Genomic DNA, 144,179 nt, shown 5'->3' with positions numbered 1-144,179 from the left:
AAAATCTGTAGGAGTAGTAGCAAAAACTGTGTTTTACAGCAATCAGGCGCTGTGTTCATGATTTGTGCAAAACAGGCCACCCCTGCAAACTTTGGAAGCCAATCGTAATAGAATATGAAAAGATAATGTATACGGATTTGCATGAGGTTTGGACAAAATTGGTAGGAGTAATATCACAAAATGTATTCTGCCTCCTGGTGGCACTATAACAGGCTGATGTGAAACATGGCCTCATGGCCTGTGAAACATGGCCTCCAAGGAATGTGCATGCAAAGTTTCATGCCGATCAGTGCAGCAGTGCCTGAGATTTGCTGTTCTCAGACGGACGGACAGGCGAGAACATAGTCTCTGGCCTGGTGGAGACAACAAAGCAGATTCTGAGAGTGTATAACATTCCGTATTCTAATCTTTAAATAGTAAAATCAACAGGATTATTTTAAATAATAATTAAATACATCAATAAAAAAATGCAGGTTTTGGAATGTTACACATTGGCAGATATGCTTTGTTTGCAATAGTTTGTGTGCTAAAGGTGTGACTTTAAGATGTGTGACTGTGCGATGTAAGTTAGTCAGGAGGCTATTTTTAATCAATAGAACTTATATCTGAAGTAACATCATGGCAAGGTAACTATACAACTCAAACTGCTACCAAAGTGTAATTTTGCTTTAACTTACATGTATGTTCAGTTGACTCAGTGAACATTTGTTTTTAATTTATTTTTGTAACATGTAAAGACATTACCCTCACTTTTTTTCTTCCTCCCTCTCACTCAGGCACGACATACTGCAAAAGAATAAATTATCAAACCTATGTGGAAAATGCACAGAAAACTACTAAAGAAGAACTTTGGACTTTACTCCGGACAATTCATGAGAACCCCAAACTCTCCTCAAAGGAGAAAAGCCGACTGCTTGGACAGTTCTATAGAGGCCACCCAGAGATTTATGTACAATATTTTGGGAGTAAATTTCCTTCTGTTGACATTTAACTAAAAGGATATTTATTATGTTGAATAATGTGTTAAATATAAGATGTATTATATTGTAAAGAAAAGATGATCAAAGATATGTAAATGGTGTAAATATTTATAAATGTTAAAAGGTTTAAAGATGAATGAATACGAAGATTTGAATGTGAAAGTCTGCATAAATGTGAATTTGTTTAGGTGTAGAGAAATGTGTCTCGATCTCGAATATTTAAGGACATACCGGTACTTGTCCCATGACCAATATGTGGACTATCATTGACGTAATGACACTGGAGACTTCGATCAGTTCCTAAGAAAAATAAAATGAACAGAAAGTGTTCATGAGAGCTCTGGTGGTGTCACAGAGCAATGCTTCTTGACAATAGCCTGTGTCCACAGCCAGTATGCAGAAGGTCAGAAGTTCTGCATATCCTGTTTCAATGAATGTATTCTTTGTGGTTGTGTAACAGGGTTTGTGGTTTGTTTTGGGAATATAAAATATCAGGATTGTCTGCCCCTTGCTGTATCCACGTGGTTTCTTATTTATACATAATATGCATAGGACAACAACAACGCCTGGAGAAAGGAACAACAGAAAGTTTAGTCTGAACATTTTTAAAGTCAAACCTTTATGTCACAAAGGGCACAAATAGTCTTACAAACAATATTTGTACCTACTATCCAACAGCTGTAGATAGACAGACAGACCTTTATTGATCCCACGGGGAATTCAATTGCCAAAGAGGCAGCACAAGCAGTTAGTTTGTTACAAAGAGAAGAACTATAAACAACAATACAAAAGCACCATCAGTAAAACAGTATACAATAGTATACACCTATGCAAATAGCCTGCACTATGCAGAATAAAAGAAATAAAACCACACGGTCACATTGTCATCACAGTATCCCAACCAAAGCAAAAGCAGGCACAAAATATTCCCCAATACTTTAGCATGCACTGCAGAACAAAACAACCCAAAGTCACAGTTGTCCATACCATACAGTGCAATCGGTACAATATCCTCACCCAGTGTTAAAGAAGGAAAATCAGTGACTGAACTGCGAGTTGTTTTGACAGTTGACCTGGCAGAGCGACCATTGTGTATCTCGTAAATACTCAAATAGCTACTGGCATGCCAAGTCTCATACTATTCCACCCAGAGTATAGGCCATCGTTTCCCCTCCTGCTGAGCAGGCCCACTCTCTCCATGTAGAGGAGTGGGAAGGATTTGCCAATAATGACATCTAGCTTTCTCAGCTCTGTATGCACCTTCGCCACATCCTCCACCCCCTCTCTAGTGAGGTCCCAGGTTAACGACCAGCCTATTTAGACTGATTGTCCCTGGACCCCTGTGCTGTTGTGACCCTCCACCAGCACACAATCCCAAAGAAGAGAGCACTGGCCATGCATAATACAGACTGGTTGTAAAAACGGCAGAGACATTTTTGTTACATCCTTATAGTTGTATGTATGGGATGGGTTTACATTTATAAGGTCATCACTGTGAATTAGTATTGCTTCCTAATTCATTTCTAAGTGGCATTAAAACAGTTGTAGCCCCATACAAATGTCTTTGAACAATTGAATTCAACATAGGGGTGGGCGATATGATGATAATTATCGTTGGGACGATACAATGTCTCCACGATATGCCTTTTTAGACGTATCGTATATATCGTGATACAATTCAGGGAGCCTTGTCAAAATCCTGTTAATACAGAGGTTCATTGCAAAATTCAATTTAAATATGCATTTTGGTCTAAATCAGAAGTTCTCAAACTTAAAAATGTCAAGGTCTCCACTTAACTGACAGTATTACATACAGAGTTACATATTTGTAAAGTTCAATTTAGACCTCCCAAAAGGAACCCAGAGAGTCTAGTTTTTGTCAAGTAACTTGAAAAATAACCATGAAAACCAACGTGAAAAATAATCGTTGATAAAATCGTGTATCGTGATACAGCTTCGGAAAATATTGTGATATTGTATTTTTCCATATCGCACACCCCTAATTCAACAGCAATTGTCTATGAACACATTATGGATATATTGCACATTTTGTAAGAAGGACACAGTGTTTAATGGGAAAATCACATCGACATGGGCATTTATCCCTAGGGCACAGACAGTATTCAGAGGCCCACAGTGTAAGAATTCCCCTGTTCGGGGGCACGGTAACGCAGTGGTTAGTGCTTCGCCTCACAGCTAGAAGGTCCTGGGTTCGATTCCCGCCGGGGGATGCTGTGGGCACTGGGGGCGTGTTCCTCCCTCCGCGTCATCAGTGCCCACACTCAAGGTGGGGTTGGCGATAGGGCCTTTCTGTGTGGAGTTTGCATGTTCTCCCCATGTCTCCTAAGGTAGATACCCTCACAAAAACATACAGTAATCCTGGTCTCTATAATGCCTCCCCCTGGCCAGCCGGGGCGCTTGATGGAGGGGAAAGGAACTGGTTGGAATAACGTGTTTCTTCCACGCGCTACATCCAAACCGGGGAAATCCCCACTGTCATGTTAAAAGAAGCAACTTGGACTCCTCATGCATTGAAGGAAGCATGAGGTCAGTCTGTTGTCTCCCCAGGCGCAGCAGAGGGAGAGCAGAGCCCAGGATTACATAGGCAATTGGCACTGGGTGAAAATGTGTTACAAAATCGTGGGATAAAAATTATATATATATACTAGCCTACAGCCCCCTGCGGGGGCCTGGCCCCTTTGTGTGTGTGCCTGTTAGTCCCCCTTGGTGTGAAGCAGACAGACTGTGATGTTGCTCTCTCTGGAATTGCCCCCGGACTGCAAGTAGTAACTGCTGCAACCTGCGGGAAGGCGTCTGCGAGACCTGGGTCTGCAAACAGGTCTGCAGTGCAGACCTGTTTGCAGACCCAGCACTGCAGACCCAGGTCAACCTCTCTACTGCTCCCAGTGGCAGCCTTAGCTCCAGGCGGAGCCGCTCGATTGTCCACGACATTGCAAGCGGCGCGAAGGCCAGCGGACCTTGGTCCTGCTCTTCGCCCCCGAGCGCCGCAGGCGCGAGTGGCCGCGAAGAGCGGGCCAGGGCCGCGCGGCCGGCGGAGCGCCGCGCGAGTTACGAAGCCGTGGTGAATGCAATCGTTCTATTTATGCCCAGGCCGTAAGGCCTGGGCAAGCCCACGATAAACGCCCTGTCCAAGTGACTACAATGTCTGCACAGTCACCGAAGCACTAGGGGGCAGTCAAGTAGTATGGGGTCTGCAAACCCGTGTCTTCAGACCCACGTCTGCAGACATGCTGCATGCAGACTTCCCGCAGGCTGCAGCGGTTAGCTTCTCCCGGACTGGGAGTGCGCTGCTTGGTGACGCCCATTTGTGATGTAAATCGCATCACAGGACAAAGCCGCCTACAGGCCAAAATTTGGGAAAATATTTTAAACATTTGGGGATTATGAGAAGTAGAGACACATTTGAAGGTGATAAAGTTGATGTTGGGCAAGGTACATGCGTTATTGATTTTTGTATTATGTTTTTTAGACAATTGAACAACTGCTGAACGTGGAGTTACAAACGGACAAACATACACACTATTTTTGGGGGCGATTCTAATTAAGGTTGTGGGATATATATAGGCTATATATATATATATATATATATATATATATATATATATATATATATATATATATATATATAAAAGAATTCCCCTGTTCGTTACATAAACAACAGATTTTTTTTTGTGTAAGGAATAGTAGGGTTCCCCCTATTCTGTCAGTTTTTGCTTTAAGTCAGATCACTTACAAGGGTAAGATTCTGCAGTGCAAGACAACAGGGAAACATACAGCAGAGAGGGCCATCATCACAGTATGATCTCGCCCTCTGCTGATAGAAATTGACTTTGCACATTATTTAAAGATTTGTGTTTGGGCTTTTATGCCTTTATTGATAGGACAGTAGAGTAGACAAGTGATACTTTAAAGGTGATTGTCTTTAGTTGAGCTTATAGCTCCCTCTATCTATATTCGGATAGTCATCGTTAGTGTTCAGGTAAGCCTGTCTCCTAGCTCTTAACTAATCTGCATTTTCAGCTCGGGATTCTTATTTTATCCACTCAGTTAAGAGAACTGTGGAACAGTCTAAAATGTGTCTGGTGATGAGGTTAGGAAAACACATTGATTGAGTGATTGATTGATTGAATACGTTATTAGAAGTTTGCATAGGTAAAGGTAGGCTACAGGACAGTACAGTTCACTGATACCAGATCAACTAAAAGGATAAAGACCATAAGAAAGCTTTTGGGCTAAATTGGGGTCTCTTTTTTTACAAACAACTCATAACATTAAGTGACAGACATTTGGCTCCATGATTCAAATACAATCAAATAAATGTGTAAAATTTTGGACAAAATTATAATAATCTGCGTTCTTTATTATTATTATTGTATTGTTTTGCAGAGAGTGATTGAGTAGGCTGTTAAACGAGTTAGGTAGGTACTCCCTTCTGCTGAGTGCTGTGTTCATGGTCGGAAGAGATTTTAGTGTAACACAGCGAATGGAAGTGACGTATTTCCCGTCAAAGCCTAAACAACACAACGTGTTTTCATGTTGTGAAGAATGTGGACTGATTAAACGAAGCTAAGCTTTGAATTATTAAGTACAAGTTAAATTAAATATGAAATGTTGCTGACATGGACTACGAAGAAACGGTGGGTTGAGATAACGTGCTTCACGTTTGTAATTAACTGAGTAAAGACGATTCATAAAAGTTAGAGATGTGATGTGAGTATCACGAGAGATTGAATTTAAAGCCACACAGGTACACTACAGACATAATATTCAGTGTTCTAAGAGATAGTGCTTTTTGTGGATTACAGGCAGTGGTGGAAAAATTACTCCAATGTTTTACATAAGTAAACGTATCAATACTGCAATATATAAATACTCTGTTACCGCTTGTAGATCTCTCTTGTAGGCTATTTTAAAATGGACAAAATATATATAGGGCTGAAGTAGATAATGTATGTGTTGTCATGATAATCTAAATCTACAAAACTAGTAACTAAAGTGTTCAAATAATTGTAGTGGAGTAGAAGTACAATAGTTGCCTTTGAGATGTAGTGGAGTTGAAGGAAAAGTATTGGAAATTGGAAATATTGCACAATATTCAGTGTTTTAAGAGTATTTTGTGGACTAGAGGCTCCTGTGGATAACGGTGCAGTAGAGTATGTTTTTGTGCTCTGAACGTCAATGGTTATGATAGTGTTTAGATTTCATACAAACAAAAACAGTACAGTACCCGTGGAATCAGAGTTCACCTGATCTATGTGTTGTAATTCATGTTTGAGAATCTTTTGCCCCTTTATTTTTTACCTACCCCTCAATATGATTGACAGAGACAGGGCAATATTAGAGAGGCAACGATTATTATTAGTATAGAATATTGTGGTTTATCTGAATAAAAGGCCTGTTTGACCACTGAACTCCTGTAATAGGCAGAGTGTAGCTGCAAATTGCAACTCTAGATTTTGTTTTAAATTGGTTGAATCTAGGGTTGCAATACCTCCCATAGGCAGCCAATGCATCAAAACAGTTTTTTGCTATCTGATTGTATTAAACGACGTCAAACTCAACAATATTGGGGCTGCATGGAAAGCTTGAAGTATCCTCTTCCTATCTGCAAAGTGTTTGTTTCATAAAAATCCAGCGTATACATGTTATGACAACTTATGAGTTACTAATACTATCTGTCAATAAATCGAGCAGACATGTTTTTTTTTTTCCTAAGTGTTCGGAAGCGCTCGTCATCTATAACGCAACGTCCCGCTGCCTCCTACATTATGTGACATTTAGAACCAGCTGGTACACAGGACCGATGAGTGTCTTCCCACAAGCGCTTCCAAACTCCAGCACTTAGAAAAAATAATCACCTGAACCGAATTTCTTGATAGAAAGTAGCTCATAACATGTCTACGCTGGGTTTTAATGAAACAAACACTTTGCAGATAGAAAGATGATACTTCAAGCTTTCCATAGAGCCGCAATATTGGTGAGTTTGACGTCGTTTAATACAATCAGATAGCAAAAAAACTGTTTTGATGCATTGGCTGCCTATGGGTAGATTCAACCGATTAAAAAACAATCTAGTGTTGCAATTTGCGGCTAGGCAGAGTGCAACATTTTGTGATGAGCCCTGGTATTAAGGATATTGTTGTTGTGCCCCTCTTCAGAGTGAATACAGAGTGCCGTGTGAGCAGTGCTCAGCAGTGGACTGGGGCATCTCAGATGAAGGCAGATACTACTGCATGACCTGCCTTAATGTTATCGAGGTGAGGAACTAGGCCTGTCACAATTATTACATAATCGTTGAAAAATGTTCATATGTTTTCAGACATTTTCAGAAATATTGGAAATAGCAGATCTACAAGATCACAACGCGTCGCGACATGTTGTGAGCTTGTAGATCGGCTATTTCCACTATCAATGTTATTTTTTAAGTATAAAGTGGTCAAACATGTCATGTCTTTGAATATTTAGGTTATGTGTCATATCTGCCATCTGCCATGTGCATTGTGCAACTTCAAAGCCTACAAGCCAAACAGAAATGTAATTGTCAACGACGAAAACACAATTAAATCGTTAATTGCAATTATTTGAGTGACAATCAATCGTCATGTCATAATCGTGACGGCCCTATGAGGAACGCTGAGGACCCATCCAATCTCAACTTACTGCAGAGTGCACTTGTCTACTCTACTCTTAGTGACCATGCCTACCCCTTACACCAGATATGTCTGTTTCCAGTGCCAGTGTGCTACCCTTGTTAATAATCTGCTCTTAAAGGACGATTTTTGATTAATTAAATACTTTATTAGTCATAAATGTAAACACACAAGGTAATGTCTGACATTGAAGGCTAAAATTATAACACAAAAAGTCCTTGTGGTTGACAGTGTCTATTCACAACTTTGGCAACTTTGGTTGCAAGTAGTTGCATGTTACAAGGAGTTGGATTGGTGTGGACTGGCCTTTAGATTTTGCGTATTTTGCTGTAATCATTAAAGGGGAAGACCACCCATTTTCAATATTGAACTGTGTCATTAATATACCTTAGAGGAGTTGTGTGGAAATAGAAAAAAAGTTCCCCCCCTTCTGTGTTGCCTAGAACTGGAGGATTGATTTTGGGGTTTGTATTGTAAAGTACAACTTGATGACACAACTTGATGACATCACACATTGTACAATACAACCCCCAAAATCAGTCCTCCAGTTTTAGGCAACACAGAAGGGGGGGAACTTTTTTTCTATTTCCACACAACTCCTCTAAGGTATATTATTGACATATTTCAATATTGAAAATGGGTGGTCTTCCCCTTTAAATCAATATTTAGCTGTTTGTACCTCTATGAAAATCATGGATGTTTACATTTTGCATATATATATATATATATATATATATGTTACAGTATGTTTGGGTAACTCAGGACGTTCATTGTAAGAGCGCTTGTTTCGTTCACCACACACTAATCACCACCAGATGGCGACGACAGCCCATAGACAGCCATTCACTAGTGCAGGCGCTGACGTCACTCGTTTGCGACTCCCTTTCTTTATTTACTAGCCTAGCTGGGCGGTGTTTAGCCATTAGCTTAGCCATTAGCTTAGCCATTAGCTTACTATGAGCGTTTATCTTGGGCTTGAAAATAAATATAACGATTGCATTCACCACGGCTTCGTAACTCGCGCGGCGCTCCGCCGGCCGCGCGGCCCTGGCCCGCTCTTCGCGGCCACTCGCGCCTGCGGCGCTCGGGGGCGAAGAGCAGGACCAAGGTCCGCTGGCCTTCGCGCCGCTTGCAATGTCGTGGACAATCGATGGGCTCCGCCTGGAGGACGTTGTTGTGGGCGACCGCTTGTTCCGCCCCGTGCGGCACCGCGAGTGCTCCGTTTCTCGGCCGTCCTGTTTCTCTAACATCCGGTGACATATATATATATATATATATATATATATATATATATATTTTATATATTTTATATATATATATATATATATATATATATATATATATATATATATTTTTTTTATCCAAATCATTCTGCATTTTAAAATGTGTTTAAACACAACAATAACATAACGTTGACAAAAAAAACTATTGCACAGTGCAATGTCATGCTTTGGATTAAATTATCTCAAGCAAGATCCAATGGCTTTTATTGCATCTAATTTTAATTACACATTCGTTTCAAAGGTCAATTTCAACACCAAAATACAGTAAATGTTTTTTTCTTTTCTTTTCTTTTCTTTTTTTTATTCTATTCTTCCAGAGAACCAGGGAGGTCGTGGACCCCTCACTCAATTTTGGTTTCGGCAGGATTACCACCATCAGCAAAGCAACTTTTGCACGCCAACAAGCTGGTTAGTCTCACCAGGATGGTATAATAATAATCATAATCGCATAATAACACAATATAATTGGTAACATGACACACAGAGAGAGAGAGAGAGAGAGAGAGAGAGAGAGAGAGAGAGAGAGAGAGAGAGAGAGAGAGAGAGAGAGAGAGAGAGAGAGAGAGAGAGAGAGAGAGAGAGAGAGAGAGAGAGAGAGAGAGAGAGAGAATGTATCTACATATTTACACATAGCATATCCATCTGGTGCTGTAATCACCTGAGGTGAGGTGGCTACTTAATTTTAGCCACAGTTGCCGACATCCTGCACCTTGCAGACAGAAGTACAGGTAAGAGTCAATAACCTAAGAATACAATAAAAATAAATGTAATACTATGCTGCTGGTGCTATATAGCCTATATATATATAAACTCAGCACAAAAAGAAAGGAAACTTGACTTCGGTCCATTATATCTCCCCTTTAATAATACCAATTTGTATAGTGTTTGATATCATCGTTATTATTGATTTGTCACCTTTATAACAAGGTACAGATTGTAAGGATCTGGCATTCGTGGAATGAGCAATACAGCCAAGCATGTGGGTAGCGCCCGATGCTTACAAGCTGTACCTCGTTGGAAAGGTGACGAATAAACTATAAAAATGATATAAAACACAATACAAATTGGTATTATTAAAGGGGAGATATAATGGACCAAATTCAAGTTTCCTTTCTTTTTGTGCTGAGTTTATATATATTGGTATATGGATAGTTGGTATGGAGTTTGGATCATTATATATTACCAGTGGTGTAAAGTAACTAAGTACATTTACTCAAGTAGTACTTAAGTACAGTTTTGAGGTATTTGTACTTTACTATACTATACTATTTTCAAATGATTTGTATTCATTTGAAAACTTGAAATGGGACATTCTGTATAATGAGTACTTTTACTTTTGGTATTGGTAAGTATATTTTGGTGCCAATAATTCTGTACTTTTACTCAAGAACATTTTGAAATCCAGACCTCTACTTGTAAAAGAGTATTTCTACATTGCAGTATTGATGCCTTTACTTATGTAAACACTTGAGTACTTTTTCCACCGCTGGAGTTTAACTTTGGACCATTCTATATCTATACTGTATTTACTGCATGGACACTTATGAAAGTACACACATGCAGCACGCTTACGCCCCCAAGCGGCCACCAATATTTCGACAAGAGCGCGACGCACGTGACGTAACCGGACGTAAACACGCCATGCGTGGAGGACAACACCACGTGTTGCTGTCATGGCCGCTCGCGTGGAGTGGAGTATTCAATAAAAGTTGTTAGAAATCTATGCTACCAGACAGCGAAGAAAGAATTGTTACCACGGATACAACATTGAAGCTGAGAGGACATCATTATAAAGCTGCCTTCTCCGCAGTTGCCGACTTCCACCTAACAGAGAAGCTTTCTGTAAAAATGTCGCCTATTACTACGCATCCAGCGGACACAATATTTAAAAACAAAAATGGAGAAAAGAGGGGAAATATCGAGCCAGTGGAATGTGACACGCCGATCTCTGAACGGGAAACAAAGAAAAAGAAACGCAAAGAAGCCAAACTGAAGCTAAATGAACATCAACAGGAGTCTCAACCCAGGGAGGAGGGCAGCTGCTCTTTAAACGACACACCGAATAAGAGACAGAAGAAAGGAGCCAAGGAGGGAAATGAAGGAGCCGGTAAACAAGATCTAAACGATGACAATGTTTGTAAACAACCGCAGGGTTGTACCAATCCTAAAGACTGTTTAGTGTGTCAAAGAAAACGCAAGGTAAAGAAGAAAAAATGTGAAACTAACCAGGAGGTGCCTGATGTAAATATGGAGCCAGTCGAAGGTGACAAGCCACAGAGCCAAACCAGTGATGGTGTTTCTGCTCCACCAGCCAGTTTAAAGTTAGACACACCAGTGTTGGAGAAAAGAAAGGATGAAAAACGCAAAGAAAAGAAGAAAAACACTGAGACCGGCAGTGCTTTAAATAGTGACAATCTCCAACAGTCAGAATGTGAGGAACTGACATTGGACACACCACCAATAATCAAGAAGAGGAAAAAGGATAAAATGTATGAAGACGGCAAGAAAAAGACAGAGAATAAAGACGACCAGGCTGTAGCTGAGGAACGGAGCACTGATTTGTCTTCATCCCAAATTAACGTTGAGGGATCTGCTCCTAACCCCAATTTGATGTTTGACACACCACAGAAAAAGAAGAGGAAAAAGGATAAAATTCATGAAGATGCCAAGAAAAACACAGACGACCAGGCTGTAGCTGAGGAACGGAGCACTGATTTGTCTTCATACCAAATTAACATTGAGGGGTCTCCTAACCCCAATTTGACGTTTGACACACCACAGAAAAAGAAGAGGAAAAAGGATAAAATTCATGAAGACGGAAAGAAAAACACAGAGAATAAAGATGACCAGGCTGTAGCTGAGGAACGGAGCACTGATTTGTCTTCATCCCAAATTAACGTTGAGGGATCGGCTCCTAACCCCAATTTGACGTTTGACACACCACGGAAAAAGAAGAGGAAAAAGGATAAAGGGAAGTTAAATGATGAAAACACAGAGCCAGTGGAAGGCAACAAGCCACAGGCCCAAATCAGTGATGGTGGTTCAACTCCACTAGTCGGTATAATGTTGGTCACGCCAACGTCAAAGAAAAAGGATAACAAACTCAAAGAAAAGCAGCAAAACACAGAGACTGGCAATGCTTTAAATACTGAACATCTCCAACAGTCAGAATGTGGTGAACCCAGTTTGACACTGGACACGCCACCGATCAAGAAGCGGAAAAAGGATAAACGGAGTGAAGACTCTGAGAAAAACAAAGAGAAAAAAGACAACAAGGATGTAGCCGAGGAACGGAGCACTGATTTGTCGTCTCCGAACGTCGGTGTGACGTCTGACACACCGTCACAGAAACGGAAGGATAAAAAAGTCAAGAAGAAAGAATTAGAAAGCAACCAAAATCTGAATGAAGAGAATCTGGAGCATCTGTCCTCCCAGACCAGAGATGTCAGTCCTCCTCCTGTCACCACTGCAATGCTCCACTCTCCAACACAGAAGAAAAAGAAAAAGAAGAAACGTGAAGCCAAGAACCAAGAGTTAAATGATGATCTGGAGTCAACCGGGCGTGAAGCTCCACCTGGGGAGACATCTGATGTAACTTTGTTGAAGAAAAAGAGTGATAAAACCTCAAAGAAAAATAAAACAAAGACAGATGAAACATCAAAGGAGAAGAAGTCTATCTCCTGGTCAGACTTATTTTCCGTCCACGAGTTTCCTCTAGCAAAACGTGAGGATGCTGATTTGAATTAACTGACTACTTAATTAAGTAATTAATGGTTATTGCAGTCACGCCCCCCCCCCCCCCCCCCAAACAAAAACCCACATCAACTAAAACATTGAAATTAGTCATACAACTTGGAACGAAGATGTTTATGATTTATTTGCTACAGAAGTGATTTTGTAGTATATTGTTGCATGCATTATACTTTATTAGCTATGTAATCGGAATACTAAGTCTAACATTTATAACACAAAGATGTACATTTTTTGTTTAAATAGTGTTGTTTAAAACAAAACACTGCACCCAAACAACCACAGACTTAAGATTTATTGAAATCGGAATCAGGAGAGTGTAAAATATCTGTCTGAAACAACGCAATTTGTTCATGTGTTTCAGAAACTGGCCCACGGAAACGGTGGATGGTCTGTGAGGGCTTTCAGTTCATCCTGAAGCATCAAGCTGAAGCTCTGCTGAAGCTCGGAGTGAATCCCTATTTTAAGGTTTTACAGTTTGACATTCTGACTGTCTTATCATTCTGTGTACTTGTTAATCTCCCTGCCTGTCTGTAATTCTGACAGATTCATGTTCTCCAAAGCAACTTAGAATATAAGAAACCATAAAAAGAGTCTGTTTATTTCAAATCGCTCTGTAAATGACTTGTTACTTAATGTTTTAATCTAGGATGTGTTGTGTCAGCTGTGGAGGATGTACCTGCAGTCCAGTCGACAGGCGTACACAAACAATCCCATACGGCATTCACACTTGAAACGGGTGATGGTGAGTGATATGGTATTTCCACCAGTGTGATAATGTTTTGGACTCTTGTTTTTATACCCATATACATTCTCATAAAACAACGTGATGCGCTGTGGGCTTGTGGATTAGCTATTTTTGGTTAAAAAGATTAGTTGTAGATGGAGACCTGTCATCTAAGAATATCGGGTTGAAGTGGTTAATTAATCTATCAGAGGTTATGCAGTATGATGTCAGAGTACATAACCTGTTATCTTTGTTGAATTGTGTCTTTTGTCCCTTAGCGGTCTCAGAGCAATGATGCCACTATGGACTCATCCTTCCAGTCCAGCGACGAGGACAGACGCACAGACATGTTCTCAGACACAGGAGAGACCTCAGGTTGGAACACACAGGTTCTGATCCCTGACGTGATACATGTTTTCATTAGACTGACACTTCTGTAAAACTAGAGAGGTTCATGTGTAGGGCTGTCACAATTATGACATAATCGTCTGATCGTGATTATTTGACATTATCGCAATTATTTTGTCATAATCGTCATAATCGTGAATGTTGAAAAATGTCAGAAATAGTGGAAATAGCAGATCTACAAGCTCACAACGCGTCGCATCGCGACGCGTTGTGAGCTTGTAGATCGGCTATTTCCACTATCAATGTTATTTTTTAAGTAGTAAGTTGTCAAATATGTCATTCATTTCTTTGTGTATTTAGGTTTTGTGTCGTATCTGCCATGTACAACTTCAAAGCCTAAAAGCCAAACAGAAATGTAATTGTCAATGACAAAAACACAATTAAATCGTTAATCGCCAATTATTTGAGTGACAATTAATCGTCATGTAAAATGTCATATTGTGACAGCCCTATTCATGTGCTCAGTGGAGTGAGTGCATACTGTGTCTGCACCTGGAAATGGAAATATGTGGCTATCAACTGTATATGACATAGGGTTGGCCGTGGACATATACACACACACACTCACACACACACAGACAGACACAAACTGGTGGAGATTGCCTAGGGGTTCGAGATGTGGGCTTGTGATAAGAAGGTTGTTGGTTCAAAACCTGCACCATGTTTTGAAAATTCTAGAAAGGTGGTTAACGTCCTCCATTTCTCTTTCAGGTTCTTTTCCCAATATTCTATTTTTTTATGATGTGGCTGCTCCTTCTCTTACAGGAGAAGAGACGGAAGAGAGTGATTGCGAGTCTGTGATTTCGGGTTCCTTCGATGTAGCCAAGTACCTGACCCCGTCGATGAAAAGAGGCGGGAGTCTCTTGAGCATGCGTAAGACACTGGCCCTCTGTTACCTCGCCCTTGTATGGTGTAGGGAGGGCATCACGTTGTCTGAACTACTCAGGTTGGTACCATGCATTAAACACCCATGTAACTTACAACTTAATTTATTAATAACAAGTCTCAGGTTTTTTTATTCTGTAGTTCAGGAATTGTCCATGGTGCTAGGACTGCCCCAAAACCCCTTTTATAACCATTGGATATTCTGCACATGTCATGTTCCTAGTAAATATCTGATTACTAGTTCTAAATAAATAAGCCAATAAATCAAATCAAGTTTTTTTTTTGTAGTGAGACTATCTCTGCAGAAGTCAGCACTTCATGGCAAAATACATCACTCTGGAGACACCCTGAGACTCGCTTAACGTTGTACTAGTTTTAACTTATGAAGCGCAAGGGTCATTTAGCATAGATAACATGAGAAATGTCATTACTTAAAGGACCAGGTCACCTCTGGGACAACCAGATCTTATTTTATTGTTGTTTGGGACACGATCAATTCTAAGTACTTTTTTGTGTTCAATCTGTGTTTCTAGATATTTTAGTATTTCAGCATGCTACAACTGGTCATATGATGCAAAATGCATCATATGACCAGTTGTAGCATGCTACAAGCATGCTGAAATCCTAAAATATCTAAAAACACAGATTGAACACAAAAAAGTACTTAGGATTGTGTTGATCGTGTCCCAAACAACAATAAAATAAGATCTGGTTGTCCCAGAGGTGACCCGGTCTTAACTGTTCTGTCTGTGATGTCATTGAACAAACTTTGTATACACACAGTTTGTATTGTGTTCTGTCTACAGGTTTGTCAGTGAAGGTCACATCCCCTATGTGAACGCACATGACCTTTTTCCAGAAGACATGAAACCCACCGGCAGAGATACTCTACTCTTCAGGGCGTCGGTGAGTGTTCTGCACAAACAACCACAGGGTTAGCATCCTGTAACCAGAAGGTCTGTCCCCTCGAAAGTAGACTCTGCTACAATGTGCATGTCATCACAAAAGGCACATTTTCCTTCAGGTGTTTGGCTGCATTTTACGTGAAAGCCCCCTGTACCCCTTGACACTTGGCCCGGGCTCCTCCTCCCAACTGTCCCTGTTGGGAGGAGCTATTTTATTGTTTATTGTATTATTGGAGCCACATGGACACTACCAGAGACCATTTATGACATCATTTGGGGTGCAGGTTTTGTGTGCAGGTGGGTTTCAGTGGTAGAGCTGTGTGTGTGTGTGTGTGTGTGTGTGTGTGTGTGTGTGTGTGTGTGTGTGTGTGTGTGTGTGTGTGTGTGTGTGTGTGTGTGTGTGTGTGTGTGTGTGTGTGTGTGTGTGTGTGTGTGTGTGTGTGTGTGTGTGTGTGTGTGTGTGTGTGTGTGTGTGTGTGTGTGTGTGTGCGTCTGTCTGCGTGTGTGTGTGCGTTTGTTCTCCAGTCCATTCCTCTCTATAAGGATGTGCATAAAGAAGCCCAGACCCTGGCTATATACTTGGCCCTGCCCCGCTTCCCTCCAATCAGCAGTCAGTGTCTGCTGCACCCTGCAGTGCTCAGTCTGAGATACCTCGCACACATCAACCTGCCTGGTAAACACACAAACACTCCAGATCACTGGTTCCTAAGCACTCGGTCGGAACCTATTTGTGGGTCGCGGACAATTTTTTTTATGGGTTCCTTAATTTTTGTTTCCTACATTTTGTTTTTAATATTACATACCCAAAAAAGCTAAGATTTCCATGTATAAAAAAAAATGCAATGATTTTTCTAAGTAATCTCATTAATAAATAAAATAAAAATCAAAGAAATTCCTTAAATTAGAAAACAAATGTTTAACAAGTAGTGAGAATAGCCACTCTACAAGCTCACAGTGCGACACGTTTTGAGCTTGTAGATCTGCTGTTTTCACTAGTTCGGGTCCCGTTCAAACGTCTAATTTCTCTTTCGGGTCACAAGCTTAAAAGTTTGGGAACTTATATCTGTCCCCAGACCTGCTGTATCAGTCAGTGCATAAAGTCGAATGCTGTTGTGTCTGACCCCAGATCAGCTGTATGAGTGGGTGTGTAAAATGTATTGAAGTTAGTTCTGTCTCCAGATCAGCTGTATGAGTGGGTGTGTAAAATGTATTGAAGTTAGTTCTGTCTCCAGATCAGCTGTATGAGTGGGTGTGCTGGGTGATGGAGAAGGCCGGTTTATCAGAAGAGTCCATCAACACCTTGGATCCTATGAACGCTCCTCTTCCTCGCTACGACTTGCAGACTGCTGCCGCCATCATCGTCACAATGAAACTGCTCTTTGGTTTCAACGACCACACAGAATGGTAACATGCTTTCTACACATACACTTTTAACCCATTTAGGCCTAGAATTATTGAATGCTTTATGCCTCATTCACACTACAGATATATAGTTGAACGTTTAGCTTGGTAATTCAATGTAATCTCAATGGAAACCAGCTTTAAAGATACAGGAGACGCTCCAAGCAAAGCTTTGAAAGCTTTAAAGCTGGTTTCCATTGAGATTACATTGAATTACCAAGCTAAACGTTCAACTATATATCTGTAGTGTGAATGAGGCATTAGCTATTGAAAAATAGCAGATAGCGCGGCACTCGGTGCCGCGCTGCGAGCTTGTAGATCTGCTATTTTTGAAAAAGTCGTGAAAATGTGTGCAAATCTTTGAATATATGTATTTTCAAAGCGAACGTTTGTAACTCAAATTTTGCTTCTGGGTGGTCCCTGGAACTAAATATTTTGAGATGGGGTCCGTGGCCAAATACATATCATTTTGGGGGTCCTTCACATGAAAAGGTTTGAGAACCACTGACATAGTAGTCTCTCAAGAACAGACTAACTGACTGGCCAGATTGCTGACATAGAAACATAGGTTTTTCAAAAAACCTTAGAAGGATTCAAAAGACACTTATAGAATCGGGGTCAAAATTAAAATTTTCACTTTTTTTCCCCTCAAAAATAGCAGATCTACAAGCTTGCAGCTCGGCACTCGGTGCCGCACTGTGAGCTTGTATATCTGCTATTTTTCAATAGTTAAAGCATAAAATAATAATACACTATAATGTGTACCCGTTAGAACATCCTGTCAGCATTTCACATTTTAGTTAGCAGCGTTGATGCTCTAACTAAACTCTTTACCTGGTTTATACTACACTTGCCAAGCCTTGCATTGAGTTGTCTGTTAATGAGGTTGGGTTTGTAAATGATTACAAATTGATTGATGAATGAGAATATCAAGGTATTAAGTGAATCAGGCCATATTTCAATTATCTGTACTGTTTTTACTCCGCAATCATGATTCATGTTTGTCTTTCAGGGTTGTATCCAACAAGGCAGGGGACAAGGATAAACAGCACCCAGGTACAGTAGGTTTTGTTGGATGTTACTTTACTTTGTTAGATTACTGGCATTCACCGATTCCATGCTGTGACATAACTCATATAACAACACATTTCAGTTGTGAGATTCATTTATTTATTTTTACCTAGTCAACTTGATTCTACTTGCATTACGCAAATGGAATCTATTTCACTTGTACAGTCAATAACTTGGTTATTAATTAGTTCCTGATGGTTTGTGCAATTGCTCAGAATGTATTTATTTATCATTTATAATAAATAGTTTACAAGATTTCACAGTATTTGGCCTGGAACCAGACAAATACAGCGGTGCAAAAGAACAGAATTGCCCTCAGGCAGTGTGATATAGTCTGGCTATGCAAGGCTAGTATAGGGGGCCCATCATGACACAGTCACCCTGATGACAATTGTCTGCAGTGTATTCACATCACCTTTTGGTGTCGCCTCAGCTCGATTGGAACCTTGACAGAGGTTATGTTTAAAAAGTAGCAGATACTTTGACCCAACTGAAAAAAAGGCAAGGCAAGTTGAGCCAGTACCATGCTGCAGGAAAGCACCTTTTGATTATTGGATCTAGTCTGTTTTGAATTTCCACCACAGTGAAAACACAGTTACTTTAAACTCGTGGCACATTGTACTTTGTGAAGTTTCAGTCTGTAACTTTATTTCTATCTGTGCTGGTTAACAGAGCAGAATACTTTTAACTTGAGGAGGTGGTACAGACTTTTACAGACTGCCCTGACTAGAGCCACACACGCACGGAATCGGTTCACTGCTAGGTAAGACTTGTTGGGAGATGATGATAATAATATTAGTAATATTAATAATTGCCACGTTAAGAAAAACAAATAAGTGTTTTGTTAAATGTCAATCTGTAAAATTGTGATTTTTGTATGTGATAAAAGAAGGTCTTATGGCTCTAGGAAATATTTGTCAGTTTATTACCAAACTATTTCAGTGCATGTTTTCTCCTCTGTTACAGAAAACAGTGGACACACAAAAAAGCTCTTCTTAGAGGAAAGAGTGACTCAATTGTTCTGAAACATAGAAGTAAGTGCATTACATTTTGAGCTACATTCTATGAAAAAGGCTTTTTACAAATTAGTATATACTGTATCCTGCCAAACGCCAGTAAGAAGAATAAGTATACTGACATCATGTAACTATGGTTTCATACCTATGTGTCCAGGAGTGGTAGAGCAGCTTCAGGCTTCCTTTGAGAATGTTTCAGGCCGGCCCACGGGGCCCCAGCCCTCCTCTCCCTCCACCTTCATCTTCCGCTGGGGCGGCGAGGAAGATGAGGATAGGTCAGACGGGCCGAGTCTTCACGAGCAGAGCCTGAACTGTGTGTCAGCTCTGAGGAAAGGAGTACGGACACTCTTGAACACAAACTACTGGCACGCCGACATCAGAGACTGTAAGAAAAGGTGAGTGAAACACAGTCTGAATCAGATTATAATATGATAGGAGTGGAGTGGGGGCAGCAATTTCCACACCCTCCCTCCACCCTGTAATCACGCCGCTCTAAGTTTGATTACCTACCCGTGCTTTTTACCTGGTCAGGCCAGGGGTGACATAAATGCCTTTCACACATGCACTATTGCGTGTACGTTTTCCAGACTTGAAACGGTAAGTAGCAAATGTCCGACTCAGTAGGACCTGACATGCAAAAGACTTTACGCTGGTCTATGTAATGTCCGATTGAGCCAGTGGGCATGTTGATGACGCTACTGTAGCTTTAGGTTTTTTAGTGTTTGAGTTGGAACGATTCTACGATTCAAACTTCTGTGACAACACAAACAATGCCTCTTTCGCACCCTTGTTATAAACATTTGAGCATGTGAAATAAACGTGCGCATGTATTCAATAATGGTTTGATCTTTACCATCATTATAGTGGTTTGTTGAGCATGGGTTGTACTGTATAAATTACTAAACATATTTCATGTATTCAATAATGGTTTGATCTTTACCATCATTATAGTGGTTTGTTGAGCATGGGTTGTACTGTATAAATTACTAAACATATTTCATGTATCGAATATTAGAGGTGAAAATAAAATGAGCTTCATGTTCTGAGGAAGGCAATCCACTCACGCTGTAGCAGTAGCTATTGTGCAACTACTACCCAGACTACCAGAAAACCCTGACTTGTCTGACTCTAAACATATAAACAAAGGACAAATAAACAAAGGAAATGTTTTCCCCATTTCTAATATACGGTCTATGGCAGTTAAATGAAATTTATGAATAAATATGTTGCCTATTATGTTGGCCAACTACTTAAACTGGTGTGCTATGTTGCTAGAGCAACGTGTCAGCTAAACTTTCAGCCTGTGTAGAATGCAGGCGCAACATGGTTTTGATCGCCAGCTGATTCAATAATGATTTAGCACGTATGAACTAAACTCTGTCATTTCTAGGTTGTTATTCAATTTCTGCAGTAATATATAGTAAAGTCACGTTTGTTCCAAATATAGTATCATTCAATTACTGTAAGAACAATGCTGTGTTAGTTATCAGTGTGTCTGTGTTGTCATCATTGATAATTATCGTTGAGACGATACAATGTCTCCATGATATGCCTTTTCAGAGGTATCGTATATATCGTGATACAATTGAGGGAGTCTTGTAAAAAATCCTGTTTAATCGTTAATACAGAGATTCATTGCAGAATTCAATTTAAACCTGCATTTTGGTCAAAATCATCAGTTGTCAAACTTTAAAATGTCAAGGTCTCCACTTAACTCTGACAGTATACAAATGCGGGTCCATTTGGTTTCATTTGTATACTGTCAGAGTTATATACTTCAATAAAGTAAAGAGTTATATACTTCAATAAAGTAGAGTTCAATTTAGACCTCCCAAAAGGAACCCAGAGAGTCTAGTTTTTGTCAAGTAACTTGAAAAATAACCATAAAAACCAACATGAAAAAGAATTGTAAGAAAATATCGTGATATTGTATTTTTCCATATCGCCCACCCCTATAGGTTAAGTTGTAAGAGCCACTATAAGGAGCTGGAGGCGTCCGGGCTTCCTAGAAGCTACGTTTGGCTGCTGGAGCTCTTCTCCTTCCTGCTGGAGGTGAGAGCAGCCACCCTACATGAAGAGGTGAAGACCGTGGAGAGGAAGCTCTTTAAACACCGGATCAAAACCAAGAGGAGCCTCAGGCACAGGAGATGGAGGCACTGGTGGAGAACTAGAGGACAGCAAATCAAAGTGTGAGGAAGATGAGCAAGGCCCTACTGAGCTTCCACTTTCAGTGACTGCGAAGTGGCTTCAAACCCATGTTTCATTACAGATGTGTCACACTCGCACAGCAACACTCATTCAATCATGGACTGAGAGACACCCAGTGGGGTTTCTAGGATCAGCATATTGATATCTAGGTGAGAGTTGTGACTTAACAGAGAAGGTTGCATTGTGAGTAATGGAACTGCATTAACTTTTTTGCTGCCATTTTAAACAAGCTGAACTAAGCAGCAGCCATATTGTCCTTACCTTTTAACGTGGCCTACCCTTTATCGTGCACACATCGTGCACGATCTGTGCGTGACTCATGTAGTAGACGTGTAGACTCGATGACGGCTTTCGAATAAAAAAAAACCCCATTGAAATAGACATTTCCGTTGCCAGGCTGTATCCGCCACTGTTTACATAAAAAAACATTAGAAACAGCCAGCTGTGCGCTATGGTAACGCGTGGACATGTTCGCACACAAAGCGCACGATATGTACGGGGATCATAATCCAGGCGTGTAAAGACTGGATCAAAGTTTCCAAACCCAAAAATCGGATTAAAAAACTAGCTTTCCATCGCCGAGTAGCTTCCTCTTCCTCTCTGTTACAATGTAAACCAATGATGGCGGGACTATGGCCCAGGCTCAGACCGGATACGGAAACCTAGATCCGGTCAAAACCGGAAATGCGCCAGGATACAGTTAGGAGGCGGGCCTAAAGAGTCCGAATCGACGATAAACAGTGATCATACTTTTAATTGTTTCATAATGATTAAAGCTAATTAAATTTCCGGGATCTACGGGCATGGCAGGGCGGTACAGCGGGAAATCTCCGGTTTCGACGGGGATAGCAGAAAATGAGTTAAGAACTACTTAAGGGAGAAAGGAGGACAGTTGTTTGAATTCTGACATGTAGTGTGTTCACATATTAATGTACATGTTTGTTCTACAAACTCTGACATTAATTAATTGTAAATAGTGAATTAAATGAGGACAAGGAAAGCAGATCAACCACTTAAACCCTATATACCTGACTGGTCCTCTGGAGTCGAGCTTTTACATACATTTTCAGTGAATGTGCGCCTCATAAATGTGACGCGAGGGTTCATGTGGTTACAAAACCATTGTTTGTACAGAAAAGGATAACTTACTTTCTACATATTGTTCAAATGGAAATTATTTTTTAGTAACATTTTCAATAAATCTTTGTGCTCCTTAATTCATATTTTGTTCATTCCATGTGCTTGGTGCATAGAAAGAGAAAGCAGTTAGATGTAACAAACTTGATGTAAGTTGATCGTTTTCCCAGTGATGGCTTAACCACTTATAAATAAACAATCTACAAGGTAATTAGTACACCCCCTGGACATGACGCTAGTATGTCGCAGGGACTCAGGGAGGCATTGGGTACCAAATTTGTTAGTCTTTGGTATGACTGCCCGAGAGGCACCGGCTAGGCGGCTACTAGTAGTTTTGGCTCTGTGGGGGTGCCAAGTGCTTCTGGCTAAAGGAAATAATCTCCATAAAGCTTGTCAACCCACGGAAGTGCTCTAAAATCCCTGGGTAGATGGCTGTGTTGACTCTGAACTTGATAAAACACAGTGGACCAACACCAGCAATACAATGCAATGCTGGTTCTGCCCACACTTTCTTTTATCAAGTTCAGAGTCCACACTGCCATCTATCATTTTGGAGCACTTTGTGCTTTCGTAGGTTGACAAGCTTTATTGAGATGATGGTTTTCTTTAGCCAGAAGCACTTGCCCACAGAGCCAAAATGACTAGTAACTGGTGTACTGACCATGGTATTACTGGGCTTAACTGACCAGCACCCACAGAGAATCTGTGTTGTTGTCAAGAGGAAGATGAGACACCAGACCTGCATTTCAGTTCATATTGAGGTACTAATTTATTGGAGTATTTACATTATTGGGTACTTTATACTTCTGCTCCACTACACCTCAGAGGCAAATATTGTACTTTTTAAACCACTACAATTACGTGATTACTTACTAATTTAGCTTAATCCAAATCCCATAGTCCGAACAGACAAGTGGCTTCTGTTTTTCACTTCATTGTCTGAAAAACGCTTGAGTAAATACCTTGCAAAGTTGCAATTAAGGCTAGCTTTGACCTCTGATATTGATATATAATGATCATAAGCATATAATGATCATAAGCACAACAGAAACCTATTTTAGTAATAAACAGTCTGAACATATTTTGTCATTTAATCTCAGACCTATGGTATGCCTAATTCTAAGGTTTGGATAACTGATACTTTTTGTATGTGGTGTAGTACTGCTCTGCACGAGTCCAGGGCAGACCATTCAGCAGCATCTGGGAGAGGCAGAGGGAGGCAGCAGAGCCCTCAGAGGGCCGGTAGTGAACCATGTCATAGTCAAGGAATGTCAACTCCATCAGATAGTTAGCCAGCGTGTTTGAAATTCAAAATTCTACAGGAAGAAAATACCCAGACAACCAAGGGTTTGTCATGTTTCTGAATCCATTGCAAGCATTTGTTTTGCACAAAAAACATTCATTGGGCTAAAAATGTCCCCACAAAATGGTTTAGTGATTTTCACAGAAGAGATTTCTTGGTATGGAATTTATTCACAGATTTTATTAATATCACCCGACTATTTATTCACCTATGAGGGCGGCTTCTGCCCACTCATTTCAATGGGAATGGAGTGTTTATTTGCAGAAATCCGCTCCATTTCCATTGAAATGTATTGGCAGAATCTGCATTACACATTACATGGCTGAGTGATTAGGAACTGACAAAGCACAATAAAAATAGACTCAAATGAAAACAGACAATATGCTTTGTTTCTTTCCCCGTTTTATTTGAAGGAAATACATTTTCTCAGTTTACCTAAAAAAAGGACTTGCACTTTGTCATCACAAAAACAACTGTGAGCCAAGATCAATGGGTTGAATTAAAAACTTTGTACAGTATCTTGTCCAGTTAAAAAAAAGAAGGAAAAAAAAAAAGCCACAATGAACACAACGTTTGTGTGTAGTCGTGTGTGTGTTTGTGTTGTACAAGGTTCAACAGTAAGCAGGGTTCTGTCAGACACACGCACAAAGACGTAGACATGTGGTATGTTCACCCTATACGATCCCCAGGGAGGGTTACATTCCTGCAGGGTTCAAGCAAACACCGTTGGGTGTTTTTGATTGTGTTCACCGAATCCTCTTCTGCTGTCGTGCGCGGTATATGTCGTGTACAGGTGGGGCTATGGCTCCCTTTTCGTCTTCCTCGTCCGAGTCGGCGTTAGGCCTCTTCAGTGACTTGTGGTTCTCCATGGCTCCGTTGCCCTCGCCACCTGCGTCGGGCAGTCTGCCTGTGATCAGCTCCACAGCGGCCTCCACTGCTGCCACGCAAAAAGTAACGAACATTCACATGTAATTACTGTATGTCAGGGTTCCCCAATTAGTTTTCCCCAAGGGCCGAATTATGTCTAGGGTACCAAGCCGAGGGCCACAACATTGCAGGGGGGGGGCGTTCCTGCTACTAGAGGGACAGTTCAGATATCGTCGTTGTCGGGTGAAAATCTTGTATGTCCAAAACCGTTCGTTTTGAATTTATAATTTGTTTAATTATTTAAACTAGTGAAAACAGCAGATCTACAAGCACACAACGCCTCGCACCTGTGCTTGTAGATCTGCTGTTTTCACTACTTTTGTGCGACGGCCTTGTATGATTTGCGAAAGAACGAGAACGTGCACATTTGGAGATATGAGATTTCCAGCCGACAACGACGATATACTCGTGTTGATGCTGCTCTTATACCACCATTATTACTGGGGTTGGTGTGGGCCAGACAGTAGCCCCCCGCGGGCCGCAAATGGCCTGCGGGCCGCCTATTGGGGAACAATGCTATATGTCATGGCCTTGGCTGACACAAACTAACATGAAAACAGATGAGCTTTGACTAGTGGTTCTCAAAGTGGGGTCCCCCGACCCCCGCAAATGAGTTAATGAACCATAAAGTCTTTTAAACCACTTTAACCCTATATCAGCTATTTGAAAATAGTCAATCTACAAGCTCACAACGTATCGCAATGCTATGTGAGCTTGTAGATGTGCCATTTTCCAAAAATGTGAAGTGTTGAAGATTTTGAAACGTTTTAACACATCTTGTACAGTGGTCCCTGGCACAATATATTTTCAGATGGGGGGGGGGGGGGGGGCAGCCAAATACATATTAATTTGGGGGTCCTTGACATGAAACGATTTGAGAACCAGTGGACTAAAAACCAGTGGAGAAAAGTAACTTACTTTCAGGAAGTGTGCATCTCCTGAAAGATTCCATGAGCTCATCCACTTGAACAAAGGGACCCTATAGGACAGAAATAAACAGACGCCCGATTGTTGAAATTATACGGATAAAGGCCTTTCCTTCTTGAAATTCATCAGCTGTTTTGCGTGCTCGGCTGTTGCAGCTACTCACCGTGAAACATGTGGGTGGAGGAAGGAGCTTCATGAGGACAACAGCAGCTGGAGGGACGGGGAAGACTCCACCAGGAACAGGGTGTAACCCTGGAGCTGTGGTCAACATAAGACAGTTTTTGATTATGGCTTATGATCAAGGGAAGCTGATATAAAGCAGGGCAGATTTGTTGAAAGCAGTGTTGATTTCGTCGACTAAAACTGTGACGAAAAATGTTTTTCACTGACGAAAACTAAATAAAAACTAAGCTGTGATGAATAAAACTAAGACTAAATATATTGACAATTTCATCAACAAAATAAAAACTAGACTAAAACGTTAGGGAGAAACTAGTGCTCAAGAGAGTCATTTTATGTTTGGTTGCTCTCAGGTGTTGCATGCTGAAAATAGCAGATCTACAAGCTCGCGCTGCGACGCGTTGTGAGCTTGTAGATCGGCTATTTTCAGCATACAACCAAGTGTAAAATCAGTCATTATGATACCATCAAGGCCTGCCAAAATACAATTTAGTTAACTAAATCAACTGTAGATTTAGTCGCCTAAAATCCTATGATATTTAGTCGACTAAACTTTTACTAAAACTAAAACATTTCTGGTGACTAAATTATGACTAAAACTAAAAGACATTTTATTCAAAAGACTATGACTAAAACTAAATCAAAATTTGTTGTCAAAAACAACACTGGTTGAAAGAATGAGGTGCAAAGGTGTTACATACGGGCAAGGTGACGGGGCTGGAAGGGAATCATCTGATTGGTGTCCGGTTTGGGATACTCAGGTTTACGGTCGGCTTCGTCCTTACTCGAGGGGGCGGACGGGGTCACCACCGTCTCTGGGAGTAGTGCAGCGAGTTTGGCACGCGAGACATCCTACAAACACACAACAGATGAAGGGTTAAAAAAAAAAGGAAGAAAATATATCTAAGCCCAAGGAAAAGCAGGACCTATTAAACTGCCTTTAACCCATTTAGACCTGAGGCCGATTCTGAAAACGCCTTCTAAAACCTACCCTAAGGTTTCTGAAAACCTTAAATTTCTTATTCCAAAAATGTAAAATAAATTATGTTGCTATATGTATAGCAAATACTGATGTGACACAGACGTAGCAGCCGGCCTTAAGGGTAATACAACGTATAGGTAGCAGCAGGTCTAAATCAGGAGTCTTCAACCTTTTCAGGCCAAGGACCCCTTAGTTGAGAGAGAGGTGAAGCAGGGACCCCCACAACCTTTTCATAGATTCCATATAGTTTCATTGTTTGACAGCACAATCATCAGTCCATTTTGGATTCATGTGAATTTGTGTTTTCAGATATTGAACCGTCAATAATACTTAATAAACTATTCCAATAATACTTAATAAACTTCACCTTTCACTCTGTACTTAGTCTGCTCTTTTTCCCCTCTACACCAAAGCTTTTTGCCAAAAATAGCCGATCTACAAGCTCACAACGCCTCGCAGCGCGAGGCGTTGTGAGCTTGTAGATCGGCTATTTTTGGCTAAAGTTCTCAGAATATGGATTTGGAGGACCCCCTGTAGTAACTCTGGGGGTCCCGGATCCCCTGTCGAAGACCCCTGCTTTAAAGCAAAGGACTGTGTGTACACACCTTGTATCCAAGGGCTTTGAGTTCACTGGCAGAGCAAGGGTAGAGGTCCATGAACTTGTATCTGTCTACCAGCAAGGCAGTCTCTTTGCCCTCATATTCATCCTTAAAGGCTGTGAAACGCCTGCGCTCCACTTTCAGAATACTAGCCAGGTCTCCTATGTTGCTTTCAAAGGCTAGGAACCGAGCCCAGATCTCACTGAGGGGGAGAGTGAAAAAACGCATTAGAGACATGGATTATCACTTTAACACACACACACACACACACACACACACACACACACACACACACACACACACACACACACACACACACACACACACACACACACACACACACACACACACACACACACACACACACACACACACACACACACACACACACACACACACACACACACACACACACACACACACACACACACACACACAATTTGCCTTTACCCAGATTTTTCAGGCGACAAGCTTCCTGAGGTGAGGACACGCTCAAACAGTACTCTAGTGTTGTTGTCCTCTGGAGAGAGAAAAGAAGATAGAGGAAAAGTGAAATCAATCTGAATTTGGGAGACAAAGCCTTCTGCTAAATCTATAGCCTACACAACTATCTATCACCATCAACAGAAGTTCTACATGTACAGTAAGTTCAGTAACAGAACAATCATAGCCACTTGGGGGTGGTGGGGGGGTTAATGTAGCTTTAGTTTGAATGCCTGATGAATTCAATCAAAACCTACCGTTAAGGTGTGAGAGGTAATCAATGTAGGCAAGAATGTACTCTGGAATGTCACCATATTTCTTCAAACCTAGTTCAAATATCTTGAAAGCCACTGATTTATCCTGTGAAGAAAGACAAGGTAGGATATAAAGACTAATTCTAAGATAACAAATGTACCACTTGAACTAGCATGTCATAATAGGCAAACATTCTGCAAAAAGCACTGAATTGCACAACTAAGTAGATAGCTTGTAAGTGGTTATAGAGGCACATGGTTCTGGCTCATTTAGTTATTAATAAAACAACATTTTAACAGATTAAGAACGAGTGGGAGTATTTATGTCTTCACCTTGCTACAGTAGTACTCCATCAGCGCCGCAGTTACATAGACATGGTGACGTGTACGTGCGTCCTCTCTGGCCTTCTTGAAGATGGTGCGACCCATCTTGATACCCTCAGCCCTCCTGGCAAACTTCATGTACTGGATGTAGACCAGAGTGGGGTCGATGTCTTCAATGCCCAACAGTCGATTATAAATGCTGTGGACCTTTTCATGTTTCATACGACTCTGAGGGGAACAGAAGTTGACGGATTAGACAATAAAATCAGACAAATCCGTTTACCTATTAACCCATTTAGAACGGGTACACATTTTGTGTATCATTATTTTATGCTTTAACTATTGAAAAATAGCAGATATACAAGCTCACAGTGCGGCACCGAGTGCCGCGCTGCGAGCTCGTAGATCTGCTATTTTTGAAAAGTCGTGAACATTAGAATTTTGACCCGATTCTATAAGTGTCTTTTGAATCCTTCTAATTCTAGGCCTAAATGGGTTAACAATGTATTGCCATTTGTCCAATGTACAGGTAGTTGGACACTCACTTCTTCATAGTCGGCAAAGGAGAAGTATAGCAGCATGTTCTTCTTCAGAAGAGTTGCAATGGCACGCTCGTAGATGTTTGCTGCCTCGTCACTAAACAGCTTGGCATTGTTCATGTCCTAAAAGCCAATAAAAAAGAATGGTTTGACACATTTCACGTAAATGCTTAATTTAGAAAAATAGCAACGAATTGCAGTTTGGTTATTTTTGGGTGTGCGACACGTCATAATTAGGCTTTAGATCTACTAGCATCCTCTTACCCCCTTTTCTGCCAGCAGTTTGCTGGACTGTTCCAGGTATTGTGCTGCCTCATACCATACATCAGGATGGTGGCCCAGCACAAGAAGGCACTGCTCATAGGCAAACATCACTAGAACACAAGATGCAAAGAAACGTTGAGATGGCTGCACTGAATAATGACCCTGAGTGAATATGGCCAGATATATTCAATGTTATGCAAGACCTAGTCTTAAAACATGTAATGGACTTGGCATAGGGCAAGTTCTATAAATACATACTGGACCTATTTCCCCCCGGGAGGGCCACCAGGACGCCAAGCCAAAGAATCCAGTGTCAACCCCATCTCATCTGACTCTAAAGAATCCAGGGTCTAGCTCCCCCCCCCCCATCTCATTGCAACTAAACTGTCCGACTGACCAACTACCAAACTGAACATCCAATCAGCTTCCCTTAAACCTTAGACCACTGGATCGATGGGTTTTTCAGCACAATCTGTATCTAGCCTATTCTTTATAGTAGATCAATTGTCAGCCTATTCTGTACTACCACAATAAACGATATAAAGTAATACATGGGCGTAGTTTATGGGAGGGCAGGGGAGATTATCAAATGGTTTATTCTTATTGGCTCCTTAAACAAATATCTCTCGTACCAAATTTCTTGTAGGCTGCAACTGAGATGCCAATACATTTTACTTAATGAATAAAAATTATACAATGATACACTGCTATACTGCTCATACCACACATAATTGTAATTGTGTTTTATTTGGTACACTAAAGTGGTTGTGCACTGTGTGATAAGTTGACATGTTGTTGACATGTTGCTGCACAAGCTGCCCCCCCTAGGGCAAATGTCAAACTACACCTATGAAGTAATATCAAGTTTTGGTCCTAGCCACATTTATTAATTGCCTCAGCTTGTCTGCAAAAAATTTAAACAATCTATCTACATCTGTCTGCTTTTCCACTGTATTAATAGAGAACTATGAGCTTGGTCTAAGGTCTCCAAAACAGGTCACCTCTCTTTGTAATTAGCGTCTGGTCTTCTGTGCGCAGTGGGTTGCTTTTTTCCCATTGGATGTACTTCTTCCACATTTCTACTTGTTGGGCTTCCTGAGGAGAGTTCTGGGGTGGCACTGAGGGTGCATTCCTGTCCAGACCCTTCATCACAGTTTCATACTCCTGCATTACATACACCACACAACAGTCCAGGATTAATTTACAGACACATGAATGAAACACAGATCTGTTTAAGATTCCAAACGGATGATTTATTATTATTATTATTCTTTTCACTCCACTGCTACATCTCACCTTTGCTACTCTCCTGGCATTCATGTAGTCTCTACTGCGATCCTCAATCATCTTCTTGGCAAGGTGCACATTTATGCCCTGTTCCGAAAAAAAAGTCAAAATGAAAAAATTGAATAAATAAATAAATACATTGTGTAACACTCAAGTTTTTATGAGTATAAGTTCAATAAACATAAATGGGTAATTAAGGCGTCCATGTCCATCACCTCCTCATATTTACTATAATCTCTCCACAGCTGCTCGATGTTGATCATGGGGTTCACACAGCCCCTCTGGTATACCCTCCGCACTGCTGTGATTCGCTGGTTCTCTGCGTAGGAGCCCACCGCTTCACTAATGGAGCACACAATGAAAGAACCTATAATTAAACACTGGCTCACTGCGTTCACACTGAAACTGTATCGTCGCTGTCACGACAGAAACCTTGCATGTCATTTCAAAAAATATTATTTTGAGCATAGCTGAAAATGTGAAGCAATTAATACAATATTCTGAAATAGCAAAAGTAAATTCATCATACAATGAAGTATAAAATACAGAAGGCAATTAATTGAAGAGGGGAAAAAAGAAAATTAAAATGCATATTCTGCTCACACTCCTTTGAGGAAGTTGATGTAGTCCACCCAAATCTGTGAGATAAAATAATAACTATTAGATGACAGCAGTGACCTGAATAAACATATTTTACCATTTCACAGTACCATGAGAACTAAAAAATGCTTTCTAAGACTTACCTGATAAGACATGATTTCCATGCCAATCTTATCGAGGGCAAAGTCATAAGCCTGGGCCATCTTTTCTCTGATGGGCAAAAATAGTTTGTGATCAAATTTATACTGGAGTAAATAAAGTGATTAACTTGTTATCATTTTCTTTCAAGGGTAATTAAATTACAAATCATACTTGTAGCTTGGCAGCTTCCCTTTGGTCTCTCGAACATATGAGAGGTAGCATTTCCACAGGTCAATGTGCAGGACTTTCATTAGGCATCTCTGAAACAGCTAGAGGGGAGAAAGTGGAAAGCTAAGAATGGCTGTACTGAGAGATAAACTATATGAAAGGTTAATTATTTGATTAAGCTCAATCACACATGACAGCACAGCAGTGACAGTAAAGGAGTGTGTATTTGAATGAGAGATGTTATTGGCTGAGGAGCATGTAGGGGGAGGCAATTTCTGGTGGGTAGTTGCATTATTCTGCCTCTTGTCTCCCTCAGAGTTAAAATATTTAAAGTCTTCCAATTGTTAGCACTGATGTGAAATATATTTTTGTTCATGACCTTTTGTTCATGAAAAAATGTGATGCCCAAATTGAAATGCCTCTTCCACACATACTATATGATATGAAAAGACAACTAATACATTATTCATGTCCTAAGATCATGAAAATACAGTTTAGATCAGGGGTTCTCAAACTTTATACCAAGACCCCTATGAGGGAAATTATTTTTTATTTTTTTATTTAATTATAAATCGTTTAAGAACCGCTGAGCTAAAATCAGTTTGTGTGTGACTCAGCCTACGGAGCCTATCTGCTTGTGTGTCTGTCTTGTTGCTGCACTCGTCAGTGTTGGAGGCAGACCTTTGTGTGTGTGTTTGAGAGAGGAGTCAAGGTGTCCTCTTCAACGACCTTCCTTTTTTTCCTAATACTTTTTTTTTTTTTTTTTGCCAATTCTCTACCCCAACGGCGCATTCTCGTTGGGGAAGTGATTGATTGGTTTGTTGCAGATATTCCCAATTATCATCCTGAAGTCATCTTAAAGAAAGACTTCTAATTATTTTTGTCCTTTTTTAGGAAAAGCAGGAGCTAATAATTTTTACCCCCTTTTTTCTCCCAATTTAGTCACCATACCAGTTAATCCTTCTTACCTGCCAGTTCAACACCCTCTGCTGACAGACGCCGCCCCCAGCCCATCGGAGCTGCTAGCGCAGTGACCAAGACTACCCTCCCCACCAGGCTATCTATCCCTCCCCCGAACTCCCCCGTGTTTGTATACGACTAGTGTAGACCAGTGGTTCTCAAATTATGGGTCGGGACCCCCAAAGGGGTCCCCAAATTATTTTGGGGGGTCCCCAGATGATTACCTTAATGTGCAACATTGTTTTCTCCTTCAACAGTAAACAAATCGGCATAAAGTTTAAGTGTGTAGAGGGGATCTGCACGTTTCTAAAGTGACAACTTGAGGCGTTGTGAGCATGTAGATCGACTATTTTCACAATAGAACCGGGTTATACAAAATGTAATGCCTCAACTCTTAGTGCTCGTCAGGGTGGGGGGTCCCCAGTTAAAATATGACAATTTTGGGGGTTGCAGCCTGAAAAGGATGAGAACCACTGGTGTAGACGCTCATCCAAGCACAGGTACTTTATCCCTGCACCACCTGAACGCTCTTTAATCTAGCATGTAACAATGACTTCATATTTTCTTGGCTTTGATTATGCCTTTTAAGATTTCATTCATCTTTAAAAAAAAAAAAATGTTTTTGGGCTTTTTTATGCCTTTATTTGACGGGATATTAGACTGACAGGAAATGGGGAGAGAGACGGGGGAATGACATGTGGCAAAGGTCGTCCGGATTGGGAATCGAACCGGCGACGCCAGCAGGCATCATAACCTAGTATGTGGTATGCGCCTTGGCAACTAGGTCAGCGGGCGCCCCTATTCATCTTTAATTTTAACTGATCCCATTCTGTGACGCACAAGGAAGCGTTCTTCAGAATTCCGGAAGCTTGCCAGTCCTCTTTTACCAATGCCCCCTGTCGGAGGAGGCGTCTACCTTTATGTCTATGTTCACGACCGTTGCTCAGGCCATAAGGTTGTTCTACAAATGTTTAGGTATCATTAGGCAGTTTCAACTGTAAGGGGAGACGTTTTAGGTTGTTTTGCAGAATTTGCACTCCGATAATAATCAATTAAAGAGCAACATATTTTAGAGGATGGTTAAAGAAAAAGCTAGACATTGAGGAAAATAATTAAATCATTATGAATGTAGGCCATTGGGCCACATAAACCAATTGTTCTGTAGTTGAGCATTAAGTTTCATTGATTAGACTACCAGTAGTTATAATCATTGACAATCTAAATTAAGAGAGAAATATCATGAAGTCCTGTGACAGAGGCAGTAGATACTTCATTCATAGCTAATGAGAGGACTTGGGTGTGATGACTTACCTTCTCTACCTTGTCATAGTTTTTTGCCTTGATCTGTGAATAAGAGTGTAAATGCATGTTAATTCAACAGTCTTCTTAACAGTGTATAACGAACATGCATTCATGCACACTTGCCAACTCTCTCACACAAAGCCTTACAAGATCAACAAAGTGAATTTCACACAAGAATGACAAATGTATTTTTTTATGTTGAGGGGTTTATTCTCTTTGCATTTGTGCCAAATAACCCACAATTAAAACTCTTGTCATGCGTTTCAGAAATAAATCCTGTGCAAAGTATAAAATAAAGAACGTTAAACATTTAGTATAACACAATAGTAGGCCACTCAAACAGAAACAACGCTCTTCACAGCCTGCTTGCAGGTTGCTTCCTTAGTAAGTTATTGCTACAAAAAAAAAAGCCAGCTTCCTCCTTATGGTACTATCCAATGCATACAGGAAAAGTGTTTTCCTACCAGAGACCACAAGGAAACCTGTTGGCTAATATCACACTGGCAGTGTAAATGGGCAAAACATACAACTACTGTAATCATGTTATACAATTGCAGCCCAACACTGCAAAACTAACTAACTTAAGCAGGTTAGGAGGACAGGGTCATGCAGATTCCATGGCCAGGAAACCTCTCACAGTAGCTTGCCAGTGCTTTGCTGTCGATTTCATACCCATCAATAGAAACGGCACTTGTTGCAAAAAGTGACCCTGTTAAATTGCTACCAAAGCAATTGAATGTGTGTATTTAGGAAGCCACTATTGGAAGATATACGTGGTTAGAAATATCTATAGAAAATGAAGACAAATCGACTACACTTGACATGGAGCTGCAAGCTCCAAATGAATACCTAAAAAACTGCATTTTATCTCAGAGCCTGTTAAGTTCAATAGCAGTATCTATAAAAGAAATGGCTCTGTTAGAAGCGGTATCAAACTCAATTCAGAAAAGGCTAGGTAGTATGAGAACCTTAGTTAAGTAGCCAAGACATCCAACAAAAGGTTTCTAAAATTAACATTGTTCATATACTTTTTCCCCCCTCGTTTGCCATTCCTAATCTCTAAGACGGTTACATTGCCTTACAATGTTGCCTGCACACCAGGTCCCCTAATAAGCAACAGAAAAGAAATAATTTCACAAATGAAATTTGTCTTGACCATTTATTGAGATAAATCAACAAAGGTTTGGCATGTTCAATCTATTAATTAATCTAATGAAAAGACAGACATTTGGGGCACCCGCTGGCCCAGTGGTCAAGGTGCATACCACTGCCACATACTAGGCTATGATGCCTGCTGGCGTCGCCGGTTCGATTCCTGAACCGGACGACCTTTGCCACATGTCATTCCCCATCTCTCTCCCCAGTCTTCCTGTCAGTCTACTGTCCTATCAAATAAAGGCATAAAAAGCCCAAAAACAAATCTTAAAAAAAAAACTAAAAAAAACGACAAGACATTTACCTATATCTGCAAAATTGCAAAGTCACAAGATCTTAAAGGAGTAGTTCACCCCCAAAATGCCTTTTTTTTTTTATTGATTACTCTGGAGAGTAGAGTTCAATAATATTTTTTGTTTTTTGTCACATTCCTAAGACAAAAATTTGATTAGAGTAAATTTGCCCCATTGATTCCATCCGGAACGAATGGGGGTACATTTATTGTCATCACATTTTTGTCTTAGGAATGTGAAAAAACTAAAAATATTATTGAACTCTAGTCTCCATGGCATGAGTAATCAATAGGAAAAAAGGTCATTTTGGGGGTGAACTACTCCTTTAAGATTGAATAACAATGCCTCCCTCCGTTTGGGGTGTTTGGAATGCTCCCCCCTCCCCCTCCCCCAATACAAATGATGTGCTTGTCAAACAATAAACCAGCCCGTCGGACAGAGTGGGAAAGCTGAAGTAACTAAATTGGCTAAATGGTATATGGATTAAATTGAGTCAGTCAATCTACCTTTATAAAGCAATGCCACAGATGCAATAATTCAAAATGCAGTTTCTATGGTAACATGTTTTATTACAATGTTAGAAAATCACTCTGCAAAGCATGGTACTGCGATATACACAAAAGGCTCAGTGCAATGCAAGCTTTTCTAAATGCTACCGTTATTACCAACACTTCTTAGAAGGAAAATTAACTATAAACATTTAAGCCAGAAAAGTGCAGAATTATCTCCACAGGATTAGGACCCAAAATAAAGCATATTGCTCTACAATGAATACTGTCTAAATACTAACCTAGGTTTAGATAAATCAGATGGAAATCTGCAAATATCATTTTCCATGTTTGCAGCCCAACAACTATTTGAGTAAAGTGCGCACAACTATGATCAAGAGATAATCAGGAAATACAGCATCAATGCTTTCAAGTTGAATCAATAACGAGTCTTAATTCAGTATATTTGGGGCATCCAACAATAGGCTGTTAATTAAGTAAATTCTGACCAAAAAAACAGGGGGCTTCATATTGGGTAGTGCTGAATACACAATTTCCATATATGGCATAATAAATGTATAAATCAATTGACCAAATTCAAATAAAATCAAAGATTGTCTATCAAATATGGCCTGATGAAAAAGATTATCCACCAAAAATGGGGCTGAGAAAGCGAAGAAATGCTCAAGTACACAAGCAAAACATAGCTTGGTGAAATTATCCTGCAATCTATTGTCACTTCCAGCAAAGGAAAACTGTCTCGCTGTATGCGTTGCATACTGGGACAGCACTTAAATACACAAAGCAAGATACCAATATTCTGTCTAATCCCACAGGGTTCAGACCTGCATTTCTATGCAAAATGTGGAGGAAATAAAGAAAACCCAGTCTGGGATACCTATTGCTGTAATTTGTCTGAGAGACGCCTTACAATAAAATATCATGTGGAATCCTCTCATTTCACATTAGATTAATTTATGGGACAATGTTTGAGGGCTTTCATAGTCAAAGGACTGTTAATGAAATGTAATCTGGTTAAAAGGCTAACCATTGTATACAGGTATAAATATTACCCACATTAACCTTAGGCAAACTATTGGACGAAAATAGCACATCTACAAGCTCACAATACACTGTTCTGTGAGCTAGGCTATTTTCTACAAAGATTGTGTAGACTAGGGGGAGAAAAACAAAGATGGCGACCAAGAGTATAGATCCGGGGAGGGGGAACCAGTCAAATAAGGATATAGGGTTTAAGCGGGTAAGGAAGGGGTCATGTGCTATGCTTGTTTGCATAGTACTTACCAAAATAAAATGTAAGTGAAGGGGCCATGCACTAGCTTGTTCACATACTTACCAAAACAAAATGTATTGGGGGAACTGACTTTTATAGTCATGGTATTAATTATTTGTTGGTACCAATAATTAGCTGATGTTCCCTGCAGTTAACATCAAGATTAGCTTTGACACCTGATGGGCTAATAGCAGCTCTGGTCCATAGCGTTAGGGAGTTCTCCATAACAATATGCAACAGTATATGCATTTTCCTCATTGATCAGGAGCACATAGTCTACAAATCAGTAAAAAAAAAGAAAGAACACTTTAGCTACTCAAAAAAAGAAAAAGAAAAAAAAAAAAGCTGCAGACCACATTTGTTGGTGGCTTTCAACAACAGTCTTTGTTTTTGAGTAGCAAAAGTACATCCTTTACATTGACATAAGTGTCATTCATTCACATAGCGTTAGGAGGAACTCCTAAGGCTATTGACCAAAGCTAGGGACATGGCTAGTATTTAATATTGCTGAACTGCAAAAAGGGAAAGGGGAGGATTTGAGTGAGTTTCTCTGAAGGGTACTTGGGCTAGTGAACTGTACCAACATGGGTGCTCAGCTAGTTATTGCAGGCCATGCAAAATGTGAGTTCAAGGGTTTGAATTTGACCCGTCTTGTCCTGCATCTCTCATTTCTCTGCTCTAGGTAATTTCTTTCTACACTGATCTACCTTTAATAAAGCATAAAAAAGTCAATTATATGCTCCAAACCTGCTGGCTGAACCTCACTCTACAGCTTTTAGAATGTCTGGAGTGGATGGTGCTTATGTCAATGCTGAGAATACAAACAATGAATGGCTGCTAAACCTGACCAATCTTTATAATCGGGGGATATCTTTAGAAATAGTGTCAAATCCTGGAATAAATTCCTTACCAAAAACAATCTTCACCAATGTGTTTGTAAAGGTGTCTAGTAACACATCTAACAAAGACTGAAATTCAGTTTCCCTAGGAAAATCTTTGACAGCTAGGGTAATTCTGGGTCTCATTCACTCACTATACACTATAGGGGGAAAAAAATCACTCCCAAAAAATATGCTTTAAGTGGGATGTGAGGGGTCTAACTAGGTGTTTTTAATTATTCTGAATCCATTGCAAGCATTTGTTTTGCACCAAAAACATTCCTTGGGCTAGAAATGGACCCCCATACCACTGTGAAAAGTGATGACTCATCACTAAACCATCATTTTATGCACTATTTTTAGCCCAATGAATGTTTTTTTGTGCAAAACAAATGCTTGCAATGGATTCAAATAATTAAAAACACCTAGTTAGACCCCTCACATCCCACTTAAAGCATATTATTTTTTGGGAGTGATTTTTTCCCCCCTATAGTATAGTGTATAGTGAGTGAATGAGACCCAGAATTACCCTAGCTGTCAAAGATTTTCCTAGGGAAACTGAATTTCCGTCTTTGTGAGATGTGTTACTAGACACCTTTACAAACACATAGGTGAAGAAATGTTTTGGTAAGGAATTTATTCCAGGACTTTTTAAGATATCCCCCAACTATTAATAAAAAGAGCTAGGATTCTGAATTTCTGCTAGGGAATGGTCTCAATGCACACAATGGAAACTAAATAATAAAAAGGCATAACAGTGTAAAAGAAAGCAAACACCACCAATAACTGAAGGTATGGGGTGAGAAGATGGGGGTGAACAAAATAAAAATAATTGTGGTGTTGGTGGGGAGGGGGGACTCAAGTGGGTTGGCCCCCCAAAAAAATAAAGTGATTTGGTCACAAAACTCAGCTGTCTTTCACAGTGTATTTTGTTTTAAACAAAAATTACCCCAAAGAAATGACACAGGAGGCAATAAATAGACACGACAAGTGAATAAAAGGCTAATGCACTCCAATACTATTAAAATAGTTTTAATACTGTTGCAGATCAAACATGCAACAAATGCACTTTACCCCATTTAAAATAACGGCGCATGATATATATATGTATATAATTTTTTTTTAAATCCCAGGAACAAAGCAGACTTTAAGTCATTAGAGCTCATTTCCCCTTTCCCTGGTATTTAAAGACACAATCCTTAATTCACCTACCATATTCAGATCACAGTAGACATTCCATTGTTGTTTGCTTTTTGTTTTTAACCCAATAAAAGATAACTTACCAATTACAGCTGCATATCTCCATTGTGATACCTACAGGCTATAGCAGAAATATGCATTTAACACTGTCCCGACTCATTTGTTGAACTTGAGGATTGTGGCTCTAAATTTCAGTCAATTTGTAACATTTTTTTTGTGTGAAAGTCACATTGTTGATCATGTTAGAAAAATGCCCAGCCATGCACACAAATAAATAAATAAAAGATATTAACCTCAGCCTCAATGAATAGTTTCCAGAATCTGCCAGAACTTGGGAACTGGGTGACAAGACGTTCATATGTCTTCCTTGCTTTATCTATTGGTTGGTTCTGAAGAATGAGAATGCATTTACATTTATACTAGTTAACAAAATAGATAGAGCACTCCTACATGGAAAAGGATCTCATGTTTATAACTTTTTAACAATAACCATAACCATTCCCACCCTCCACCCCTGGTCCCAACGTTATACAACCCCTAGGAATGCAACCCTGTGTCACTAAACCTGTGCTTCTCGAATCAGAATGCTCCATGCGTCAAGGTCATATGGATTTTCTTCCAACTTCTTTTCAGCCTTCTTCACCTTCTCTGGAACATACTCTGCTGCAGCAGCCTACAAGAAGACAAATTCACAGAGCAGAAATATACAGTTAATAGATGCACTTTAAATGACCATTTTCATCTCGGAACAACCATATAGTTGATGTAACAATAAGAAATCAAGCCAGACAAAGAAATCAGTTTGCACACAGACTTTGGGGCAAGGCAAGTTTATTTATATAGATGGTATAGAACATTTCACACACAAAGCAATTTATATGTGCTTTACATACGTGTGTCAAACAGGGCAATTAAAATCATACAAATGCTTAAATAAAAAATAAAGACCTTGAAAAGATTGTAGGCTGAAATGTTTTAATAAAGGCAGACTTTGAGCGTATTAACACACACACACACACACACACACACACACACACACACACACACACACACACACACACACACACACACACACACACACACACACACACACACACTTCAGTGACTTTAAGGGATAGTTCGCCCCCAAAATGACTTTTCCATAGATTACTCACACCAAGGAGACTTGAATTCATGGATATTTTTTGTTGGATATTTTTTTGTGGCATTTCTAAGGCAACAATTTGAGGAGACCGTCTACATCCAAAAATTAATCGTAAAATATTTGGTGTAATTTGGACTGGGATGGATCAATTTGCTTTGCAGGTAGGTGGTAGCCATAAATTATAACTACCAGGAGAGGGTGCTAATATGTGGAGGTTATGTCTCTCCTGGAGTTATAAACCAGAGTCATATGGCTCTCGCTGGTTGAGCCCCAAAGTCCATCCTACGCTCAAAACATGTACAAATCAATAAGTTGCTCACCGAGTCGTCGAAATAGCTTTATATCTACCGGCCGGCACACTCGTTGGCATGTGTTAGTGTTAGTCCATATGTTTCTAATAAATTAATGTTTACTAAAACTTCTCTGAGACTCGCGTCTCCTCGTCGCCTTCAGAACGCTTCAGAACTACAGAACGTTGGAATACTTCCGCATACAAAAACGTCATGTCCTAGTATGAGCGAATCGCAACGGCGATCAACGTCACGTGATATGGTCGGCCATTTTTACCCAAGCAGTTCAAAAACAAGGAAAGCGATGAGACTCGGAGAAGTTTTAGTAAACATTAATTTATTAGAAACATATGGACTAACACATGCCAACGAGTGTGCCGTCCGGTAGATATAAAGCTGTTTCGACGACTCGGTGAGCAACTTATTGATTTGTACATGTTTTGAGCGTAGGATGGACGTTGGGGCTCAACCAGCAAGAGCCATATGACTCTGGTTTATAACTCCAGGAGAGACATAACCTCCGCATATTAGCATCCTCTCCTGGTAGTTATAATTTATGGCTAGGTAGGTGGAGGCTGATCGATCTGGATCTCTAGAGTTCGCTCTAGAGATGGAAACGGTGCTTACATGTTTATGCATGTGTAATGTGTATGGCGGGCTCCAGACCGGATCAGGATACGGAGCAGTAAATGGACACCACGCTTTCCACAGGTACTGTGGAATGCCTGGTGACGCGAGGTTATGAGTTGTGTTCTGCCTTCTTAATTTTAGACCAGTGAGTCTGGTCCTCTAAAAGGAGCTGTCTCCACCTCAAGCATTTAAGACTTTAAAGGCAACAAACTGATCGATGCAAAAACAAGGCCTTGGATAACATCTAACCGATATAAACATTAGAGGAAATCGGTCACACACCATGGAAGGCGTAAAAAAAAAGTCATTTAAACAACAATGCTTATGAAGTAAACGCTTTAAGAAATAAGTATAAATTGCATTTCTTTATCAGATTAGTTTAAACAATGCAATAACGTATATGCAACCTTCTATTAATCAGTGGTGTAATGTAACCAAGTATATTTACTTATACCGGTAAGTAAAATGTTGACGGATTTGTTCTTTACTGGAGTATTTCCAACACTACGCGTTGTGAGCATGTAGATCTGCCATTTTCTGCAAAAAAAATTACTTTTGGTGCTTAACTTTTTACTCAATTTTGAATTCTGGAGTTTCACTATTTCTACATTGCTTGCAGTATTAAACAATTAGTACTTTTTCCAGCACTGGTACGCAACAAATATTAAAGTTAACCGTAGCGCGTAGCTAGTGAACGTGGGTGAAAGGTTAGTAGCCAACCAGTGAAAAAATGCATTTCGACGTGTTGCACCCTCGTCTCAAAACGTGTCAATGTGTAGGTCATGTATTTTGAAATAACGTTAACTCAACTGCAAGACATTAAATGATATCCCCGAATAGCAGACGAGTCACTTTGAACTTTAGTATTATTTCTGCGCTGCCTGCTAAACAGGCTAGTGTTAGCAGCGTGAGGCCCGCAGACTGCACTGCAGTGCTAGAAGCAATGTATGTGATAGCTCTTCAGTTAGCATGTTTGCTAAAGCGTTCCTATTTGCCTACCTGGTCGGCTGCTACTTCTGTGGACATGGCCGGGAGAATTAACTAGATGCAATTGCAACAGGACGTAAGCACAATATATATCGTTATAGCAAAACAATTTAAAACGGCTAAGAAATCGGCATATCTTCTTCTAGACGTGGTTTTAGCAGGCGGGTGCTCGATGCTCAGTCACTGGTCGTCGACGTCCTCAAAATGGCGAAAAAATGCTTTACTTCCTCCTTGTTCAGACTTCAGAGCGAGGCCAAATGAAATGTAACGTATTTCAGCCGCTAGTGGCGCCTTTGAGCCACGGGGAGTTGGAAAGTGATGGTTTTGTTGTTGGTCAAAATAAAGTATTTAATAATAATAGCCAATAATAGCTCTATCTATATTCTGATAGTCCTCATTGATATGGAGTGTTTGTTCATTTCCCCAGGTGGTTCAGAAACAGAAAAATAAATGTTCAGGTCAGATTCAGAAGGATACCAATTTTATCCAATCAGGAGAGAGAACTCTACAAGTGAAACTGGAAGTGATGATCACTGTGATCAGAGCATAGAGTTATCAGAGCTACTTGTGAGTTTTGAAACAGCGCTGGTCAGTGGTCACGTGGTTCATGTACGCTGGAAATGTCACTTTCCCCCCATATATTCCAAATTGCATTCCGTAAACTTTCGATCCTGCGCTTTGTCACTATTCGCCTAGACTGTAGAAAAATATGGACGAAATGACGCCATTGGTTTCTATGCAGCGCAAACGGCCCTTTTCCACGCCTTGAAATGGGTGTCGCCATCATAGAAATAAATAGAATTGTAATGCTACCAGAGATGCTATTGGCTGCCAACGGTCACGTGCAACGCAAGGATACTTGGGAGAATGTGTTGAGCTCTGCCGAAAATACAGCAGACGAAGAAGAAAACGTGGATCGCCCACAAGCCAACAACGCAACAACAACAACAACACACAGCCTATTTTTCTACAGTCTATGACACAGACGGACCGCAGTGACAGTAAATGTCCGAATAACTTTTTCATTTTGCCACGGAGATTTGAGCACCGAAACGTTTGGACTCTGGAGTAGCCGCTGCAGCCGCCGCTAACCAAGCCTGGGTTCCCGAGGCTACCGCTAACCTGACCGGGCCGTCTAGGACTCTGTACCCCGCATGGAAGCCTTGTTGAGGACTCCACTTTTGAAAGTGCCCGTGTAGTTCCGCTGGGTCTTATAATAATCCAGTTGTCCACTAGCCCCATATAGAACCTCACCCGTCGCTGCATACTGTTGTGTCTCGAGGTTATATGGGGCTAATTGTCCACTAGACTTTTCACAAAGCAAAGAGGCATTCGTCCAGAGAAATATGCATGTGTTTATCCATATTTATTAACAGGGATTTGTGATGTTTATAGGACTGAGATTGCAATGCAACCTCAGTCCTATAAACATCATATATAGTTCATAGTTGCATTCATAGTTCTCAGTCACACCTCTTAACAAAAGCTGACAACAATTTGACACCTATGTTAACAATGCGATTAATGTAGGAATGGATGCAATATGCATATGAATTGTCCATTGTGACTACAGTCTGTGATTGTGACATGCTAAGTAGCCTACAGTAGAAGAGAAGCTGGATTCACGAATGGATTCATGAACTAATTATTGAGCTGACATGCAGTATCGTGGGTTAATTATTCCGGGAGGCTAAAGAGGTTATTTCAATCAGCGATCGTAAATGCGCTTGATTCATGTCATTTGTTTGATTGAGGTTTTTTACAGTAGCAGGCCTACATCATTCAGCATATTCCTCCTCTTTGATTCAGTCAATTTCATTCTGGTTTATATTTTGGAAATAAAATGTGAGATCAACCTATGTCTATTTGTGTGCGTTCCTATGCAAATTTGTGTGACATTTGTATGTGTGAGTGAATGTAAGTGCTAACTTAGTTTGACGTGCTGCAGACTGTTCTATTGACAATTATACTGTAGCCTCAGTGTTATTTTCAAATGTTTTAATTAATACCATTTGGTGAGGCTAAATGTTGAGTGTTTCTTTTTAGTTTTATATTATATTATAGGCTATACCACTTTATATACGAGTGGTTACTTGGGAGAAATACATTATTACCTAATAGCCGTTCTAAACCTACAAAAAGCCAGATAATTGCCATAACATCACGTCGCTGAAGTCTGCTATGACCAACTTCAAATTCCAAAAGAGCTCCCGACCGAGATCTCCCATCCTGGCTCCAACAACAGGTATATGAGGTATGGCAATTATACAGGATAGCAGGACATGCAACTTCATATAAAAAGTGCTGTTTTCAGTTTCCAAAATGTTACATGAAATATTTGATAAATGGTCTGAAGTAGGCCTAATGTAAAGTAAGTCTGTGGTAGGCATATGATTGACAAATTATCAAGAATGCCATATGCCAATGTTAAAGAGGAGTTTATAAAATAATATAGGCTTCCCTTGGCTTAGAACATAGGCTATTTTGGCTGTAAGTGGCCACTAATATGTTGTCTGGTGTCGATATGTTTATGTAGGGCTATTAGCTTAATGGCATGACATACTTGCACAAATCAAGACGAGAAAAAACAAATAAAGACGCATTGTTTTGGTGGCATTATATATAGGCTTGTTACACAATCGGGCAGTAGGTAGCCTTCATAATAAATAAATACCAAGTCGTGTATTTGTGGCTGATATGCCTATAAGAGTAAATACATTGTAGGCGAATTAACAAAAACGATGTTTTAACATTTATATAATTATAGAGAATATATGTGTGTTTATTTATGTCCTCACTCATTTTAATAGCTCTGGATTAAGCGTCTGCTAAATGTACATTGTAACCTGGGTTTGTATAATAGATTTATTTTGTAAAAATGTTTACACGCCGTTGTACAAAATAAACCGATCTAGCTAAAAAGTAAGTAGGTAATAATAATAATAAAAGTGTAGGCTATTCTATTGTGAGGTGTACACTTTGCGCAGCCTAAAAAAAAGGGAAGAGCTGGCTTCATATAATCTGAAGCAATCCCGTGGGCTCATTCAGACGACATTAATTGTAAAGGATTCCTACCCGATGACCCGACAATATCAAGCTTTTTTGATATTATCGTGAGCGCTCCCGACGAGTCCCGATGTCATAAAAAACTAATTAACATAATCCGTTCGTGTCGGGGTACCGTTCCGTTCAGAGTGAAGACCGATTCCGGGGCCGACCGAACGATTTTCCCGGGGATCATCCCGACAATCGGCCCCGGGGGAATCGGCCCCGGGATCGGCCCAGTGTGCACGGGGCTTAACAGTGCGTCGCATTACGACGAGTTGTTAGATCTGTTCTGCTCTGGGTAACCGAATTGTGCATCAGTGCATGCAGGCTGGCCGCAGATCAGTTTCATCAGAAGTCGGCCCCGCCCCCACCCCGCAACTTTATAATTTATTTTAAAATACATTGGACCAAATTTCGACAAAACGCATATGATGGTGATTGAAAGGCTAGCGATAACTAGCGATAGGAACCATAAAGTATTCATGAAAATGTTAATTAAGGTTAGAACACGAAAGGGGAAAATGAATGGGATCCAATGGTGAACAATTCTTTTTGCTATCGGCCGAGGGGGAAAACAGCGCAACTAGCGGCCAATCATAGGAAGTTTTACTTCCGTATTGGAGTCATTTTAAATCGGCAGAACTTGCCCCTTGACTGGAAGTGATGACACAAAGAATAATATCTGTTTATTAAAGAGGTGAGTACTGGTTTCAGTATTATAGTCTACTAGTCTACTGCTTTAACCTTTTAACAAAAAGAAGGGAAAAAACGGTTGTTTTAACCAAAATATATCACTTTATTCACTTATCCACCACCCTACCTTCAACAGTCAAACAAACACTAGTATTTCATTGACCCTCAGGACTTCTGAAAAGCATTGGACCGAACGAGAGTTCGGAAATTTGCACGTCGGAAAACACAACTCACCGAACATTTCGGTCGAAGTATGGAGAGGCCTTTATAAGTAGCCTTAGTATTAAGGCCTCTCCATACTTCATGGGTTGCATAGTCCTACACCAGCCATTTTGAGGACCAACACAGGTGTTTTGATTAATGTAGAACATTGGTTCTAACTTCTATGCCAGTCAGACAAATTGAACACCTGTGTTGGTCCTCAATATGGCTGGTTTAGGACTACAAATGCAACCCATGAATAGGCTTATGAGTAGTACTGCACAGTATTATGGTGCTGTAGCTATTGCGTTGTGAGCTTACAGATATCCATATCCCTGTGTTAGCTGATCTGAGTGAACGCCTGAACGGGTGGGGTTGTAGGGGTGGGACCGTACCTATGTTCCCCAGGTTCTATGTTCCCCACTTTCTTACCACCTAAACCTAATATTATTTTGGGGTGGTCCCCAGATTATTAGCTTAAGGTGGAACTTTGTTTTCTCTCTCAACAGTAAACAGATCAACATAAAGTGTGAGTGTATAGAGGGTATATGCACATTTGTAAAGTGACAATTTAAGGACTTTTTAATACCTCTAAAATGAAAAATTAAACATTGGCCAAATTTCCAAATATTGAGGCAGAAATTGTGAAAATAGCCGATAGTTGTGAGCATGTAGATCTGCTATTTTCATAATACATCCATGTTATACAAAATGTAATTCCTCAACTAATACTGCTCGTCAGAGTGGGGGGGCCACAGTTGAAATATGATTATTTTGGGGTTTCGCGTCCTGAAAAGGTTGAGAACTTTCAACGTAAAAAAGACTGTAAAAGGTCTTATTTGAGATGTTCCTTTTAGGCAGGGTGTTTAACCGTACTTGTACTGTACTACATTTCAATTGTATTGACTATACTTGTACTGTTCCCCATTTTTGTCTTTTGTCAATCAATCAATCAAACCACTGACCTACAGTACATTCGTTATACAGCTAAATTGGGTGTGGCCATAGCGGAATGGGTAGAGAGCCCGCCGGGGAAGCAGAATGATGCAATCGCCATAGCAGTCAAAATCATCGACGGGTTCCCACCCATTTTACTGAACTCTTTGGTTCCCATGGTGCCGCGTCTATGCAGCAGGTGTCAAACATAAACACAGACATAAACAAAGAGAGCACCCCGTCACGCCTCAGCTAACTTGCCGAGCCGGTGCTTCTTACATGCGCTGGACATGATCAGCTGTGGAAGGAGGAAGGTGCTGGAGCAATCTGTTATTCTAAAACAGTTTTAATAAACATGGTTATGACATATTGTATTAGTGTTATTTCTTCATTCAGAGCATGCCAACACATTACACAGCAGTGGAAAGAGAAAGATGATGTAAGCAGTCGGTGTAAATGTATGACAGTTTAGTTGAGACACTACTTCTCAAACACAACAACCTAGGGTTTGTGACGTTGCAGACACTACATGGAAAGATAGTTTCTGACGGAATAGGATGGGTTGTGACGGCAAGCAGGTTTATCTATCGATCCATTTCCGTTTACCGGAGTGGACTGCCTTAGCCGTCCTTGCTTAAATTCCCTACTTGTCCGTGGACGGGTCCCTTGCATGGACAGGTCCATTTGGTTGCAACTGTACACTCTTCGGAGGTACAAGTCCATTCAGAGTTAAGGGTACCTCCACCTCTACACTGAAATGAACACTAAGGTTTTTGTTAGTTTTACTTACTGTCATTTCGTTTGCTTCTCTACAGGGATCTTGGTGGACAGCACAGGCCAGTATTCCAACATTTTCTACGCCTGCAGCATTTCTGGCACCCTCGCCGGAATCTTTCTGATGGGGTCCTTCTACATCCTGGACAACCAAAGAGACCAGGACGAGAAGACAAATAAGATGCTGAAGCCATCAGATGAATCCTTCATTTATCAGAAGCCTGCCATGATCCTCGCCCCCGACTGCGAGTACAGCAATGTGCCCTTACATGAAGGTCAAGCAGCAGACACTGACCATGACACTAATGTGTGATTTAAAGTTTATATATCTTAGTTAAAACATTATAGTAACATTCCATTTTCTGGTAGAGAGCTTGAGACTATAACAGTTCTACTTGGAGAGGGTTTAAGAACTTCTACAAGCTCACCATTTTTTTTAATCAAAAATATTACACAGTACTCTATTGCACAACAAAAGAAGAACAAATGAATAGCTGTGTCTCACTTGTTTTGGCACTAAAACATGGTGCCTCTCCTGACTGTATCAAAGTTACTAAGTATAGATTATTATTAGACAAGAATATGGCACCTTTCATTCACCAATTTATCAAGGTTTATTCAAAGTTTTTAAATGGTTGATGATGTAGGGTTAGAAACATTAATAGTAGGCTATTTAATTTATTCTCATGAAAGCGTATGTAGATATGCAGAAATCAAACTGTGACTTGTTGTGTAATGAAGGCTTTTGTTGTTGATGAATTCACTCCTTGTAAGTTTAAACCTGCAATCCATAAGTTGCATGTCCTGACTCCTTAGTGTGCCTGGGTTTTGAACCACCAAACTCCTACCAGTCTTTCAAGACACAATCTCTGCTTGGCCAGGGGAGATATTGCACTTGTGAACATCAGACAGTATTACTTGTCAACTAGTATGTGCCCTACCTGACTCCAGGGTCCACATTTCTCAATGGAATGCGGATGTGCTAGTCAAATTTGCATACTCTATCATACATATTTTAATGGTTAAAATATAAATTTATTCACAAAAAGGTCCGGATTGCAGCTGTAAGACACCATGATTCCAAATGTGCCAATGTAGCCTTATGTAGGTCTATTACTGATTTTATTTATTTATTGCTGGATATGTTTAATATTTTATATAGGAGGGTATTTTTGGTCAATGCCAATGGAACATTAAATAGTTTCTTTGAAAATAATGAAGAGGTCCATTTTTATTTACTTTTCCTTATTTCCACTGCCACCTTGTGGCCCAACAGGGGGAGTGTTCCAAATTCCTAATGCACTCAACTTATTTTGTGTTTTTCCCCCATGCTATTGAATTAATCATCATTGGTTAATTTAATGATTTTCTATACTGACACTGATCTGGCCCGATCGCATCACTTATAGGCCCCATCCACCCCCATCTGCACTCTCTGTAGTACATGTGTAAAAGAGAAAAAGCACAAGGTGTGTGGAGATTTGTTTTTGTTTTTTATTTTATTTTACAAATGACAGATTCTTTATTGCCTGTTCATCATGCAGCCCAGGACAAATCCACCAACAAAGGAACCGACCAGCCAAAAAAGTCCAAGTGATAAATATGAATGGCCAAATTCCCAATCAAGGGGGTTTAGTTCAAAAATGCCAAACAAGTCCTCGTAATGGATCTGCTCAACCTCCTCGTTCTCCTCAATGTCGTCTCTCTCTACATGGTAGTCTCTCTCCACGCCCGTTGTTGTTGTTATCCATGACCATATTCCTGCTTTCTCAGGTTCTCCCCACAGTACCTGGCTGCAGACAACATAGAAGACATGCACAGTAAGGGGAAGTTGTGGGTCAAAGTAATAATCTAGAGCAGGGGTCATGGATTCCCCTTAGCTGAGAGAGAGATGAAGCAGGGACCCCCACTACATATTGTACAGCATTTTGTTGCAGATTAAACTTGTTCATAGATTTCATAGATAGCTCTAGACTTGCTTGACAGCACTAATATCATCAGTGTTGGATTCATTTTAATGTGTATTTTCAGAAAGTAGCTGATCTACAAGCTCTGCAAGGTGTTGTGAGCTTGTAGATCTGCTATTTCCGGCTAATGTTCCACCATCACACAAATATTTTCCAGACCCCCTGTAGTAACTCTGAGGACCCCCTGTTGAAGACCCCTGATCTAGAGGCAAGCTGGCAAATATGTTAATATTACAGACATGTTTTCTGCAGGGGTTAGCATATACAGTAGCTTCAACATGTACAGTAGCCTACCCGACATTGTGCAGCAACAACAGGTGGATCTTGAAGGAGGGGAGGTGGCTGCCCATGGCCACCGCCAGGCGTACAGGCAGAGGACGACAGGACGTGTGACTGCATGGGAAGCCAAGGAGGGAAAGAGTGAGCATGCCTGGTCACAGGGACAGAGTGAGCCACCACGGCCAAGGGTGAGCATGCCAGGGTGAGCATGACAGGGCTTAATGATACATGAGCAGGAGCAGGAGAGCGTAGTTCAAGTGGTAAACATGGAGCTTCGTGGAAGCAGTATCATTGGGGAGCCAAGTGTCAAACAACTCTAGTCAACCTACCTGGTTTTGAGAGGGGTGGGTCCAAAAAAAGAGCAAGGGAGAAGCCAGGGATTTTATATAATAGTGTCTGTGGATATATCAGTGTGTAATAATAAGGTCAGACTAAAAAGGTCCTTTGTCCATCAGTCGACTTTAAGGCTTAATCAGGAGTTCGGCCATAGGTAGGCTTGGTGGTTGGACACTGCTCTTGTCCATATTATCCTTATGTATGTAAACCTGTCTTGTTTTTGTTTCCTGTGTTAAATGTTTGCATATGTTATGTGTCGCATACATGGCTGCTGTGTCGCAAGACAAATTTCAGTGAGAACTGACAAAGTACTATATCATATATCATATCAACCCTGCTAAAAAACAGCAGAGTTGGTGTGTTTAAAGCTGGGTTTTCAGTCAGTATTTCCTATTTCTACCAACCAGTTGGGTGATAGAACAAGGTGGGCTGTGGCTGCCTGGTCAACTAACACTCCTGCTAACCTGGAGGACAAGAGAGTATTAGTAGAGTCTCATTCTGAGGTTCTGTGACCATCCTCTGGGAAGGATGGTTTGATGATTGATTTGACCTCTATGGACCCTTTATAAAAGATTTAGCCCCCAGGTCCCTCGCAAAAATCCCGGCATTTTTTGCTAGAGGGCCAAATTCAAAATGTCGCCTGGCGCCATCTCTAAAAAATGAACTTTTGATCCAGATGACTGAGAATCATGTATGAAGACACTTTTTTATATTGGAGGTTTAAAGACATAATATGCTCAACCTCTAAGCATTTAGCAGTGATGTTTATATTAGTTAAAGTGGTTTCTGTTACAATATGACACGAGTTTAAGACTAAAGCTTTTGGATGTTAGAGGTTTAAAGCTGTATTAGAATCGGTACATGCACACTCATTTCACAAGGTCCTTCATAATCCTTATGGATGAGCCTCTGTAGCCTCCTCCAAAGTGGTTCCAGTGATTCAGGTAGTGGAAGAGCTGGTAAAGCTGATTTCTCTGCGTAAATCCCGGTGCCTTGGGAATCTTGTCATGGTAGGCGGAGTAGAAGGAGCTGTTGAAGCCGCCGAACATCCCTGCGATGGCCAGCTCGTACTCTGAATGGCCGTAGAACGAAGCCGGGTCAAAGATGACGGGGCCCTCTGAGCACTCTGCCACGTTGCCTCCCCACAGGTCTCCGTGAAGCAGGGCAGGGACCACCTCCACGTCTGCAAACATCTGAGGGATCTTGAGCTGTAAACGCAAGAGACAGGAGAGCATGTGACTAGAATTGTCAGTTTATCTGTATTACTAAAGAGATGTAGCCTGCTACTGTGTGTTACAGTACAACAGTAGTACTCTACATATCCAGATATGGATATAGCTGACCTGTTATCTGACCTGGGTCATGTATATTTTGTCATAATCAAAATCCAAAAACTAGCTATTAACTAAAGTGTTCAAATTATTGTAGTGGAGTAAAAGTAGGCTACAATATTTGCCTCTGACATGGAGTGGAGTAATGAAACTTGTAAATACTCCAGTAAAGTAAAAAAATAAATAAAACGTTTATTTTCTTACTGCTCCTCTCTACTCTTTCCATAGCATAAATTGATTAGCAATGGCTAACAAAGCCCTCTAGTCTAGTACAAACCACTACCCAGAGGCAGAGCTGACCATATCTAACATCTAAACATAATGCATTTCGGACTAATAATATAGTCTGGGATCATGCCTTGCCAATACATTATCATTAATTTTTCCACCAAATGTCATAAAGGGAATAAATACCTTGTGTAATTGACCAAGTGCGCAACATAGACGGTGCGTGCGCAAGCGTTTGGCGCCCTCTGCTGTTGACAATGGTCTCTAGTCTTATGTTGCATAGGTCATGGCTTGAAAAGGTTGAGAACCACTGCTCTGTTCCAGCAAATAATGGGTGATTCAGGACCCAAAAAAATGTTTTGACAGTGTTATATATTGTTTTTATTCACAACAAATTTTGTTCTAATACAATTTGTGCTGTCATATACAAAGTACAGGTAGAATGGATGTTTGGATCTTTACAGAAGGAAGGTAGCTTCATAGATACCTGTATTAACATAAATGTACACAACATGCAGTTCAAATAATACAGGTACGGGTTATTCTAAATAGTATATATAAAACATCTTTACGACAGTTTCCCTGTGTTAGCTGATCTAATTTAGCAGAAACTTCATCTGCAGAAGGGCTGCACGCTTCTTGCTAATGATTTTGCTCCCTACAAATTGGAGCAATTACACTATTCTGATCTTGTTTCCCAATTTGACTTATTTCAATAACAAGCTCACAATGCTCTCCTGTCATTGAATGACTCGACTGTCAACAGAGTGTTCAGAGCAGCCAAGAGAACACTATAGTTGCAAGAGGGGTTACTAGTAAACAAGATCACATTGATGTATGGATCACGATTGTGTGTGGTGCAAGGTTGGAGTAAATATATATGCAAGTTCCTGTAAGCCACTTCTTCCACATCTCTTCTGAAGGCGATTCTTCTACGGACATCTTGGACATCATGGTGGAGTATGGGCTGCCACCGGCATCTCGCTCCTGCATCAAGATGAGGAAAAAAGTTTGAGTGTTCTCAAAATGTTTCAATAGCTGTTCTAAGTATTTTATCCTATTTCCGGGCCTATAGTAACCATAAAGTGCAATACCCATTCAATGCACTAACACAGACTTGAGCGAAGGTGTCACATGACAAAAATAACTATATAAGCTAACAAGTAACAATGTATCACATACAGTAGCTCTGCATTTTACCTTGTTACAGCTTCAACATAATGTTGGACAAAATAAATGGGACCGTACCTATGTTCCCCAGGTTCTATGTTCCCCACGTACCCCCACAACAAAGGTTCTATGTTCCCCGCTCATGCAAAAATGCAGGAAACATGTATTTCTAATGATTAACAACTCTAAACACACACAACTAAAATAATGGGGAGAAATTACGAATATTAGTGGGACAGGGAGGCACTAGGGACATCTGGGCACCATATTTTTGTTATGACTGGGCATCTGGGCACTAGAGACATGTATAGGCATTTGGACGAGTGGCACCTGGACAAGTAAGCACTTAGGGGTGGAGTCGTGGAGACATCTGGGATTCTGGGCACTATACATGGTTTTTACACCAAGGCAAGGACCCCCAAATTGACAATATTTGCCTGTAGACCCCCATTTGAAAAGATATGCCAGGGACCCCCATAAGAGAAGATCTTTACAACTCTAGCAGTGATTCCCACCATTTTAATTTCAAGGACCCCCGTTTAGACATGCAATATGCTATGGACCCCCCATTTATAGCATTCCTATCTCTGTGACCCCAATGTATATAATTTATAACATAACTCAAATGGAACCAAATGGTTTGCACACTCTCTGAGTTACATACCCATTAGGGTCCATTTGGTTCCTAACTATCATTTAGCTGGGGACCCCCTGGAACCCCTGGGGGTCCCCGGACCCCACTTAGAGAACCAAAAGTCTAGCAGAAGCCACGTTGGAAATGAATATTAATTGACCTAGATGTGTCATTTAATGTCCCACATGATAATGTACTGTAGTGCTAAGATGCTAAAGAGGCTAGCTTTAATATTAAACTTTCTTTACATCAAATAAAGACTCAAAACCCTACTGATAAGCACACTTAAACGTTTTATTAGATAGATTGCTGCATATTATGATAATAAGTAGCATTACCTTACCTCTCTCTGTCTGTCTGTCTGTCTGTCTGCTCTGCTGTGAAGAAGCCAGATGTTGTTGTAGAGAACACCACACACGTTTTAAAAACTCTATGACACTAACAAAAAAAACGAACGGTGAAAAGATGAAACATACACATAAAACGTCTTTTAACAAGTGATAAAAGTAAAAAAAAAAGTGAAAAGAAAGTACTTTTATTTACCGGAGAAAATCACTGCGACTCGCTCTGGAAGTGACTGTTGTCAACAGGACTGGATGAACCGGAAGCCTAAACGCGCTAGCGCCCCCTGTTCTGCAAGTGGACCATACAAGAAGTAACGTTTTTTGTAGGAAATGTAAAAATAAATACATAAATGTATTTATTCGCGACCCCGACAAATTGTTCTGCGACAACCACGTTTCGGGAAACATATTGTTTTACTCGGTTTTACTACCTGGCCGCAGCTGGAGAAGTTTTGTTGTTTACAAACGAAATTGCGTCAGCGCGTCGCAGCATGACGTCGCCGCGCATGCGAGCAGTGGACCAATGGGAACACAGGGTGTTCTTCAAATAGCTGTTCAGGTCGCGGTTGTCGTTAGTGCGCTTCAAACTCCTGACGGAATCAGACGTGCATTATATCAGCTCTGCCAGAGACACCGATACGAAGGATTGCTGCTTGTTTACATCGTTGCTTCACTTGCTTGTCTTATATTTTGTGTTATTTCATCATAACCTTTACTTTCTAGTACTTTCTACAACTTGTAGCCTACTTTCTACTGCTGTCACAGCAGAAAACGCGTGCCGCGTTCTCGTACGTGCTTTTGGACTTTTTATTTTTGGACAGTATGGTTCTCAGAACCTCTGAGAACCTGGTTCTCAGGACCCCTGAGGTTCTCAGGACCCCTGAGAACCAACGGCTGCTCTCCCCGGAGATTCCCCCGAGGCGGCCGCCCCGCTCGCCCCGCGGCCGCGTGCCTCAAGGTCGCCTGGTCCTGGGGGAAAACGTTCGTCGCCGGTTGTTGTTCCCTAGGCGCCGCAGCGCCGCCGCCGCCGCTTAGGGTACGTCAAAACTGAACATTTTGAATTTCAGCGGCGGTTGGATTTTTGAAATTTTACGAATTTGACGCTAAAGGAATTTTTACATTTTTGAAATTTGAACATTCAACATTTAAGTGAAATCAGTTGGACACGCTTCCAGTAGGCCTACACTGTACATTTTCCTTTTTCTGTTACTTTATTTATTTTCTTTTATAAGAAAAAAAAAAAAAAAAAAGCCTAACGGCAAACAAAAAAACATCTCGTGTGTGTGTGTGTGTGTGTGTGTGTGTGTGTGTGTGTGTGTGTGTGTGCGTGCGCTCCCCTGCTCCTTGCATCCCCTTCCTCTCTTCTACTCTGTCTCCTCCTCTTCCCTTAAAAAAGCCTAACGGCAACAAAAAAAAAACTATCTATCTAGTCTGTGTGTGTGTGTGTGTGTGTGTGTGTGTGAGTGTGAGTGTGAGTGTGAGTGTGAGTGTGAGTGTGAGTGTGTGTGTGTGTGTGTGTGTGTGTGTGTGTGTGTGTGTGTGTGTGTGTGCACTAGTTTATTCGCAGATCTCCCCTGCTCCTTGCACCCCCTTCCTCTTGATGTATTGATCTATCAACTTGCTTTATTGTTTTGATGTATTACCTTACTTATTTTATGTCGCTCTGGATTAAGAGCATGGTTTGCCATATATTACTATTTCTATATTATACTGCTATATACTATATATTATTATTATTAACATTCTTATATTCTGCCACTATACTATTTAACATAAATGTTATTCATTATATACCTTCTCCCTGTTTCCACTTCCCCTTTCCCCTGCGCCACTATGATGTGACTAGCGAAAACCCAGCGGCTCAGACCGCAGTGGTGCATCGCTGCTGAGAGGCGCTTTTATCCCAAAAACCATGTCATTAGGTCATCTCAGTGACCCATTGAGCTGACAGCTCAAAGCGTAGGGGTCAGACCGAGGACAATCCCTAGTCCGCCATATTGAGGGTTGGGTATGAGGTTAACATCGTTATCCCTTAAAACAAACGTGTTACAGAAACCGTCAACCAAAAATCTAAATCAAATCTTCCCATTCAAGGAGATGCCAGCCACCACCACAACACAACCGTGTGCATGATGGCATGTCATGTGCACGGTAGTTTTCCCTCCTTGGAAACCTTGGAGCATGAACTGGAATCTCCTGGTCCCAAAAGAAACCATCAAACCGTCATTGAATGTAAGTAGTATATTATTATTTAAACTACTATTATTTAAAATGTCACGTGACCTCGACTCATTATGCCAATGCTTCCTTAGTATTGTTGATCTAAATCAGAAGATACAGTATGTCCTTATTTATTAAAATAATTCATTTCTTTATTAAAATAATAAATAAGGAGGACATACGGACAGCAGCATAAAATATTGAAAATGTTTTCATTAAAGGACAACTCCTCCCTAAATCACTTCTAGGCTCATTTTCCTACTTATATTGATCCCAAAAGACTGTCCATGGGGTTTGTTAGGCAGAAATGCCCCTGTTGTCTAATTTCCCCAGCAGAACCCAGCAGCTGTCATAGCATAGAGTAGAGCCTATCGCTTTTACACTATTTGTTGTCTTCAACAGTGATTTTCTTCTTTTTCATGAATGTGTTTCTAGTTGTCATTACGAACACATCCATGCCTTGGTTGTCCCACGCAAGCCACCACAATCTCATAAATAATGTTTTGGGGTGAGCATGTGCCAATCAAAGTGACTGTACTGGCCAATATCACAAGGCATCTTTTGCGGGACTGGGTAAAACGCATAAAAACATAAGCCATCACACTCTGAAGAGTGTGATGGCTTGTGTGGGACAACGATGACATGGATGTGTTTGTAATGACAACTAGTACTACACGCATGAAAAATAAAAATACTTTTGATCACAACAAATAGCGTTAAGCGATTGGCTTATATATAGGCTCCACTCTATGCTATGAGGGCTGCTGGGTTCTGCTGGGGAAACTGGACAACAGGAGCATTTCTGCCTAACAGACCCCATGGACAGTCTTTTGGGATCAATACAAGTTGAAAAATGAGCCTAGAAGTGATTTAGAGAGGAGTTGTCCTTTAAAGACGGAGTGCCTTGGCATTCTGCAGTTCACACCACTTCGGAGTCGAGCTGTACTTCTTGAATTGTTGTCTACTGTGATATTTACGTGAAGATGCTTTGTCTGTTTCTACAGAAGGAATCACTGCACTGAGGGAGGAAGGTCAGCAGAAGAGTCAGATGATGGAGGGGATTGAGGGAGAGACATCAACCCTTTGAAACACAGTCGTAACCATAGAGGTGGAGCTGAGACCTGAACATATCTCACAAACCTCAACAGTAAATATATTTTATTTTTTTGCAGTAGAGGTCCCATGGTAATGGATCCCATTAACTGTGGCATTGTTAGTGTCTTGCTCAACATATTGAGCAAAATCCATGCAGCTACAGTATGTAGACTAGATTAGAGGATAGTACAATAGTCAAATTACTAGGGCTGTTACGATTATGACATTTTACATGATGATACATTTTCACTCAAATAATTGCGATTAACGTCCATTGTTAACAATTACATTCCTGTTTGGCTTGTAGGCTTTGAAGTTGCACGTGGCAGATATGACACATAACCTAAATATACAAAGAAATTACTTACATATTTGACAACTTTATACTGGAAAAAGAACATTTATAGTGGAAATAGCCGATTTACACGCTCACAACGTGCCGCTTGTAGATTTGCTATTTCCATTTTTGAACATGTTTGAAAATATTAATGTTTCAACATGTAAACGATTATGACAAAATAATTGTGATTGTGTCAAATAATTGCGATTAGACGATTATTATGTAATAATTGTGACAGCCCTACAAATTACCCTTCATGTGTTGTTAATAGTTAGACAGATTGTGCTGCATTGTTTTTGCCTTTCACACAATCCCCCAATCCACACTCATGTCCTCATCTCCCCATCCATCTACCCACTTAACCATACTCTTTCCTTCCCTCTGTTTATGCTCTCTCTGTCTGTTGTGCTCCAATCTCCAGGCTCCTGAGTATTCTCGGTTCTCTCAAGGTGATGGAGAGATCCTGAGGTTTCTGTCTCCATCTGGATGAAGTGTCTCGCAGCTACACCTGCCAGACAAGAGGTCAGCATCATCATCACACACTGATTACACACTTTGTAGAGTCTAGCAGACAGTGGTCATCATCTCACACGTGTAACCCATGTGTCATGTCAGCCAGTTGTTTTTAATTTTGCTTTTATACAGAGAAAAAGTAGGCTAGTATTACCAGGTTATACAGTAATGTTGCATTGGCAATATTGTTGACAAATCTTTAATAAAATATACAAACTGCACTTGCTCAGAGTTAGTTAACAATAGACTAGCAAAACAGTCTATCACCAGTGACTTTATGAATGAACATAAATCAATATAATCATTTTATTCAAATTGCAAAATGGCTTTTCATTGTCAAGTAGGCTATTTACATAAACCTGTCTTTGTTAATTGATCTGTTTGATGCTATATTAACTTGTTTAGCTGGGAAACTTTCAAGGATCCCTGGTGCACACTTTGAGAACCACAAGTCTTTGCTTTGCGTCACACCAAATTCTGGGCCCTGGGTACAAGGATTCACTGCGGGGCCCCCCATGAATGTTAACCATTGAAAAATGGCAGATCTACAAGCTCACAGCGTGGCACCGAGTGCCGCGCTGCGAGCTTGTAGATCTGCTATTTTAGAAAAATCGTGAAAATGTTTGCAAGAAACTTATGTTTCCATGTCAGTGGTGCTCAAACTTTTTCATGTGAAGGACCCCCAAAATTATGTGAATTTGGCCACGGACCCCCATCTCAAAATATTTAGTTCCAGGAACCCCCCAGAAGCAAAATTTGAGTTACAAATGTTCACTTAAAAATACATATATTCAAAGATTTGCGCAAATTTTCACGACTTTAAAAAAATAGCAGATCTACAAGCTCGCAGTGCGGCACTCGGTGCCGCGCTGTGAGCTTGTATATCTGCTATTTTTCAATAGCTAAAGTTACTAGGGCCCCTCCACCTTGGGCCCTTGTAACTCAGTCCCACTTTCCTACCCCTTGTGACGCCCCTGTCTGCACCACCCTACAGTCCAAAAGGAAGTAGAGAAGATGACTAAACCGGAGGGGTGGTGGGACAGTGCAGGACTTTCTTTCATTGTAGACTAACATTTTTAAATAACCTTGTTTACTGTTCACACCACAGGCTGAGAAGACCATCAGGCACTGGAGAAGGAAAAAGAACATCTCACTGAGCTGACCTTCACCCAGAAGCAGCTGTAGCCTGCCCTACAGCGCTGATGACCAGGTGAGGAGTGGGCAGCCTTTTAGCACTGTTGATTTAACTGACTGGGTTGCAGAGACACAGCGTTTTGGGTTAAGTTTTAATTTAGGACACATCATCAGTAGTGTTCCTCCAGGTCTTGGGGTTTCGGCCATTACACTATACACCCTCGCCAAAGGTGGCCAGCTCAGGGTGATCAGCCCTGAACTCGCGTCAATCCTGATTAGTCATGAGAATGGCTGACTTCTCATGGGACTATGCAAGGCAGGGGCGTCCTTTTCCCTGAGTCAGGCTTGGGCAGATTTTTTATTTTGACATTTTTGACAAAGGGAGGGATGCTAATTGAATGGCCGCATTAGCATCATCGTTAAAAATACGGGTCACCATCCGGAATCAATGGGGGTAAATTTATTGTTATCACATTTTTGTCTTAGGAATGTGACAAAAACTCAAAAAATATTATTGAACTCTACTCTCCATGGCCTGAGTAATCAATAGAAAAAAAGTCATTTTGGGGGTGAACTACTCCTTTAATGCTTAGGTGTCTTGGTGATTTGGTGAACATAGTAGATTAGCTTTTAGATCTTTGTTATACTTAATGGGTTATGAGAAATATGTCATATTGCACTGTATGTATGTTCCTGCCGGGACACGAAACCCTGCTGTTCATCTGAAAGATGGTTGGTTGTATAAAGTAACACAGAATATCCATCACGTTATTCTAAAGTTTAATGTTGATCTGGGTTGTAACAACTGTATTCACACAATACATGCAACTAAAGACATGGTTTCTCAAAGCAAACCAGGCTGTGGTAGGAGTACTTCCACTCGTGGTTACGGGGTTCAACTCCCTGCATGGCCCTGCTTACTGTCACCTTTGTCTTGTTGTTGTAAATGTCAAATTATTCAGAATTAAAAAAAAAGAAGCATAAATAAGCTGTGTTCATATTACCACAAAAGATTTAAGGCAGAGAAGAAAGTCACAAACGCAGTAGTAAGAGTAGTAGTACAAGTATAACTCAAAATATCTTTATTATTTTACACCCAGGTATGCCATTACTATGCAGTTAACTGATCAATAACTATCTTGTTCTTCATAGTGCAATAATATAGCATGAATGGAGTTTCTAGGTGAAAGTGTTTTTTTGATGTGCCAAAATCTTCCATTAACCTCCATTATAATTTCCTGAACTTTTAAAGGAGTATATAAAACTATAAAACAAAGATTCATTCAGGCAAACATGCCATAAGTAATAATAATATTCTAGGTGTAAGTATCTAAGACTGTAGTAGCCTGCCAAAGTTTGAACCTTTTCCATTGATAATGCATTGGGCGCTTATAGTTAAATATTTCAAAAACAAAAGTGGATTTTAAAGCAATGTAAATAAGCGGAATTCCTTGTGGCCCACTTCTGTACAAGTTTGTTGCGGCTTGGGGCCCACTTCTGTACAAGTCTGTTGCGGCTTGGCCGAAATTGACAAGAATGCTTTTTTAGATAAAAAAAGAAAAAGAAAAAAAAAATCCTGGACCAGTTTTTTGGAGACAAAATAACAACAAAAACGGTAATAGTCATAGGAAGCCATAGGAAGCACCATAGAAGACGGGGAACACCATAGTACAGTAGGCTATGCATGGTCAAATTAAAATAATTTAATAAAAGTTATACCATGTTTTCAAATTTAAAATTAAGTTATACTATATACAATGTTGTCAAATTTAAAAAAGTAATTTCTATACTATGTTGTCAAATTAAAGATGAAAAATAAAATAAAAATAAGTCATACTATACTATGTTGTGAAATAAAATAAAATAAACATAAGTCATACTATACTGTATGTCCTATGTTAAAAATTACAAACGCTTTCTAGGTCCAGTAACTGTTTGGGCTTACATCACTGACCCTTGGCCTATAATCTATACAAGAAATACCTGATTGGCACATTTTTCAGCCAACCAGGGTTTGACGGAGTTAAAGATTACACATGCATGTTCACTAGGGCAGTTAAAGGGTGTCCAGGTTCCAGCCAGCTGTAGCTCTTGGACAGTGAAGCCCAGATAGATCAATGTCAGCACGGATCTCTGTCTCTCTGCTCAGGTCCTCCTGCAGGCCTTCTCACAGTCTCAGTTCTGTGAAGAACATCACCCTGAGCAGGACATGGAAACCCTGCAGTATATGGCTCCAGTGGTGTCGGTAAGTTTGCGTTTCAAAAGAAATGTTCTTTGGATGAATCGGTTTGTTGTCCATATGTCGGTGCATGCTGTGTTTAATCATTAATTCCCAGAGATGTGTCAATACAGCCGCTGCGTGTTGTTAGGGCAGTGGTTCTCAACCTTTTCAGGCCGCGACCCCCAAAATAATCATATTTTAACTGGGGACCCCCCACCCTGACGAGCACTAAGCGTTGAGGCATTACATTTTGTATAACACGGTTCTGTTGTGAAAATAGCAGATCTACATGCTCACAACGCCTCGCGTTGCGAGGCGTTGTGAGCATGTCGATCGGCTATTTTCACAATTTCAGCCTCTAATATTTGACAATTTGACCAGTGTTTAATTTATCATTTTAGATGTATTAAAAGTCCTTAAATTGTCAGTCTAGAAATGTGCAGATACCCTCTATACACTTAAACTTTATGTTGGTTTGTTTACTGTTGAGTGAGAAAACAATGTTGCACATTAAGTTAATCATGTGGGGACCCCACAAAATATTTTGGGGACCCACCTGGGGGTCCCGACCCACAGGTTGAGAACCACTGTGTTAGGGACATATGTCTTGTTGCTTGCTCGTACATCACACTGAAACAGTGGTTGCACTTTTCCTTTAAAATAAATGTATATTTTTGTTTGTCAATTAATGAAGATTTTACAGACCACACTCTGTCTTCATCAGGGCCGGGCTAGAGCTAGCCCTGATGAAGACAGAGTATGGTCGAAACATGTTGGTTTAATAAAGGTGTTCCCTCTTCTTAACTCTGAGTGCCTGGATCTCCCTTTTTTAGATCTTTTAGTTTGTTTTGGACATGGTTGGACTGGCCTGTTTCCATGCTGAAAAATCATAATTTCCAAATTATGAAAATATGAATGAGTGGTCCGGTCACACACTTGGAGCAAGTCATTGGTCAATCATTATGGTTCGTCTTCTTCAGTAAATTATTGCCTAGTAGTACGTATGCAACACCCCCCCCCCCCCCCAGCCCTTCTAGGAAAGAATAACCAATTTCACGAGTCTAAAATAAGTTGATGCTCCCGCTTTTGAGGGCCAATCCGGGCGTGTTTTGAAGTTGAGAGAAGTCTGCGAGAAGTCCTTGCATATTATGCTTTCCTTACTTGTTCCCTCTTCATTCATCTTTCTTCTCCCATGTGCATTTCCTTCCATTTCCTCAGGTCCCTCCATGTGGACAGTCCTCCTCACATCCCTTCACTAACGACCAGCTATGTCCACGGCACCTCGTCCGTCTCCTTGCTTCCACTGACCGTGGGCCAGAGCCTGCAGACCACAGCGGAGCGCTGGCCGGACCGGGAGGCCATGGTGTTCCTGCAGGATGGCGTTCGGAAAACCTTTGCCCAGTTTCAGCAAGATGTGTGTCTCATGGCTCCGTTGCAAATTCCCTTCTTCTACACACAGATTTTATTTTATTTTATTTCGCTAAAAAGAAAAACTAGACAAAACAGTACACAAATATAGGAGGGAAAAGTGTCAGGAAGGCAATTATGACACGCATGATTATATAGAATTATTTAATATTATATATGACCAAGCCATGCTGCAAACAATCGATTCTGTTCTACCACAGTTAACACAATTAAAGGATTGCAGAGCCCACATTCAAGACTTGTGAACCCAACTTCACCATGAATAGAATCGAGTCATTTAGGAGTAGGAAGCCTACATCACTCAACAAAAAATGTCTATGATCTTGGCAGGGGTTCCATTTGGATGTACATATTTACAATATACGGTAGTATAGTCTAGACTAGAGACCCTGCCTAGATTCTCATTCTTAGAGAAAGAGTTTAGCAGAAATTATCTGAAATACACCTATAGTACCTGATAATATTTAGCTAAATCTCTTAGCGTTTTTATTTCATCAATGATCTGATTGTTTGTGTCTGTTGCATTATTTATTCTGTACCTTATACCTTTTGTTATTATTATATATTTTAACTTGTATTACATTATTCGGCTTCGCTTGACTGTAAGGCACATTGTGCTTTACGGTTATGCGAAACAGATACTATACAATGTATGGTACTGTATCTGTATGGCATACATAATGATGTAAGCTAGTGGCCTCTGTGGACTTTTGCACCTACAGCCATGTGAGTGTCAGTTAGGTATTATATGAAAAAGATAAATTGAGGTCTCATCTATATATTATGCGGATGTGCTAGTCAAATTTGCATACTCTATCATACATAATTTAATGGTTAAAATATACATTTATTCACAAAAAGGTCCGGATTGCAGCTGTAAGACACCATGATTCCAAATGTGCCAATGTAGCCTTATGTAGGTCTATTACTGATTTTATTTATTTATTGCTGGATATGTTTAATATGTTATATAGGAGGGTATTTTTGGTCAATGCCAATGGAACATTAAATAGTTTCTTTGAAAATAATGAAGAGGTCCATTTTTATTTACTTTTCCTTATTTCCACTGCCACCTTGTGGCCCAACAGGGGGAGTGTTCCAAATTCCTAATGCACTCAACTTATTTTGTGTTTTCCCCCCATGCTATTGAATTAATCATCATTGGTTAATTTAATGATTTTCTATACTGACACTGATCTGGCCCGATCGCATCACTTATAGGCCCCATCCACCCCCATCTGCACTCTCTGTAGTACATGTGTAAAAGAGAAAAAGCACAAGGGTGTGTGGAGATTTGTTTTTGTTTTTTATTTTATTTTACAAATGACAGATTCTTTATTGCCTGTTCATCATGCAGCCCAGGACAAATCCACCAACAAAGGAACCGACCAGCCAAAAAGGTCCAAGTGAATAAATATGAATGGCCAAATTCCCAATCAAGGGGGTTTAGTTCAAAAATGCCAAACAAGTCCTCGTAATGGATCTGCTCAACCTCCTTGTTCTTCTCAATGTCGCCTCTCTCTGCATGGTCGTCTCTCTCCACGCCCGTTGTTGTTGTTATCCATGACCATATTCCTGCTTTCTCAGGTTCTCCCCACAGTACCTGGCTGCAGACAACATAGAAGACATGCACAGTAAGGGGAAGTTGTGGGTCAAAGTAATAATCTAGAGCAGGGGTCATGGATTCCCCTTAGCTGAGAGAGAGATGAAGCAGGGACCCCCACTACATATTGTACAGCATTTTGTTGCAGATTAAACTTGTTCATAGATTTCATAGATAGCTCTAGACTTGCTTGACAGCACTAATATCATCAGTGTTGGATTCATTTTAATGTGTATTTTCAGAAAGTAGCTGATCTACAAGCTCTGCAAGGCGTTGTGAGCTTGTAGAGCTGCTATTTCCGGCTAATGTTCCACCATCACACAAATATTTTCCAGACCCCCTGTAGTAACTCTGAGGACCCCCTGTTGAAGACCCCTGATCTAGAGGCAAGCTGGCAAATATGTTAATATTACAGACATGTTTGCTGCAGGGGTTAGCATATACAGTAGCTTCAACATGTACAGTAGCCTACCCGACATTGTGCAGCAACAACAGGTGGATCTTGAAGGAGGGGAGGTGGCTGCCCATGGCCACCGCCAGGCGTACAGGCAGAGGACGACAGGACGTGTGACTGCATGGGAAGCCAAGGAGGGAAAGAGTGAGCATGCCTGGTCACAGGGACAGAGTGAGCCACCACGGCCAAGGGTGAGCATGCCAGGGTGAGCATGACAGGGCTTAATGATACATGAGCAGGAGCAGGAGAGCGTAGTTCAAGTGGTAAACATGGAGCTTTGTGGAAGCAGTATCATTGGGGAGCCAAGTGTCAAACAACTCTAGTCAACCTACCTGGTTTTGAGAGGGGTGGGACAAAAAAAAGAGTAAGGGAGAAGCCAGGGATTTTATATAATAGTGTCTGTGGATAAAAAACAGCTGAGTTGGTGTGTTTAAAGCTGGGTTTTCAACAAGGTGGGCTGTGGCTGCCTGGTCAACTAACACTCCTGCTAACCTGGAGGACAAGAGAGTATTAGTAGAGTCTCATTCTGAAATGTCGCCTGGCGCCATCTCTAAAAAAATTAACTTTTGATCCAGATGACTGAGAATCATGAAGACACTTTTTGACACTTTTTTATATTGGAGGTTTAAAGACATAATATGCTCAACCTCTAAGCATTTAGCAGTGATGTTTATAAAGAAAGTGGTAGTAGTTAAGATTTTAAGACTAAAGCTTTTGGATGTTAGAGGTTTAAAGATGTATTAGAATCGGTAGGTGCACACTCATTTCACAAGGTCCTTCATAATCCTTATGGATGAGCCTCTGTAGCCTCCTCCAAAGTGGTTCCAGTGATTCAGGTAGTGGAAGAGCTGGTAAAGCTGATTTCTCTGCGTAAATCCCGGTGCCTTGGGAATCTTGTCGTGGTAGGTGGAGTAGAAGGAGCTGTTGAAGCCACCGAACATCCCTGCGATGGCCAGCTCGTACTCTGAATGGCCGTAGAACGAAGCCGGGTCAAAGATGACGGGGCCCTCTGAGCACTCTGCCACGTTGCCTCCCCACAGGTCTCTGTGAAGCAGGGCAGGGACCACCTCCACGTCTGCAAACATCTGAGGGATCTTGAGCTGTAAACAGCAGGTAAACACAAGAGACAGGAGAGCATGTGACTAGAATTGTCAGTTTATCTGTATTACTAAAGAGATGTACTGTGTGTACAGTACAACAGTAGTACTCTACATATCCAGATATGGGTATAGCTGACCAGTTATCTGACCTGGGTCATGTATATTTTGTAGTCATAATCAAAATCCAAAAATTAGCTATTAACTAAAGTGTTCAAATTATTGTAGTGGAGTAAAAGTAGGCTACAATATTTGCCTCTGACATGTAGTGGAGTGGAGTAATGAAACTTGTAAATACTCCAGTAAAGTAAAAAATAAATAAAAAGTAATCTCGTTGTTCTTCTCGCCCCCTCCACCTAGTGGCGAAAAAGAAGGATTATTGAGGGGACTCAGATTATTTTCTTACTGCTCCTCTCTACTCTTTCCATAGCATAAATTGATTAGCAATGGCTAACAAAGCCCTCTAGTCTAGTACAAACCACTACCCAGAGGCAGAGCTGACCATATCTAACATCTAAACATAATGCATTTCGGACTAATAATATAGTCTGGGATCATGCCTTGCCAATACATTATCATTAATTTTTCCACCAAATGTCATAAAGGGAATAAATACCTTGTGTAATTGACCAAGTGCGCAACATAGACGGTGCGCAAGCGTTTGGCGCCCTCTGCTGTTGACAATGGTCTCTAGTCTAGTATACAAGAAGTAACGTTTTTTGTAGGAAATGTAAAAATAAATACATAATAATAATAAATGTATTTATTCGCGACCCCGACAAATTGTTCTGCGACAACCACGTTTCGGGAAACATATTGTTTTACTCGGTTTTACTGTTTTACTACCTGCAGCTGGAGAAGTTTTGTTGTTTACAAACGAAATTGCGTCAGCGCGTCGCAGCAGCATGACGTCGCCGCGCATGCGAGCAGCGGACCAATGGGAACACAGAGCGTTCTTCAAATAGCTGTTCAGGTCGCGGTGTTCATTAGTGCGCTTCAAACTCCTGCTGGAATCAGACGTGCATTATATCAGCTCTGACAGAGACACAGATACGAAGGATTGCTGCTTGTTTACATCGTTGCTTCACTTGCTTCAAGTTGCTTTGCTTGTCTTATATTTTGTGTTATTTCATCATAACCTTTACTTTCTAGTACTTTCTACAACTTGTAGCCTACTTTCTACTGCCGTCACAGCAGAAAACGCGTGCCGCGTTCTCGTACGTGCTTTTGGACTTTTTATTTTTGGACAGTATGGTTCTCAGAACCTCTGAGAACCTGGTTCTCAGGACTCCTGAGGTTCTCAGGACCCCTGAGAACCAACGGCTGCTCTCCCCGGAGATTCCCCCGAGGCGGCCGCCCCGCTCGCCCCGCGGCCGCGTGCCTCAAGGTCGCCTGGTCCTGGGGGAAGACGTTCGTCGCCGGTTAGTGTTCCCTAGGCGCCGCAGCGCCGCCGCCGCCGCTTAGGGTACGTCAAAACGGAACATTTTGAATTTCAGCGGCGGTTGGATTTTTGAAATTTTACGAATTTGACGCTAAAGGAATTTTTACATTTTTGAAATTTGAACATTCAACATTTAAGTGAAATCAGATGGACACGCTTCCAGTAGGCCTACACTGTACATTTTCCTTTTTCTGTTACTTTATTTATTTTCTTTTATAAGAAAAAAAAAAAAAAAAAAAGCCTAACGGCAAACAAAAAAACATCTCGTGTGTGTGTGTGTGTGTGTGTGTGTGTGTGTGTGTGTGTGTGTGTGTGTGTGTGTGTGTGCACTAGTTTATTAGGCAGATCTCCCCTGCTCCTTGCACCCCCTCCCTCTTGATGTATTGATCTATCAACTTGCTTATTGTTTTGATGTATTACCTTACTTATTTTATGTAGCTCTGGATTAAGAGCATGGTTTGCCATATATTACTATTTCTATATTATACTGCTATACACTATATATTAAACATTCTTATATTCTGCCACTATATACTATTTAACATTAATGTTATACAATATTATATACCTCCTCTCCCTGTTTCCACTTCCCCTTTCCCCTGCGCCACGATGATGCGACTAGCGAAAAGCCAGCGGCCCAGACCGCAGTGGCGCATCGCTGCTGAGAGGCGCTTTTATCCCAAAAACCATGTCATTAGGTCATCCCAGTGACCCAATGAGCTGACCGCTCAAAGGGTAGGGGTCAGACTAAGGACAATCCCTAGTCCTCCATATTGAGGGTTGGGTATGAGGTTAACAACGTTATCCCTTAAAACAAACGTGTTACAGAAACCGTCAACCAAAAATCTAAATCAAATCTTCCCTTCAAGGAGATGCCAGCCACCACCACAACACAACCGTGTGCATGATGGCATCATTGGCATGTCATGTGCACGGTAGTATTCCCTCCTTGGAAACCTTGGAGCATGAAACGGAATCTCCTGGTCCCAAAAGAAACCATCAAACCATCATTGAATGTAAGTAGTATATTATTATTTAAACTACTATTATTTAAAATGTCACGTGACCTCGACTCATTATGCCAATGCTTCCTTAGTATTGTTATTTATTAAAATAATAAATGTCTTTATTAAAATAATAAATAAGGAGGACATACGGACAGCAGCATAAAATATTGAAAATGTTTTCATTAAAGGACAACTCCTCCCTAAATCACTTCTAGGCTCATTTTCCTACTTATATTGATCCCAAAAGACTGTCCATGGGGTTTGTTAGGCAGAAATGCCCCTGTTGTCCAGTTTCCCCAGCAGAACCCAGCAGCTGTCATAGCATAGAGTGGAGCCTATCGCTTTTACGCTATTTGTTGTCTTCAACAGTGATTTTCTTTTTCATGAATGTGTTTCTAGTTGTCATTACGAACACATCCATGCCTTGGTTGTCCCACGCAAGCCACCACAATCTCATAAATAATGTTTTGGGGTGAGCATGTGCCAATCAAAGTGACTGTACTGGCCAATCACAAGGCATCTTTTGCGGGACTGGGCAAAACGCATAAAAACATAAGCCATCACACTCTGAAGAGTGTGATGGCTTGTGTGGGACAACGATGACATGGATGTGTTTGTAATGACAACTAGTACTACACGCATGAAAAATAAAAACACTTTTGATCACAACAAATAACGTTAAGCGATTGGCTTATATACAGGCTCCACTCTATGCTATGAGGGCTGCTGGGTTCTGCTGGGGAAACTGGACAACAGGAGCATTTCTGCCTAACAGACCCCATGGACAGTCTTTTGGGATCAATATAAGTTGAAAAATGAGCCTAGAAGTGATTTAGAGAGGAGTTGTCCTTTAAAGACGGAGTGCCTTGGCATTCTGCAGTTCACACCACTTCGGAGTCGAGCTGTACTTCTTGAATTGTTGTCTACTGTGATATTTACGTGAAGATGCTTTGTCTGTTTCTACAGAAGGAATCACTGCACTGAGGGAGGAAGGTCAGCAGAAGAGTCGGATGATGGAGACGATTGAGGGAGAGACATCAACCCTTTGAAACACAGTCGTAACCATAGAGGTGGAGCTGAGACCTGAACTTATCTCACAAACCTCAACAGTAAATATATTTTATTTTTATTCTTTTTGCAGTAGAGGTCCCATGGTAATGGATCCCATTAACCGTGGCATTGTTAGTGTCTTGCTCAACATATTGAGCAAAATCCATGCAGCTACAGCATGTAGACTAGACTATAGGATAGTACAATAGTCAAATTACTAGGGCTGGTACGATTATGACATTTTACATGATTGATTATACATTTTCACTCAAATAATTGTGATTAACGTCCATTGTTAACAATTACATTCCTGTTTGGCTTGTAGGCTTTGAAGTTGCACGTGGCAGATATGACACATAACCTAAATATACAAAGAAATTACTTACATATTTGACAACTTTATACTGGAAAAAGAACATTTATAGTGGAAATAGCCGATTTACAAGCTCACAACGCGCCGCTTGTAGATTTGCTATTTCCATTTTTGAACATGTTTGAAAATATTAATGTTTCAACATGTAAACGATTATGACAAAATAATTGTGATTGTGTCAAATAATTGCGATTAGACGATTATTATGTAATAATTGTGACAGCCCTACAAATTACCCTTCATGTGTTGTTAATAGTTAGACAGATTGTGCTGCATTGTTTTTGCCTTTCACACAATCCCCCAATCCACACTCATGTCCTCATCTCCCCATCCATCTACCCACTTAACCATACTTTTTCCTTCCCTCTGTTTATGCTCTCTCTGTCTGTTGTGCTCCAATCTCCAGGCTCCTGAGTCTTCTCGGTTCTCTCAAGGCGATGGAGAGATCCTGAGGTTTCTGTCTCCATCTGGATGAAGTGTCCCGCAGCTACACCTGCCAGACAAGAGATCAGCATCATCATCACACACTGATTACACACTTTGTAGAGTCTTGCTAGCAGACAGTGGTCATCATCTCACACGTGTAACCCATGTGTCATGTCAGCCACTTGTTTTTAATGTTGCTTTTATACAGAGAAAAAGTAGGCTAGTATTACCAGGTTATACAGCAATGTTGCATTGGCAATATTGTTGACAAATCTTTAATAAAATATACAAACTGCACTTGCTCAGACAATAGACTAGCAAAACAGTCTATCACCAGTGACTTTATGAATGAACATAAATCAATATAATCATTTTATTCAAATTGCAAAATAGCTTTTCATTGTCAAGTAGGCTATTTACATAAACCTGTCTTTGTTAATTGATCTGTTTGATGCTATATTAACTTGTTTAGCTGGGGAACTTTCAAGGATCCCTGGAGCACACTTTGAGAACCACAAGTCTTTGCTTGAATCGTCATGTTTAGTTTCTGCACCACCCTACAGTCCAAAAGGAAGTAGATAAGATAGCTAAACCGGAGGGGTGGTGGGACTGTGCAGGACTTTCTTTCATTGTAGACTAACATTTTTAAATGTCCTTGTTTTCTGTTCACACCACAGGCTGAGGAGACCATCAAGGCACTGGAGTGGAGAAGGAAAAAGAACATCTCACTGAGCTGACCTTCACCCAGAAGCAGCTGACCAGGTGAGGAGTGGGCAGCCTTTTAGCACTGTTGATTTAACTGACTGGGTTGCAGAGACACAGCGTTTTGGGTTAAGTTTTAATTTAGGACGCATCATCAGTAGTGTTCCTCCAGGTCTTGGGGTTTCGGCCATTACACTATACACCCTCGCCAAAGGTGGCCAGCTCAGGGTGATCAGCCCTGAACTTGCGTCAATCCCGATTAGTCATGAGAATGGCTGACTTCTAATGGGACTATGCAAGGCAGGGGCGTCCTTTTCCCCGAGTCAGGCTTGGGCAGATTTTTTATTTGGACATTTTTGACAAAGGGAGGGATGCTAATTGAATTGCCGCATTAGCATCATCATTAAAAGACGTTTAATGGCTCCATGGGGCATGAATAGATTACCTTCTGACTTCCCAAGGAAATGTTTTAATGCTTAGGTGTCTTGGTGATTTGGTGAACATAGTGGATTAGCTTTTAGATCTTTGTTATAATTAATGGGTTATGAGAAATATGTCATATTGCACTGTATGTATGTTCCTGCCGGTACACGAAACCCTGCTGTTCATCTGAAAGATGGTTGGTTGTATAAAGTAACACAGAATATCCATCACGTTATTCTAAAGTTTAATGTTGATCTGGGTTGTAACAACTGTATTCACACAATACATGCAACTAAAGACATGGTTTCTCAAAGCAAACCAGGCTGTGGTAGGAGTACTTCCACTCGTGGTTACAGGGTTCAACTCCCTGCATGGCCCTGCTTACTGTCACCTTTGTCTTGTTGTTGTAAATGTCAAATTATTCAGAATTAAAAAAAAAGAGAAGCATAAATAAGCTGTGTTCATATTACCACAAAAAATGTAAGGCAGAGAAGTAAGTCACAAACGCAGTAGTACAAGTAGTAGTACAAGTATAACTCAAAATATCTTTATTATTTTCCACCCAGGTATGCCATTACCATGCAGTTAACTGATCAATAACTATCTTGTTCTTCATAGTGCAATAATATAGCATATTCGAATAGCAATATATCTTCCGTGAGGGGGAATCAAACTCTGGTCTCCAAATCGCCAACCAAGAAAAGTGTAAAATGGTGGAATTTTTCAACCTTGCCAGGTTTGAACAAGGATGCTGCGTTCAAACCTGACGAGCGTCCGGTCGCACGTCATCTCATCTTTGCATTCACCTTGTAAGTGGTTTTATTTCTGCCCAGAAGTTCTTCTCGCCCCCCAGTGGCGAAAAAGGTCTGAACGCAGAGTAGGCCTAGATAGATGTATTTCCCGGTGTTTAGGTACATTTTGTGATTTTGATCATTTTCAGGCTTGCTTAATCACATTGAAATGATGGGTACAATTTTAGCCATTAAAACCCAAAAAGTAAGCGTACAGAAATTGATTAGATAACTGAAGCAATGTATGTACCCATGTGTAATAGGTCTAATAACCATTCCCTACTTAAGTAAAACAGCCATGATCTGTAGGAGGACTAGGATTTGAACATGGACTCTCTGAAATGAGAGTCTGCACCATCTCTCAATGCAGATAATGGCCTGTGCTTTTGAATAGTTATTTTGTATTTTAACCTTGAAAACCTCCAAGGAATACATTAATGATCTGTAAGAGAACTGGGATTTGAACATAGATCCTCTGAATCAGGAGTCCAAACACCAGCCCACTACAGCGGCTACACCATATGCCACTACAGATATCTTCTGTCAAAATACAACAGCAATGTAGGTGGACCGAGATTTAGACCACTAGAGCATCTCTCACGGTAGGTTTTTCTTATTGCTTTTGAGTAATTCTTTTGTATTTTAACCTTGAAACAGCAATGAGAACTGAGTTTTGAACATGGAATTTCTGAACTGAGAGTCTGATCTTTTTAACACTACACCATTTCACTTTCACTCTACAGTATTTTAACCTTGAAAAGGTCCAAAAAACACAGCAATGATCTGTAGGAGAACCAGGACTTGAACATGAGACCTCTGAACTGAGATTTAGACGACTAGATACTTTTGGTGCTTTTGTGTAATTGCATTTAATGAGTAATGATATTCTCTGGTGCTTTTGACTAATTATTTTGTATTTTAACCTTGAAAAGGTCCAAGAAATACATCAATGATCTGTAGGAGGCCAGGACTGGGATTTGAACATGGATCCTCTGAAACGAGAGTCCAAAATTAAGCAGTGGTGGCTGAGTGGTTAGTGTCCACACCTAGGACTCCGGAGGCCCCAGAGGTCGCAGGTACGAAAATAAAATATGGTACCCCCCTGGGGGTCCCGACCCACAAGTTGAGAACCCTTACCCTAACCTCAGTAAAACTAATGCAGGTTAAAATAACCTGTGGGGAACATAGAACCTGGGGAACATAGGGTGGACCCCGTAGGGGTTGATCAGGCTTTGGAGGTATGGAGGTGCCATACCTTTGGCTGCCTTGAAGGCCAGCATAAGTCTTTTGTATGTTGTGCGGGAGCCAATGGAGGGACCGGAGAAGGGGGGAGACATGTGAGAATTTTGGCTGGTTGAAGACCAGTCGTGCCGTGGCATTTTGTATCAGTTGGAGAGGCTTAAGTGCACATGCCGGGAGGCCAGTGAGGAGAGAGTTACAGTAGTCAAGTTTTGATATGACTGATGTCTGGAACCAAAGTCACCAATGCGTTGTCTATGGAAATAGTGAGATCTTGCATGGGGTAAGATTTAGCTGGGAAGAAGAGAAGCTCTGTCGTGTTTGGGTTCAACTCGAGGTGGTGGGCTGACATCCACTGTGAGATGTCGGCCAGACATGCTGCAATGCAGTGAGTGTCATCAGCATAGCAGTGATAGGATAGATTGTGAGCAGAGATGACAACACCAAGGGATTTTGTGTGTATCATGCAGGCATATTATATGCCCGCATATGTGCCCCCTTTTGTGACCATAGCCTATATGGAGCTTACTGGTGGTTCGTTTATGGCTATGATAGTGTTGTGGCCTTGGGTTGTTTATGCTGTCATAGTACTCTCGCGTAGCCAGAGAACTATTCCACTTCAATCTCCGAAGGCTATATAGACTCTGGAACTATACCTCCTGAAATCAGGCATATAGTGATGTGGCTGTGGTCTGTCTGGCCGGCCAGTCCTCCCTTAAGCCAATTTTAGTATAGGGTTATAGATATATGGATAGATAGATTTCATTTTTTGTGACAAATCATGAGGTTGCCCAATTTAGGCTGCAAATCTCATTTTTCTGCAAACAAACATTATTTTAGCCTATCAAAATGAATTGCTGGGGCAGGGCAATCCTCCCTCTAGTTTATTTATACCTCTATGCCCTAGAGGTATATATAGAGGGCCGACCATAGTATGGTGCAACCACCGGCACCGATAAGTGAAATGTGACATCGCTGTCCTCATATCATATTCCTCTCACTGTCCCCATGTCTCTCTCTCTCTCTCTCTCTCTCACACACACACACACACACACACACACACACACCCCCACACACACACACACACACACACACACACTTTACATTAAAGCTTGCTGATAACCTCTGGCCTGTCAATCATCAAACCTCACGTCCACACTTTGCATAAAAATACATTTTTTACAGACACGCCCCTTTACCCCTTTTCTTGCCTTGGGCACTCCTTTTTCTTGCCTTGTGTTTTTAGGACTGATAGTGTCCACTGTCCTTTGTACCACAAGGTCATGGGTACAATACCGGGCACTGCCAACTCTGTGTATGAGTACTGAGTAGTATGCTTGGGTCTGGCAAGTCCTGCGGTAAGTACTAGGAGCTGATGATAGGTGTGGCGCTGCACCTCAGCAATCCATCTCCCAGGGGTCTAGTGCATTTTAATGGGGACAAATTACCGCATGTTACCGGTTGATACCGACAATAAGCCACTCCCTACTACCGGTACTACTGAGTGTTACACACACCGTCAAAAATGAAAAAAGAAAAAAATTAGGATCTAGTCTGCCTTTAACCCACGTTTAACCCACTCCCCAAAAGAATGTCTACACATAGGGATATTTCTAATAACCCACTAATATCTGTGTGCATGCGTGCGTGCGTGCGTGCGTGCGTGTGTGAGTACTTAGACTGTGTCCATCTCACAAACTACCTCTAGAGACAGACAGGTCCTCGTGTAAGTAGGTCATCGGTCAGCAGGGGGAGACAAAACCATAGCGTGTCAACAATGGTAATCCAGAAACAGACCAGAGCAAAAGACCACCGAGTTTTTGTGTGTGTTTTGTGCATCATACAATGTTTTATCTTCAAAAAACTTTAAACACTTATGAATGCAAAGTTTCGCCCACACACACACACACACACACACACACACACACACACACACACAGGCAGGCAGGCAGGCAGACAGACAGGGTTGGGGGTGTCATATGGGATGGGGGCTTTGGAACAGCTTGCACCTGTTGCCAGCTTATCAAGCTGGCAAGCTGGTGGTTTGTTTTTTGTTGGGCTGGGGGCCGGTGTAGCTAAGACCATTTGATGGATAAGGTTACAGCTGAACCCCAGGTGGGTACTGTGTACCTCAGAAAACGGGGGGTTGAGCAGATTTCTTTGTCACCTACTATTGGGTATTGACTGTCTGAGGAGTGTCTATTCTATAGTGTGCTTTTGCTTGTGCTTAACTAACAGTGGTGTAACTATGTACATTTACTTAAGTAGAGCCTACTGTACTTTAGTACTTGGTTGGTTTTGGATGTGTGACCCAAAATGTTTCTTTCATTTGTAGGCTACGCCTAAATTATTATTATTACCATTATTGGAACCTTAACCCTAACCCTAACCTCAGTAAAACTATGCCTAAACCTAACCCTAACCTCAGTAAAACTATGCCTAACCCTAACCTCAGTAAAACTATGCCTAAACCTAACCCTAACCTCAGTAAAACTATGCCTAAACCAGTAGGCCTAAACTCGGTAACCGTGACACGGGTGATTATCTAACCTGCCAACGCTCGTGAGTATCTAACCTGCCGACGCGGGTGATTATAACCCATTTAATTATTTGGATGCACCTGATTCCAATAGCTCTAATCTGTATTAATGTGATATCTATGGAGTGCATAGGATAGCCGTGTGTAATGGTCACTGCTTGACAGGTAAGGAAACACCACTGCCATGCAAACATGGACAATTTGAGGGTAGGCGAAATGGCTCTTCAACTGCGGTGAATCGGCCAGACAGGCCTGGTGAAAAGGCTCTCCTCCACTGCGAAAGTGCCACGCGAAAAGACCAAATCCATGTTTGGCGATAGAAATCATAGGCGAATGTGCCTGACACCGCTCAAAGTTTTGGCCAAGCTTCACTGGACGCACTGTGATTGACAAGTGGGACACTTGATGAAATTAACTCATAAATAGCACCACTCACTTCACATTAGGTGTGATTTTTCTATTTATTATTTTTAATTTGTTGAATTTATTTGTATATGTATTCGGTTTTTCTACATTAAAGAACACAACAACTTTTAGTTATTATCATTACAATGAGGAGACGGATGACACATCTCTAATCTGTCTTTGCTATATCGACTGTCGACCAGTGTGGTCTGCCCTATGCCGTCAGTTCACAAACATCTCGCATGCAGCAGCAGCAGCCAGCAGCAGTAGCTGAGAGAGGAAGGGACATGTTAGAGACCTGCGTAACCACTCTGCCAAAGAAGGGTGACGGACACCCTCTCAGAGATGGGCCACTTCGCCCAAAGAGACAGGAGAAGGATCTGAAGTGAGCAGCTCCATCCGAGGCGAAGAGAGGCGCCGGTGGACATTTGAATGCGGGAGTTATTTGAAGTTTAAAATGTGGGCGACGATGATGGTGGTGTTGTTGTCGGATAGAGTGAGCGCCTCTCTCTTCCTGTCGTCTAGTAGGAGGACAAGATGGCAGCGTTGCAGGCAAACTGTGCATGGTATGGCTTCATAGACCCATAACATGTTCACAGAAGCCCTGGATTCTACCAACTGTTACTCTACGTGAAGGTGAGTTGTCAAACGAAGGCTGGTAATGGTGCTGTGTATTTGCAGATAAGAGATGGCCGACGATCGTGGTCAAACTTGGAGCTAAGTTGGTGTTGGTGGCTTTAGTTTTATGATGTATGATGTCACACCATTAACTGTCTAACGTATGGAACTGTAGTCACAGATTTAACAATAATTATATATCCTAATTAAAACAGCTTTGTCTTTATGACACGGTTGACACCGGGTCACGTTGACTGATAACATAACAGACTAGTTCATCGTATGCGTAGGCCTATGTCTTACTTCTTATGTCTTTTACTTCATACTTGGCTTGTAGATGTATGCCGCACAAGGAATTGAAGGAAAGTATAGTTCAAATTTTATGTCATGAAAGCATACAGTAACATCTGTTTGTCTATAATGTTCACATTTGTACACTCTCAGAGTTACAAATGTATTCAACACCGCATATTTGACTTGTGTAGTGTAGCAGGCTTTTGTTACTTGCCACATGTATTAACCAGATATTACCTAGCTAGGTACAACACCCAGCAGATTTAATTTGTGATATTTAGCTAGATGACATTTAACCAGCTTCATGGTTAAAGTTGAGGAAAGTAGACCTTTGGACTCGCATACACAAATATTCCAGGTTGTACTGTTGGCCGTGGCTGTCTCCATTGAAGAATTAAGATCACTAAAACTATCCATGGTGTCATACGGTAGTTACAGAGTACTTCATAATTGTTAGAAGCAGCAGGCTCCTTGCCTCCTAATGCATCTGAAAAATGTCAGTCTAGAATAGAATAGATTCTGTTTAGTTGTGAAGTTGCCATACGTCCACTCTCACATTTTCTAGCAAGTCATGGTCAGTCAACTGGCCCTCTATAAATGACATTGTTGTATGTTCATAGTTTCCCAGTCCTTTGCACATTCCTAAACGTGGCAATTTAAGGACTAAGGGTTATGTTGCCATGTTATTACAACGTATCCCTCCAGCCTGAAGTTGCAGGTTAATTGTTATGTCCTTGTAGTTTGAATTTGTGTAATCTGCTATTCTCTTCTCACACCAAGTGCCACAGACACACAATCCTAGCAGACCGTAAAATATGCAATTATCACTTACTCACTTGCCCAGTCACTTGCCAATGCCATTTGATTTGAGAACATGGAAAATAACATCAGTGACATGCTGTGTAACTAGAACAGAGTAAAATGCAGTTTTTCCTCACAATTGCTCATAACACATTAGTAGCACAATGTGCAGGCTGCAGGGTATTTTGTTGCCTTATACATTGCGTAAAAAGTTATATTGAAGGCAAATCAGATTTATTCTTGATTGTGCTTGGTGTCTCGTGCTGAATGCTGATCTAGAAGCCCACAACACTCTACAGCAGTGGTTCTCAACCTTTTCAGGACGCAACCCCCTAAAATAATCATATTTGAACTGGGAACCCTCCACCCTGAAGCACTTAATGTAGGTGTTGAGGCATTACATTTAGTTTGACTTGGTTCCGCAGTTAAACTTGTAGATCTGCTATTTTCACACATTTTGCCTATTTCGTATAATACTTGACAATTTGGCCAATGTTTGACCAGTTCTTACATTGTCACTTCACTGTCATCTGGGAACCCTCAGATGACAAATAATGTGTGGAGTCGTCTGTGGACCACAGGTTGAGAACCACTGCTCTACATCACCAGCGCACAACTAAGTATAAAATAAATCAGTTGTAACACTGCAACCAGTAAAGAGGCCAGCTAACAATCTCATCTTAATGTGTCGATTTTACGAGTAGAAGACTTCCAAACAACAAACAGAGGCGGTCATAAGTTCACAGTTGAAAAACCATGGTGATCACATGCTTTAGAAAATACTGGACCCTTTATCTCATGAGCACGGGACATCATATTCACAAGACACTCACAGGCGCTGCACATTTGCACAACTGTGTTTTTAGTGAGATGCCAGGCACGTGAGTGAATCACAGCAACCCTTGCTAAATGTACTAGCTGAAGGCTAATGGGTAAACAAAGGCCCAGGTTCAACAAATTGCACTCAGTATGCTCCACTTATTAGAGATGCTGAAGACAAACAAATTGAGTGCAGGGCAGTTCGATACGGAGTGGTAAAACCGAACCTGCGTTGAGCTGCTAATGGCAGAGGGGGGAGGTTCAAAGTTGACCCCCATACAGCATCTTGTGGACACTGGTTTGTTTGTTTATCTGCTTACTTGATAAATGAACGGATGCACAATAATTGTATTGCACCAGAGATGGCTAAGAGATAATTTACATCTTTATTAGTCCCTAGATGGGTGTCGTCAATAGACATAAATACATACTTAAACAAGGATGTGAAAGTATTACATACTCTAGGGTTTAGGGTTTTAGTAGAGCCTGACCGTATCATTTGACCGTTTATATCAGCCAAATTGGCTATCACAGACATATAGGTATCAGTAGAATCATATCAGTATTGTTATCATTTTGTTCAGTATGAAAACCCTTTTCTTTTTTTTTTAAATATAGAACATATATATTCATATATATTTGTTATTATTATTATTATTATTTATAACCTAGTTATGAAATTCCATATGTTGGGCGATTAAACTAACTTATTGTCTCAAATAAAATCTGCACAATACTGCCTTTTAGAGGTAGAGGTAGGCATCCCTGTTAATAGATATTTACATACAGTACCAGGCAGTTAATTTTGTTGTCTCCTTTGCATGGAACACCTCATCACTGTTCTCCATATGCCTGCCAAAATGTTGCACTGTGATCCATTCAAATAGCAAATAACATTAAATTATTAAAAATAATATAATAATGTAAACGGAACATGATGCTGTGATATTGTCACAACCAGCGTAGACACAGACTTTTAAAAGAGAGCTGTTCTATGAATAGACAATAGAGGAGTCATTGTTGATTGTTTTAATGTTTCACCTTTGGCATCTGGGGTAAGACCAATATTATTCCCAAATACAAGTTTTTCTTTGCCACTAAGCCCTGTGCTATGACGTAACGTACGGTAGGACCACAATGGAAACGAGTACCCAGGACTTTTTATTTATTTATTATCCTTTTAGCCTTAATGTCTGACTGTACCTCGTACTGTTTACATTTCTGTCTAATAAAGTATTCAATCAATCAACCAAACTCCCCCTGTAAAAGTTGACATGGATAATGGTCTTTTATTAAACTCTTTTACCTCAACAACAGGTCAACTACAAATAAATCTTTGTCTGCAAGCCCACAAGTCCAACTCTCTCAAACACATAGAAAACATGTGCAAGGCCTACCGCACTGCCAATTTCCGTAAATCCCTCTACTGCAATGTGTACTGTATGCGTACATACATACAGTATGTACTATGTACATGTATGTCTGTCTGTCTGCCAATCATATCAGCCGATGTATCAATATCAGAATATTTTACTCACTAATAGATATTGCATCTGCCCCAGTATCAGTATCTCGCCTAACCCGCTGTCCTCAGGCCTAGTTTTTGTAGCATTATTTGTTCAAGGAAATAGGCATTTCTTAAGAGTGTCGAAGAAATTAGTCTCTGTCAATTATTGAAAAAAATAACTGATGTTTTGGCTTTAGTTGCTGTCACTGTTTTTCTTTTTTTCCTCTAAGCATTTGCCACTTTTGCATTCTTCCACCGCAAATAAATAGGTGATGAGATGTCCCAGTAAAATTGTACTATTTCCTGCAGCTATTCCCTTCTGTAGCTTAATGACATAGTAGAAGGGCATATTGTTTTGTTTCTTATCCCCCCTCAGAGTTCCAATGATGTTTTCTACAATACCTAGTTGACCTATTTGTCTTCCCACTGTTATCAGCTGTTGGGTATTCATTCTAGCACCATATTGCGTTATCATCTTGGCCACTTATTCTTCTTCGTCTTCCCCCAGGAGCATTTGTTCATTGTGGACACAGACAGGTGTGAGAGGGGGTTATTTTTTTTCCTCCAAATTTAATTTGGAACTGCTCAGGGTCAAAGGTCAACCGTGTGCAATTACTTATCAGCCCAAGGTTGCTGAAAAAGCCCTGCAGCTTTGAGGGATGTAACATGATTCCACAGGAGGAGCCTGCTGGCAGACCTAGGGAGTATCAGACTTCAGGTGGTAATAATAGCGGGGTCCAGCAGCTGCCACTCTCTTGCCTCTGCTGACTCTTTTAGTTTCCAACTCTTGTCTAATAGATTTCTCTTCACTGTTGATGTGGTATTGATGAAGTATGGAGGGGCATGGCCTGCTCCAGTCGCTGACAGGGAAGACGGTAAACAGTGCCACCGACCAGCGCTGTAGGGTGTGATTGGGTAGAGAGCAGGCAAGGCAACGGGCTGGCCTTATCTTTCCACCCAGAATAGGGCGAGGGGTGCCTCATAGAGTCACTGTTATCAAGAAGACACTAGAGTGCTTTCCGTTTAGCAGATTTGCTGGCAGAGGCTACATTCCAGAAGGACTGCGTGACAGGCGACAGCCCAACCACACTGCTGCTGTGGCCTGATGGCTTGCTCATGTTTTCTGTATGACCGTTTTCTATTTTCTTTTAAGTGGAGTCTTTTTTCTAGCATGTGTCTGGTTAATGTACTTTTTTTATTACATTACATTTTTTTTAAATGAAGAGAATACTTCAACCCCAACCCCAGCCAAAATTCCCACTGGGGTAGGTGGTAGAATAAAATATCGATGTGATATATTGTCGCACTTGATCTTGCAACACATTATCGATGCACTGTCTACCACATGCCATGCAGCATTGCAGCCAGGGAACAACAAATAAGCACCCGTCGACACTGCCAATGTTGTGTAGACTTCCTCTTTGGCTTTTAAATTACAGAGGATACTACTCAGCCACTCTAGCGTCTCAGATTTTTCATAAAGAGATAGCTTCTGTTGTCTGTTTTATCCATGACTACAATATCAAAAATAGAATAGACTAGATAATAGAGTTAAAAAATACAACAGCTGATGGTGTCATGGCAAGTTTGGCCACACAAACATTTCACCAGTAATGTAATGTACAGTTTTTAATTCAGAGCAGCTTACAGTATTTGTTTGGGGAGGATTGTAAAAAAAATGTAGTTGACAGTTGGATAACCGTTAGATAAGCACTTAATTGTATCAGGGTTGGGCCTGTGCTGTGCTGGGGTTGTTAAAGTCAGTGTTGTGTTAATGTTCACATGCTGGTTGTACTGAACATAAGATGAGCTTGTGTTGTATTGACGTTCCACTGATTAGCCCAGTAGGCTCTGTTGCATAAGTGTTCTCTTTAGTTCAGGCGGGCCCTGTATATCTCTCTTGCCTCCATATGAAGTGAACAGGAAGTGTGCACACAATGAAGAGAGCTGTCATGGTGACAGAAGTATAAACTGGGCGTTTGTGTCCCTCAGCTGATATGGCCCTCCTTTTCAGAGCTTTGCTACTTTTTGCTATTACTTTATAGTGCACATTGATGAACACAAGACCGGTGTAATACATTCACACGAGCAAGTGCAAATATGCCGGATTTAGTGAAAGCTACTTTCACATCCGTAGTTCCCAAAAATACAATACAGAGAGACATTACAAAAATGTCTGTATTGAGGAGGGACTACTCATGAAAGTTGCCTTAGAAATATTTGATGTGATATAGGGGGAATAAAGTGTTTTCTTTTGGAAATGCTTCCAAGTTGATAGAGAGGATGTGTACTACATTTCTGCTTATAATATAAAACATATTTGGTAGTAGTGTATGCATATCGTGGCCTATATATTGTTATGTCATATTAATTAAAGATGATGTAGGTAATTGTTTTACCAGAGGGTGTATCTCTGTTCTTGATAAGATCTGTCTAAGATTTGGTTACTTTGTTTGTATTATTGACCCTTAACATTTGGGAGCGGGGGGGAACAGAACAGTAACAATAAACTATTGTGCTTTTAACAACTTTCAGTAAAATATAGCCAACTCTTTGATATGTTGCTACAGCAACGCATCACATGCATCTGATTTTGCCTGTAAGCAATTGGTTGGGGTCCAGGCTGGGTGGCAAGCAACCTGATATTGATCAATCTTTGACATGCTGCTCAACGCATTTGCTCACTAGACAGGACCGGGAGTCCGGGACACCAGCCACCAGTTACTTTGCTTGCCTTCGGTGCTGGGACTATGGTAGCAGAGCTGCATTGTGCTTGGTTTATTGCTTAGTTTATTGCTGAAAGCCCAGTGCCTGCCCTGCTGCTGAGTGCTGCTCAGTGCCTATTGCATAGTGCCTACTGCCTAATGCCTGCCAAGGAAGGAATTGTCATCGTTTTTAGGGCTGCAACTCTCGATTATTTTCTTGCAGATTATTCTACCTATTCTATCGATTGCTTTTCGATTAATCGAATACCAATACAGTCGATTAATACCGATTTACCACTTAAGATTTATTATATACTTCATCTCGCAACGGTGTGCAGCAATATAGTGAAAGTATCTTTCATATATAGTATCTATGTGTATTAGCTGTTTTCACTATTTTAGAAATTGTATTATAATGTGTTTAGCCATTAATGATATTACATTTATTTTGTTATTAATCTATTTTTGAAATAATCGATCAGTTCGATTAACTGCTGGATTCCCAATCCTTTCTGTGATCTTGTGATGGCAGTCATTTGGCATAGTGTGCACTTGGAACTTTTTCCTGAACTGCTCAGCCCCTTTCCTTGTGCTGCTACTATGGTGTGCAAGACTTCCCCCCAGATGGACGGAGCCTTAGTTCCATCTGATCTGACATGGCAGCAGGGCTGTCACAATTATTACATAATCGTCTAATCGTGATTATTTGACATTATCGCAATTATTTAGTCATAATCGCCATAATCGTGAATGTTGAAAAATGTCAGAAATAGTGGAAATAGCAGATCTACAAGCTCACAACGCGTCGCATCGCGACGCGTTGTGAGCTTGTAGATCGGCTATTTCCACTATCAATGTTATTTTTTAAGTAGTAAGTTGTCAAATATGTCAGTAATTTCTTTGTGTATTTAGGTTTTGTGTCATATCTGCCATTTGCAACTTCAACGCCTAAAAGCCAAACAGAAATGTAATTGTCAATGACAAAAACACAATTAAATCGTTAATCGCCAATTATTTGAGTGACAATTAATCGTCATGTAAAATGTCATATCGTGACAGCCCTACATGGCAGCAAATCACCATTAGGAATTGCTTGACTGAACCAGAATATTGTCGAAAAGGCATCTTCAAATATGTAGGGCAATAACAGTGAATCCAGGTATGAACATAAACCAAGCTGATGCAACCCTGATTTTGAAACTTGAAACCTGTCCCTCTTCCTCGCAAAGTATTAATTCATTGGTTACACTGTTTAGCATATAAGCCCCTTTCCATAATAATGGAATCCATAATATTGCTAGATAAAAAATAGGCAGTGAGTGGGTAGAGGTTACGTATTTGTTTTCACACTTAAAGATTGCCCTTGCTACCATGGATTTCTCTGAGGCGTACAGTTTGAACAATGAACATACTCTTCTCTAGGTTAGAGAAGAGTGCCATAGCTGTTCGTGATTACAGCTATGCCACCTTCCAGCTTTTAAAAGATGTGGGCTTGACTTGTGGGTGTTTATTCTCTCCATTGGGAACTTTTAATTATAGTGTATTGATTCTACCACCAAGTCAGAAAAGGTATAATTTATTTATTTTTCTTCCCTTGATGTGATGTTATCTCCAGCATGTGCATGTGATTCATCACCACCAGTGTTGTTTTGTGTGAGATAGGAGAGTCTTTTAGAAGCCCGGTGTGACAGTCTTGGAGATGAGGCAATGAGGCATGCTCACTTTCTAAATATGGCTCCTGAAGGCACTTTTGATCAATGTCAAAGAGCTGTCGGGGATGAGCTTCTTTGATGTCAGTGGATGTGCCCCAGAATAAAGAAAATAGGTTCAGGTTGTGGTCTACAGGAGGGCACATGGCTAGGGTCTGATAAAGCCATTGTGCCAGAGCAGACTACTGCTCTTGAAGATGGAACTAGGGCTGTCACAATTATTACATAATCGTCTAATCGTGATTATTTGACATAATCGTGATTATTTTTCATAATCGTTTCCATGTTGAAAAATGTTCATATATTTTTAAGAAAGTCAAAAATAGTGGAAATAGCAGATCTACAAGCTCACAACGAGTCGCACCACTATCAAAGTTATTTTTTAAGTAGTAAGTTGTCAAATATGTCAGTAATTTCTCTGTATATTTAGGTTGTGTGTCATATCTACCATGTACAACTTCAAAGCCTAAAAGCTAAACAGAAATGTAATTATCAACGACAAAAACACAATTAAATCGTTAATCGCCAATTATTTGAGTGACAATTAATCGTCATGTAAAATGTCATATCGTGACAGCCCTAGATGGAACTCCTCTTTGTCTGCCCAATTTAGCCAGAGACATTTTCCAGTTCCAAGATATATATTTTTTCGTAGGATATAATATTCTCTAGCATGGCATTGTTTCTTGTTTTGCTCAAAATCAGAGAGAAAGAGAGAGATGGAAAGAGGAACTTCCCCTGTAACTGGAGAGGTAGCAGCATTTGTGCTTGAAGATGCTTCATGGTTTTATTCCAAACCATCTTTCGATCTCTGTGCTCTCTCTCTGTCCGTCTGCCTGTCTGTCTTTGTGCCGCTCTCTCTCGCACACGCTCTCTTGCTCTGTATCTCGATATTGGTTTTGTTGCGTAGAGACCTGCATGGAAACGACAGGAAAAGGTCAGGCAAACCTTTGAGTAGTTACTCATCTGCTGTGTTTAGGTTGCCGTTGCAGGGGCTGCAGCACTACTAGATACTACTAGATTGGTGGCGCATTGAGTGTGTTTTCAATCAACAACCTCACTGGAGGATGTTTTCACAATGTATAGGTAACAACATGTCTAAATGGGTTAAGAATGACGTTGATGACAGTGTTTCACCTCTCTATCACAAGGTTGTAAGGTTGTTATTAGATGCAGTAGATGTTTGACAAGGAGGCCATCTGCATTATTGAAATATTTAGGGATAACTCTATTAACCACACATTATAGATGTAAAACAGAATATGGTCTACTATTACAGTACATTTTTACATAGTTACAAGCTAATGATCCACTTTTTTTTCCTTTTCTCCCTCTGTGCAGGTATGGCCTCACAAGTCTTGGTCTACCCACCACACATTTATCAAACCCAGACAAGTGCCTTTTGCAGCGTGAAGAAACTAAAAGTCGAGCCCAGCAGCAGTGTGTACCATGAGAGGGCCCATCCACGGACTTATCTGAACGGCAGAACCATTGGCATCGCTCATCCGAGCAAACAAGCTCCCTCGTTTGCGAACCGAGACTCGGTGGCGGTGGGCGTGAAAGCGCGCAGCGGACAGGAGCGCCCGGTGCAGACGGTGGTCGTGCACGGCGTACCGAGAGAACAGCCCGGCAAGAAAGGAGGCGGAGCCCACAAGCACCAGGACGCAGGGGCTGTCCTCCCCTCGCAGGGCAAGGGACAGCAGCGGACGGACACGGGAAGTGGAGGCAGCAGTGGAGCAGCAGGGGCAGGAAGAGGGGGACGGGGAGAGGGCTGTGGGGGAGGAGGTGGACAGGAGGAAGAGGAAGAGGGAAATAAAGAAGAGGAGGAGGACAGCTCCCAGCGATGCGGGCTGAAACGTAAGAGCGAGGAGCTGGAGAACCGCGGGAGCGCCATGCAGATAGTGGAGGAACTGTCCATGTTGCCCGCCATGTTGCAAGCGACGAATGTGGGGAACGCGGCCGTGCCTGCGCCCGCGGCACCAGGGGCCGCGGGAGGCCCTCCCAAACAGGGCACCGGGGCAGGCGGAGGTGTAGCAGGGGCGGGAGGCGTCGACGGTGACTACCAGCTCGTACAGCACGAAGTCCTGTGCTCCATGAAGAATACCTACGAGGTGCTGGACTTCTTGGGCCGCGGCACATTTGGCCAGGTTGTGAAGTGCTGGAAGAGGGGCACGGGCGAGGTGGTGGCCGTGAAGATCCTGAAGAACCACCCGTCTTACGCGCGGCAGGGCCAGATTGAGGTGGGCATCTTGGCGCGACTGAGTGGCGAGAACGCGGACGAACACAACCTCGTGCGGGCTTTTGAATGCTTCCAGCACCGCAGCCACACCTGCTTGGTGTTTGAGATGCTTGAGCAGAACCTGTACGATTTCCTGAAGCAGAACAAGTTCAGCCCACTGCCCCTAAAGGTGATCCGGCCTGTGCTGCAGCAGGTGGCCACAGCCCTGAGGAAGCTGAAGACCATGGGCCTGATCCACGCAGATCTAAAGCCCGAGAACATTATGCTGGTGGACCCTGTAAGGCAGCCCTACAGGGTGAAGGTGATAGACTTTGGTTCAGCCAGTCATGTGTCCAAAGCAGTGTGCTCCACATACCTCCAGTCTCGGTACTATAGGTGAGTAGTAGTGCATGCATGATAAGGCTAGTCTTTGTTGGTGTCCCGACCTTGAAAGTAAAACAAATTATAGGCCTCCTTGAGGCAAGGCGAGGAAATGTGTCCCATGCTGCATAACATCCTGCTCCATTCAGTAGCCACATACCACAGAGTCTGAAAAAATGTGACCCACAGTGTTTACTGGTAGGGGAGAGTCCGTCCATGTTCCCTGCTGCCTGGGAAAGGAAATGGTGTTCTAAAAGCAGGCTTTGGCACAAATCATCGACTGCCTGTATGAATTTGTGAGCATCTTCTATTGTTTGCTGTCAGGGAGATGTACATTTGGCCTCAAGGATTTGTTAAAGGCAAGTGTTAATGTGTAGCCTAATTTCTTCAGTGATGACATACAGTAACTTTTAATGTTTGGAAAGTCATCTCTTTGTATATGAAATTTACTCAGGCATTGCCCTAATTTTACAAAAAAAAAGTAACTTACAAAAGCTAAGACCTATAAACAAACCTCACATTCTCTTGTGTAATAAAAGTCAGATGTAACACAGCAAGCTGTAGGACACAGTGACTCATTTAGCACCAGACATGGGGCCACACCATTCCAAAGCTTACTGTGTTCTCTGATGGTAGGAGTTCTCGAATGTTTATGTTAGATGGCTGCCTGTGTTTCTGATGTTCCTGGATATGCACATGGAAAAAGTCAGCAGGACAAATTACCTTGGCTGCACCCTGCAAATGCTTGAGATTTGGTTTAGAGAAACCGGCCTCAAATAATATCAGCTGTTATGTAAGGAGTGACCCAGTTTAGTGTCTGGTCTACTCTGTACCTCTGCTTCACACTCAGACAGACTGTGAGTGGACCTCTGGCTTCTAGTTTCCCTGTGGTCTCTCATCAGATAAAGATGGTGTACAATAAGCCCTCTTTAATTTACAACTATAGTTTCAAAGATTGTTCAGCACACACACACACACACACACACACACACACACACACACACACACACACACACACACACACACACACACACACACACACACACACACACACACACACACACACACGGTGGGCATTGAGGTCTGTCTGTCTGTCTGTCTAGTGCTCCAAATCATCCTTAATCTGTTGAATTGACTGATTGGCAGTCTCTTTTGTAGGATGTAGGATGATAGGAATCACAGCAGAGAAGAGTGTTCCTATCTGTGGGCTGCCATAACAGGTTGGTAGCCAGAATGTTGTTGCCTTTGACTACCTTGATATCCAAGAACTAAGGTTTAGGTTGGACTTGTACATGTTGTGTACTGGTACAGAATACAGATCTACAGAAGAGTCAGATTTGTTACCGGTCGAAGCGTTGTCCATGTTTTTGCACAGTAAAAGTATTGGATCAGCAAGCTGTTGTTTGTTCCTTTTTCTGTTCTAACATTTGTCCTGCACCAGTGCCAAAATGGATGATCTTAGAGACAATTAACTTTCCATTGCCACAAAGAACAACATCAGTCAAGCTTGCATGAAAAATGATACAGCCAACCGCAGCTTGTGATAGTTCAAGTCTCTGTTTTGGCTCAGAGATGGCTGATTGTAAATCAGGCGGTCAGCAATACACACGCCTTACCTATTGTTGAGGATGGTCATTAACAAACAAGGCTAACCTATTAGAATATAAGACTTTATCAACTTTCAAAGGGATCTGGGGTGGGGGTATGGAGGTCGATTGGGGGGTGTAGGATTATGGCAGTATGGGGAGTGAGTTGGTGTTATGGGCGTATGAGTGGCTTTAAATGGTAGGATAATGTGGCCAAACGCTTCTTATTAGTAGATGAACATTTGGTGTTGTGATTGTGACATGTTATGAGACTATTTTGGAGAAGAGATTTGATGTAGAGAGAAGCCCAATCCCCCCAGTAAACGGAGGTTTGTACAGTACTAGAAAGTCGCGCCGCAAGCGGCGCTCCTGTCTAGTCCCCCTCGCCCCGCACGCGCGCGCGCACACACACACACACACACACACACACACACACACACACACACACACACACACACACACACACACACACACACACACACACACACACACACACACACACACACACAAGCGGCCGTTGTAGGGTGGTAGCGAATAGCATTACTTTTGTGCTTTTACTCAAGTAGGTGTACATTTTAGAGAGCAGATAGTGGGGACATGCATGCACACAGAGACAGCAGCAGCGCGTGTGCTTTTCTTACAGAAAGAAATTGCCAGTACCTTTTTGTGCTGTAGTTGGGCTTATGGTCGTCATTGTCACTGGAGAAAAGAATACGTGTTGATGCTCTTCTTGTTGTGGGACTCTGCTGTAACTTTCCGTCTGTGCTGTGGAAGTGTATCGGGATCCTAGCCAGTGGCGTCAGTTCAGAAAAAGCAAAGGTATGGCAACATGCTGTAGTTGGGCTTATGGTCGTCATTGTCACTGGAGAAAAAAATACGTGTTGATACTCTTCTTGTTGTGGGACTCATGGATATATAGCTGCATACCCTTGCCATACCCAAGTGACGCCCCTGATCCTAGCGATTAGCGAATGAGCGGACGGCAGAGTTATGGGCGGTATTTTTCCGTACGTTCTTCTCCCTACCCCGTACGTTCTTCTCCCTACCGTTGAGTTGAAGTTGAGTTGAAGTGGATGCAAAGTGGGCGTGAATGGGCTTGGAAGTGGGATGCGGCTCTTGCTCAATTGTATAATAAAGATGTAGCGTTTAAGTTAGAAATCTCTGAAAACAGATCATTTAAAAGGCAAGTAACAGATGTCTGAGTCCATGTTAAATCATCTATATTCTTTGCCACAAGTGTTGTGCACACTCAAACCTTTCCTTAAAAATGCCTGGGAAACGTCAGGCCTTTTCTTTGTCAAATATCTCTTCTTGAATACGCAATAAGCTGTTTTTCCAGTCAGGCATAACGCATAGCCTAGTTTTGCCACAGGTTGGCCAACATCATTATCTGGTTAATAAATGGTTAGTAAGGCTGAAATACAGTTATTTGACCCACATAACCAATGCAAAATGTATCAGAATGGTATTTATTTAGACTCCTTTCAAAATACACCGACACATTCACCGATAATGTTAATAGTAATATAATATGGGGGGATATGATGCTGCCCCTTGCATGAACATGGACATGGTTGTTGTTTGTTGCCTTCCTGTTTTGTCTGCTTGGACACGGGTGCTTGAATGCTCCCGCTGTGTATTTGAGCACTGTTTCACAAAATGTACAGACACCTTTGTCATCATCCTTTCTGAAATTATCCTGAACTGTGCTTGTGTGTTGGGTTACCATTGGGTAATTGTATTTAGTCAAGCAGCACTCTTACTGGCTCTATTGAGCTGTCAGCATTAAGAACTACCAAAAATGCAAAACAACCAGTTGTGAGTCTAAAACCATGACATTATCGTGTGAATAATTATGCAAATGAACCAGAACTATTTTTGTCGGGCAAACCAGACATCTAAGTAACTTACATTATTTAATCTGATCTGGCTGCATCATTGATGCAAGGATTGTAAAACGCTTTCTATTGACTTGGAAGTTGTCTGATATAATTGTATATCTTAGCTGATTAATGTACACAGTAAAACCTCAGTGTTAACTGTTTATCCATTTGTAACTGTGAGCGTGTACAAGTGCACTCTTATGGGTCCATTGGGAAAATCTTCAAGGTTAATGGGGGAAAAACACCCAGCACCCATCAGAGCTGTTGACAAACTTATTATAATTTAAACTGTTCTTGGCTATAGTGTGTGTGAACTAGACTGATTTTGATTAGATAGATAGATAGATAGATAGATAGATAGATACCTTTATTATCCCAAGGGGGAAATTCAGTTGTCCAGTTGTAGCACAGCAGTATACAGTTATTTACAAAGTTACAGAGAAGTAGGAAAAGATAGATAAGAGTAAAAAACAAGAGCAGTACAGTACCAAAAAGAGAAGGTGCATCAATAGAGGGGGCGAATTAAATATAAGTATATATACATAAAGTGTCTTACAAAAAAGAGACCAAAGCAGTCAATGCTAGTTAGTGCAACAAGTATCTCACTGTCATTGTTAAACAAGACAAATACTCAGAAACTACCAACACAACCTAATAGTGCAATCCAATCGGATTGGATTGGAATAGTGCAATGTCGAAAAACAGTGCGAAAAAAACAACAGAAACAGCTCAGAGCAGAAGAAACTAGGCAGCGTGTCACTGCAAGACGCACATGAGCACTCTCCCTGGAAGGTCCTTAGAGGTCAAAGTCAATACAGCAATAGTTCCAACCTAATAGTGCAAAGTAAAAAAAACAGTGCGAAAAAACAAAACAAAAAACAGCTCAGAGAAGAAGATTGAGCAGGCTAGTGAGGCTACCGCTACACTTGGATATTTGTGTTCTCACCTATCTTGAAAATCTGATTTCATTACCAACTCTGTCTCAGGACTCTTATTCTGCAATGTCATCAAAAGTTGAGGCTGCTCCATAAACAAACGCAGCCTACCTTGCAGACATTTGGCAACTTGGCAGTACCATAGAGTAGTTTTCCATGGAACTAAGCACATTTTTATAGTTCAGAACTGCTGCTAATGCTTTGAAATATGGCCATTTTAGAAGTCAATTAATGCTTAGATGAATTGCATGCATGTCCTGTTTTTATTGTATTTCATTGTGTTTGAGTTTGCAAATTCATTAACTATTATTTGTCAATTGATGTCTTGGCTCTCGCTGCATTTTGAGAATTGATTATGTTTATGAAAGTTTGAATTATGTGCTGAGTAGCTGTCTGTTTGGATTCTTCTGAGTCAGTTTATTTTTTAAGAACAATAAGAGATTTTGTTTGCTATCGCTATTATTTTGGTCACAATAATCGTGACTTGAAATGTTTATATCATTCTCTCCCTAGAGTTGGGTATGTTACATCCAGGGCTGATGAGACTTTAAGAACAACTGTTCTTGGTGTCAGAGCCAGAGGTGATGAGAAACGATGGACTGGGCTTTCCTGTCAGTAAGGAACATTCAGTTCAGTGATATCATTCTGTTTTGGTAGAGGCATTTACATGACATTTGAATATTTCTTTGCGGCCCACACAATGAGCCATTGAAGCAGTGTGCTGTGGACGGAACATGCAAATAGCTGGTTTTGTTTGCAGTCACTGTAGATTTGCTCTCTTACAGAGGTGAGAAGTGAACAGTTGCCATGACCTGTAATATTTCTGCAGTTCTTGGGAAAAGCAGAACAACACATACTTTTACACTAAGAACCACAATGCTGCTTGTTACAGTCCACACATTCAGCAGTTGATCAGGCTGTTGATTGCATGATGACTGTTTTTGATTTGCTATTGGATTACATTTTATTTTATTGTTTATTGCATTTGATTTGCCACAGGGCCTTTCATTTAGAGGTTTATTTGCAGAAGCAATGTCCTGTGTTAATGAACAGACTCATATTCACTCACTTCTGGTAAATGCACCAAATTTCGGGAAGTTGCTCAGAATAGCAACAGTCTTTTATTGACTTTCTGTGGGAAAAGGAAGTTAACTGCACGACTGCTGTGACTATCGTTTGTCCGCTTTGTTCGGCTCTATTTTTCTTGATGCAATTTACACAGCTTACAACGTTTCTGTCTTTGGTGGAGAGACATGGAATGATAATGAGGTTTTCCTACAAATGGATATTGTTCACTGGTGTTAATGCAAATCGTGTCCGAAAGGAGCAGGTTCAATGAGGATTTATATCCAACCTAATGTCCTTCCCAAAGGCAAGCTATATCATGAATGATGTGAACAACGTGCCATATAACTTTTGTTAATCAAATGAGGAAAGTCGCCCTTAATGAGTAGTTTGCCATTAAGGCCCACTGTTGGCAGAAATCAATTGGATGACACTATGCCTTTCAGGTGACTTTCATTTTCATCACGCCCAGGATTGTGATTGGAAAGGGGAGAGGAAAGAACTGACAATGAGATTCTTTAGTTTGTTTTATTTATTTTCTACAGATCAGATCCTACTGTAACGGCTATGTGTTTTAAATGTAACAAAAGATAGTTTGACATGTTTTCCATTAGTATCTGGTATGAATAGGGTGGTGAGTGCGTTCCACTATTCCTTGACAAATGGGCACAGATGGAGATGATAAACGAACACATTGTGGAAGTAAAAATATTTCCATGGTTGTTTGACACAAGTAGTAGCAATAAAGTAAATAAATGTTAGCATAACAGCATACTGTCAGAACCGGCACAGCTTGTCCGTATGTATGTGTAACGCCTGACACTGTGGTTCCCCTGACACATCATAGGTGACATCACAGTGATGTCAGATACTCAGAGCAGGGATAACGCCAGACACTGTGGTTCCCCTGACACATCACTGTGACATCACAGTTGACATCACAGTGATGTCAGATACTCAGAGCAGGGATATCCATATATGGGCATAAACAGGCGACATCACAGTGGTGTGGCTGGTTCAGACAGAGATCTCCATGTATGGGCATAAAAGGGATTGTATGTTGTGATGTCATGGGAACCACTCTATGCCCATGATGGAGATCCCTGATGTCATCAATATTAAGGCCATATCTAACAGGACTTCATATCCATATACTGTATGGGGAACTGGTCCGATATACAACACTGGCCAGACGGCCAAGACATGGCGTGACCTTGCCCTTTAGGGCGCTTTTCACTTGTCGCCCTGAGGCGTCTTACTAGTTATATTGCTTGTGGAAATGTCCAAATTAATCGTGGCACATATGGTTGAATCCTACTCATTCACTTTTAGAGTACACTGTATATGGTGCTTTTTAGCTCCACTAGTTGCAGGGCTCTATGGATGGCAATGTCCTTCTGACTGTTTTTCCAACACTTGGTTCCCAAACAAGATATCTAAAAAATAAATGGTTGTAAGTGTATTGCTTCGTTCACCTAGTTTTGGTGAATGAAGGTGACCTAACCATTTGAGTAACCCCCATAAACTGCCATTGTGTGTGTGTGTGTGTGTGTGTGTGTGTGTGTGTGTGTGTGTGTGTGTGTGTGTGTGTGTGTGTGTGTGTGTGTGTGTCTGTCTGTCTGTCTGTCTGTCTGTCTGTCTGTCTGTGATATTTACATATGTTTGGCGGTTGCGAACGCTACGCAATGCTTTTCTGAATTCGCCTCTTATACTTGTTGCTCTGCTAGAATACTAAATGTAAACATCACAACCTTCGACTTCGACGGATTTTGTTAATTTCCTGTGTTCTGTAGCCAGTAAGATTGCATTTAGGATAATACAAAACATTCTCCCTCTGCTAATCACGACTAATACGGAAATGAAACGTTACATGACTCTTGAGTGGAGTGGTATTAGCCTACAATTTTCACACCGATTTTAGATTTTATGTTCACTTTTGGAATTAAGTTGAATTGAACATCAGTATACTGTATGGTATTTGTAGTATGTGACTGATGTCTACATTGTTGATAATCCAAACACGTGCACGCACTTGATTAGGATCTTGACATTATATGTTCAATAACCGTCTCACTGAGAGGAGCTCCCACAACATACGGGTGTGGTGTTGCAGGGCAAAGGGGAGGAAAGGTGCTTAAAATAGCCATAGCAGCCAGTGTGGTTTGACTTCTATAGATGGTGAAGTGCATGGGCAGCCAGAATGAAAGAGGGGCAGAGTGAAATGCTTGAGAGGTCTCACTTGCGTGTTCAAGGTCAACCAAATCTATCGTCAGCTGTTTTGTATTTTGTGTGTGTATGTATATGAGTTGGTGAGAGAGTGGATGGTGTACGTGTGCACAGACAGAGACCAAAATATATCTTGTGTAGTGAGTTAATGTATTAATTCTGATAGCCTCATCCTCTCAGCTACAGTAGATGTTTTGACGTAAAATGTACTGTAGTCTTTTACTGTGCACTCAGATCAGTGTTGATTTTGTCAACTAAAACTATGACAAAAAACTGTCGACTGCGTTTTTTTCACTGACGAAAACTAAATAAAAACTAAACTGTGATGACTAAAACTAAGACTAAATATATTGACAATTTCGTCAACAAAATAAAAACTAGACTAAAATGTTGGGGAGGGACTGGTGGAGAAGAGAGTCATTTTATGTTTGGTTGCTCTCCAGCGTTGCGTGCTGAAAATAGCCGTTCTACAAGCTCACAACGCGTCGCAGCAGCACACAACCAAGTGTAAAATCAGTCATTACGCTGCCGTCAAGGCCTGCCAAAATACATTTTAGTTGACTAAATCAACTGTAGATACAGTCGCCTAAAATCTTATGATATTTAGTCGACTAAAACTAGACTGAAACAAAAACTTTTCAGGTGACTAAAATTATGACTAAAACTAAATTACATTTTATTCAAAAGATTCACTAAAACGAAATCAAAATTTGCTGTCAAAAAACACGTTGTGTGAGCTTATAGATGTGCTATTTATTGCCAAAGGTTCGCCTCAGAACGGGGGTGCTAGGGTTCATGTGGTTAATTAGTTTACCATTTTGATTGTCTGGTAAGCCATCCTAGTTGTGCAAATTCACATTATCATGTGTTTTTTTGCAGACCGGTCTGGCCTCAAAACCAAAAAGTGGAAGAGTCAATCAGCTTCTGTGAATCACAGGGCCCTCAGCACAGACACTGATTGGCCAGGCTACCATTTCCCCTCATTGACACTGTTATTGGTGAAGCACTGACCCCGTTAGCCTTCTGTACTCCAAGATATGTTTGTTGAGCCAGATTGTAGCTGTAATCCAGTGGGACTTGGAAGATTTGGTTAATTATGCCCTGGCGCGCGGACTGTCAGCCATTCTGTTTCTGTTGTTTTTACAGGTTGATTCTTTTATTCACAGACCAGTGAAAATGGACCTTGTTTTGAAATATGGAGCTTTATCGCCACCTAATAATTGGTTCATGAAATAAACGTACGAGAGGACCTTTACTTTTACTTGTACCTCTCCTGTGTTTCAATCCTAGTGCTGTTGCTGCTATGACACCTTATGTTGTCTTATCTTATGTCACAGTTGTGGTACATTCAGCAACAAAAACAAACCTATATCTATGGATGCCCTGCCGGAATGCTGCAGGGGCATGTTGCTCTTTCATCTGTCTGTGGCCTTGTGTTTTCACCTTGTTCCAATAGCTGACGCACTAACATGACGTCAGTGCAGATGTACTGTGTAATATTTGATTATTTGAGGAATTGCCCACTTAGCGTCACATGTCCTGATTGAACAGAGATGACACACTGTAAACGTTCTGTCCCCCGCCATGGCGGTTTCCAAGGGAACCTTAATAACTCCCAAACGTGTATCCTGCGGACTATTAGCAGATCGTCTACCTGGCCTTCATCTCTGTCCCATTTGGAGTCCTGATAAACGTATGCTAGCTCTCATTCTTATGCTTGTGTTTTGATTGTGTGTCACTGTTTATTTTCTTTGTTTTGTCAGTTGCTTGTTGCTAGGTGTTAAAAGTCAAACAGACACAATCTCCGTTGTGCATTTGTGCCTGTGCATATTTATACAGGAGCACCGATGGTTTCAGTGGCGTCAGTTCAGCAAAAGCTAGGGTATGGCAAAGATGGGAGTCCTCATGTAAAATAGGCATTACATTTTGGATAACACGGTTCTATTGTGAAAATAGCAGATCTACGCGAGGCGTTGTGAGCATGTAGATCGGCTATTTTCACAACAAGACTTTTGTCAGTTTTTTGCACAGGTTTCTACTAGGGGTGTCTTCTAAAAATCGACGAATCGACGCGTCGTTTTAAGCCCCGGGAATCGACGCCAATTGTTTGAGTCGAAGCAAAAATATATATTTTTTTATATCACCAGTTATAGCCTACTACTGCCAGTACTGCGGTGCACTGCTGGACTGGTGTGGTGTCATGTACTTCCAATGAGAAGTAGCAATTGGCGAACAGTTATTTATTGTCTCGCACCAGCGTCGGGTTGAAAGTGAGACGGAACGGCCAGAACGGTTCAGAACCGCCGCTTCGTTAAAACATTCAGAGCCGGGACAGTGTTCCGTTAAGAGGAGGAAGCACGCTGTCAAAATCCCATATTAAATAACCTGCCACAGCACAAACGCGTCCACGAAGTAGTAAACAATCTTCTAAAGTCAAATTAACATACACAAGTGTAGGCTACAAGTTACATTTTCTAATTAAAGTGCTTCTGAATTGTAAAGTGTTGTAATCCATGATGAATGATTGTGTTTCGCTGTGTTTGCGTCCATGACATGTCCACACTGCTGGCTCAAGCGGGAGCTGTGCCTCCCCCTTTTTATGATCAGTTTCTGAAATGATTCCGTTCTCGACACTGACTCATTACTCTGTCAGTGCTCTGTGTCCCGTGACTGCGGACTGGATCCCATCGTTCATTTAAAAGAGCCGTTCAAGAGAGCGGAATCGTTCGCGAATGTCTCATCTCTACTGCACGCTGCAGACAGTGCAGAGAGACGGGGCAGAGTTGAAACAGCGGAGATGTTTTATTTGTTTTAACGGTGTGTTATAACTCTATGGTTGTACACTGCTATGCAGATAACATTTGATATCACCGAAAACACTGTGTATTCAATTCATCTCTTAATGTATTATTCTATTATGTTGACGTGGTTTAAAGCAACACTTTTTTTTCCTTTTTTTTTTTTACACAAAGTAGACGATTCGTCGACGCGTCGGATTAAAGCCATACTGTGTAAGTTGCCCAACTAGTGGTCATTAGCCCTATAGCAAACCGCGTCCGCGTCTTTCGTCCGTTTTTCGTACCTTCAGACCCCCGCGTCTGCCTCCACCTCGCTGAGATCTATCTTTTAAGGGGTCCCTTGTTCCTGTGCGTTCAGTAATTCCAGAGATACGGACTCCTTCACCCTGCCTGGTAGGCGAAATTACCTAGAGAAGGGATGGTACAAACGGGCGACAACAAATATGGCTGCCATAGCGACCCCACTTCAAGATGCGCTGTGATTGGCCGGCAGTTGTATAACCCTCGCTGTGATTGGCCGGTAGTGTGATGACGCAATTTTGGCGCGAGATCCGGTCCACGGCAAGGATCTCAGTTTACATATAGAGAAGGCTTTACAGGCTGAAATTCACGGCGCGGATCTTCTAAAACTTTTGTGATTTAATAGTTAGGAGAATTTTAAGATTTGTTTTATAAAAAAAGTTACATAGTACAACTTTAACCCCCGCGACTCGAATCGACTTCATAAATCCTGTGTCGAAGACAGCCCTAGTTTCTACAGTTTCTTGGGCTGGATGCCTGGAACGGTTGTTCAAGTGCAGCTAAACTTGGCATGCTAGTAAACGTGCCACAATTAACAATAATGCATTGCACCTGTGCAGCTGACCTGTGGAACCTGGGAATATACCATTTTGTCAAGATGGGGAGAAAACAAGTGTGGAGAATATAATTATAATACCTTGTTAAAGTGACCATTTTGTTGAATTTTGCATATGTAGTTGTAATTGCAAGCGCAGATAGACAAAGAGACATTCATGGATTTATATTTAAAAGTAACTTTTATTTTACCCCCTGGACCCAGGGTATGGCAGCTGCATACCCCTGCCATACCCAATTGACGCCCCTGGATGGTTTATTGGGTGTCCTGTGTCCGTGGGCGTTGGTATGGTCAACCTATCTCCTCTCAGGTACATAGCTTCTGTCTGCCATCTTTCACTTTGCTAAGCATGCTCAATGCTCATCAATCATTCATCAAGGCTGTCTCTCAGCCTACTGATGTTAGCAACAGACAGAGTAAACAACACAGCCAATAACATTGTGTTCTACAAGAGGAACAAGGAAAAACTATCCCCTGCCTTAATTTATAGATGTAAAAAAGTACCCTTCTCTATTGGTGGAGACATTATAGTTCCTTGTCATTGATTTGTTTTAACAAGTCAGTACGCTGAAAATTGTTGGTTTACAGTACTTTGATCTTATTGCACCACATCAGTATTAGGCCCATTTAGATTTTTTTCCAGACTGTCGGTCTGTGGAATGTAAATATATTGAAGGCTCTAAAGTACCATACATAGTAGTACATAAGGACCGCAGGAAGACACAAGAAACGGAGAGTGAGAGAGATTTGGTCTGTTTGATCTGTTTCATGTACGGTCTTTCTCCCAGTACGTAATACTCTGTATGATTTAGGTCTGTACACGGACCCTCACGTACAGCTCCCAACTGAACGTACAAGATCTGTCCGTAGCAAGAAGTACCCATGGCCACCGTTGTCAACCGTAGGCGCAGACGCGCGCAGTAGTGAGGAAAATTACTTTTCCTCTGCTCAATGACAGCGGTTCTCAAACTATGTGTCCCAATAAGAAATATATTTGATCAAGAAACGGGGAAAAAGGAACGTCGTTGCAACCACGTGAAGATGGCGCCTCGACTCCTCACGCGCCCGCAAACACTCACACCGCCTCTCCTCCAACAACGAGACGGGTGCACTCAGTGACAGTCAGTGCAGCAACAACACAAGACAGACAGACAGCGAGGCACACAAGAGCTGATTTAGCTCAGCGGCTCATTTATTACTTGCAGAATTGGAGCGGAGAGCGAGTCGGCACGTAAATAACGTAGAGGAACTATGCATGTCGACGGATTTACTGTACGTACTCTCTCACCCAAAACGTACACAAAATCAAGCATACGTAACTATAAATGGCCCTTACGTCCCGTGGGTAGTGGGTACCTTTTTAAAAAGTCAGTACAAAAATAGCATCTATCATCTATTATGCAAAATATATTGTATGTGAAGTATCTTCAAATACATATAATATCTGTCTGTCTGTCTGTCTGTCGATAGTATACAGTTACTGCTTGTCTGACAATGTTTGTTACATGTATTGCGCTGGTATGAAACCATCAATGACTTAGTTTTCTGGCCAATAGTGTATAGATAGAAAGATGTCTGTCATATTGGTGAAATATAATACTGCCGTTACAAAGACCTTACAAGTCACTGTAGGCTTAGTTGTGTTTTTATTGGCAAGTTGTAATGGCTCTCTTCCCAGTGCATTTTCAAGATGAGTAACCTTTGAGAGACAGGAAACCGAGGACAGTTGAAAAGGGAGACATGCAAGACATGACGGGAGTCGGGATTTGAACTCACAAGGAGCATGTGGTCCGGCATGGACTCCATGCACTGACGGACTGAGCCAGCAGCCTTCCTAGTGCATTTTGATTCTCTGCCACCTTGACTGGGGAGATGTATTTCTCTGAGTGAGAGCTAGGGTATTCACCAAATATTCGAATATCAAAGTCACTATTCGAAGTTGTTCACCATAGTCGAATATTCGCTTATTTTAGTTTTTTTTATTGTTTTCTCTTAAAATATATAGTTTATAAAGCTTGGCTAGATAGGAAGTCATAAGAATGAGTTGTAGGTATTACATTTAATGTGACTCGGTTCTGCAGATAAATATTGTGAAAATAGCAGATCTACATGCTCACAACGCCTCGCGCTGAGAGCGCGAGGCGTTGTGAGCATGTAGATCTGCTATTTTCATAATGTTCGCTTCTTGCTTACTTAATATTTGACAGTTTGACCAGTTTGGCAAGTCCTATAGAATATTCGACTATTCGAATACTTTGAGGTTGAATAATTCGAATACTAAAAATCACTATTCGTGAATGCCCTAGTGAGAGCTGGTTTATTTTATTATTACCACATTTGGTTATGACAAGGAGGCTTTTTTTAATTGACATCTGGGCACAGTCATACTGCCCACACACTGTTCAGAGATAAAAAAACTGTTCTGTAGAAAAAGGGAAGTCTGCACACTGGTCTGTAGCTCCCAGTAAATAAAACAATTCTCTGCCTTGAACCCATCAGCCAACATGACCCGTGTGCCAACAGTTTTCCTGTGTGTATGCCCATTTTCAGCAGGAAAAGGGGCATCCACATTGCACACAGTCTCAAATACAGGGCCCTGCATGTATTATTCATGTGCTAATTAGCCTATATTAATGCTTTAGGCTGTAAACTGTTGGGTGTATGTTGTGGCAGATATATTGGTAACGGTTGCTATTTGAGAAATAATGACAGAAGTGTAATGTAAGTGTTGAATATTGGAAAAGCCCTGTGGCAGGGTTAATGTTTTTCTGCTCGGTGAGGCCTCGCCTTGAAAACACCATCCTTGATGTTTGGAGGCCATGCTATGAAGGCAACGACATTGGCATGGCTGGGTTGTTTTCAAGGCTGCAGGTTTCTGATATCTTAGTCTGTTTATGTATGCCATAAGTAGGCCTAATGGAGAGGTCGTGTTTGTTCGCTAAGCTGAGAGCTGTTTAAAGGACAACTTTAGTTTTTTACAACAAGGGTTCATATTTTAGATTGTAATTAAAGAATATGAAAGATGAGCGTTACATTTTTTTTCATTTACTTCTTTCTATTGTTTTAGAGATTCTTATTTCAGTGGTTGGGGGATTCTTATTTCAGTGGTTGGGGGCATGCGTACAAGTGGCTAAATATGTCATTTTACACAGAATAAGCCCATTCCCAAGATACAACGCAACCTTTCATGGTTGGATGTGACTTATGGGGGCGAGAAGTGTTACTGTAAATAGCAATAAAGAAACTGCTGGCTTATTGTGTCTAAAAATACATATTTAGCCACTTGTACGCATGCCCCACATTTTAGCATTTTCCTTTGGTGGTTTCAACTCCTGTGTCTTGGTTGTTGTCGTCTAGTGAGTCACATTGGAAATGTATTGCGCATACAAAGAAATTAGTACATCAGGGAAGAGGTGATGTGGGAAGATGTGTGGGTGCAGTGGCGGACAAGAGGCTTTTCTGAGGACATAACTTAGCATCAGCATACAAAAGCTATATGTACACACCAACTCCTTAGCACTGTTCATTTCTGTCTATATGTGCATTACTTGGATTGAGTTCCTTTCTTTTTGCTCTTTTCTTTCTTGTTGATTAGTTTCATTTGTTACATTGTACTGTTAGCTGTGATGTCAGAGTTTAAATGAATACAGTTGGATGGACACGATTTGGGGAACTTGACTTGGTCAAACCTGGCCTTTCCTTAAATCCTGAATGACTAGATTCAGCTTTTGTTAAATGGGCCCCAGTTCGTTCATTGCTTGGCTGGAGTTCCACCTGCGGTGAATGTTTATTTGACCGATGAATGGCCCAAACTACACAGTTTACTGAGAAGATCCCTCCTCCCCATCTGAAGACCATGTCAGCGGTCTGATAAAACAGTTAAATTATTAGATAGCAGAGTAGTTTATATTATAAGATGCATATCTCAGCAGTTTAATAAATTAATTAATTCAGCAGTTTGTCATTAGTGTGTGTGTGTGTGTGTGTGTGTGTGTGTGTGTGTGTGTGTGTGTGTGTGTGTGTGTGTGTGTGTGTGTGTGTGTGTGTGTGTGTGTGTGTGTGTGTGTGTGTGTGTGTGTGTGTGTGTGTGTGTGTGTGTGTGTGTGTGTGTGTGTGTGAGTGAGAGAGACTGTGCGCGCGCGTGTGTGTGCTTGTTCTGGCCGCTTGCAGCCGGTTGCTGAATGAAAAAGCTCTGGGTGAGATCAGATTACTTTCACTCAAGTCAGCACATGCGCAGGTAGGCGCCCTAGTGACCAAAATCTGGGGCAAAGTATATAGTATATGGATAATATAGTAATACACATTTCCCATAAACACACACACAAACACTGGCACCAATTATAGTTGTTAGATTAAACAGAATTAGTTTTTCCTCCACTGTAGAGGTTTTAAGATCTATATCTTTTCCCTCCCTGTTTAGTATTTAGCAGTTTTTAAGACATTAGTTTGTGCAATGTGTAGGGGCTTCCAGTAGCCTTCCTCAAACTTGAGCAGGATATAGGAGGAAAGAGCAATGCTTTCTGCTGCGAGCCTGCGCACCTTATTAAAGGAGTAATTCACCCCCAAAATGCCTTTTTTCTATTGATTACTCATGCCATGGACACTTGAGTTATCTAATATTTTTTGGTTTTGAGTAATCAATAGAAAAAAGTCATTTTGGGGGTAAACTACTCCTTTAATCTCTATGAGCAGTTAGGTTTTATTTTTTATTTTAATTTTTTACTTTCTCTCCGGTTTTAGTCATTGGCAATTATATAACACTCCACTACCAACCCTTACTTGTTGGCAGGGCGTAACACATGAAGAGGAACAAGCTATACCCTGACTAGGGATGGGACGATAAGCGATATAAAAAAAAACACTCAAGATAATCGTTTCGTGGAGATTGAATTTATCGTGATCGTTCTCCATCATGCTCTGGGATCAATTTACCTTTTATTTGCCGAGCTGCATATCCTATACCACTTAAACCCTCTATAGTTGGTAAAAGGTAATATACGTACTTTATACAGTCTTTTTTTCACTCTCTATCAAATGTCTTTACCAAAAAATAAGCTGATTTTTGGCAAATGTTCCGCCCCAGGATAATGGATTTTGATTATCGCGATTATATCGTAAATCACGATTTATTTAGTCACAATAATCGTGATATGAAATGTTCATATGGTCCCATCCCTAGCCCTGACCAACCTGTAGGAGTCGCCAGTACAGAAATGGCCCTCCCCTACCTGCTTTCCACCTGCGAACATGGCCAATTGTGTTCTTTGCAGTGCCCAGCCAAGCCAGAGACACTTTACTTTATCTCTGCGCCACTCGGACAGACACACAAACCGCGATGACTTTCTGTCAATCGTGGCACGGGAGTGGCGTTTGAAACAGAACTCTTTTCTAGCAGGACTGGCTAAACGCTTCATTATTCAAACATCAAAGCACTAGCACAGAAAGAATTGGCCACAATTCACCTGAATTGAACCAGAGTTCTAAAGGGCTGCTCCCTCCCATGTCAGGCCACTGGGTTGTTTACATCCGTGAAAACGTGACTAAGGCCTTGTTTTCTCAAACCAGGGTGTAGGTGCTGTAGGTATGAGTACAGCGACTACGTCAGCCCTATTTGGGACCGTCTCTGTGTTCCAATGAATAATGCAGAATGCGGCGAGGGTGTGTGGAATTACAGTTCGCGGAAGAGACCTGCAGTGAAGCTCCATTATTCCCTCATAGAGCCAGTCATTTTGTCAGTCAGCCCATGTGTCATACTTGATACTTTGTCAACAGCCATAGCCTATATCTGTTGCATTGTTAGTTTATTGAAAGGGGTCAGTTGAAAGGCAAATAAATATGAGAGCATCCACCCGTATGCCCAATGTGTAGCTTGTCTTGTTTGTTGTCTCTAAGCCAGGATACAGTATGTCATTTTGTACGCCATTCCTTCCTCTCAGGACCTAGCCAGTTTGGATTAGAGGACTATATCCAGAGTTCACAGTAAAATCCTCTGTCTTGATTTAACTCTGAGAGGGTACAAATATAACCACATGTTGCAGTGAGTTCCATTTGTTTACAATTGCACTCTGTTACAAATTGATGAATTAACTGGAGATTTTATGTGTGTTTCAATTCAATCTTTTTTCAGACCCAGGGAGCTCCATATCACAGTTGCAATACAATAAAACATTAGCACCCATGAATATAAAATAAATTATTTGCCCCATAATAACAACAGTTTGTTTGCCCTGTGCTCTCAATACAGATTTGGGCCTAGAATGTTTGAAACATGAAACAACATTTAAAGGGGGTGTAATTGATATTCTTTTGCTAAAATGATAGCCCTATACTCTGACAGTAACTGGTCTCTCCAGTTCTTTTATTAAAAGAAGTCTGTATATAAATTGTATCCAAATCAAGAGAGAGAACTTATACAGGGTACGTGATAAACAAGTGAAACTGGGAAGTGATGAAAAACTGGAACACACTAAAAACAAGTGATAAACAAGTGAAACTGGGAAGTGATGAAAAACTGGAACACACTAAAGTATTTAAGCTGATAAATTAACTTTGTGATGTTCTCTTGAGTGAAACCTGAAGATTTACAACATTTTCTGTCTACTAAAGAGTGAGAGAGACCGGGTGACCCTGTTACTGGACAAAACACACCATTTGGAATATAAAGCTTTACAATAAACGTTTTTTTAAACAAAAACATCCCTTACACCATCTTTAATACTAGGCATTGTATTTGTTTTATGTCTTCATTGCAGATCGGGTATATTCTTTTATTGACTATGCCTACTGCATTTGCTTGTCTCAGCAGAGGAAGAGGCTGTGACTGAAGCTAGATTTATGACATCTAACACCATGTTATTTAAGCTTTTGGTGTTCCCCTGGGCGGCCTTAACTCTTCTCATGCTGACTTGCACTAATATAATTCAGAATTGATCCTGCAAAGTGATGTCAGTTACTGGAAACCAGTCCTGAATACCAAGTGGACTTGTCTCTATCAGACAGTGTTTTGATAAGTTGGACGAGGCTGTTGGACCCAGGCAGGCTTTCAAATTGTCTATCCCATTTGACTTATATGTTGCCAAATCTATTTTGTTTGGTGATAATTTACAGTTGGATGCAAATTTAAAGCATCATAATATTGACATAAGTCTACAACTTTACTAGTGGAGCTTGTCTAACCAACATCATACATTTTAGACTTCATACAGTATGTTGTGAAGCAAGAGGGAATCATGAGTTATGATGATAAGCAATCCTTTTTTAATAACACGTTTTCATAAAATGTGTGTAATTTGTCCTTAAAGTCATACTGTCTGTGTAACATTCATTTTAGTTGTCTCTGTTTTAGCAATCCCACTTGTAGCTCTGTTGTGATTATAGTGTTTTTCTATCCACAACTTTCCAACATCCCATCGTGCATTGCACAGAAAGTGAGCGGCATTTCTGGCGTCGCAGCCGAGTGTGATCTACAAGCTCACAACAGTTGCATCTGCGACGTGACGTGAGCTTGTATGTCTGCTGTTAACCGGATGTGTCCTGCAGATAATGCTACAGTAAAGTCTTGCGGAAACGGGTGGATATGGAAGGAACGCTGAAAAAGGACTGCTGCATGGTCCTAGCGCCCAAGGATCTTTTGTAAAGCAACAAACGTTGGATAGATAAGATATTTATTAACTGTAAAATATACATCAATAAATACATTTCCAGTGCTTACATCATTTTTCATTTGTGAGTGTCAGCCCCTGACACTCACAAATGAAAATAATGTTTAATTGTGTTTAGAGAAGTTGAGGGAAAAACACATTCATGTGTAATGGTTATTGTAAAAAATCTAGCAGAGAAAGATTATGATTAAAATAAATTCTGTTTCTTGATTTGAGGTCAAATAAGTCGATATCTTAAAGGAGTAGTTCACCCCCAAAATGACTTTTTATCTATTGATTGCTCACGCCATGGAGACTTGAGTTCAATTATATCTTTTTGTATTTGTCGCATTCCTAAGACAAAAAAATTGATTACAGTACAGTACATTTACCCCCGTTGATTCTGGATGGGGACCCAAATGCATCCGGAATCAACGGGGGTACATTTATTGGCTTGGGACAAAAAACAAGTCTCCGTGGCGTGAGTAACCAATAAAAAAAAGTCATTTTGGGGGTGAACTACTCCTTTAAACTAATTTCAGACTTTGTGAAACATAATTTCTAAGCTTACAAGTTCCACTTTCATAATCTTAAAAAAACATGCACTACTTGTTATATCAGACCCTGTGTCACATTTGTATTTCAGATGTCTTGTTTGTGTCCCCACTTCCCAGCATGGCCTTGCAAATATCAAGCTGCAGAACAGAGGTTTTGTAGTAGTCCTTCCCAAGCCCCAGGCCAGACCAGTGATGAGGAGCAAATTTCCCCTGCTTGCTTTGGGATCTAGACTTGTGTTTTGTTTGTTTGTTCTGTGGACACGGCATTGGGGACAAGAGAGGGAGAGGGATTGAGGAAAGGGAGGCAGCTGTTTGAGGTGAAGGAACATGCTCTTGAACTCGGTGACCGCTGACCACAATGATGGGCTGATTTCATTGGTCAAAGGCAATCCACAAGGGACGAGCAAAAATGTAGTGGAACTGAATCTTGAGGCTATGTGGTGGAAAACAATGATATTTTTATGTCTTCTATGAAGAAGAAATCCCAAACGGATCTACATTCTTGCTCTAAGAGCTTTCTCTTTGCCATACCTGCAGTGTGGACAACTTCTGCTCGGTGCAATGGCGTGCCAGTGCTGTGCTAAGCATTGGCATTGGTGTTTGCTGCCATTGGCTTACAGTGGACCAAAAGCTGTGGTCAATGCAGAGTTTCTTAATATTTATAGCTAGACTTCACTTGATGCTATTGTATTTGGCTACCGTATGCCATATTGCATACATATAAAAAGGTAAGTGGATAAAATGAACTGTTTGCTCACCTTCTCTGTTACTGGAGTGAAATATAAATGCCAAGAAAATGCTATTGGTATTTAGCAGGCGCTGAGGGAAAGGGTGAAACCCTAGCAGTGAGCTTTGCACTGGGGAATGTTTGAAAGGAAGGACTGACAACACTGCTAGCAGCCATAGAAAGCTCTTTGAAGATGTCTCTTGCTTTTTGTCCCTTCTGCACAGTTCCTGAAGGTGGTTTTCCCTGTAGCATACAAGGTTCTGTGGAAACCTTTGAACACAGTGACATTTCAGACAGTGGAGCCATATTGAACTTCCCCACACATAAGAGTTGGCCTACCTCTCAGGTCTCACTCACGCTCATTTTCCAACCTATGCATAAACCCAGGAGGCATAAAAGTATGAAACGGCAGACCTGTTATTCACACGCTAGTCTCGTGACTGAAATAACAAACTTTCAGTTTGTGTTGTGTTGAAAAGGCAGGCCATGTTCTCTGCCCTTCTGTTTAAGCATGAGAAGCACATGTGAGGGAAGTACTGGCCGATAAAGGTTTTTTTTCCCGGCGGTCATGGGTTTGTACCGTGTATTTGGGCCGTCAGGTCTAGGAATTTCCCCAAACATATGGTTATTTGTCTAGAAAGCTGATCTTTCTACAATCTTTATGTAATACCCTCATGTTTTGAATTCAAGCGACACTGCACTTTTCAATCAGGTTGATCTTCTTCCAGTGTTTTCTTTGGGGAGGTTGCCATGAAATACCCGGCGCACTGTAATAATATTGAGAAGCACATTTTTCTTCCATCTGTCAGATCTAATTTCTCATAGGCTTTCATTAATCCCAAGTAGTTCAAATTGTATCGATATTATACTCCAGAGGTCATTTATCATCACCTCACTGGCTTTCATAGGGTGAGCATGTTTTAAGAAAATAATCTCTCAGTTGCCGTTAACCTCTGGAGGAGTTCAGTGGTCTGCGATGCCCTGTCGTTAGGGCTGTCACAATTATTACATAATCGTCTAATCGTGATTATTTGACATTATCGCAATTATTTTGTCATAATCGTCATAATCGTGAATGTTGAAAAATGTCAGAGATAGTGGAAATAGCAGATCTACAAGCTCACAACGCGTCGCATCGCGACGCGTTGTGAGCTTGTAGATCGGCTATTTCCACTATCAATGTTATTTTTTACGTAGTAAGTTGTCAAATATGTCAGTAATGTATTTGTGTGTTTAGGTTATGTATCATATCTGCCATATGCAACTTCAAAGCCTAAAAGCCAAACAGAAATGTAATTATCAACGACAAAAACACAATTAAATCGTTAATCGCCAATTATTTGAATGACAATTCATCGTCATGTAAAATGTCATATCGTGACAGCCCTACCTGTAGTTCAGTTGTAGGTGTTGACACTCCCTCCTCCCATCCCCCCCGCTGAAGCTACAGGGCTTCACACTGATGAGAGTTCTATAATTGGTCTGATTTTGGGGCCTAATGAAAGCCTGAAGGGCCCTGTGATGGCTTGTACCGCTACAGAAGGTTAGAGTGAGCACAAGTGGTCATTTCGACGTGAGCTTTGATGGTCTTTTAGGTGCCAATCGGGCCCTTAACAGCATTAGGGATCCATTAGCCTGGTCTGGGATGGGAACAGGAAGGAGAGATGGAGGCAGCGTAGATGCTGATTGCCTCTGTCTGGAAGTAGAATGGTTCCTTAAAGCGGTTTTGCTCATGCCTCGAGTTTCTGCATTTGCTTTGTGTGTGCCTCTGGTGTATAGTCTCCTGGTGCGAACCTACCAGCAATATGAAATGTGAAAACCATCAGTTTCATCCAAATTCTTACCCCATAGCTCAGATATATATACTGTATAGGCTGGCTCTGCCCATGTTTTACCTTTTTTGAACACTGATGTTTTCTACATTGCAGACTTTCACTTAACTCATACCTCGCGATCCCCGTAGAGACCGTAGATTTCCCGCTGTACCGCGCTGCCATGCCCGTAGAGCCCGCAAAGTTTAATTAGCTTTAATCATTATGAAAGGATTAAAAGTATTAGCGCAGATTTTCGCTGATTCTGGCTCTTTAGGCCCGCCCCCCTAACTGTATCCGGTCATTTCCGGTCTGGACCGGATCCAGCTTTCCGTATCCAGTCTGAGCCTGGGCCATAGTCCCGCCTCCATTGGTTTACTGTGTAACAGAAGTGGAAGCTACTGGGCGATGGAACGCTCGTTTTTCAATCAGATTTTTGCGTTTGGAAACTTTGATCCAGTCTCTACACGCCTGGATTATGATCCCCGCACATATCGTGCGTTTTGTGCGCGAACGTGTCCACGTGTTACCATAGCGCACAGTTGGCTTTTTTCAATGCTTTTTCATGTAAACTGGCTGATAAGCAGAGATACAGCGTGGCAACGGATATGTCTTTTTCAATGGGGTTTTTTGTATTCGAAAGCTTGTCACCGAGTCTACACGTCTACTAGATGAGTCGCGCACAGATTGTGCACGATGCGTGCGCGTGCCCACGTTAAAAGGTAAGGACAATTTGGCAGCTGCTTACTACAGCTATGTTTAAAATGGCAGAGAAAAAGTTAAGGAGACCAAATGAGTTCAACGTGTAAAATTTGGGGGCACAGTGGCACAGTCAGTAGTGCTGTCACCTCACAGCTAGAAGGTCCTGCGTTTGATTCCCGTGTCATCATTGCCCCCTAGGGTATAGGTACCGTTTAAAAAAACATGCAGTAATCCTGGTCTCCATAATGCCTCCCCCTGGCCAGCCGGGGCGCCTGATGAAGGGGAAAGGAACTGGTTGGAATAACGTGTTCCTTCCACACGCTACGTCCAACCGGGGAAACTCCCCCCTGTCAGGTGAAAAGAAGCAACTTGGACTCCTAATGCATAGAAGGAAGCATGACGTCAGTCCGTTGTCTCCCCAGGTTGGCAGAGGGCGTTTACATTAGATAATTGGTTGCTATGGCACCAGCAGCTAATGGGGATCCTTAATACAAATAAATCAATCACCTAATTTATATTAGGTTAGGTAGAAGGAATCCATCACTTACATACAGTATAGAGGAGTAACCTTTAATGTATGGTGCAGCGGCTTTAGGCTGCCCTGTACATTAAAAATGACACACAATATCCTGGATATTGGGCTGGATTCCTTCTACCTGTAGGTTTTTTCAGTACTCATTAGTTTTTCTCTGTAGAAGGCATTTTGCCTCATTTCAGTAGGGTTTTTCTTTTCTTTAGCTGTTAAAGTGTATTATTATTAATATTAAGACATGAATACATTTACACATGGCGTGTGTACGACGTGCATGTGTTTACATGTACTGTACATTGTGTTTGTCTCTACAGAAAATAGGCCATCTCACTTGGGCCACGAGATTGAATTGTCACGAGGCCTACTGCTTGCCTAGCATTCAGCAGACCCTCGACTTACACGTCATATCCTCAGGATAGAAAATAGATTTGGTTTCACGGGAGGCCGGTAAGGGTTGAGTTGCGTTTGACTGGATGGAGCCATGTAACTATGGCAACGTCCACTCATCCCCTTAGTGGAGCGAGGCCTGCTCCTTTCCTTTTGACACAGGCAACGAGAAAATCAACAGATTGGCTTGACATTTATTATCTAACCTTCTTATTTTGATTTTATGATAATACATGAGTAATAAATAATACATGAATGAAGAAGAATTCTGTCCGCAAGTTCTGACTTGTTCTCCCGATCGTGTCCGTGCATTCCTTCTTTTTATGAGCATTGCGAGGCGTTGTGTGCTTGTATATCAGCTATTTTCACTAGTTTAAATCATTTTTAAAATGATAAATACAAAACGAATGGTCTTGGACATGCAAGGTTTCCACCCGACAACAACAATAATGCATATCTTCTGGTAAGCTTCTAGCATGCTGATCTGTTCAATTCCTGATGCCTCTGTGGCAACTAAGCCATCTGCTACACGCAGCATCATTATGTAGTCTGGCCCTGTTCTTTGAATTGAACTTCCCAAGGTGTGTCGAGACGGCACAAGGTGTTCTTTAGGGTGTGCTTGGTGCTGCGAGAGATGCAGTTCTACACCGTGTGACCATTTCTGCCCTCGGCCCATCCCAGATGTTAACAGTCATACCCTTAAGAAGAGCATCTCTGCTAAGGCCGAAATATTTACATAGTGTATGGTATGTCACAACTGAGGGTGTCCATACCATATACACCCCTCCCCCCAGTCCCCCAGGAGATACTTGCTGCTTATAAATAAGGCACGATCCCTGAGGCTCAAATGGTTAGCATAACTGCTTGGTCGTGTTTTGCTGCTATGTCGCTGTCTTCAGCAGCTGTTGCGTGCACTCATTCTGACAATGTGATTAAATAGCCTAAAACTTATTTTAGTAAGTCCTAGGTTAGCTGTCGCCAGACATATGCAGCCTCTGTCAATCAGTGCCATATGGCTCCAGAGATCTCTGAGACTAGTCGCCCACCTCGCTGCTAGAGCCGGTTAGGTAAGCTCAATATAAAAAGCACAGGATTGCCCTGGTCTGCATTTCTAGCTGTGCGAGACAGTAATCCTGTGAAGTGATGGGAGGATTGCCCTACAATCTCATGCTCTTTGTGTAGATTGTGTTAATCCAATGGATGGGGTAGTACTGTTTTCAAATTGCTGGCTGTAAGGAACTCCCTGGTTAAAAAGAATCTATCCACTCCACACCCCAAGTAATTCTATAATATCTTTTAACATCATACCTCTTGTCTAAGCAGTGAGCCTGGACACGGTAAATGACTAGGATATAAGACGTTTGCAGCACACACACGCATTCCAAGACTATATATATATTCACATCTTTGCATTCCAAGCCTCTTCAGTTGTAAACTCTCCATTACGCCACATCACATGCTCATCTTTTGAGAGACTCCTGTTCAGTTTTTCAGCTGCTTAGTCTTCTCTTTACTAAATAGAGTTTAAATGAGATTGTTTACAAAGTACCAATTTCTTTTTAATCTTCAAGAAGAGTCCTTTCTATTAAGAGAGAAGTGGTGAGGTTTATTTATGTCGCTGGTTACAGTACCACTGTGTGATATCCACTGTGTCCAGGTGGCACACATGACTTCGCTTTTCTGACGTAGCTCATTTCGACAGACAGGACTGCGTCACCAGCACCTAAGAATGTTTACTTGGTGGCTACAGTCATTGAGCGAGCATGATGTCACTACAGAATTTCCTATGTGACCATGCCACTAACCTCTCAGCGACCCAGCGTGGACGCCACAGGAGCCTGCCAAAGCTCTGACCCTATAGCCTGACCCTAACCTGCTGGCTAAATCTGAAGGAGTCATGTCTGGCTGGCCTGGACTATGGCCTGGCACTGCTTATACATGTAGTATATACAGTATATACACCACATCTCCTGTTACAAATACCATGACATTTCTATTTTGTGGTGTTTCTTGGTGATACGGATTAGCTTGCTTTTGGTTACATATTGTAGTTCTATTGCAATAGACTAGAGGGTATGCGCGTGACAACAACATCATACCCGGAAGTTATGCGGGACCGCCTACTCAGTGGCAAAAAATACTTTCGGGCCTTGACAGCCCATACATCCTGTCTGATTGCATTAACCGGCGTTAAACAACGTTAAACCCACTTGGCCACTCACTTTGCCACTCGATTTGCCATTCTCTTTAGTTTTAGTTTAGAATTTCTTTTTTCTTTTTTTACTGAGAATTATGTGGCTACTGGATTTATTTAGTGCTTATTGGTATTGGAGATCTGTATATTAGGAAAACATGACTCATGCCAGGCTGTCTCTAGAAAGACATCTCTTTGATGCTCTTCAGCATCCACATATCCTCTTTTTGATTAATCCATCTAGAACGGGTACACATTTTGTGTATCATTATTTTATGCTTTAACTATTGAGAAATAGCAGATATACAAGCTCACAGCGCGGCACCGAGTGCCGCGCTGCGAGCTTGTAGATCTGCTATTTTTGAAAAATCGTGAAAATTAGAATTTTGACCCGATTCTATAAGTGTCTTTTGAATCCTTCTAAGGTTTTTTGAAAACCCTATGTTTTTATGTCCGCAATCTGGCGAGCCATCATCAAAGAAAGGGTCCTTTTCACTCAACTGGAGCTCTGTTCTTGAGAGACTACTATGTCAGTGGTTCTCAAACCTTTTCATGTGAAGGACCCCCAAAATGATATTTATTTGGCCACGGACCCCCATATCAAAATATTTAGTTCCAGGGACCCCCCAGAAGCAAAATTTGATTTAATAAACGTCCGCTTTGAAAATACATATATTCAAAGATTTGCACACATTTTCACGACTTTTTCAAAAATAGCAGATCTACGAGCTCGCAGCGCGGCACTCGGTGCCGCGCTGTGAGCTTGTATATCTGCTATTTTTCACCGGTTGAAGCATTCAATAATGCTAGGCCTAAATGGGTTAAGGTTTGTAATCGTCTGATTGCGTATGAATGAACCCGTGTGTCTGTGCTCTCCCCTGCAGGGCTCCAGAGATCATCCTGGGACTGCCGTTTTGTGAAGCCATAGACATGTGGTCCCTGGGCTGTGTGATCGCGGAGCTCTTCCTGGGCTGGCCCCTTTACCCTGGAGCCCTGGAGTACGACCAGGTAACAACCCAGCATCTTCTTGTCCTCCTGTCTCTTGTGTTCCACTGCTTTTCCTTTATTATGTGTTATTACCAGGGGGAGAGTTCCGCCGATTTAAAATGAGCCCAGTACGGAAGTTGCGCTAGTTGCGCTGTTTTCCTAGCCTCGCAAGCCATCCCGAGTTACGTCATCACCAATGTGCTTCCTTTCTCGGTCTGGTACTCCTCCCATAGAGTCTCTTTATGAGAAATAGGTTTCTCAATTTCCAATCAAAAGGCTGCATTTCGAGCGAACCCGCCTCACACCGCTCCTGATTGGTCGAGCGGCTGCTACAGCTCTCGCATTTTCACAACAAACATGGCGGATCCCATGTCCGATGCGAGTTCACAAATCGCAAATAAAAGCTGCATTAAGCGAAGTTTTATCTGAAATCAACGGCATCTCATAACTTAAAAACGAACAACAGTTTGCACCTTTGGAATTTCTGTCTGGAAAAGACGTATTTGATGTCCCGACGATGTTTTGATGCGCTGATGACTACTGACTGGACCTGTCAGTCAAAGTGAGTAACTACGTCATTGCGTAATGCATTGTCTACGGAGGACTCCCAGACTCTCCCCTGGGAGAGTCTGGCTGTTGCGAGTCTACTGTTTTCCCCCCCGGCCGATCGCAAAAAGAATTGTTCTCCATTGGACCCCATTCATTTTCCCCTTTCGTTTTCTAACCTTAATTAACACTTTCATACATACTTTATGGTTCCTATCGCAAGTTAAAAATTGCCTTTCAATCACGATGATATGCGTTTTGTGAAAATAAGGTCCCATTTATGTTAAAATTGATGATAAAGTTGCGGGGGGGGGGGGGGGGGGGGGCGTGGCCAACTAAACTGATACCAGCCGGCTGTGTTCTTCTTTGTGTGCTGTATTTCGGGAGGCTTCGACCACATTCTCCCATGTATCCCTGCGGTTGCACGTGACCGTTGGCAGCCAATAGCCTCCTCTGATCACATTTCAATCTATGATGGCGACACCCATGCCAAGGACCCATATTGTTTCATTTGCGCTGCATAGAAACCAATGGCGTCGCTTTGTCCATATCTTTTATACAGTCTATGGTTATTACATGTAAGCTCAATAACACAACATATCTCAGTGGTCTGGTTTCTACTTCTCCTCCTCTCTTCCCTCTCTTTCCTCTGGCATCTGTTGTATTCCGACAGATGAACTTAATTCAGCCACGCCCCCCTTGCGACCTCGCGCTTCCCTCAAACCTCGTTTCCAGCCATTCTTAAGGGGCCCTCACCGCTATACAGACAGCACTAGTAAATCCCCTTGCATCCACCCACATCTCACAGCTCTTTTCACAGGCTCTAGTTCCACAGGCTGGAGTTAACTCGCTTCATTCTCATGTCTCGTTCTTTGTTCTCTTGTGGATGTAGGGCTGAGATTGTGCCATGAACACTAATTTCATAAGAATGAGTCGTGACAATGGAGACATGCAAGACTGGCAAGTCTTTGAGCGAGTTCATGTGCAGCCCTTTCCTACTTTGTCCCTCTCAGGGCCGCTAGGAAAGGGGCTGGGTACACAGTTAACCATGTAGACACTGTCCATTTAGGGCTGATTAACCTCAAATTAAAGACGTCTCATATGAATATATGATAAATTATTAAAATATTGTATAATTGTATCTAATGCAAGGCTTTAGGAGTGTTCTGGTTTTAAAAATGACCATAGGCAGTTCTCAGTTAGGATCTAACACATTCATTAGTTCTTTATTCTAATATGGGAAGCAAGCTGCTTTTTCTACTACAGAAAGGTGCTGATATATGCCACTAGTAGTGACAGTTGAACCTCCCCACGTGGTACAAATCTGCATCATATTAATGTAAAGTTTATGTTGTTGAATTTATCAAAGGTATGTATCAAATATTCAATGTTGACGACGGACAGAACATCTATAATAACACCAAAACATGTCAGACTTTAAGGGAACATATAAACCCAGCCACGTTTTACTTTCATTTTTACTGGTTTGGCTTTTAAAATAAATGAAACTGTTGCTCATAAAGAGACAACTAAGAAACCACAAGGTAGTAGAAAACATTTCCAGAAAGACAGATGACTTTATTTGGACGCTTTTCACCTTGTAGGCTCTGTCTGTTATTAGATGGTTGGCTTCATTTGCTGCATTTCAAGTTCTGATGTCGGTTGTATGAAAAAATAAAATCTAGACTAATTTATGTAAGACTGTCTCATGAAACCTTTTCTTTATGCGAAAGGGTTAGACTGAGGGTTCTATGTATGTACGCGGAGACAGGAAGAGAAAGGGGGTGTTGGATTTTTCTAGGGGAGAGATGGAGGAGGCAAGTGACAGGCCCAGATTAGTGCAGTATTTCCTGTCTACTCACGGGGGAGGCTTCCCTGTGCTGCTGGGGGCTGTGGGAGACAGAAGAATGGCATCTTCCTCTGAATGACAGCATAGCGGGGGGTGGTGAATGGTGATACTGTAGATGCCTCCCTGATAGATGCCATCCCAGGAATAGGCTGATCTCTGGGCGAATATAGAGTGGCTTTCCCCGCTCTGGAGGCCATTCTGCTTCAAGGCTGGAAGCAGTCGGGGCGTGGCCCTCTCCCCATACTTTACCGTTACCCTGCATTACTGTAATGCAGGGTAACGTCACTGTATCACTGTCATCACTGTAATTTACAGTGATGAGCCCCACTGCTGCAGACTGTGTCCCGGCGAAAGTATTTTTATGGCCTGGCATCATTTTTCACACTGCCCAGGCCCAAGGCAGGAGGGATAACTGAATACCTCCGAAAGAGATTTGATTTTGAGTATGGCTGCACAGGGCTAAATATAATGAATCTTCCCAAGCAGATTGAAAGCTGTTTCAGAGAAAAGATGACAGAGGGAAGGGGGAGACCGGAACTAAGGGGTGATAATTGAAGACATACAAGGAGCAAAAATAATGAGTGAAATGTTGACTAGATTGCTATAGCAATGATAATGAGCTGGATTGAGAACTGAAGGCAGAAGATTAAAGATAGAACTGTAACTGGGGCCCAGAGTGGACAATAGACGATGGTACTTTCTAGCGGAGTGGACGGGTACAAGTAAAGTTTTGATCTCATTTATTGGGGCGTTAAGCTCTCGAGATTTCATCATGATGTCACTGGCACTTATAAAAGTGGTCTTTTATTGCCGTCTATTGATTAAAAAAAAGGGTCCACTCCATCACAGGTTTAAGTGTGGTCGTTAATGTGGGTTTAAGTGTGGTCGTTACAGTACGTGGGACGACTACATTCACCTCTCTCGCCTATAGCTCACATCTACGCCCAGCAGGCAGTCACTCACTGGGCGTTAACTGAGTACCAAAGCCCTGCACCGCTGACCTGTGGAAAGCTCCCTCCGTCCATTTGCCAACATTGCCTGCTGGCATGACGTGTCGTCCTGGGGCCACAGGGTGAGCTGGCTGGAGCCAAAGGGGGGCTGGTGCCATCAACCCCGCCCCCCACCTTCTCCCTTTTTTCTTCCTCCATCATTCTGCATGGGATCTGGTTCCATCCCACGCTGCAGAATGTATTTATAACTGCAAACTCCTCCTTCTCCCCCCGTCCTATTCTCCTTGCCTCTACTTACCTCATCCCACCATAACACAGCACCGTCGTCAAGTCTCCTTGAAGAGAGCAGAGGCTGACAGCGGTTGTCCACTTCTTACCTCACACCTTCTCAGCACTTTGGAGTTCAGTTGCATATACAGTATGAACTGTGTATGTACTAGATATAAATATATATATATATATATATATATATATATATATAGAGAGAGAGAGAGTCAAAGCAGCTAGCTTTATTTATATTTCTTTGTGTAGCAGACATAGTCTCCAAAACACAAGAGTCATATGCCCCACTTCTAGTGTTCATTTGACTATGCAAGTTACAAAGAAATCACCTACTGGTCCATTGTTTTACTTGCAGAGTTAAATTAAGATTATGTCATGTGTGTCAGGCTTTAGTCTTTTACAAGACAGTCTTTTTTACAAGACAGTCTTTTCAAAGTCTTGTAGTGTACGGTAGGCATAACCATCTCTCTCTCTGCATGTGTCTTCTTCTGTCATTGTGGTGGTGCAGGGGGCTGATGCAGAAAGCAAAGCATCTCTCATGGGAGCTTAAGATACTTCTGGTAAAGTCCACTGTTGTTGAGAAGAAAGGTGTGTGCAGACTGTGCACTCACTGCACTGATCACAAATAATAATAAAGAGATTATTATTGCATGCAAGACCAGCCAAAGCTGGCAACCTGGAAGAGAAGGAAGAATAATAGGATGGATTGGAAACAGGGTCAGTGGATACTGAACGCATTATGTGGGCTGTTGCGGCAAAGCTCTGGGTGGATGCTGCTATGAAGTACCCCAGTTTGTTGCAATGCTTAATGTGTAAGATATTGAGGTCATAGCTGTTAATTGTGATTAGCCTCAATGATTTGGGGAAAAATATATATACATAGAAATATCAGCTGAAATAATGAATTGTGTGGGGATGAGTTTGCATGAGATATGTCTTTTTAGCATTCAGATGTCTGTCATTGGTGCTCTTCAGTGGGCTCCCAGTGTATTTATTGTACTGCAGGCCCAGGGTAGCTGCTTTCTAAAGCACTATGTTTGCATCAATGAACGCAGTGGCTTGCTTCAGCGAGCTGCAGCAACACGCCTTCCAGGAAATATGAGGGGTTTTTCCCGTCACAGGAATTTTCCTACTACATGCTCACGCGCACGCACGCATGCACGCACGCACGCACGCACGCACGCACGCATGCACGCACGCACGCACACACACACACACACACACACACACACACACACACACACACACACACACACACACACACACACACAGTTTTTCTTTCTGTTGCTGTTTACATCATGTTACTATATGGAATGAAGTCAGCTCAGTTCAATTTATCACCAAGGGATATATTGCTGGGAAAACATTTTTCAAACTTGTTCATGCTGTGAGTTAGATTTTCATAGTAATTAGAATCAAAACAAATATTAGAAGCCAGTGTGTGTGATTGAAGGATTGCAGTGGAGATTTTGGACAATGCATTTATTTGGACAAACAGATTTATTATGGGTGGAAAATGCACCTTTTCTTTTTACAGGAGAGAAAGTTAGGCAGCACATACAGTAGTCTTCAAGTGAAAGCCTATTAGAATTGATAGTGGCAGACTATTTTTTGTTGGTAAACACCATCATCTTGCATAATGAGAGGGAGAGAGGCTGAAGGGGGGAGATAAATTGTTGGTGATGTCGTGACTCTGAAGACAGGTTGAGAATGTGAACGAGTCGAGATGAGGTCCATAATTCAGGCAATCAGTCATAGTGGGTGCATTGGCTCATCACAAAACCTCCTACATAGCTTAGCACTCACTCACTCTCACATACACACACACACACACACACACACACACACACACACACACACAGACACACACTCACGCACGTCCGTGTGTGCACTCAGACCAATGACGGGTGCATCAAGACCTCAGAAGTAGCGTAGAAAATATTTCTGCTCAGAATATCTTTGCATTCCTCATTGCCGCTTATCTGAGACATTTCTCTCCTTTTTTCTCATTCCCCTCTGGAAATTGATACAGCCTACAGTATTTCTCCCTTTTTCAGACATGAAAAATAAGCCCTTTTTGTTTTGGCTTTGTAGGAGCACAAAAGCCTTGGGCTACGCAGACAGCGGTGTGAGACATAAAGGGACATCTGATCGGGTCGCTGTCTGTTGACTGGTCTCGTCTGGGGGTCGAGAAGGACACTTTGTTTGTCTTTCAGCCTTCAGCTGATTTCAGAGTGAAAATATGCACTATTTGCATTAGAGTGAGGTCATGGATGTGTGTTTGTTTCTAATAGGATGTGAGCTAGCCGGATGTGCAGGAAGGCCTTGATACCCCCCCGGCTTTGTTATTTTAGCGGTGCGAGCGGGCAGGACAGGTGCTCTGTAAGAACTGTGCTAATGTGCCACATTTGCCCATGTCCTGCTTCTCACTCTTCTCCCCCCCGCGCCGCGCTGTTCCCTTCTCTGTTTGCCCCTCCCCGAGTGTCACTCCCCCTCTAATGGATGTTCTCTCTCACACCTCTCTGTGATTGACGTCAGCCAGACCTCTTGCCAGGCTCCTCTCTCATAAACCGGCCAGTGATACTCTCATCACTGTAGCAGTTGTCTGACGGCCACAGTGGCGTCAGTTCAGAAAATGCTATGGTACTGTATGGCAACATGACTGGTGTCTTGCAACAGGCTTGATACATTTATTTTAAGAAGTACATTCAATTTTCCCCCCTGTTTCTACGGTTTCTTGGGCTGGATATGGCAGCCTGGAACGGTTGTTCGAGTGCAGCTAAACTTGGCATGTTAGTAAACGTGCCACAATTAACAATAATGAATTCCACCTGTGCAGCTGACCTGGGAATATACCATTTTGTCAAGATGGGGAGAATACAAGTGTGAAGAATATAATTAGATAGATAGATAGATAGATAGATAGATAGATAGATACCTTTATTATCCCAAGGGGGAAAATTAGTTGCCCAGAGGCAGCACAGCAGTATAAGGTTATTTACAAAGTTACAGAGAAGTAAATAATTATAATACCTTGTTAACACATTGACCGCCATTTTAACATACCTCCGTACTCCCACCTGCCATTCGTCTCCATAGACTTCCATGTAATTGGGTGTGCACGGATCATGCACACCCATGCCTAGATAATGCACCACGTGTGTCCACATTGCTCACAGCTTTCAAACAAAAAAATCCGAATGGAAATCCGTTCAGGCATTCATGAGATAACAGCCACTATGTTTAACAAAGATGGCTGCCAAAATGGCTGCCATGCTTGAAAGATGGGGTTGCTATGGGGGTTAAACATGCAATTTCGCGATTGCTATCATGCCTACTCCATTTTTTGGGGTCCAAAATTTTTTTTGAAAAAAAATTTTTTTTGAATTTTTTTTTTTTTTTTTTTTTTTTTTTTTAAATTCTCGGGACTATCGGGCCTGGCGGGGAAAGACATTGGAATAATCTCGGGACTATCGGGCCTGGCAGGGAATGAGTTAAAGTGACCATTTTGTAAAACTTTGCATTTGTAGTTATTTTACTGTAATTTAACAACATAATAACCAGAACAGATAGACAAAGAGACATTCGTGGATTTATATTTAAAAGTAACTTTTATTTTCCCCCCTGGACCAAGGGTATGGCATCTGCATACCCCTGCCATACCCAATTGACGCCCCTGGACGGCCATCTCTAACATGGCAACGTTTTAGCACTTGGACCATAGAGCATCCCCCCCCCACTGCATCAAAGCTCACACCCAGAGACCTTGAACCCGTTCCTCAATGTTGTGCATGTCGTGGGATCATCGGTGCAGGGAAATAGAGGGATGGGTCTGATTTACCACACGTCTGGAATTTGACATGTCCAAGGTTACTGTCTGCGCCCAGCCCCTACACACATGCTCACGCTCACATGTACTTACTGTATACAGTATACTTACCAGTGGTGGGAAAAGTAATCCATTTTTTGAAGCGGTGAAAGCCGCTTCCAAGGAGTGGCTTTGTCTGTCCTGTACATGTTTTTTGAGGATTCCCATAGATTCTCAAGGAGTGGCTTTGTCTGTCCCGTACATGTCCCGTGCATCCCGTGCAGGATTGGTCAAGCTTAACATGACAATTTGGCCCTCCAGACAAAATCATTCATTCATTCAGAATTCATAAAAAAAATATAGAACTAAAGCACATAGAAAGTATAGATCTAGAACACAGAATGTATAGATCTAGTACACATATTTCATAGCTCTAGAACAAATAGAATAGAAATTCACCGCTTCACTTTGAACCGAGGTTTGATTTTTTCCAAGCAATGTAGAAATACTCTTTTACAAGTAGAAGTCCGGAATTCAAAATGTACTTGTACTTGAAGTACCAAAAGTAAAAGTACTCAGTACGCATAATGTCCCATTTCAGGTTTTCAAATGTACATTTTGAAAATAGCAATCTATAAGCTCACAATGCATCGCGACGCGAGGCATTGTGAGCTTTTAGATCAGCTATTTTCAAATGGACGAAATATATATAAGGCTGAAGTGCTCAATGTATGTTTTGTAATATTAATCAAAATCTACAAAGTAACTAAAGTGTTCAAATAAATGTAGACAGTGGAGTAAAAAGTGCAATATTTGGATCAGAGATGTAGTAGAGTAAAAGTATTGGAAATCGGAAATACAAATACTTAAAGTTGTACTTCAGTGTAATATGATGGATGATGTGACTTGGAAAGGCCTTGGCTTGTAATGCTATCTTTGACGCCTTTTTATGATGCTTGCTGCTGTCATAAATGTCTTGTTGGGACTGATTAAAGCTGGGGGCAAGGGTCACCGTTGGAGATATGATAGTTGTGATGTAGTGAGTTGGATAAGAAGTATGGCTGGGCTAAAAGTCTAGACTGAATAATATACAATTATAATGTGCTGTGAAACTGATCTTGAATGGTTCCATATTCAGCGTAATCACTTAAACCCTATGTACTTTGTTCACCAAGGTCCCCCAGGGGTTTATACTGGGTCCCCTCCTTTGTTCCCTCTACATGAAACCTCTGCTGAAAATAGCCCATATGCAAGGCCTCAAAGTCTCAAACCATCACATTGTGGTGCTTTGTGAGTTTGTAGATCTGCTATTTCTGCTGAAGGTTTTGCCCGTTCCGTTTTCGCTAAATGTTCTCCTATTATGACATGCTCAGAATAGAGATGCTAGGGTTCATGCAGTTAAGCCTACAGAAATGAATACAGTCTGTTGTTAAGCCCTCTATGTTTTTCCTTTTTTTTTTTTTGTGGTGACAGCCGCTTCCAAGGAGTGGCTTTGTGTGTCCCGTACATGTCCATATATGGTCATTCCAGTCCAGAATGAACAGGCTTTGTCTGTCCCGTACATGTCCCGTGCATGCAGAATTAAGGATTGGTCAAGCTTCACATGACAATTTGGCCCTCCAGATAAAATCATTCATTCATTCAGAATTCATAACTAGACCAGGTCAACCTGGTTGTGCCAGACCCCGGTTCTGCCAACCCCCTGTCTGTCATCATCATTTATGACATCATGCCTTTTGTAGGCATGTCATCATCATGTCATCATCATATATACCCTTTATATAGAAAAGGGACAGACCGACATTTGCTTATGTAGGCCTACCCATTTCATGGGTCTGGCAAAAATATAGAACTAAAGCACATAGAAAGTATAGATCTAGAACACAGAATGTATAGATCTAGAACACAGATTTCATAGCTCTAGAACACATAGAATAAAAATTCACCGCTTCACTTCGAACCGAGGTTTGATTTTTAATTAACCTTGCGTTTCATGTTCTCTCCCCCCCCTGTTTGCTGTACAGATTCGCTACATTTCTCAGACGCAGGGTTCACCAGGGGAACATTTGTTGAATGTGGGGACGAAGACGGCACGGTTCTTCTGCAGAGAGTCTGACTCCCCCTATGCTGCATGGAGGCTGAAGGTGAGGACAAAACCCTGGCAGATGACAGAGTACTTTGAACTACAGGAAACGTTCTGTGTGCTCAGCTCACACCCACATGCTCACACTCACAACTTCAGGTTAGCTCTCTCAATAAAGCAAAACGCATCACCTGGATTTCCTCTTCAGCAAATTGTTAACAACATGCATAGAAACACAAGCCCTAGCAAAAGACACACACTGCAAAATAAAATCAACAACATGTGTGTAACATTAAAACATTTAATTGCAAAAAAATATTTGGATAGATGTTTGAAAATGGCCATGCCAAAACAACAACCTGCAAACCCGAACTGTGTTGCTTAGTAACTGCCGATAGCTCTTTATTGTTCCCTTACTGTACTGTATGTGACGACGTGTTTTGGCTGTCGTCCAGTCTGTTAATGTCCATGTTTATGTATTACATTGTGTGCTTTGTTTCCTAGTCTTAACCCCGGAGGAAGCTCCTAACACGATACAGCTGTCATGATACGGGTTCTGTTTTCATTTAGATTTTAATTGTTTTCATGAAATGAAATGTAGTGTACACAACCCAAGCTGTTTGTTACTTTGTTTTCTTTTCTCTCACTTTTCCACCATAAAGGATCCCTGGCTAATACGACAAATATGCCTTAATACCGGTACATTATAATTGTCATCTATAATGTAAAATGAAAAACACCTTAAATATTTAATTTCTTCTAGAAATAGCTAATCTTTCACTCAATAGGGGAAATGCCTGTCGCAAGTTGATGATGTCATAAAACCATGTGTGGTCTATCCCTATGGAATTTATGGCATGCATGTGCAAAAGAAAACACACACACACACACACACACACACACACACACACACACACACACACACACACACACACACACCCATTTGAAAAATTGATTTGATGCTCATATTAACCATAGGATTGTTTTTATTTGCACATGCATGCCATAAATTCCATAGGGATAGATCACAAATGGTTTTATGACATCATCAACCTGCGACAGGCATTTCCCCTATTGAGTGAAAGATTTGCTATTTCTAGAAGAAATACAATATTTTAGGTGTTTTTACTTTTACATTGTAGTTATAGAGGACAATAAAAATTTAGGGCATATTTGGCGTATTAGCCAGGGATCCCTTTAAAATAGCTGATCTAAAAGCTCACAGTGTGTCACAGTCCAATGTTTTGTGAGCTTTTAGCTTGGCTATTTGCAGCACAAGACACTGTTGTTATGACAAAGTATAAATCACACTATAAGTGTCTTTGAATCCTCGCTAATCTTTAATTTATGCTCTGTCATATGACGGAGGTGTGCGCCGAAAATAGTTGATTGACAAACTTACAACACGTCACGAGCTAGATCAGCTATATTCAGTAAAGTATAAACCAGGCAAGTGTTTATTTCTACCATGTTCTTATGCGTGGCTCTGCAGGAGGTGTGTGCGCTTATGTCTGGAGCTAATCGGAGCAATTCTTTTCCCCTTCTCTTGTAGTCGACAGACGAGCACGAGACAGAGACGGGGATGAAATCAAAGGAAGCACGGAAGTACATCTTCAGCAGTTTGGATGACATAGCGCACGTATGTTCATAATGCATGAAAGAACACAAGCTTTAAGCTATAGCACACGTACAGTCTGTTCACAACGCATGAAGGCACACAAGCCTTCAAGCTGCTCTGAAACATGAGAGCACACAAGTGCGTGAAGGTTCCGAGACAGGAAGCTCAACATCAGGTGGTTGGGAGTATGTGCTGTAGTGCATTAGACCTTCGTCAGAGGAAGTGCACTTTCAACAATATCAATACAAATGAGTACACCGTGTATTAAGAGGTGTGGGGGGGGGGGGGGAACAAACCTTATCTAATTTCCCTTCCGTTACACACTAGACTCACCCCTGAAAGAGTCGAGGTTAATTTCTACTCTCCATTCTTTGATAGAAGCCACAGCTGGAAATTCCCAGGTGGTCTATGCTCGTAAATCTCCGTACTCCCTCCTGTTTTTTGCGTCATTGAAAGAAAGGGGAAATTCTTGTGAAGTCACGTACAGTAAATGACTAGGGGTTCATTCATCAGAATCATATTCTGATGAATGAACAAAGTCCCCTCTGCCAAATCCTCTGATTCTCAGTTTACACTTTCTGTTTGTTACCTTGCCTGTTTTTATCTTTTTTTATGATTATGATAAACGCAATGTCATTCTCTCTCCGCCAGGTGAACTTGGTGATGAATCTGGAAGGTAGTGACTTGTTGGCAGAGAAGGCAGACCGTCGGGAGTTTGTGGGGCTGCTGAAGAAGATGTTATGGATAGACGCCGAGAAGAGGATCCCCCCCGCCGAGGCTCTCGGCCACCCGTTTGTGACAATGCAGCATCTGCTCGACTTCCCCCATAGCAACCAGTGAGTCCAGCTATCCTCAAGGCATGTCACTAACGATGGCTTTGACCAAACGGATCTTGAGCTTTATCCTCTCTCTTTATGATCCCTACAGTGTCAAGTCATGTTTCCACATCATGGAGGCATGCCGGGCTCGTCCTGGTGCGTACGAGGCGGCCAACCGGAACAAGGGTCCATTCATTAGACCCGTGACCACCACCACGGCTGCCTCAGTTAATCATCCCTTCAGCAAGATGGCCGGGATCCACGCTCCAGTAAGCCGCTTCACACCGTCTTATCACACATCGACGTCGGAGTCCATATTTCAACTTTTTATGTGTGGCAATGTCATTCATAAGTAGTCAAATAATCCATCTACAAGCTCACAATGTGCCAAGTGCTGTGAGCTTGTAGTTTGACTATCTTCACTATTTCACTAGGCAAAAATAGGCAAAAATTGGGGACACCAGGTTGACAGTGGCCTGTTGGGGAGTTCTATAGATATTTAACACATTAAAAGTATTAACAAGCTGTACCTAAATAATAAGGAAATTGGATCCATTGGACCACAGGTTCCTATTTGGGCATACAAGGTTTCCACTTGACAGCGACGACATGCTTTATCTTTAGTATGGTGGGTGAGTGATGGGGATTTGCACACAGTGTTTGCTCACATTGCAAATATACTTTTCATTTCACATTTTTGCTCATGTAGTAGACTCTAGATTTTAGAGCTGCTGAAAGAAATCCCAAATGGTATGAGGCACATTGTGCTGTTGAGTTCATCTGCTCCTCACATGGCGACGTAGACAATTACCTTGCATGAATTATTCGTACGCTGTCTCGCCCGTCACATTGTTGTAAGCTCTGTTGTTATGGCAACCTGGCTGCGTCATGTTGACGAGGTCACAGCACCGGTGCAAAATAAATCGGTCTTGTTGCTGGGTGGGAGCAGGGACCCAACCCTTATTTGCAGTGGAGTGGATCTAATGCAAAACACCTTGAAATATTCACAGTTCATCGGTTTCAACCACCTGTGATATAGTATGCCATAGAAGGAAACCAGTTTGATGCGTTTGAAACATGTAATAATAAAAGTATACATCATCTCTTTCCCAAACTCTAAGCACTCATATACAGTACGTAGACCACATTCACTACCGTTACTTATTTAAGCTTTCATGCACATTAGGCCAACATCATCATTCGTGTTAACATTCTAGAGAAGGAATGTCCGGTCACATGCCTTCCACGTGTAAAGCTGGCCAGCTCTCACTTGTGTTTAAACAGAGCAGTGTAGGTAAACTTTAAACCTTTCCCCTCCAGACTTAATTGGAGAATGTTCTGACTTTTTTTTAGTATTAGCCTGTGAAAGAGTGCTTTGTTTATCGTCATGTGCAAGTGTGTGTAAGTGTGCAGGCACGGCAGGACAGGTTGCATAACGTGGGTCTAGAGAGCACCAGGCTGGAGCTATGTAGTGGTTCTAGTTCAGCCATTACCAACCTGTGGGCTCTGTGAGGATATTGCCCTCAAAGTGGGCCCCCAAATAATCTGCAAAATTATATAAAATATAAATATAAAAATATGAATGTTAACACATATGGTGCCAACCCTGAATTTCTCGAGTTTGTGTATAGCTGTGCCAAGCCCGAGTTTCCAGAGTTTGCTGTTAAAAAAAAGGAAAAAAAATAAAATGGGGGCTGTTAAGTATGACATCATTTTGTAGGCAGAGGAGAATTTCTGCCCCCAGTTTCCGTGAATCTTTTTACTATTTTTACTATTTACACATTTTTCTTCTCTTTGTTGTTGAAAGGAAAGTGTTAGAATTATACTTTAGTCGTTATTTTCGTCTCGGATCTGTTGAAATAGCGAGGGACAGAAAATGCTCTGGGGGCAGAATTCTCCTCTGCCTACAAAATGATGTCACGGCTTAAAAGCCCCAGCAGCTCCCATGGCATCCATGTTTGTTTACATTTGAAGAAAACACTATAGCCTATATCTTTTGAATGCCTGAACGGATTTTCCAAGCGGATTCTTTGTTTGAAAGCTGTGAATGGCGTGCACATGTGTGGTGCATTATCCGTGCATGACCCGTGCACATCGTGCACATTAAAAGGTAAGAATCTAAAGATTCTGGAAATGGAAGACATTGAAAATGTTAATGCTTGGCAGCAAGCAGGTTACATCTTGGTGTTTTTCCTTTAAAACTTTAAGAAATTAGTTTTCAGTGTGATCGTGATAAACAGGAACTTATAGTATAGTATGTTAGTTCCGCTTATACAAGCCGCCCGCAACTTAACCGATTGATTAATCAGTGAAATAAACCAGTGGTTCTCAACCTGTGGGTTGGGTCCCCACATTATTTTGGGGGGTCCCCAGATGAATAGCTTAATGTGGCACATTGTTTTCTCACTCAACAGTAAACTAACCAACATAAAGTTTAAGTGTATGAGGTTATCTGCATATTTCTAAAGTGACAATTTAAGGACTGTTTAATACCTCTAAAATGACAAATTGTCAAATATTAGAGGCTGAAATTGTGAAAATAGACGATCTACATGCTCACAACGCTCTGTTGTGAGCAAGGCATTGTGAGCATGTAGATCTGCTATTTTCACAATAGAACCTTGTTATACAAAATGTAATGCCTCAACTCTTAGTGCTCGTCAAATGTTAAAATGTGCTCTTAACATGTGGCCAGATGGGTGGGCTGTGAGTGCTTTCGAGATTTTCAACTGGGGCCCTGATCCAGAAAAGGTTGGAACTTGGGAAGCACTGCTCTAGTTGTCATTATTCACTCATAGTGATTATAAACAGTCAGGCAGGAGAGTTGTAAGAGTCAGAGGCACATCCTTATGCCCAATTTATATTTAGTAGCGTGCACCTAAAATAGCAAGCTCTCAACGCGACCTTTTAGATCCGCTATATTCAACGTGTGACACCCGTGCACACCTAAATATAAATCAGGCTTTACAGTTCTTTATTTATCTCTTTGGGACTTTGTTTGATTGAGAGAAGCACAGCCTGCTGCCACTGACAGAGGCACTGCCATCTACTGGCTCTGAATTGCTACTGTTGATAGTTCCATACTTCGTTTTTAACCCATTCAGAACGGGTTAAATCATTATTTTATGCTTTAACTATTGAAAAATAGCAGATCTACAAGCTCACAGCGCGGCACCGAGTGCCGCGCTGCGAGCTTGTAGATCTGCTATTTTTGAAAAATCGTGAAAATTAGAATTTTGACCCGATTCTATAAGTGTCTTTTGAATCCTTCTAAGGTCTTTTGAAAAACCTATGTTTCTATGTCAGCAATCTGGCCAGCCATCGTCAAAGAAAAGGTCCTTTTCGCTTAACTGGAGCTCAGTCAGTCTGTTCTTGAGAGACTACTATGTCAGTGGTTCTCAAACCTTTTTCAGGTGAAAGACCCCCAAAATGATATTTATTTGGCCACGGACGGGCATCTCAAAATATTTAGTTCCAGGGACCCCCCCTGAAGCAAAATTTGAGTTACAAACGTTCGCTTTGAAAATACATATATTCAAAGGTTTGCACACATTTTCACAACTCTTTCAAAAATAGCAGATCTACAAGCTCGCAGCGCGGCACTCGGTGCCGCGCTGTGAGCTTGTATATCTGCTATTTTTCACTGGTTAAAGCATTCAATAATTCTAGGCCTAAATGGGTAATCAGCTGCTGTTCTTCTCCTTCAGGGCTTGGCCCCACCAGCCCCCTCAGTGATGCACCCTGGGATTCCACTGCAGACGGGAAGTGGACAGTTCGGGTGCAACGATTCATTTCAGCAGGCTCTCATCCTGTGTCCCCCCAGCATCCAAGGTAGGACACGTCAAACCAGTCCTCTACTCCAGGGGTTTTCAAAGTGGGTGACGGGGCACCCAGGGGTGCCGCGAGATCATTTGATAATATTTGGAATTTATTTGGACACTTGAAAACATATTTAGTATCATTTTAAACTTGAAGTACAAAGTTATTTTCAGTCAGTTCTAACCAAAATTGCTATTATCTCAACGTTTTCCTCACACCATAATCACTAAAATATCGTCACTGTCGGGCAGAAACCTCGTATCTCCAAGTTTCAAATGTGTACGTCTTTTGGTAAAGCAAAGCCCTGCTTCATTCATCATACAAGACTGTCGCACAAAACTAGTGAAAACAGCCGATCTACAAGCACACAACGCCTCGCATCGCGAGGCGTTGTGTGCTTGTAGATCGGCTGTTTTCACTAGTTTAGTACATTTTATAGATGATAAAACATACAAGGTTTCCACCCGACAACGACGACATGCTATAAATATAAGGTGCTAGGAGTGAGAATTATAATGTAGGGGTGCCTCGGATTAAAAACATATTTATGGGGTGCCCTGAGACAAAAAGGTTTGGGAACCCCTGCTCTACTCGACCTCCATCTGTCCTGTTCATGTGTTGTTCATTATGGCAGTGGTTCTCCATGGTTCCCCAGGTTGCCATGTCAAGGATTTGGCTGCGGATCCCCATCTAAAAATATTTTGTGCCAGGGACCCCTCACTAGCATTGAGAGCTTGTAACTCCCCACTTTGAGAGCCACCCCATTATGGCTTCACAAGTAATTTTCAGGGTAACTTTTAGTTAGCCTGTTCTTATTGACAGGGTTCCCACGGTCATGAAATTCCTGGAAATATTTTGAAATTAGAAAAAATATTTTTCCAGTACTGGAAAAGTTTTGGAATTGATCAAGGGTCCTGGAAGGTCCTGGAAAAAAATAGCTATGCATTGTCAGTGGTTATTGATTTTGTTAATACCTCTGAAATGACTAATTAAACATGGGCCAAATTGTCAAATATTAGAGGCAGAAATTGTGAAAATAGCAGGTCTACATGCTCACAACGCGCGTTGTGAGCATAGAACCGTGTTATACAAAATTAGAACCGTGTTATACAAAATTCCTCAACTTAGTGCTCGTCAGGGTGCCGGGGTCACCAGTTAAAATATGATTATTTCTGAACGGCCTGAAAAGGTTGAGAACCACTGGCATACACTACCTGTCTTTAGGCATTGCGTATAGGAGTAAGCGACTTGTTATTGAGCTGAATTTTTGTTATAATATAGTCTTGGAAATTGAGTTAAATATTCTGGGAAAAGTTTTGGAAATTCATTGGTAAAAATGTGTGGGAACCCTGTATTGATGATAATCTCTTGAGAGTAATAACCTGTCTTCTTGTCCCTTGGGGCATCCACGCCAACACAGCTAAACCAACGGGCTACTCGGTTCGAATGGAGACCGCTGTGCCTCTGGTCACCCAAGCACCCATCCAACCTCTACAGATTAGACCAGGAGTCATCACGCAGGTAAGCTGCGCAAGATTTGATTTCATTTATTCAATGTTATGTTTAAAATGAAAACACACAATAAAGTCAGCGACTTATTTCAATAGAGGGTATGCACGTGACATCATCACCGTACCAGGAAGTTATACGGGAACGCCTATTGAGTGGCAAAAAACTACTTTTTGGCCTTGAAAGCCTATACATCCAAAAAGTAAGGACCTATCTGATTGCTTTAAACGATGTTAAACAACGTTAATCTCACTTTGCCACTCGATTTGCCACTCGATTTGCCATTCACTGTATGCATGCGCATACCCTCTATTGTTGTCCTTGGTCTTGGACACACAAAACATTTCAACAGAGAACAGGCAGTGTAACTGTAGGAATGAAGGAGGCAGATACATGGCATCTACATAGGATGGCATATGCTTGATTAAAAAGTCATCATTTTCACTTGTATACTGGATCTGCATCCATAATGAACACAAAAACAAACAAACAAACATGGTTCTGGTTATTATGTGCTTAATTCTTAGCCTCGCGTAGCCAGGCTTTACTCATCTGCGAAGAGAAAAGCCAGGTGACAATATAAGGCAGAAAGCGTTCAACTTCCGCTGTGTGAGCTTCCTCGGAAGTGAGCTTCCCCGGTTTTCCCCTAACGTAACTTCCGTTAAACACAGCACTTCCGCTAGAAATCTTGGAACCAACCGGAAGGCATATTGTCTACAGGGTGCTTAATTCTGCAACCCTTGCTGGTAACATAATGTCCTTTATTGGCTCTTTTTGACTACATGAACTAAGTAAACTGCCATGCAGGTTCTGCTTTCATGCGCTACTGGTCGGTTGCAGATAATATTCTCAGAACCTCATTTGGACCCTATTCAGGAAGTTTTACTAACCCCAGAATAAAAATGAAAATTGCAGCTCTACAAGATCACACCACTTTGTGCTGCGATGCATTGTAATATTGTAGATCAGCTTTTTTTTTTTGTGTGCTTTTTATGTGTTTCTTTTAATGACGTACCGTAAAACATCACAGAACTTCAAGGGTTCTGGAAAGTGGCGGGTTGTGTGCGTTTCTGGGTTACCCTTTGTAGTTGAAAAGAGCCATATCCAAAGCGAGAACATGACTGGGAGGCTCATACTGTATGTGGGGCTGAGGGGCTGACAGAAGGTGGGGAGCTTGAGGCTAATCAGTGGTTAACTGCTTTGCTCCTCCCCCATACAGCAGCAGGCCTGGTCCAACCGTGCCCAGCAGATACTGGTGCCCACCTGGCAGCAGGTGACATCGGTGCCTCCCCCTCCAACCACGATAGCATCTGACACTGTGGCGGGCCCACAGAGACTGGGAGACTGGGGGTAAGAGCTACGCATTAATGCATCTTTACCTTAATCCACATTATTTTGGGGGGAACCCAGATGATTAACTTAATGTGCAACATTGTTCACTCAACAGTAAACAAACCACAGATGCACAGATTACATTACTCCAAAGTCAAAATGAATAAAATGTATCCAAATATTTCTGATATCTGTGACAGATGCAACACATCCAAGGGCACGCTGGGACACACATTCTGGTCGTGCCCAAGGATTGTTCCATTCTGGCAAAGCATTTTTGCTTGGTACAGTAGTGTATATCGTATTCGCATTGAGCCCGATGCACTAACTGTCCTGTTTGGTTGCTCCGAAGCTTCTCTTTCTCTGCCGTACTCTGTCCAACAGACACTCATGCTTGGTACACTAGTAGCCAAAAGAATTATTTTAACTGAATGGAAATCCTCTACTATACCTTGTTTCAACAGATGGCTTACAGAATTTGTGTCAATTATTCATTTGGAGAGGCTTCGATGCTTTAAGCAGGACAGTCATACTACATTCGAGTTCATCTGGGGTCCTATTATGGCGCATCTGGACGTTTAGTCCATAATAGCTACATTAGTAAATGTCCATGTTTTCCAAGAGGTTGCTAACTTTTTTACTATTTATATGATTGATGAATTACTCGTGTTTTGTACTTTTGTATTTTTTATATGATAGGTGAATTACACGTGTTTGACTTGTGTATGATAGTCTGGTGTGTTTGTCTTGTTATGTCTTGTTGATGTCTGTGATGTCCTGTCTTTCAAAAAATCATAATAAAAATTAATATATAAAAAAACAAAACAGTAAACAAACCAACATGAAGTTTAAGTGTATAGAGGGTATCTGCACATTTCTAGAGTGGCAATTTAAGGACTTTTTAATACCTCTACATTTTAGAGGCAGAAATTGTGAAAATAGCCGATCTACATGCTCACAACGCCTCGCGTTGCGAGGCGTTGTGATCATGTAGATCTGCTATTTACACAATAGAACCAGGGTTATACAAAATGTAATGCCTCAACTCTTGGTGCTCATCAGGATAGGTGGGTCCTTTGTTAAAACAGGATTATTTTGGGGCTCGTGGCCTGAAAAGGTTGAGAACCACTGGCTTAATCCATGACTGTGTCCGTTACCACGGTGTCACGACATATTTAACATTAAAGGAGTACTTCACCCTCCGAAAATGACTTCAGTTACTCACGGCCATGAAATCTTAAATTCATGGAGACCCTTGAACAACCCTTGTTTTTGTCGCATTCCTGAAGGAAGAATCCAAAAATGAAGAGAATATTATTTTGATGACTTGGAAGACACTAGGGGTTCAAGCTTAGCATCAAAACTAAAAATATAAAGATAATCCGTTTATAATTGCCAACACTTGGATTACACTGTGAGAGGAGAGTTGTTTCTGAGTTTATACAATATTTTGTATGGATTATTCATTCAGGAATGTGAGGAAAAAATATATCTCTGGTGAGACTTAGTTGTTGTCCTTCGCCAGAATGTCGTAAGTTGTGTTGCTGTTTGTGGTTGCTATGCGCACACTGTGGAAACGGTTATCTGACATAGCGTGCGTGCTCCACTGCATGTTAATGACGGGATGAGTCACAGTCACACTCAGTAAGGGAGTGAGTGAGATCACACTATAACTGTATGTCACTAATGGTGGTCTTTTGGCTCCGCAATAATCACTTTCCTCTGATTGCAGGAAAGTGCGTCCCCATGGCAACCATTACAGCTCCATGATTGGCCACCCTCCGCCCCTGTTAACGAACCAAATGACCATGTCCGCCCACCAGCCAATCAGCATAGGCATTGCACATGTGGTTTGGCCACAGCCCACGGCTAACAAGAGAACCAAGCCCTGTCTCAACAGGTACGACGCAGAGCGTGTTGGTGCACACTGTCACACATGCATTTTCAATTATTTATTCATGTCTACACAACCGCAAGCTAGGAAAGGACACCACACAAAGTGGTCACAAAACACCATGACATCAGGGATCCCTGTATCTGTTGATTGGTCGTATGGTAGTGGGTACCACACTGGGTACAACGGGTACAGCATGAACAGGTGGGGCATGCATTCCCAACTTTCATCGTTCCCAACTAGGCCGGTGCCCGTTTATAAATCACCCATTGATTGTAATATCTAACATTGTTAGTACTGTGGTAACGGTTACTGCAGTGGGTACTCTGACAACAGTACAATGAGTACTCTTGACAACATGTACACTGGTATTGCTTAACCAGGTGGGGCATCGTTCTGGCATCGTTCCTGACTTAGCAATGTTCCTGACTTAATAATGTTCCCAACTTGTGTGGTGTGGTCCGAAGGGTTCATCATTAAAACAGTGAAAACATAATGAGTAGTATTTTGCACTGTCATACAATAAAGTATAAAATAGGCCCAAGGGAATTAAAGTCCCACTGTGTAACATTTATTGGTCATTTTGGCGACACTTCTGCCCGCTCCATTGTCTATTGGAACTGTGATGTGTGAATCCCAGAAAAAAGAAAAAAAAAAAACACAGATTTACCACGAAATTAAGGCTGCACGATCCTAGCACTGAGGTTATTTTGGAACGCAACAACAACAACAACGTTGTCAGAAGTGGTCAGAATGAACTTTAAAATACATAATATATATAAATACATTTCAGGAAAAAATGTGCAATCTTCTTTTGTAGGGGCAGCAACATCTCCCACAACACCAACATCCAAATTTCAGCTTGCCAGTCCCCAAAGATGGCTGATATGGCAAAGAATGTAGAGGAGGCCAGATGCCCCGAGGAAGGACACAGTGCTGGTGGGGAGCCCGGAGCAGGGCGGGGAGCGGAGGAGGGCTGCTGTAAGGTGGGGCCAGATTCTGTGAGCGAGGTGTCAGCGTCGCAGGAGCAGCGGCAGGTGATGATGTCTGACCTGGCCAGCCCGGCCGTCAGCATCATCAGCATCAGCAGCGACGAGGAGGAGAGCACGCAGAGACACACTCTGGGGGAGTGAGTACTACCCACCCACCCAGATAACCCTGTGACAAGTCCCCTTAGGGCAGCGTTCCCCAATAGGCGGCCCACGGGCCATTTGCGGCCCGCGGGGGGCTACTGTCTAGCCCACACCAACCCCAGTAATAATGGTGGTATAAGAGCAGCAACAACACCAGTATATTGTCGCTGTCGGGTGGAAATCTCGTATCTCCAAATTTGTACGTTCTTTCGCAAATCATACAAGGCCGTCGCACAAAAGTAGTGAAAACAGCAGATCTACAAGCACACAACGCCTCGCACCGCGAGGCGTTGTGTGCTTGTAGATCGTCTGTTTTCACTAGTTTAAATCATTTTTAAAATGATAAATTCAAAACGAACGGTTTTGGACATACAAGATTTTCACCCGACAACGACGAAAACTGTCACTGGAGTAGCGGGAACGCCACCGTCGCCCCCTGCAATGTTGTGGCCCTCGGCTTGGTACCCTAGACATAATTCGGCCCTTGAGGAAAACTAATTGGGGAACCCTGCCTTCACAAGTTGATTTTGTCATTCTGTAACGCTGTGAGCGTACACATGAAAATCTTTGCTGTCTTTGGGACCCCGATCTCCACTATAAAAGTCTCACTGTTCATTTGGAGGTGGAGATCCGCAAGTCTGCACCGAAGTGAAGAGACACTTGTTCACTCTTTTGCAAATATTTTGTTTATTTTTGTGATTGTAAAGCGGACCCCCATCTCAAGATAATGTTGTTCCAGGGACCCCCCAGAAGCAAATATTTTGAGTTAAAGAATTTCCGCTTTTAGAAATATATTCAAAGATTTGCAAAAACTGTCACTATTTTTCAAAATAACAGCAGATCTACAAGCTCGCAGCGAGCTCGCTGTGAGCTTGTATATCTGCTATTTTTCAATAGCTAAAGTATAAAATAATTCCAGGTCTTAATGGGTTAAGCCCTTAACCGTTAAGGGTTGAAGACGGATTGAGCGTGCAAATATGACCAAATTGACTTGATTACATGTGTACACTCTCACTCTTACACATGGATGAATTGGCAAACCAGGATTTTGAGTTCCCCTGTTTATGAAATGCGCTGCATAAAAATGAACTTTGACTTGACGATGCTCTGTCTTTCCTTGTGCAGGTGTAAGGGTAGTGGAGACTGTGAGGCATGTCAGAGCACTGTGAGTATGGAGAGGGTGTGTTCCCTCAGCAGTCCTGACAGCACACTGAGCAGCAGCTCTTCCACCTCGGCCCAGTCCAGCACCTCACCTTGCAAACGCCCTAACAGGTATGGCTATTATAGGGGCTATTGTAGGGCCGAGTAAGGCTGTGTGTCCTTCAAAGAGTTTTTCTTTGCAGCTGAAATGCTAAATGCTCTTCTAAAATGCCCATCTGGTTGTCAGGCAAACCAAATCAACCTTCTCATAGCCAGTGTCGATTTCGTCGACTAAAAACTATGACGAAAAATGTTTGTCGACTGTGTTTTTTTCATTGACGAAAAATAAATAAAAACGAAAGAAAAACTAAGCTGTGATGACTAAAACTAAGACAAAATAAAAACTAGATGAAAATGTTAGGGAGGGACTAGTGGAGAAGAGAGTCATTTTATGTTTGGTTGCTCTCAGGTGTTGCGTGCTGAAAGTTTTTTCAGCACGCAACCAAGTCTAAAATCTGTCATTACGATGCCATCAAGGCCTGCCAAAATACTTTCTTTTAGTTCTCTAGTCGCCTAAAAACGTAGACTAAAATTAGACTAAAACTTAAACTTTTCAGGTGACTAAATTATGACTAAAACTAAATCAAGATTTGCTGTCAAAAACAATATTGCTCATAGCAGAGGTAGATATGTCGGTACAAGCTAGAGCAGTGGTTCCCAATTTCTTTCAGCCGAGACCCAGAAGGTACATTTGGTATCTCCTCAGGTCAGGAGCTAAACTTACCAAAATGGATAAACAATGATGGTGATCTGTGCCGCTGGCGCAGCGTCCGGGCACTTAGGCTCAGTGTAGCATGACAAGGTGACGCGGGTTCGAGTCCCGATCCCGACGGCCTTTGCGGCATCTTCACTCTCCATCTTTCTCCTCCATTTCCTGTAAGCTATATCAATAAAGACATAAAAGCAAAAAATATCTTAAAAAAACAATTGATCTAATCGGATAAAAGTGACATATTGGCAACATCAAAACATTTCAATTCACTTGGCTCTAAATGAGAATTGTGAAACCTGCTGAATATTCAAACAACCCAACAACTTGTAATTGTGGTTTAGAACCTCAATCACATTATACAGAAAAATAACCCTGTAATTTCAGGCGTGATCACACTGTTTTTGCGACCGTAAGGTCGCAGTTTAGTATGAAAACCTCCACCGGCCGTCCGTCGGTCACACGTGCGGACGTGTGATGAGGTCACGATGAGTCATCTATGCCCAAATATAGATTTCTAGTATAATGAAATGTGTGTTTGTATCGCTCTGGCTCTGTTGCAGCATGTCGGATGATGAGCAGGAGAGCGGCTGCGACACAGTGGATGGCTCGCCTGCTTCCGACTCCTCTGGCCACAGCGGTGGCCCCTTCGCAGAGCGCCGCTACATCGCAGACAGCAACCAGAACTGCGAGCCACGCGTGGCTTGCGTTGCCCCGGAAACTGAGCCCAGTAAGCCAATGGTGCGCACCATGGTGGTGCCCCCGATGAGGGTGCAAAACAGCAACAACAACCACCCAATGGCCAGCGAAATGCTAGGTACCACAGGTAAGCACCGGGCTATCCCACACACTGGGCCATACGTCTGACATATATTAAATAAACTGATTGTCTGTTATCAGCAAAGGTTACTGTAGCTCGTTGAGGTTAAATAAATACAAAGCTTTATATCAGCGTTGTTCTGGTTTCAGGGGGGAACATTTTAAGTCAACTGGATAGAAAAGAAACTGGTATTTGTCCCATTTTTTGTCATCTTAACCCTAGTGTTCTTTGATTATTTATTCATTACAAATGTCTTTAACCCATTTAGAACGGGTACACATTTTGTGTATCACTATTTTATGCTTTAACTATTGAAAAATAGCAGATATACAAGCTCACAGCGCGGCACCGAGTGCCGCGCTGCGAGCTCGTAGATCTGCTATTTTTGAAAAGTCGTGAACATTACAATTTTGACCTGATTCTATAAGTGTCTTTTGAATCCTTCTAATTCTAGGCCTAAATGGGTTAATAATTATTATCTTATATGCCTGAGTTACTTGCATTTCTGACATTGGTTGATATTGATGGGCTCTTTAAAGTGCCCTCTGCCTCTTGTTGGCCTCAGGCAGAGGGGGCATAATTAGTAGGTCACACCAGCTCTGAGATCCAGTCACCACTGCATGCTGTCTGCCCCCCACAGGTCACATGGCCTTGGATTACACTGCCTTAGTAGGCCACAGAGGTTCTCACAGGTGATTATGGGTGACCTGCCCTGACCTATCTGCTCTGAGCTGTGCAGTGGACATTGGTTTTTGCTGTCATCTCTCCTTGGCTTTGATTCCAGCTGGCTATCCGAGAGCCCTTTTAGGCTCTCCAAGGCTCTGTATTTGTGTGGATGTGCCGTTTTGTAAAGCTACATAAGTGGCATGCGTAACATCGCCATAACGCTTCCCATGTCCTGACTTAAGACATTCAAAACATGCATGGCAACAGGAGAATGCTGTCATGAATGTGACACGGATGTTTTTTCCAGGAGTTACGGCGGGGTTGTGCATGCTACGCGTAGGCTTTACTGCAGCTGTGGCCGGTTGGACTTGTCCGTCTCCTGTTGAGCGTGCTCTTTTAAAGAGCCCCCTTTAACAGGTCATTGAAAGTTGAGCGGTCAGTGTTAATTCCCAGACAAAATTACGCAGGTTTCGTGTCAAAAGGCATTCCCCTGACCGCTCACCAACCTTCCAACTGTCGCCTCTAAAGCTTCACATAAAAGGCCACAGCTTGCTATTCTAGTGCTGCCGGGGGTATTTATAGCCAATGGTGTGTGACCCCCACTACAAGAACTATAAATATTATGAACGAGCTTAGTTACACCCACCCGCCAAATCCTACCCCTCCTCCTCCTCCTCATATCTCCCAAACATGTGTTTTTATAAACATGTAGATTATGTTCAGAAGACAGATGCCAGAGTGTTTTGGAGAATCTTATCTGATCAAACACAGTTGAAAATGGCGATAATCACTCAAAGCCTCCCGGCACAAACATTCTCATCTCTGTCATTCCGATGAAGCCGCATGGATCCGGTTTCATCCCTGTTTTAATTTATTATTATTAATTTGTTCTACCCCTTCGCCTTTGATGTCGCGGACACCAGATTTTTAACGTGTCGTGTAATGGCGCACTCTTCCCTCTCTCCGTCTCTCTTCGTTTCACCCTCTCCCGTTCTTAAGAGTTGGCATGCCAGTCCAAAGGGCGAGGCTTCCCCGGGCGGCAGCTTCACCACCCCACTGCCCTCCTCAACCGGCCTCAGAAGATCACCCCTGCATTCCAGCATCAACAGCAGCAGCCCATGAGCTTTGGGCAGGTCCGTATGCAGCCGTTTCGAACACTGATGCCATTAAATACCTGTTATTTGTGCGTAGCAACACACAAAATGATCAAATGTACTGGTATAATAATTCTCCAACATCAATATTGAACGTGAAGCTTTATGCCCCTTTAGGGGCGCCCGCTGGCCTAGTGGTCAAGGCGCATACCACATACTAGGCTATGATGCCTGCTGGCGTCGCCGGTTCGATTGCCGATCCGGACGACCTTTGCCACATGTCATTCCCTGTCTCTCTCCCCGTTTCCTGTCAGTCTACTGTCCTATCAAATAAAGGCATAAAAAGCCCAAAAACAAATCTTAAAAAAAAAAAAAAAAAGCTTTATGCCCCTTTATCCATTAAAACACAGAACTATATTGGTTATGCCAAGTGCTAAAGACGAACTTCCAACTTAAAGGGTAACATTTTGCTAGTCTCAGCTGAACTGGTCAGTGGCATATTTCTTGTGCACACTTCCAGTATGTCACAGAAGCACCGCAACTATAGACAGTTGCTGTAGTAGAGCTACTGTAGGCATATGTTTTCAGCTGAATAATTAAACATGTTCAAGTCAATGTTGGTGGATGATGCTAAATTGTTGAAAGCATTATTTCACAATAAAAGCGCTTTGGAGAAACTGTCAACTGGCATTTGCTTAAATAGGGAACTTTCAAGCTGCAGGTAGTCAAAAGTTGAGAAAGGCTACTGCAGCTTAACACAATTTGGCAACCAGGGTTAGTGTATGTAGTACCTCAGAGTCCCCATTATTATGCATTGTCAATTATTTAGACGGCCGCTTTGTATAACTGTGGAAGAAGAGATGTCATTAGAAGCTATTGATGATTGAAGTGAATGTTACCAGACACTCAATATCAGATAACCCTAGACAGAAAGAAAAAAGAAAAAAGAAAACGTTATTTTTATTATATTGTATTTCAATGCAGGTATGTTTGCACATACAAGGAATTTGTATCGGTGGGTATTGGTGCATTGCACTGAAGTAGCATTCAAATGATTTACAGAAAGCAGCAATATAATTGTACTGACTTTGTTGTTGTAGCTTTTTACTACTTTTTTCCCCCAATTTAGTTGCCAATTCATTCCTCCAACACACATTGCTGTTGTATCCTACTGACTCACCTGCCAGTGAGGAACCCTCAGCAGGATAACATAGAGCTTTCGGTCCTACTCCTAGAGCTGGGTGCAATAACTGCAATACCGCGCTGTCGAGTTCATTACAGCGATAATTTTAATTATATATATACACAGGCCAATTGTGTTCGTATAGATGCTCTATACCAGGGATACTCAAACTTCTGAACCGGTGGGCCACATTACAAAAATGACAAGTACATCTCTTCATTTGCATTAGGCCTACAATAACATTTTGGGTATGCTAATAAGTTGGGCAGAGGCAGAGCCACTGGTAAAAAAAAAGAGAGAAAAAAAACCCCCCGGCGAAAATCGGCAATTTCTATGGCCGTTTTCAAGATGTTTTGGCCATTATCTCTGGAACGGAAGGTCCAATCTGCTCAGTTTAAAGCTTGTTGGATGCGCAACTTTGAGCTGGAGGGCCAGTCAAAATTGTGCCGCGGGCCCGAGGGCCGGAGTTTGAGTATCACTGCTCTATACCACTACGTCTCCAAGCGACAAGCGGTGTTTTGACAGTTCGCGTGATATTCACCCTCTCCTCCTCAGGTGCAGCATTACGGCTCCTGCCACCAGGAGTGGAACGGAAATTACCCCCACCGGCGACCACAGGCCTACATCCCCCCCACCATGCATGGGCACACTTTCACACTGTCCCACCACGGCAGCCCAAACCACACTACGGCACCCCACCCACACCTCGGGGGCCACCCGCACTCCCAGCCCACCTTGCTGTCCTATCCCCCGTCTGGTCCCCTTGTCACGGCTGCACCGGTTGCCCACATCCTGGCCTCTCCTGGGTCCTCGCGCCCTGTCCTCCAGCCCTCCTACAGCATCTCCCACCCGGGGGGCATCGTGCACCAGGTCACCGTGGGCATCAACCACCGACTGCTGCCCTCCCCCACCCTGCACCCCCACCAGGGCCAGTTCAAGCCCCTTTTCCCCCCGCACTCATACATTGCCTCGCCCGCCTACACAAGTTTCCCTCTCAGCCCCACCAAAATCAACCAGTACCCCTACATCTGAGCGTCGGCGGGCATTTCACCCACGGCAGGACCCCCAGATACACCTTGCACCATCTGAGGGCTGAGCACGCAGGGCGAAACCTCTGCGAAAACACAAACAACATGGTTTTCATTTCCAAAGCCATGGCACAACCACAGAGAAAGCAAGCTATTTTTTTGAATCATGTAGACTTGGGTGTAATTGAACTTTAAGCTTTAAAAGAAAAAAAAAGGAGAAAGTTCCGGTGGTGGAGAGGGAAGCAGGGTGGGGAAAGAAGGAAGAAATTGTATGAATGACTGAATGAATGTGTAGATAAGAAACTCACACTCAATGTGTTTTGCACATTTGATATACCTTTGCATTGGATCTTCTATGAATACTCCTCAAAACAGGTAAATAATTGGGGCGGTGTTGAATAGTTAAAACTTTGCACCCCTGTTCCCAGCTATTTTTCTATATTGCCTTCTTACGTGTGCAAGACACATCCATATTTGTAAAGCCATCCCAGTCTCTAGGTTGACAGATGCACATGTTGTCCACAGTGTGTGTTGTACTGCGTTTGACGTATTTGTACTTTTTTCGGTGTCCTTTGGTGTTTGCAATGTCGAGTCACTTAACCGATTTAAATAGGGTTGTTCCTGCATGTGTTCTTGCATGAGCAGAAAAATGTAAACGGAGAGATGCGTAGACGTTGCTCTTATTGTTCATGTCACGAGACTCGCTGCATCGTATAATTGTCCCCAGCCATAGTGCCTTATATATTTGAGGTTGTTAATGTTACTTCTTATATATGACTATATACATGAATATTAATGTACCGGACTGCAGCACTTGAAATTCCAATCAGTCGATGCATCCTATGTGTGAGTATATATGCACATGTGTATATGTCCATGCATAGCCTGCATGGACGTGATGTATCGTGGATAACGGTGCTCATTTTTTGGATTAAGTGTATTTCAGTGTGTAGTAAGTTACCTTTCTGTTCTTCAAAGGACGGCATGCTTTTGCTGTTGCGAATGCTTGCTGTTTTCGTTTTTAAATGTTTAGTTTTTGTTTTGTGTTCTCCCTTTCCCGAATGACTAGTGTACAAAACGCAAGTATTGAGTATAGCTTAATATTTGATAATCAATTTCTATTTAGTGAAACCCTTACTACTAACAGTATTTGTACTGTTTAATGAAACTGCAATACAATCTAAATAGTCGTTGGTTTGTTTTTAGTTTTTTTGTCTTTGTGTTTTCATTTTGAGTGTTTTCACTTTGTTTTATAGGTGTTTTTAGAAGTGTGGTGGGCATGGCTTTGATTAGGTGAGGACAAAAATGCAAACTCATTCACGGTATGGGATCTTCTAAGCCTGAGCAGACCATGCAGTATTTGATATACACACATATATATGGACATATATTATAGAGCTAGTCTATTTAGTGCAGA

At 41.6% G+C, this 144,179-nt stretch overlaps 5 protein-coding genes across 10 annotated transcripts in view; 3 read left to right on the top strand and 2 right to left on the bottom strand.

Annotated features, from left to right (window-relative positions):
• depdc7a (DEP domain containing 7, paralog a) overlaps window positions 1–991 on the top strand; it is a gene marked incomplete at its 3' end in the record, with an annotated part of 9,616 nt that extends 8,625 nt beyond the window's left edge. Inside the window, exon 8 of the mRNA XM_080730073.1 lies at window positions 777–991. Coding sequence (XP_080586199.1) covers window positions 777–991 — 215 coding nt within the window. The remainder of the gene's footprint in view (window positions 1–776) is intronic.
• A 4,512-nt stretch (window positions 992–5,503) lies between these two features.
• Window positions 5,504–22,462, top strand: taf1b (TATA box binding protein (Tbp)-associated factor, RNA polymerase I, B). Of its 5 annotated transcripts, none has more exons than XM_080729640.1 (15): window positions 5,504–5,638; window positions 7,160–7,258; window positions 9,252–9,342; window positions 13,049–13,152; window positions 13,334–13,429; window positions 13,690–13,786; window positions 14,585–14,765; window positions 15,511–15,610; window positions 16,135–16,282; window positions 16,842–17,013; window positions 18,023–18,066; window positions 18,754–18,844; window positions 19,048–19,115; window positions 19,255–19,492; window positions 21,056–22,462. In XM_080729640.1, exons 1-15 carry the CDS (start codon window positions 5,621–5,623, stop codon window positions 21,288–21,290), a joined length of 1,782 nt encoding a protein of 593 aa, XP_080585766.1. In that variant the 5' UTR covers window positions 5,504–5,620; the 3' UTR covers window positions 21,291–22,462. The 5 variants fall into 5 exon arrangements, with proteins under 5 accessions (XP_080585766.1, XP_080585767.1, XP_080585763.1 ...); XM_080729641.1 differs by having other exon boundaries at window positions 5,601–5,711; XM_080729637.1 differs by lacking the exons at window positions 5,504–5,638; window positions 7,160–7,258; window positions 9,252–9,342 and adding an exon at window positions 10,616–12,658.
• Window positions 22,463–24,130: 1,668 nt separating this feature from the next.
• Window positions 24,131–42,228, bottom strand: cstf3 (cleavage stimulation factor, 3' pre-RNA, subunit 3). 2 transcript variants are annotated; one of them, XM_080729617.1, is made up of 20 exons: window positions 42,054–42,228; window positions 39,556–39,663; window positions 39,284–39,379; window positions 33,692–33,724; window positions 31,424–31,521; window positions 31,255–31,321; window positions 31,115–31,149; window positions 30,727–30,853; window positions 30,521–30,598; window positions 30,226–30,388; window positions 29,225–29,334; window positions 28,967–29,083; window positions 28,431–28,649; window positions 28,101–28,203; window positions 27,811–27,880; window positions 27,367–27,562; window positions 26,481–26,631; window positions 25,763–25,857; window positions 25,591–25,651; window positions 24,131–24,682 (listed from the first exon to the last, which is right to left on the bottom strand). In XM_080729617.1, the coding sequence occupies exons 1-20, from the start codon at window positions 42,078–42,080 to the stop codon at window positions 24,492–24,494; spliced, it is 2,145 nt and encodes a 714-aa protein (XP_080585743.1). In that variant the 5' UTR covers window positions 42,081–42,228; the 3' UTR covers window positions 24,131–24,491. The 2 variants fall into 2 exon arrangements, with proteins under 2 accessions (XP_080585743.1, XP_080585744.1); XM_080729618.1 differs by having other exon boundaries at window positions 24,131–24,679.
• Window positions 42,229–51,054: 8,826 nt separating this feature from the next.
• On the bottom strand, window positions 51,055–51,553 carry LOC308288297 (ketosamine-3-kinase-like). Its single transcript, XM_080729697.1, has one exon. It carries the CDS (start codon window positions 51,508–51,510, stop codon window positions 51,145–51,147), a length of 366 nt encoding a protein of 121 aa, XP_080585823.1. The 5' UTR covers window positions 51,511–51,553; the 3' UTR covers window positions 51,055–51,144.
• Window positions 51,554–76,752: 25,199 nt separating this feature from the next.
• hipk3b (homeodomain interacting protein kinase 3b) lies at window positions 76,753–142,894 on the top strand. The gene is made up of 16 exons (XM_080730703.1): window positions 76,753–77,119; window positions 86,278–87,550; window positions 114,319–114,442; window positions 123,881–124,000; window positions 125,492–125,578; window positions 126,209–126,393; window positions 126,485–126,644; window positions 130,083–130,206; window positions 131,615–131,715; window positions 132,923–133,053; window positions 134,768–134,935; window positions 135,750–136,058; window positions 137,188–137,334; window positions 138,535–138,797; window positions 140,457–140,590; window positions 142,290–142,894. Exons 1-16 carry the CDS (start codon window positions 77,047–77,049, stop codon window positions 142,764–142,766), a joined length of 3,876 nt encoding a protein of 1,291 aa, XP_080586829.1. The 5' UTR covers window positions 76,753–77,046; the 3' UTR covers window positions 142,767–142,894.
• The last annotated feature ends 1,285 nt before the right edge of the window (window positions 142,895–144,179 follow it).

Source organism: Nannobrachium achirus, assembly GCF_963921795.1.
Source record: "Nannobrachium achirus genome assembly, chromosome: 7".
NCBI classification, from domain to species: domain Eukaryota; kingdom Metazoa; phylum Chordata; class Actinopteri; order Myctophiformes; family Myctophidae; genus Nannobrachium; species Nannobrachium achirus.
The sequence above is the reverse complement of the archived record's forward strand: the minus strand, read 5'-3'. Positions and strand labels throughout refer to the sequence as shown.

Excerpts from the sequence above, each read along its gene's own strand:
- taf1b (XM_080729637.1), top strand. The coding sequence starts at position 10,657 with ATGCTACCAGACAGCGAAGAAAGAATTGTTACCACGGATACAACATTG. Across the intron at positions 13,153-13,333 it reads GAGTGAATCCCTATTTTAAG|GATGTGTTGTGTCAGCTGTG; the intron begins GTTTTACAGTTT and ends GTTTTAATCTAG. Across the intron at positions 18,067-18,753 it reads CAAGGATAAACAGCACCCAG|AGCAGAATACTTTTAACTTG; the intron begins GTACAGTAGGTT and ends GCTGGTTAACAG.
- cstf3 (XM_080729617.1), bottom strand. The coding sequence starts at position 42,080 with ATGTCCACAGAAGTAGCAGCCGACCAG. Across the intron at positions 33,725-39,283 it reads AACTATTCATTGAGGCTGAG|ATCAAGGCAAAAAACTATGA; the intron begins GTTAATATCTTT and ends TCTTATTCACAG. Across the intron at positions 25,858-26,480 it reads CCAGCCCCGTCACCTTGCCC|CTCCAGGGTTACACCCTGTT; the intron begins GTATGTAACACC and ends TGTTGACCACAG.
- LOC308288297 (XM_080729697.1), bottom strand. The coding sequence starts at position 51,510 with ATGCTCTCCTGTCTCTTGCGTTTACAGCTCAAGATCCCTCAGATGTTT.
- hipk3b (XM_080730703.1), top strand. The coding sequence starts at position 77,047 with ATGGTATGGCTTCATAGACCCATAACATGTTCACAGAAGCCCTGGATT. Across the intron at positions 126,645-130,082 it reads TGGCCGGGATCCACGCTCCA|GGCTTGGCCCCACCAGCCCC; the intron begins GTAAGCCGCTTC and ends CTTCTCCTTCAG. Across the intron at positions 133,054-134,767 it reads CAGAGACTGGGAGACTGGGG|GAAAGTGCGTCCCCATGGCA; the intron begins GTAAGAGCTACG and ends CTCTGATTGCAG.